Genomic DNA, 144,179 nt, shown 5'->3' on the forward strand with positions numbered 1-144,179 from the left:
GACACTTAGTATAGAAACAACTACAACTACTCCACCACTACATGGTAATTTGAACCAAAATCTCTCAAATGAGGTACTTGCCCCTTTAATGCTTCTTTCTATTTATAGTTAAATTTTAGTAGGATATGGATGCATATGTGATCATGTAAGATTGGAAAGATATGCTTTACTAAAGCAATCAGTAAAATTTCCTTAAACTAAAGTTGGTCGATGAAAATCTTATAAGATTGGGTGTTATTAACTCTCTTTAGCTTAACTTTGGGATAAAAATACTAAAGAATAGTTTTGATTTACTTGAAGCATAATTAAATACAATAAATAGTAAATACAAAGAATAAGAAATTTTCACATGTGAGCTATATGTATCATTGATGCTTCTTATGCTTGAGAATATGGTTATATCTCAGTTATTCTCTTTAGGCTCTCTTTATTCTTCAACTAGTCCTATCTCTTATGGACATGATGAGCTCAAACCCTTTTGGGAGACCATTTAAATGTGCATAAGAATGAGATATTAGATCCTAAACATGGTACATACACAATAGTAAAACTTCTTATGATTTAGAGAAAGTGATCTCTTTCACTTCTATTGATCTTCAATTGCTCATATTCAAATGTCATCATAACTGAATAGAATATATGCATATGCAAGTAATATCAAGAAACCAACCATTGCTTAGATGACAATGATCTAACATACATTTTTGAAATTTTACAAGGAAGTTGTAGGACAACTGGATACTAAATGAACCAAAGAGAAGACTTGGACCAAACTAGAAGACACCTATGGGCATACACCAATTATTAAAACTACCAAAAAATGGTTTGTTTTCTAATATTTACTTCTTGTGCATCTATTTTTTTCATTTTCATGTTGTCATTTGGATAGGAAATGATAGCTACTCTCATGGCCTTGAGTGAGAGAAGATAGTTAGATTCAATTATTACATTTCTTTGAATTTTTCATGTTCATTTTGCAAAGAAAATGTATATGAAGTCTTGTTTATAATTTACGAATAAGTAGAACAAAAATATTACTCTTGTGCTTTCCTTGTAATCATTCAAAACTAATCATAACTAAAAATAAGAGAAAAATGTACCTTAACTCTAATAACCACAATATTTCAACTAAATGAAATGCAAGTTTAGAAATTTAGTAATAATTTCTTTGACTAGTGAGCTCTAGGTAGCAATATTTATTGCAAATGCATTCACATTGTACCTTTAACATGATTTAAGTAGGAGTACATTATCTAGTTGGTTTGATCCTCACCATGGTTTTTTTTTAATATAGTGTTCACAAAAACAATCTGGTACTAAGTGTTACAATATTGTTACTTTATATGCCTTAAGATTTATCTAAGTTTTTATGATGTTGAATGGCTTAGTCAATTGAGTTTTACTGCACAACTTATTTAACCTTCCCTCCCCCCCACCACCACAACCCACCCCCACCCCACACAAACACACATATTTGTGGATTATTCCAATCATCTCTATCCTTATGTGTTTTTGTTATTTATGTATTTGTAATTGATTATTAAAATATAGTTATATTAGATGATGTTGTACCCCTAATTTAGCTCCTCATGAACATATGCCATCTTTATAATATTGGTACAAAATAACTAATCTCTCTCTCTCTCTCTCTCTCTCTCTCTATATATATATATATATATATATATATATAAATGGATACCCACATGCTTGTGTGTGTATGAGCTTTTTGTTTAGAGAGAGATAATTGTATTCAATCATTTTGCACTATTAAAAATAAAGGCACATGTTCATGGAAGTTATGTTTGGGATATAACACCATTTCTCTAGGGGTCTGATCTTTCACCTTAAGGGGTCTAAATTAACAACTTACATATAAAATGTAGCTGCCTAATATATATTTACAATTAACCTCATTTGTTGGTCAGATTTATATTAAAATAATAAACTCAACATATTTAATCTTATTGAAAATTTTGTTACCCATGAAAACTCAACTATGTATTCTTATTAAAATAACCATTACATACCAAAATATAATTAGAAATTTATTTATTTATTTAAAAACTTTTAATTTGAATGTCCAAATTACAAAACCAAATACCTATGTATATTGATTAGATAACAAGTAGTACTAATTAGTAAGGCCTACTCACTATAACGAATAACTAAATTATCATATATTACTCAAACAAACTATTTTTCCACCCCATTGATTACAAGACCATACAACATTATATAAACTCAAAAGCACTAAAGTGCATACAAGAATTGGTACCAAAACTTCAAAAAGATCAGTAAACTTGATGAGTTAGCTATATATATATCAATTAGTAAAAACTAAGCCATATAATCAATGACTAAATTCTTCAATACCTCTCATCTAAAGTTCAATTATAATATTTGGAGGTACATTTGAACCACGTTCGACCTCTAAATAAAACCCCACTTGCTTAGTTAAAGGACACTTCTGATCTAAACATATGCTTACTCAAATCACTATACTTAATTATAAAAAGACAATGATATCATTCATACTAATTTGATATTATAATAACAAAATTACAAATAATAATGTAGCAAGCAGACTAGTCGAAGACTGTGTCATAGTTGTTCATTCTCTCATGGAATTCAAACTCCTTCTCTCCAACTCCTATACAAATTTCCCACTCCCTATCAATGCATTTACATGGAAGAACTGAGAAATGTTTAGTTAACGGGCATTAAAATTGTAAAGGGCATAAAAGAACCCGGGGATTATAATAAGTCAGACATGTTTATGTGGAATAAGCAGCCCACAGAAAGAACCTAACAAAAACACATGGATTGTTTAACAAGAAAATTGATGCAGCAGGTCGGTTATTTGCAAGTAATGTGCAGATGGGTTCTTGGAGTTGAGAAGGCTGAGTAGATATTGAAACATCGTAATGCTACATGCTACTCTGAGGCCACCGTTGTGAGAATATCCCAACTCTTCGGCAGACAACTCTAAAAGCTCTTCAAACAAAGGGTGGCTCAAAAAATTCACGTCCACAATAAATCGGTGGCCTTCTTTGCCAACATAAACAGGCAAGAATCCTGGTGGAACGCTACAAGACCTCATAGAATTGCTTCTATGAGTTCTCTTGGCTAATCTCTGCAATTTCTTTGCAAGACTATTCATCTTGAGAATAGTGGCCAACTTGCCAATAGATTCTTCTCCTAAGAATAGATATCTCAGTGCAACTTGTCGTGAAATAACCTAAAAGTACGAGAGCGTTATATAGACGATATGGGCCATAGAAAGAAGAGTAGGAATAAAAGGGAAAATGGCTGTCATGAATGTCCATGCACATCCGCATGTGGTTTGCGGTCAGAGAATATTTTCTTTTCTCTCTATCATGAGGGCCCGCCTTTCAGGAATCTGCCAAGAAAGAAAGGCTACATGAAATGATACTACTTTTGTGGCTTACAATTCAGTTATGTATCATTCCAGTTGAGACATGGATTTTTTTTGGTCTAAAGCTGCTTTGGATAAGAGGAGAACATGATGATTAGATAGCTATGCACAGAATGGCTTTATATAACTTTTGATCTGTTATACTCATATGAACTGCACGCTTATTCCCTTCACCGAAATTGGAGTTCATCTGCTACCAAATTCCAAGAGTAGACCTCATTTTTTAAGGAAGTACCTTTTTGGGCCCTCACAGTCGGTTGATTTAATTATTTTGATGCGAATATTAAGATAAAGGTAGTCTCTTTTGTATTGTGATTGGTAGCATCTGCAAAACACTCAACCAGTTTAACACTTTGTTTTTGTTGTAGAAAACAAAGGTGCACGCCACAGTTTGTTTATGTCTCTTAGGAAGTCTTTAACTACTGATTTCAAATTTTGTTTTCAAGCATGTAGCTAAAGAAGTTAAGTGGGGTAATTGACATTTAAAAAGAATGATTGATACTTATATTGTTAATGTTTTGCAATCTTTCATAAAATATTATTTTTAAAGTATTGAGTTTTTATTAAAAAATTTAATATTTATATAATAAGTCTTATTCTATCTTTTCGTACATATATTTTCTTACATTCGATATTAGTTAGCTAGTGCTTTATGTGGGTATCAAAGGTCTAATTCTATATAAGATAGATTTGTAACATAAGAATATAATATCTAAATTACTTACTCTAATTTTTCATATTATGTTCTTAATCAAATCATAATTGGTTCTATGAAGTGATTAGACAATTATGGGATAAGAGTGCACAAGTGAGACCTACATTTGGACCAAAATTGAAAACATATTCAAAATAACTCATGAAAATGGTCGAAGCTCCATAAGGTGATATTTCATTTTAATTAATCAATCGTGGTCCTATATTTTGCATAATGTTAGGATGTATTTTGATCAAACTACATTTGGTCAAAGATTCTTTGATTAAACCACCTTCAATCAAGTCCCTATCAAGTGCCTACAAACAAAATGAATCACCCATTAACAAGACATTTCAATGCATTAACTTAATAATAAAATTGATTTTACCTAAATATTTGTTGATTAAGGGTTTTATTTACACTTCTTTAATCTAGGTCAGTTGAAATGCAATGCCATGTATTCTAAACATGTTTACTTTTCTTAGATTTTTAAATAAATTAGTGAAAGATATATTTAAGCCATATTATTCTTAATATATTTATGAGAGAATGTCTTTCATACAAAGTGGTAATAACTTAAATTCAATATTTATAATATGAAATATTCTACATATCTTATGTACAGTTTACTTTCCACTTGTTAGCCTAGACTGAAGGTAAAACACCCTGAATCATCAAGAATTTGGTTGAATGTCTATTCTTATTAGTGAAATTTGAAGAATTCAATTGATAGATTTATAGTAATATATAGTGGCTAGTATGTATTTCATAATTGAATTTTTGAAAAATTACATGTGAAGATGTTGATTTGATCCTTCATCTTTCATTAAGTAAAATACGTGTTGCATGTATTCCTTTTGTCTAGGGAATCTTGTAGAAATTAAACTTTGAGTAAACTATTTCTATTTGATATCCTTTTATGGGTAATCTAGTAACATTAATTTATATATGTAAAAAAAAATAAAAAATTGATGAGATAAAGATAATTTTGTTTTAAATAAATAACTTGGAGAGATTTATTTAGTGATTTAGTGGACTATGAATCCTCGATCACTGATAAGAGCTCTAAATATTTATAAACAAGAGAGTGAGAATTACATTTTTTTTGTTTATTATGATTAGACAAATGTAACATTAAAGTTATTATAATAGATATATGCAAGAAGGATATTGTTTAAGATAAATAATGAATTTACATGTGAGAATGTTAAACTTTTTGAACTACTCAATCCATTCAAACACTTTGAAAAGCATAAAACCTTGTTTGGGATGACTAAAATGTTGGAAATCTGATTGAAAAGATCATTGTTGAAGAATGAAGAAGATTGGTTGCAAAGAGGGAGATAGTTGTTAAAGAATGTTTTCAATCATTGTTTTGTCACTGATGTCAAACCTGTTATTTGCTAGAATGACAATTTCTTATAAGATCCAAGTACTATCACTTAGTTGATTGATGAAGATGATTTAATCAACAAGATGTAACAAAAGAACCTAAAGGAAAGGTTGAGTTATGGTTTTGTAATGAAGTGCAAGGATTAGTTAAGACAATGGTAAAATGATGTATTGATAAGATACTTGAAGATACAGAGGTTGGCCACACTTAGAAACTTTAGAAGTATAAGTTGTAACAAGGTTGTTTGCAAAGCTTAACTAAGTTTATTAGTGAGTATCGAGCAAGCTAGTTCAAGCTGAGTAGATTTTTAGTTAGTGTTGAGTGATACAGAATGAGCCAAGCGTGTTTAAGCACCGAGCAATGTAATAGGTGCCGAGCATCAAAAAAAATTAGTGGATGCTAAGTGAATCCATAGTTGGTGCCAAGTAAAATAGTATCTATTGAGCAGCAAAATTTCAATAGTGCCAAGCTATTGCATTATGTGAAAAGTCAAATATTAACCAGATCTAAGACAACAAGTTTGTTACCTTGAATTTTGTGAAACATATGGAGGATAACGATGATGAGTTGGCGGCACAAAATTTTATGTAAATCATTTTTAGGTGAATTCAAGAGGATTCTTCATGATGTTTCTAGAAGGAACAAGATGTGGGTTAGATTCATTGAATCCTACCTAATCCATTCGAACTAAAATTAAAGGAGGGAAGAATCGAGTGAGAAAAAGCAATTCCAAACTTCTATTTAATAAGTCATAGGTTAAGAAGTTAGAGTTGTTGGGGTGCCATAATGCAAAGTTGTTGAAGGATGTTAAGGAGAAGGTGAAGGAAGAACAGAGCATAGAGACTCTACTTCAATAAGTGGTTATATAGGAGATTGCACTAGTATATCAAGCATGAAGACTCAAGGAGAAAAATCTTGAAAGGAGGACAAGTTGTCAGAGCTATAGAGACTGCAAGCCAAGCAATGCTATGAGCTGAACTGTGACCTAAAATCTGCAAGTTAAGTTGTGAGTTGTATCAAGTCAAAAGCCCTTGTTGTTACTCTCTAACAATTATGTTAGCTAGGGTAAAATCTTATGGACTTGGTTGGTTTAACAACCATTGGTAAATGATTTAATAGGGTGACATTCCAAGTGAATGTTCTACAATCCTCTAACTAGAACCGCTTCTAATAGGATGGTTAAATCCTTTAACTAGGTCACATTTAATAGTGTGTTGTAGTCTTTAACATGGCATCACTATAGAAGAGTGAGAATTGAGTAGCATGTTACTGGTGGTTTTTTCCAAATTGGTTTTCCATGTAAATCACTGTGTTCTGTGTTGATCTTTTATGTGTTATGCTTGCATGTTGATTTATAGTAACTTGCTAAGTTAGAAAAGTTTAAGCTTGGATGAATGAATAGTTTAATAGGCTCACTTTACTTGATGAAAAAGTTTAATTGGACATTTGGACCAATTGGTATCAGAGCCATTTGCTGATTTAGTTTAAAGGTACTAGAAGTAGGAAGATCAAGATGCCCAAAAGAGAAGTTCCCAACATCAACAGAGACAACTTCACTACATGGCAAAGGTTGATGAAGCTGCATCTTGGATCAATAAGTGATCATGCACAAACCTCAATTAAAGTAGAACATGTTGATCCAGTTGTACCTACTACTGAAGATCTACTACTGAAGATATGAAGAAAAAAAAGGAGTGCAATCTGGAAATGTTGGAGATTGTCTCTACCCTCAACTATGCTGAATTTGATGACATCAAGGGATGTGACTCTGCATTCAAGATGTGGAAATCCTTGACTTATATCTATGGAGGAGATCAGAATGTTCAAAGAGAAAAAAGAGAAAGCCTTAGAGGAAGGTGAGAATGTTGCTCAATATGCCTCTAGAATGAAAGCACTGGTAAGTGCAATAGGAAGTTTGGGTGGTGATTTGGGGGTAAAAGCATAGATCTGTGTCACCGTTTGTGATACAAAAACTTGTTTTGGTCAAATCTCATTTCTCTATCAAAACTCAATTTAAAAAAAAAAACTAAAAATACCCTTTTCTAGATTTCAGATTCAATATCATCATTATATAAATTTTTGAGTGTTTTGATTAGTTATAATATGTTATAATCTAAAAATATTATAAGTCGATATTTCAACATTTTAGAAGATGCTCTCTCAAAAAATGAAATAAAATAGTAAATCATACCAAAAAAATAAAAAAAATATATTTATCACTAGAGGAGAGAATCCTCTTCATGAATATGTAATTTTTTTTCAAGAAGGTATAGATTTGATAGGGAAGTTTTGACGGGAGGAAAAAATTGTTGGATTCTGACAAGGTCGAACTTGAGTACTTATAACAAAGAAAATATACATCAAAAATAATTATTTCTTTTTTTGTGCACTAGCTATACATGTCATCTATAAAATATTTTCAAATCATAACAAAAAAAGATGATTTGCACATACTTGTTTGACAGGAACTACATCCTATACTTTTTACAGTTAAAAAAGGGACTTCAAAATAAAATAAAATGAATAAATTCTTAGTCAAAAAAATAATAAAAATTATAGGCATAAAATTCATACAATTCTACACATTTCATCAGTTTACATCATCTTCATATTTTAAATGCAAATACCATTTTTTTTGTCATTAATGTTGAACTATCACATTCTGATATCACTTTTCTTTATAAAAGGTGACACAGGTTTGTGCTTTTACCCTTGGAAGATGATACTATTAACATAAAATACCTAAGAACCTTGCTCCCCATTTATGCTATTAGATTTTCAGCCATCCAAGAGCTAAGGTGTGTCCCAAGAAATCAATTAACTTTTGAAGGAATAGTGGGAGACTCACTGCATTTGAGTTGTCCAACTTTGATAACTACAGACCTGAGAACCTTGAATTTGCTTTCAAGGCCAAGCTTCCTATCATTTGTTTTAATTGCAATGAAGCAGGACATATGCTGCAAGATGCACATAGAAGAAGAACTATAGAGAAGGCAATAAGAACAAGAATAGAAGAGAACATGATGGCAAAGATTACAAAGATAAAGGAAAAAAGTGCTATATTGTTGAAGAAGAGGACTTTGATGAAAATGATGATGAGTTAGTCTATGTAGCCATTTAGGATGAATCAGATGAAGATGAAGCAATAACAATAGTAACTTGTGTAAACAAAAATGAATAGTAGATCATAGACAATGGATGTTCACATCACATGATAGGAGACAAAAGTAAGTTCATTACCTTTACTCAATATGATGGAAATAGTGTTAGATTTGGAAATGATGCTCCATGCCAAATTAAAAGAAAATGTTCTATTAAACTTACAGAGAAAATCTCATGTGACAATGTATACTATGTTGAAGGACTGAAATACAATTTGTTGAGTGTATCACAGTTAGGCAATGTAGGTTGAAAAGAAGAAAGTTAGAGGTTTTCCTAAGCTAGAGAAGCCTAAAAATACAATGTGCAAACAATGTCAGCTAGGAAAGATGACATAGTTAAGTTTCAAAAAAAAAGTCTACACTTCCAAAGAAGTACTAGAGTTGGTGCATACTGACTTATGTGGCCCAATAGAAGTGCAAAGCAACCAAGGAGACATATACATAATGTTTTTTGTGGATGAATACTCTAGGATGATGACCGCCACATTCTTAAAGAAAAAATTTGATGCATTTCAAATGTTGAAGTGGTATTTGGCCAGTGTTGAGAAGGAAATAGGAAAGAGTTTGAAGTGCCTAAGATCAGACAGAGAAGAGTTTACATCAAAAGAATTTGAGATATTTTGCAATGACAAAGGAATCAAGAGAAAAACATTAGCACCAAGAACTCCACCTCAGAATGACATTACAGAAAGAAGGAATAGATCAGTGATAGACTATGCTAGAACATTAATGATGGAGAAAAATGTTTCTTTGAAGTACTAGAGAGAAGCTTTAAGTACTACTTTATATACCCTAAATTGAGTACAAGTCAAGAAAGGCACAAATGCAACACCATTTGAACTATGGTATGGTCATTCACCCAATGTAAAATATTTCAAAATATTTAGTTATAAATTCTATATTCTTAAAGATTCTAGAAATGGAAAGTTTGATGCAAAGAGTGATGAAGGCATATTCCTTGGATACTCCACTAGAAGCAAAGCATATAAGTGTTTGAATACTAACACTAACAAGATTGTAGAAAGTGCAAATGTAAATTTTGATAAGCATGCAAAAGTCCAAGTTGATGAATCCAAGAAACTACAAGATTATAGATCTTTTGTATACTTCTATGAAGGAATGTTTACTAAAGATGATGCCACCAATCAAGTCAAGGGTTAGCAAAAAGTCTTAGTATCAGCTAAGTCATAGACAATGAATGTCAAGCTGCATTTAGAAGCTAAGTTGCAGAATGAAGAAAATAAATATTTTGATTCTGAAATTAGTACACATGGAAGAGATAATGAAATACTAGAGAGTGATGTGCAAATTGACTCTGAAGCTGAAGGACCAAACATGGAAAGAAGGGCAAAACCAAGACTATCCAAGTATGTGAGAAAACATCACCCTGTAGAGAAAATCATTGGTGATAAGGAAGTTAGACCAATGACAATGAATAGACTAAGAAACGAATCATGTCCGTTGAGAAAGATTGAGCCCAAAATAGTGAAAGATGATGGTAATTGGCATAAAGCTATGGAAGTAGAGATAGACCAAATTGAGAAGAACAAAACCTATACTCTAGTTTCTAGACCAACTGACAAGAATCTAATTGGTACCAAATGGGTCTTTAGAAACAAGCTTGATGAGAATGGTGAGATAACAAGAAACAAAGCCAAACTAGTATACAAAGGCTATGGATAAGAAGAAGGTCTAGACTATGGGGAAAAATTTGCCCTTGTTGCAAGAATGGAAGGAGTGAGAACACTACTTGCATATACTACTTATAAAGCTTTTAAATTCTACCAAATGGATGTAAAGTATGCTTTTCTAGATGGTATACTGGAAGAGGAAGTCCTCATCGAACAACCAAAGGGATTTGTTGATGACAACAACAAGGATATGGTTTGCAAACTGCATAAACCACTCCATGGTTTGAAGCAAGCACCTAGAGCATAGTATGAGAGACTAAAAAAATATCTTGTGAAGATAGAATTTAAGAGAATAGATGACAACAACAACCTATATATCAAGGTAGAAAAAGGTAAAGACATTTTGGTATCTAAAATCTATGTTGATGATATAATATTTGGAGGAAAAGATGCCCTATGCAAAGATTTTTCTGGTCAAATGAAACATGAGTTTGAGATGTCAATGTTTGGAGAAATCGAATTCTTTGTTGGATTGCAAGTACATCAACTAAAGCATGGAATATTTGTGACCCAATAAAAATATATCAAGGAGATACTCAAGACATTTGGATTCTAGAAGACTCAAAACTAGTCAGTACACCAATGGTAATAGGACATAAGTTATCCAAGAATGATGAGTCAACTGAAGTAAATCAGACAATGTATAGATCAGCGATTGGAAAGTTGTAGTATGTTGTACACAATAGACTAAATATTGCATTAACTATTGGAATAGTGGAAAGATTTTCTACTAATCCAAGAGAAAATGATCTGATGGTACTAAAAAGAATATTGAGGTACCTAAAAGGAACTGATGACTTTGTCTTATACTACAAGAGAAGTGAAAAGTTTTTGTTGAAAGCTTACATTGATGTAGATTGGGGAGATAATATTGATGACAGAAAGAGCACCAGTGGAGGAGCACTTTTCTTAGGAAAAGGATTAGTCACTTGGACCAGCAAAAAGCAAGTTACACCTCACAGTCCACAACAGAAGCTAAATATGTTGCTGCTGCTATCAACTACACCAACATTGTATGGATCAAACATCTATTGCAAGGTATGAAGGAAGAGGTAACTAAACCTATGATACTCTATTGTGATAAAACAAGTTTCATCAACATATCAAAGAATCCTATGATTCATGCCTAAAAAAAGTATATTGCAATTAAGTATCACTATGTAAGAGAATTGGTGGAAGATAAATAATTAAGGATGGAATATGTTAGCTCAAATGAACAAATTGTTGACATCTTCATAAAAACACTACTTAAAGATGCATTTGAGTATCTTAGAGGTAAACTAGGGGTGATACCCCTATCCAAGGCCATTTGAGCAAAAAGCAAGATTGCCCTACATCAAATGAGTTAATTATTGAAATATTACAAATTGATGCAAAGGATATTTACTTTAGGATCATGCTTGAAGTAATCAAAGTACTGAAATTTCAAACAAGTCACAAGCAAGGTGATAGAGGAAGAAATTGGAGTACCTACAAATGCTATATTTGCATGAGTAGATGCTAAGATAATGTATCTTTGGCATTGTTGTCAAAGAGAGAGAAATAGCAAAAACTGATTAAATATACAAGATCTAATGTAAGAGGGAGTCAAGAGCAACACCAGAACAACATACTTAATAATAAAATTGATTTTACCTAAATATTTTTTGATTAACGATTTTATCTAGGCTTGGTTAATCTAGGCTAGTAGAAATGCAATGTCATGTATTCTAAACATGTTCCTCTTCCTTAGAATTTTTTTATAAATTATTGAAAGATATATTTAAGCCATATTATTCTTAATATATTTATGAGAGAATGTCTTCCATTAGAAGTGACAATAACTTAAAATAAATATTTATAATAAGAAATATTTTATATATTTTATGTACACTTTACTTTCCACTCGTTAGCCTAGATTGAAGGTAAAACACCCAAAATCATCAAGCATTTTGTTGGATGTCTATTGTTATCAGTAAAATCTAAAGAATTCAAGTGATAGATTTATAGTAATATATAGTAGCTAGTATATATATGATGATTGAGTTTTTCAAAAGTTATATGTGAAGTTGTTAATTTGATCCTATATCTTTCATTAAATAAAACACATGTTGCTTGTGTTCCTTTGGTCTAGGGCAATTAGTAGAAATTAAAGGTTGAGTAAACTATTGCTATTTGATACCCTTTTATGAGTAATCTAATAACATTAATCTATATAAGTAAAAAATTTATTTGATCAGATAAAGGTAATTATATCATAAAGGAATAACTTGAAAAGATTTATCTAGTGATTTAATGGACTATGAATCCTCAATCATTGATAAAAACTCAAATATTTAAAAACAAGAGAGTGAGAAATAATTCCTTGTTGTTTATTATGATTAGATAAATATAATGTTAAAGTTTTTATAATAAATATATGCAAGAAGAATATTGTTTAAGATAATGAACTTGTATGCAAGCATGATGAACTTTTTGAACTAATCAATCCATTCAAACACTTTGTAAAGCATAATGCCTTCTTTAGGATGACCGAAATAGGGAAATCTGTGGACCTAATAGAGTAGTGACTAAAGATCTCATTTGAAAATCATACAAATATCTTTATTCTAGAAAAAGATTTTATATTTATTGACTATAAATATTTTCATCTTAGAGATAAAAATTTTAATGGCAAACCTAAGCTCTTTAAAGGATGTCACCTTAAATTTTGGGAAATAGGGAGGGACATAGATTCAATAACAACATGTGGAATAAACTTAACTTAAACCATTCAACACTCCTCACTCAGAGATGTGCACTAAATCTATACATGAATCAATGAAATCATAGAGAACACAAGGCTGGAGGCAACATATTTGTAGGTGTGATTACTTCACTTCACATATAAAGAAACCACAACATGCCTAGTTGTGAGGCCTTTTAGGTCACAACTTTATACAAAATATGAAATCTTAGAGCCTCATCTCACATCCTATATCTTATATCTTCCATCATCATCCTAAATTGTTGAGGCATCCTATCATCATTATTTCCTACATCATAGAGAACAGAAGGCTAGAGGCAACATATTTGTAGGTGTAATTATTTCACTTCACATATAAAGAAACCACAACATGCCTAGTTGTGAGGCCTTTTAGATAACAACTTTATACAAAATATGAAATCGTAGAGCCTCATCTCACATCCTATATCTTATATCTTCCATCATCATCCTAAATTGTTGAGGCATTCTATCATCATTATTTCCTACATCTAAGAAAGCTTCTTTTATAGCTAGCTAAACCACAAGTCATCTAGTCAAGCATTAATTACAATATAGGTCCATACTATAAGGAGTAACTAAAATCCATAAAAAGGACAATTTAAAATCATGCATAGTTAAAGGTATGTTTACACGTGTAGTAGGAGTAATCTCCTAATTATCCAAGATGCCATGTAATCAAGGGAAACTTCCCCAATTGGCTCAACAAGATTTTTTGGATGAAAATAGTAGGAACGCATGGACCACAAATAATGGTAGTCAACTCAAAGAAGATGAAACATAATAACTTTCACACTTAGGAAAAAATCTAGAATAGGTACTTGACATGATGAAAATTACACACAACATGAAAACAAAAACAACTACTTTTTGAACAACAAACTAATACAAAAAATTAAAAATGATTATGGTTGATGTCATTAGAATATTAAGAATAACTGAGAGGGGGTGGGGGTGAATTAGTTATCCAAGATCTAAATGTACCAATTGAATAAACAAACAATAAAACAACTTCTAACCTTATCATTACATTGCTTGGTCTCTATTATAAACTATTAGCAACATCTATTGGAAATATAAGAGGAGTAACTAAGAGGGGAGGCATGAATCAGTTACCACAAAAATAAATCCTAGATCCCTTAGATGTCAATACAAATCAAAACTCTATGTACACTATACTCTACTATAGTTATTAGGAATGATAGTCCAACAAGATAACTCGAGGGGGGCGGGGGGGGGGGGGGGGGGGGGGGGTAGGTAGTGAATCAGTTATCCAACAATTAAAACATTTATATTTTTTTAAACAAACTTAACCATTCAAACAAAGTAAACAACAGCCATACAAAGATGCACATAGACAATTACATCAAATATGTTGACTAGGGAAACCCTTGATTAGAGGGAAAACCTCAGTGGGAATGATGCCCACAAGATGATGTACTACTATAAATATTCCTTGTTATAGGATGGACCCTATTAAGAGATTCCAACCTTGTTAGGAGTTGTCGTATAATGTATGCAAGAAGAGGCCACTACCCAAACATGAAATTTTAACTACAAGAAGAGATCACTACTTAAATGAGTAATTTACTATTATCTTCTTCTTTCCTCTATCCTTTCCTCTATCCTATCAACTAGACTAATCACTGTCAAACCTTGTAGACTAGGTGACAAACCTCATATCCAAATACCAAACCTTGGATCACTCAACAAAACCTTAGCAATGAAGTTTCTTTCACTTCCACACCGCTCTTCTCAACTTCGCATTCCACACTCTCTACTCCTTATCATCAATTTAGATTACATTCATTTGATGCCATGATAAAGGAAAATGTCCTTCCTTTATATCGAGTCCATAAAATAATTTATTGATTCGATTGGTAGTCCTTCTCAATTAATTATTATAGGACCCATTATTGAATAACTTTCCATACATACAATATCATTATGAGTGAGATTAGCCACATCATCCTCAACATGTCTTCTTCATGTCCTCAAACTTGATCCTCAAGATATCAAATTTGCTAAGAGATTCAACAAGTTTACCAAAACATGCCTCTGTAAGGTCTATCTTAGAATAGAAATCACCAAAACTTACATAACTTTTTCTAGACTTATCCTTTCTACTTCTGATGTTAACTCCATATACAAGACACTTAGAAGTATCTCCTATAACCTTGGGTGGTTATCATGGTCAACTAGTTTTCTATACCAACTTGATCTTTCCATTGTTCTTCTATCATATACCATAGAAAAAATCAAATGTGCTATATTGACATCAATGACAAACTCACTCATGAATGTAACATATCATCAACATTCATGCTTCTAACCAATCTTCCAACATTCTCTCTAGTCTTCCAATAATCTCTCCCTTTGGCATTGATGGCAACATAGATGAAAGACATCTAGTTCCAAGAATACCATCAAAAGGTTGTCAGTCTTCAAATTCTCTTCATCAATAATACTCCCCCATTGATAAACCTCAATATTCTTTGTACCAAACTATTATTCTGCATACTGTGCTTATGCCGAACATGTTTCTTAGCATATTTCCAAACTTCTCTCTTAGTATAATATTTTTCATGCAATACTTCTCCCCCATTGACATCAATGTCAAAGGTTTCTGCAACCAACATCTTTGCATCAAACTCTGCAACAACTGATACTTACTCAGCTCCAATGTTAAAAGGCACTATTCAATACAACATTAACAAGAGTCCTAGATGACTCTATCCATCATAGATACTCCCCCATATAGGAAGCATCAGCATCCAGTCCAGACAAACAATGGTGCTCTATTACCTTATATTGATGCACTCTTGCATCTTCTACTTTGATATCGAAAGGGGCATAATCCCAAGAATAGCTAGAAAATACTCAAAGGTCTCTTTGGGAAGAGGCTTAGTGAATATATCTACAATCTTCTCTTTAGTGCTCACATACTCTAATCTAATTTCCTTTTCTACAACTTTTTCTCTCAACATATGATACTTGATAGAAATATGCTTAGTCGTCAAATGCAATACTAGATTCTTAGACATATTTACCATGCTTGTGTTGTTGTAATGTATAACAACAGGTTCACTAATTTCTATCCTTACATTCTTCAACATCTACTTCATCCAAATGACTTGATTACAATTATTTGTTGTTGTAACATACTCTGCTTCTATGGTACTTTGAGATGTACAATCCTACTTCTTACTTAACCAAAAAACTAGTCTTCCTCCAAGAAATAAAGATCCTCCACTAGTGGTATTTTTATCATCCATACTACCTACCCAATCTACATTAGTATAAGAAATTAGAGTAAAATCATTAGACCTATCATACCATTATCCAAACTTAGATGTTTTCATCAAATATCTAAATAAACTTTTCGTTGCTTCATAATATGCTTCTTTAAGATTAGCTTGGAATCTTGCAACAATTCCAACTACATTAGCTATATCTAGCTTTGTGTGAGTTAGATATTGCAATCCTTTAATCATAGATATGTACTTCTTCTGCTCAATAGTAGGTGTCTCATTCTTTGTAAATAACTTGTGTCTAGTTACGATAGATGTTCCAAAGGGTTAGCATGTTTCCATACCAAACCTTTTCAGTAAATCCTTCAAGTACTTAGTCTGAGAAATAAAGATTCCTTCTTTACTCTGTACTATCTACAATCCTAGAAAATATTTCATCTCCCCTATCATACTTATTTCAAATCCTTTCTCCATTTCTTTTGTAAACATCTCTCTTTCTTCATCATTTCCTCCTAATATAATGTCATCAAAAAATATTACCAAAGTCATCATACCATTATCAGTTTCTTTCTAATACAAATTAGTATTTTCCATACGTTTGCTATGTCTAAGCTTTGTTAAATGCTTGTCTAACCTCACATACTAAGTTATGGGTGCTTGCTTCAATCCATATAAAGCTTTCCTCAATTTGCATACCATGTCCTTGTCACCTATCAAAGGACATCCTTCAGATTTCTCAATGTATACCTCTTCTTCAAGTTCTCCATTTAGAAATGTTGACTTGACATCCATCTGATATACTTCAAATTTCTTATTTGATGTATAGGCTAAGAATAATCTTACTACTTCTATTCTAGGCATAGGAGCATAAGTCTCCTCATATTCTATTCCTTCTTGCTATCAGTTACCTTTACATACCAATCTTTCTTTGTTTCTTACAACTTCTCCTTGCTCATTCATCTTGTTCCTAAATACCCATTTACTTCCTATCAGATTCTTGTTTGCTAGTCCGAGAACTAATTCCCATGTCTCACTATTTTTTATATGATCGAATTCCTTTTTCATATCTTTTTTCCAATAGTCATTCTTGCATGCTTCATCTGCATTCTTAGGCTCAACTTGAGATACCAAACATAGTTCTTCATTTACTTTTCTTCTTGTCATCACACATTTGTCTTTGCTTCCAATGATATGTTTGGATGGGTGCTTCTTTATCATTTTCCTTTCTAAATTAGGAGTTTCTATCTCAACTCTTATCTCTACTAAAGTTTTTGAGCTTTGTTCCTACCTTGGCTCTCCTTTATTTTGTAAATCATTATTAGTCTCAAGAAATACCTCATCATTCCTTGGCTTAGTAACAACATCATCATTTGAATTCTAATCAACTATTCTCTCTTGTATTCTAAATTTGTAATCAATTCTCACATTTGCACTTTCCATAATAGTCTTAGTTCTCTAATTATTAACATTGATAAGCCTTGCTTTTCAATGATTGACCAAGAAACATACCTTCATCACTTCTAGCATCAAACTTTCCAATTTCATCATCTCTCTTTATGTAACACTTACTTCCAAATATTCTAAAATACTTAACTATAGATGAGTGACCAAACCACACTTCATAAGATGTCTTGTTTATTTCCTTCCTGACTTGTACTCTATTCATCTTGTAGACTATTTTATTCACAACTTCTTTCCAAAATGTCTTGGATACGTCATTCTCTCCTAACATAGATCTTGTAGCTTCTGTAACAAATTTATTCCTTCTCTCTACAACACCATTTTGTTTTGAGGATCACAAAGCTGATAGTTGTCTTTTAATTCTATTTTCTTCACAAAACATGTTAAACTCATCTGAAGTAAATTCTCCTTCTCTATTGGATCTTAAACATATAATCTTTATACTAAATTCATTATGAACTCTATTATTGAATATCATGAACTTGTCAAATGGCTTAGGTCTCTCCTTAAGAAATGCAACCCACATCATTCTAGAAAAATCATCAACTGAAATCATAAAATACCTTTCACCATAGAATGCTTTAGTCTTTGTAGGACCACTGAGATTTTTGTGTAAAATCTCCAACTTTTTTGTAGTGGTAAACTTCTTGCTGGGAAAAGAAGTTCTATTATGCTTTTCCAAAACACACTCCTTGCAACTTGTGTTAGTAGGCTTTACAATCTTTGGAAAATCTCTAACAAAAAACACTCTACTAGTCCTCACAATACTATCAAAGTTTATATGAAAGAATCTCTTATGCCATAACCAACTATCATCTACCTTTGCAACCAAACATGTTATTTCAATGGGATTCAAATGAAATACATTACCTCTAGATCTAGTTCTTATTCCAATTACCTCTCCATCTTTATCTTTGATCATACATGTCTTTTCTATGAACTACAATAGATAACCTTTGTCTACTAGTTTTCCAACACTCAAAAGATTGTAATTTAAACCATCAAAAAAGTATACATCCTCAATATTAGTTTTACCATTAAGAGTTATAGATCCAATACCTTTAACTTGGCGTGTTGTAATTTTTTCCAACTTTGACAATTCCTCCATCTTGACTTTTGAAGTCCAATTTTTTTTTCATATCACCAGTCACATGATGTGAACAACCACTTTCAATTGTCCAATTAGATTTCTTCTCAACCTATGATACCAAAGCTACCTTCTCTGGAATTTCTTCTTTAATAGCTACAAATCCATTTTAATCATCACTAGCACTTAATTCTTGTTCATTATAATCATTATCTTAATATTTATACAAACAATCTCTATCTTTTCTAGACTTATGATTTCACTTATACTTTTTTTCCATTTTAGGAAATTTGGATGCATAATGACCATATTCATCACAAGTCCAACACTTAAAGATTTTCTTACCTCCTTTCTCTTTTCTTACCAAAAGGGATACTGCTTCATTAATCTTTCTATCCTCCTTTGATCTTTTGTTGCTAGCAAAATCTCCTCTAGCACTTGTGCTCCTTGATAGGTTAGGCCAAATATTGAAGGCACTAAAATATGTCTCTATTCTAGTGAATTCTTCGAACTATCTTAGCTTATTCTCAACTACTTTAAGTCTTCCAAGCAATGCCTCCTTTGTGAAATCTTTGGTACATGATATTAGCAACTGTATGATTTGAATTGCTGAATTAAATGGTGATTTTAGAGTCTTCAATCTCTTCCATATAACATTATCATCTTCTTTAGTTCCTCCTTGAGCTTTAATACCTATGGTAATTTTTGATATCCTACCTATATATGTTATTATAGATTCATATTCCATCATTTTAGCATCTTGAAATGCACAAATCCAACTTTGTATCCTTAACTTCTTAGAATGTTCATCACCTTCAAAACTATTCTCTGAAGATTTCCAAATCAAATGTGAAGTATCAAGTGATTTTACCTAATCGTACTCAATTTTAGGAAGTGCAATTAATAGTGCTTCTTTACATCTCATGTAACACATGAAAAGATCTCTTTTTAATTCATTGAAAATTTCTAGATTCTTTTCTTCAATGATTGTCTTCATTAATTTTGTCAAAATCCAATATCTCAGACCCATACATAACAAGTGTGTCTTCATCTTTTCTTTCCAACTTTCATAATTCATTCCATCAAACTTTAGACTATCTTTCCTAAATATGTTTTCTATGGATCTTCCAAAGGACTTGATGCTTTGATACCAATTGTTAAAAAGAATAGTCCACAAAGATAACTGGGTGGGAGGGCCGGGGGGGGGCATGTGGAATTAGTTATCCAACAATTAAAAATTTTATTTTCTTTAAAAACACTTAACCATTCAACCACAGTAAAAAACAACCATACAAAGATGCACATAGATAATTACACCAGATATGTTGACTAGGGAAATCCTTAATTAGAGGGAAACCCCAACAAGAATGATGTCCACAAGATGATGTACTAATATAAATATTCCTTGTTATAGGATGGACCCTATTAGAATTCCATTACAAAATTTAGTACAATGAGTCCTTGTTATGAGACTCTGAATCCCTATTAGCATATTTCAACCCTATTAGGAGTTGTGGTATAATGTATGCAACAAGAGTCCACTGCCCAAACATGCAATTTGAACTACAAGAATAGCTCACTACTCAAACCAGTAATTTACTATTATCTTCTTCTTTCCTCTATCCTTTCCTCCATCCTATCAATTGGGCCAATCACTTTCAATCCTTGTAGACTAGGTCACAAACCTTGGATCCAAATACCAAACCTCAGATCACTCAGCCAAACCTCGGCAATGAATTTTCCTTCACTTCCAAACTACTCTGCTCAACTTTGCATTTTGCACTCACTATTTCTTTTCATCAATTCACATTGCATTCATTTGATACCATGATAAAGGAAAATATCCTTCCTTTATACTAAGTCCATAAAAAAATTCTCTGAGTCATTTATTAGTCCTTCTTAATTAATTATTATAGGACCACATTAAGAACACCTTACACTTAGCAATAACCTTAATCTTCTACCTTGCAACTTGAATAACTTTTCGTACACACAATATTATAACAAGAAAGCTTAGCCGTATCATCCTCAACATTTATTCTTCATCTTCTAAACCTCAATCCTCAAGATATCAACTATTCTAAGATATATAACAAGTTTACTAGAACATGCCTCTATAAAGTCTATCTTAGAATAGACATCACCAAAACTTACATAGCTTCTTCTAGATTTATCCTTTCTAGTTTCAATGTTAACTACATATACTAGATACTCATAAGTATCACCCATAACCTTGAGTGGTTATCATGCTCAACTAGCCATCCATACCAACTTGATCTTTCCATAGTTCTTTTGTTAGATACCATAGAAAACATCAAACATGCTATGTTGACATCAATGAAAAACTCATTCATGAATGTAACATATCGTCAGCATTCATGCTTTCAACCAATCTTCCAACAATAACTTGGAAAACACATAGGCACTCAGTTAACACTAAAATAAATCGTAAAATGCTTATCATGAAAATCTTAAGCTATCATTTGTGATTAATCTTACTTTAACTTAGGTGCATAAAAAAAAAAAAATAGCATGGATACAATTGACACCAAGATTTAACGTGGAAACCCAATTTGGGAAGAACCACCAATTGCAACTGGTTACTAATTTTTACTCTTTTGAAGTGAGCCCTATTAGGAAACAACCCTATTAAAGATTATAAAACACATTGTTAGGTGTGACCCTATTAGAGGATTTAATCACCCTATTAGGAGTGGCCTTGTCAGAGGTCTTTAGACACTTCAATAGAAATGTCACCTTGTTAGAGGATTTACAAATAATTGTTAAGCCAACTCTGTTAAGAGATTTAGATCACTGCTACAATGGTTAGAAGGTAATAATGAGATGCCTTGATTTCTAACATAATTGAATTGCTGATTACAAATCTCAATACTCACTTGTATACTTGATGCTTCCTAATCAAATGTATCTTTGCATCTCAACAAGGATATTCAATGTATCCTTCTAATTCACTTCTTCTAAGCATCATCAAGTCTTCAATTATGTTTCACACACTCAATCCTCAACATGACCTTATATTTATATCTTTCACATTGTCAAGTCAACTTGAATACAACTTAGAATAATTAATATTAATCTCCTCAATCATCTAGAACCAACAAACAATTCAATTAAACTCAATGTGCCAAAACAAGAAAATCCTTTTGTTAGCCAACCCTACTTAGTAGATACTAACTCATAATGATTTTCCTATGTTAACGAAGTGAACTCAGTTAATATTGCATATTCACATAGTTCCTTTGGTAACTGAGTGAGCTCGGTTAACACTGGTTCCATCCAAAATTTCCTTCATTAATCGAGTGAGCTTGGTTAACACTCAACTTCTACAAACTTTCCTTTATCGACTGAGTGAACTTGGTAGACATTGTCTTCTAAACTAGGTAAACTCTAGAATGCTTGGTAGACATAGGAAATTGTCTTCAATGCTTAAGTGAGCTTGGCATACATTGACTAGAAATGATATTACATTTTGTGTAACATCAAAGATAATACACAATTAATCAATTATTTCCAACAATATCAACTAGATTTCCATTGTTCTAAAATAATAGACCTGCAAAATGTAAACATAATTAGTAAAACACCATAATAGTATCTATGCACAAGTTTCACACTAGAAGTTAACATGTAAACCCAATTTGGGAAAAAAACCAACATGTTACTAATTTTCACTCTACTAAGGTTAGCTTTGTTAGTAGACAACCCCATTAAAGATTACAAAACACCCTATTAAATGTGACCTTGTAAAAGGATTTAATCGCCCTATCAAAAGTGGTCTTGTTAGACCACTTGAGAACACTCCATTAGAATACATCACTTTATTAAAGGTTTTATATAGGACTGTTAGGTCACTATGACTATTTGGTCAATATTGATTAAAGGATTTCAAATGTAATTTACAATGGTTTAGAGAGTAACAACAAGTTTTGATCTGTTAAGTACAACTCACTCTCCATGTACATGTCTAGCTCTCATGTACTAATTCACTACTAACCACCATTTTTATCTCAATTATGATTTCCTTAGCAACCCTTCAACCAATCAATCTTCTCTTCTTCTCAACTTATTTCAACCTTCTACTTAGATTTTCTTGTCAATTACATTAGTATCAAGCCCAACTCTCTGGAACATCTTCACACATGTATATCCTCTTTGCCTATACATAAAGTTCTTCCTTGTACCTCCTAAAAGAAGTATTTTTGATATTTTATTGCTTAAACATAATCGTAGATCTTAGGGTTTATTATTAGATCCATCAAATACAATGTATCTAATTATCATTTAGTTATTCCTTTCCTTTCTAGAAAATTCTCTTAGAATCCAATCCTTGATTTATTTACCTAATCCTCTCATAATATTAAATGATCAAACTCATTGATCCTTTTCTTCAAAATTCTTTCCATAGTCCAAGAAATCAATTTAGTCAGCTATAAATTAAAATTCCTCACAAATAATTAAAATTTTGTTCCTCGGCCAACAGTGTGTTCTGGCATTCACTCATCACTGGGTTACTTGGTCACTATTAAACTTCTTTCTTGTCACATACACTATCACTCAAGTGATACAAATACTCAGTCAACACTAAGTTTTCTCAACACTTAAAGTGGCTCGATTGACACTAGCATCACTTGAAATCTACTTCAAAATTATTTATTCTTCTTCTCATTTTCTTGGTCAATCCTATGCATTTGATTTGTCTTTTCTCATACATTCAAGACTTGAACATTACTCTCTTCTCCTCTTGTAACATGATTTAAACAATCAATTTATCTTGTCAAATTCCAACTAATCAAATGTTTATTTGCAGTTTCTTCTTCATAACTCAACCTTTCATCTAGGTTCTTTTATTATGAGCATCTTCTCAAATCCTCTTCATCAAAAAAATAGATATGATACTTAGATTAAATAGAAAAATGTCTCACCAATAGGTTTGACATCAATAAAAACATAAAAACAATTTAAATTGTAGTCTCCAACAATCTCCTTCTTTGGTATTGATGGAAACACCTCTAAAATTTCTCAAAATAATTTTGGTTTCCACACACTCCAAAACATTTACTAACACAATAAACACCACAATGTTTCAGATCTTCTTTCAATATCCCTAGTTCCATTATATGATTCATATCTCTAGCAACACCTCAAGTAAATCTTATGAGCTCCCTCTAAGTTATCACTTCATCTTGCTTAGGTATCTCTTACAATCTTTTATTATCTCCCTATTTCATTGTGATCTTGTCTAAATAATCATTTTGATAATCTCCCCTTCGTGATTTTTCCTTCTTTATGGTAACTTAGAAAATCTCTCCCTCTTTGACAACAATGCCAAAGACACCTTTAAGAAAATATTATCCTTTAACTCTTGCATCTTGATCATGTGTAGAAATTTTTATGTTGGTTCTTCATCTATCATCTTGCATGACTGATCCATCATTCTTGTTGTCTTTCTCATTACTACCCTACGAAACTCCTAAAGTAGAACTATCTACATCAGTTTGTAGGGTAGTTTAATTAGTACATTTGATGCAATGCTTCACTATAGCATAAGTAGCTTTATCTAGGGAATCACCCCCAGTTTACCTCTAAGATATTCATGAGCATCTTTAGGTAAAACTTTAGTGAATATGCCAACAATTTTCTCTTTTGTGTTCACATACTCCAATTTCACTTATTTGTCTTGAACTAGCTCTCTCAATTAATGATACTTGATAGCAATGCACTTTGTCTTTGTTTGCATGACAAGATTCTTTGATATGTTAGTAGCACTTGTGTTATCACAATAGATAACCACTGGATCAGTAATTTATTCCTTAATACTTTTCAATAATTGCTTGATCCTTATGATATTTGAAAAATTCACTGTTGGTGCCACATACTTAGCTTTAACTATTGATTCAAAATTGTAGTTCTTGTTCTTGCATTTCCATGAAATTAGTTTCTTTCCTAGAAAGAATGTACCACCACTTGTGCTTTTCCTATCATCATATTTCCTTCCCAATCAGAGTCAGTGAATACCTTTAGTTCAAACATATCATTCTTTTGTAATACAATCCATAATCTTATGTTCCTTTTAGATACCTTAGTATCATTTTCAGTACCATCATGTGGTTTTCCTTAGGAATCACTAAAAATCTTGCAACTATCCCAACTGCTAATGCAATATTAGGTCTTTTATGAACAACATATTGTAGTTTTCCAATCATTGATCTATATTGTGTTTGGTTCACATCAGCAAAACCATCATTCTTAGATAATTTATGTCTAGTAGACATAGGTGTACTCACTAGTTTCAAATCTTTTACCCCCCAAAAAAAAATAGTATCTCCTTGATATATTTGGACTATGTAATGAAGATACCTTGCTTCATTTTTATACATATAAACCAACAAAGAATTTTAACTCACAAAATATTAACATATCAAATTCCTTCTTCATTTCATTGGAAAAATATTTTCATAATGCTTCCTTGCCTCCAAATATGATATTATCAACAAATTTTTTAACAACAATACATCATTATTCTTGGCAGTCTTCATGTAGATATTTTTGTTATCATTTGTTCTTACAAAACCAATATTCACCAAATAATTATGTAGTCTTTCATACCATGCTCTAGGGACTTGTTTAAATGCATATAAAGCTTTGTGACACACCATATTTTTCTTATTGGGATCCAAAAATCCTTTAGCGTATTCTATTTATACTTGTTCAAGTATCCCATTCAAAAATGTAGATTTGACATCCATTTGATATACCCTGAATCATCTATAAGTAGAATATGGAAGTAGTATTTTAATTCCTTTGAGTCTTTCTATAGGGGAAAATGTTCCCCCATAGTCAACAACTTCACCTTTTGTATATCCTTTTCATACTAGTCTTCCCTTGTTCCTTATGACTTGATCTTTTTCATTTAGCTTATTCTTAAAACCCCATTTTTCTCTAATAATATTTTTATCTTTAGATCTGGGTATTGGGGTCCATGTTTTATTCTTCTCTATAATCTACTCAATTTCTTCATTCATTGCTTGTATCCAATGTTTAGTCTCCAAAGCATCTTTCATAGATTTTGCCTCCAACTCACAAACTAAGCATGTATTAGTTCTGAGTCTTTTTCTTGTCATAATTCCTGACTCTTTATCTCCAATGAGTTATTTAGGTGCATGATGTCTTCTTACATAATTTTTTAATACTGGTTCTTTTCTTTTTTTATTCTTCAATAGGTTCATCTTGGAAAATGATTTCAATCTCATTATCTCTCTCTTGTTTAGATTTTGGTTCATGTTCTACATGCTTAACATTGTCTTCCTAATGTTTGGCTTCCTTTGTCTATGACTAGGCATCATTTTCCTATTTCTTGGCACTCACAGTCTTCTACTCGACAATTGGTTGTTGCAACTTGACATTCCCAATCTATTGAAGATTTGTAGGTTCATTTTCTTGTTTAGGTAGAGTGCTTGGAGCACTATAATTCACATATATTCACATGTATGAATCAATAATAGTCTTCAAGTTTTATCTTAAATTAAACTTCATTCATCTTTGTATATTCATTAAATTTCACATTTGCACTTTCTCGAACTTTATTAATATTAGAATTCAAACAATTATAAGTTTGTCTCTTAGTGGAATATCCTTGGAATATACCTTCATCACTTTTAGCATCAAGTCTTCCACTTCTATTATCTTTAAATATGTAACACTTTCTTGCAAAAACTTTGAAATAATTCACATTAGGTGCATATCCATACCATAATTCAAATTGTGTAGTACTTGTACCTTTCCTAATTCTTATTATGTTCAGAGTATAAATAGTTGTACTTATAGCTTCTCTCTAGTATTTTTGTGACACATTTTTCTCCATCATTAAGTTTGAGCACAATCCATGATTGATCTATTTCTTCTTTTAGGTATTGCATTCTGAGGAGGGGTCGTAGGTGTAGACATCTATCTTTTGATTCCTTTGTCATTGCAGAATATGTTGAACTTATTGGAAATGAATTTAACACCTCTGTCAGATCTCAAACACTTTGGGATCTTCCCTATCTCTTTTTGACTTTGACCAAATACCACTTAAATAACTGAAAAGCATCAAAAAAAATCTTTACAAGATATCATAGTCATCATTCTAGAATAATCATCAACAAATAGAATGAAATCTTTGTCTCCACAATAGCTTTTAACACCAATAGGTCCACATAAGTCAATATAAACCAATTCTAATATATCATTTGATAACCATATTTTCCTCTTAAAATTAGTCTTTGTCATTTTTCCCAATTGACATTGTTTACACATAGCATTGTCAATTTTCTTCAATTTTGGAAAACCTCTTACCCTTTTCATTTTACTAAAGATAATCATATTGTTAAAATTTACATGACATAACCTTTGATGCCATAACCAAATATGTTCATGTTGTGCAAACATACTGTAGACACCTAAAAACCTTTAGAAAATAAAGTATTTTTATTTTCTGAAAAAGTCCTGATGACATCATCATTTATTAATTAATTAATTAATTAATTAATTAATTAATTTTTATGCCATTAAATCCCTTTATCTTAATTAAAAATATTTAATTAAGGAATCCCTCCCAAAAATGTTTAAATCTTATTTAAACATTATTTCCTTATTTATTAATTATTTAATTAATAAATTGACCAAAAATCCTAAAATAAATAAAAAATTTATTTTTTTTCCCAAAACTTGACCAATTTCCTTATGACCAATAACCTCTTCCAAAATCTTCTAATCCTTCTTTAATTTCGATTAAAGGCTAATCCCATCATTTCCTACCCCTAACCCCAACTCAAAATATTTAATTAAGATTAAATATTAATCCTTATGTTTATTAAAAAAGTTTTAATAAATATCTCCTCAACCCAAACCCTTGAAATAAATAAAACTTTATTTATTTCTTAAAAATCTAATTTATCCTCATCCTAGAAAATTCTAGACTATTCTAGAAAGTCTTTATCCTCATCCAAAATCCAGACTCTTCTAGAAGATGTCTTTAAACCTAATCCTAATCCCCTCCTAACCTTGTCACATTCCCTAAACATGGGTTAAAACTTACTAACCCAAGCCAAAGTTAACAAATATCTCTTCCTTCACCCACCCTCATTAAATGCCATCCACTTGCCTATCCCTAAGCTAATCCTAAACCATCCTAATCCATCCTCTAATCATTTGCACAAGCCTAAGCAAGCTTAGAACCTTCCTAATCAAGTCCAAGTCGAATTTTCTCTCATCACCCTCAAAATATCTCAACCATAAAACTTTATGAAGTCCACTAGGTCATAAATGACTCTTACAAGCCCTTTTATTGCTCTTACAAGTCATTATGAGGGTCTTTATGAAGATTTTATCTCTTGAGCCTCCTTTGTTGACTCATCCTTGCCCTTTCCTCCATCCTCTCACCATGTGACATGTGTCACTCCTTGATTGGCTATAAGGAAGCACAATCCATGTGCTCTCCTCTCATGCAATCTGAGCCTTCCATAAGCTTTTTCCCATCCTTGCATCTTAGCCCTCAATCCCTCAAGCCTCTTGCCTATTTAAGGAATCCTCTCCCAAGCCATTTTAACACAATCCATGAAGTAAAGTTATAATGCTATTTTGAGAGCCAAATCCATACTAAAGCCATCTATCCACACCAAAAATCCACAATCATCCATTGAAGCCCTTTTTGAAGCATAAAGCTTGAGCATACATCCTATCTATTTAGACAAAGCTACTCAACAAGAGAGCTTCTTATTGAGAGATCCCATTAATGGCTCATATTCTCAATTAAGAGCTCATCTTAGTCTATCTTGAAGTTTATGAATTTTGTTTAGTTTGTAGAAGCTTTATTTAAATTTGGTTTCTATTAGCATACTAACATTTTCTCATATACACATACATGTCTCATTAGATAAATCTACATAGAACAACTTACCTTTTGTTTGATTGTCACTTCTAATTAGTCTACCATCAACATCAAATATTGTGGCCTTTTTGTAATGGAATATAACTTTGTACCCTAATTTCTTTAATTATAAAACACTCAACAAATTATAGTTAAGATCTTCAACCCAATAAATATGATCACATTTTATCTTATCAATCAATTCAATTGATTCTTTACCCTTCACAAGACATGGAACATCATTTTAAAATTTAACATAGCTACCATTAAATATAGTCCTATGTCCTCAAATTTATTTCTATCACCCATCATATGACTTGAACAACCACTATAATTTATCCATATATCAATTTTGTTAACATAAGAGATTAATGTAGTTTTCTCATCTTCATTAGAATATTCATTTATAGCAACATAGACAATTTTTTCATCATTACTCTCAGATTCAGTATTAGTTTCTTCTTTAAAAATATAACAACATTTATGTTCGTTTAGTCTTTATTCTTCTTGAAGTCTCGATCATTTTTTCTTCCTTTATACTTTTCTTCCTTCCTTTCATCCTTGTCTTCTCGCTCAAGACAGCTTACAGCAATATGACCAACTTTTTTGCATGAAAAATAGGTAATAAAAAGTTTATCTTTGTATTTTCCTTTGTCTATTCCCAATCTCCTAACAGTCAATGCTTCAAGTTCATCCAATTCATCATCAAAAGTTTCACTATCACTTTTCACATATTTTCCTTTTCCTTTCTAGCTAAGAACCAGTTGTGACTTAATAGAAGATTCAATAGTAGTAGGATTGCAATTATAAAAATTAGACATGTCAAAAGAAGTAAGACTACCAATTACACCTTATAGAGTTAGGTCATTACTAGGTGTACATCTCAATTCTTGTATTGTGGAAACCCTAATAGCATATATAAGAAGTAGAGTTATCAATACTTTTCTTATTACTATCTCATCTTTAGTCTTTCCTTTCACACCTCAAATAGTATTGACAACCTCTTTAATTCTTGTACAGTACTGAACTATGCTCTTACCTTCTATAATTCTCATTTCATTAATTTTCCATCTCAAACTTTATGATTTGGCTCTTAAGACATTACCATATCCTCCATATATGGTCTTCAATTTATCACACATTTCTTTTGAATTATTACACTCTTTTATGTCATCAAATTCAACATATCTTAGGGTTGAAGCAATCTCCAACATTGACTAATTATGTTCTTGCTTTTCTTTTACTTATCGAGAAGTCTGAGGGACTATTTTTATGTTCACATATGCGTTGTCTATAAACTCCAATGCAAAATCATCAATACTAGCTATATGTAGCCTCATTAACAATTTCCAGGTAGGAAAATTTTCCTTGTTAAACTATGGTACCTCCATTTTGTACATCACGATCTGTAGCTTTGAGTACTTTCAAACTTCTCTCTATAAGAACCAATTCTTTGATAGTTAAAATGTTGTTTCTTAGCCAAAATTGTGTTGTAACACTCATTCATAACTGGATTACTTGTTTGCTATTAAATTTCATTCTTAGTACATATACTATCACTTGGTTGAGACTGGTGCTCTGTCAGCACTAACTTTGATAGGCACTTATTGTTGCTCAATTAACACTAGCATCACTCAGCATGTACTTCAAAATTCTTTAGCCTTCTCTTTTTCTCGATCAAGCCTATGCACTTGATTTATCTTGGCTCATACTTTCAAGACTTAAACACTAATTTCTACTCCTCTTGTAACATGATTTAAACAATCAATTTATCTTGTCAATGTCCAACTAATAAAATTCCCATTTGTAGTATCTTGTGCATAACTCAAACTTTCTTCTAGGTTCTTTTGTTATATGCATCTTCTCAAATCCTCTTCATCATTCATATAGATGTGAAACTTAGATCAGATAACCAACTATGTCACCAATAGATTTGAAATCAAATGGAAATATAACAATTGTTTCAATTGTAGTTTTCAATAGATGCAAGATTTCTCAAAGACCTAAGATGCTCATGCATTAGACAGTTAAGGTAATAAAGAACTACTGTCCACATCAATAATTACTATTATTCTAACCTAAATCATAAATATCTTACTCAACTTGTGTAATAAATGAACAATCTTCAACTAGTTTGTCTTTTATCTGAATTAGGTCTTCCATGTAGTCTTTTCCTCTTGTGCTTTTAGTTATTCAATTATTTGAGATATTCTCAATACTATCCTTTTTCTTCTCAGAATAATCCAAGTTGTTCTTCAACTCATCATATGATTCAAAATACTTGAAGATATCTATAATGTTGAATATAGGTTAAATATCCATGTCTTCCACTAATTCAACTTCAAAAGCATTTCCACCATCAAATTTTCGTACAATCTTATAAGTACCAAAATTTTTCATTTTCAGTTTACTATAGGTACCAATAGGAAACAAAATTTTCTTCAAATGAATCATAACCTTATCACCAACTTCAAAATATTTGTGTCTCCTCTTTTTATTATCTCTCTAGTTGTATTCTAGATTATTTTCTTCTAAGTGCATTTTAACTTCCTCATGTAGTACCTTTATGAAATCAACAAATTCTTTGACTTCAACAGTTCTCTTTGTCTCAAGGTTTAGATCTCTCAATTCAATAATTCCTTTACAATTCATTCTAGTAACAATTTGAAAACGTGTCTTTCTAATGATTCTATTCAAATATTTATTGTATGCTAACTCTTCTTTACCAAAATCAAATCCCAATTAGTAGGATTATCTCCGACCAAACATATCAACAAGTTACCCAAGCTTCTATTTATAACTTTAGTTTTTTCCATGTATTTTTAGATGCAATATAGAGCTAAAATTCAATCCTATATTTACCTTCTTTCAAAGTGTCCCCCAAAAATAACTAGTAAATTTTATATATCTATCTAAAACAATAGTTTTAGGAAAATTATGCAATCTTACTACTTCCTCAAAGAATAATTCAGCCACGTGTACAACATCATATGTCTTCTTACAAGGTATGAAATGTGACATCTTTGAAAATATATCCACTACTACCAAAATAGAATCATTACCTCTCTAAGTTCTAGGAATACCAAGAACAAAATCCATATAGATATCTTCCCAAGGCTTATCAAGTATAGACAATGGTGAATACAATCCCAAATTCTTACAAGTTCCTCTTTTTGTTTGATAAATTTTGCAACTTCTCATCATCTTCTACACATCCTTAAAAATATGTGGCCAAAATTACCTTTCTAAAATTAACTTTACTATCTAATGAATCCCAAAATATCAAACAAGTCCACCACTATGCTTCTCCTTCATAATGTTCTCTCTCATAGATCCTCTAGGTATACAAAACTGAGTTCCCTTAAAAATATATCTTCCTCAATGAAATAATAAGTCCAAATATCGCTCACCATCTATTCTTTACAAGATTTCCAAGTTTAAAACAAAATAGGATCAATTTTATAAACTTACCACAACTCTCATTTCTATTAGCAAATTCCTTCTTTTGCCAAAACCATCACCAACCTTATTTGACTATCTACTCCTATGTTTCAATGAAAAGGAAAAGTTTTGCATAAACTCAACCTAGTTCATAGGTCTTTGATCCAACATATTCTTACTTTCCAAATATTGCAATGCTTTATGGTCAGTACACAAAAAAAAATCTTTAGGCATAAAAAAATGTCTTCATTTTTTAAAATTTTGAAAAATAGCATAGAATTATTAGTCATACAATCAAAATTTTCTCTTAGAATCATTCAATTTACCACTAAAGAAAGATGTAGATCTTCCTCCTTGAGTCAGAACAACTCTAATAACACTTCCACTAGCATGAAATTCAACTTGAAAAACTATATTAAAATTAGGTAAAGTGAGTCTAGGAAATTTTGTAATCTTTTCTTTCAATGTTTCATAACTCTTTTGTGCTCCATGTGTCCACTTGAAATTATTTTTATCTCCTATCATAGTCCCAGTTATAGCACTACAAATAGAACTAAAATTAATGATGAACTTCCTATAAAAACTTACCAAGTCATGAAATGATCTTACCTCTCCAACATTTTTAGGTGTAGGTCAATCAAGAATAGCTTTCACCTTCTCAAGATCAAACTTGAAACCATCACCTAAAATGAAAAAACCAAGATACACAAATTATTCCTTCATAAATGAACACTCTTTAGGTTAATCAACAATTTTCCCTCCTCCAATCATTGCAATACTTATTTGACATGATCAAGATTTTCTTCTTTAGTATTACTAAATATCAAAATTTCATCCAAATACACAATCAATAATTTACCCAAAAATATCTTGAAAGCCTCATTCATCAACCTCATAAAAGTATTAGGTGCATTAGTTAGACCAAAAGGAATAACTAACCACTCACAAACCATTATTAGTATTAAAAAATAAAATCATTCATCTCGTTCTCTAATTATGATCAAATGATAGCCACTTTTCAATTCAATCTTGGTAAAATACTTTTCTCTATTCAAACTTCCCATTATGTCATCCATCATAGAAAAAGGAAATCTATTCTTCAGTATTATCTTATTTATAGCTCTTGAACTAGTGAACATTCTCCAAACTCCATTATTTTTAGGTGCTATCATAGAATGTACTACACAAGGACTCAAAATTTCCCTAATTAGACCCTTCTCAATCAATTATTTCACGTGTCTATCTAATTCAGCCCTTCCATCATGTGTCAATCTATGTGGCACTTTATTAGGAAAACTAGCTCCAGGTATCAAATCTATACAATGACTTAAATGCTTCTCATAGGTGGTAAACCATTAGGTACATTATCATAAATAATCCATTAAAAATTTTCTAACAAGGATTAAATCTTAGGTGCATGTTCTAACTCATCTTGTTTCTCAATCTTTTTAAGAATCAAAGATTTTTTTTTTTTGTTTGTGTTATTTCATATCTCTAGCAAATTGATTACCTTTAACCTTGCATATACTCTTATTGTGGTACAATGATTTTCCTTGTTTTTTTCTACCAAACGTCACAATATTTGTTTATTCCCATCTACTCGAATAGTATACTAATTCAATCTACCATATTGCAAAGCTTGTCTATCATACTGCCAAGGTCAACCTAAAAGAATATAACAATAATCCATAGGCATAATATCATACATGAATTCATCGTGGTAATTCCAAATTGTGAATTTAATGAGGCATTTTTAACTTACAAGAAATTTATGCTCCTTCTAGATCCAAGCAACATAATAAGGGTTAGAATCTCACAATCTCCACAACTACAATTTGTTAACTAGATCCTTAGATTCAAAATTATCAGAACATCCACTATCAATGATTACCTTACAATGTTTTCTATCTATCCAAAATCTAGTTTTGAATAAAATTCTTCTCAAAATAGATTCTCCATCAACTTTATCATTCCACAAGATCCTTCTCAACATCAGGGTCTCACTATTTTTAGGTTCATTAGGTGTTTCAAAAAATTCCTCACAATTCAAAGTGGTTATGTTATTACCTCCAATGTTCTTTCTAGAGTTCATAAATTCAAAAGATCTATGTCCTTCTTCACCACATTTATAGCAAGTAACCTTAAACCAAGATCTTTCTTCTCTTTTTCCACCACTATTATTCCTTGTGTAACTAGTAGATCTACCTCTAGTATAGCTTCCTTATTTACCAAAAGGTTCTTCCTTCCATTCTAATTTTCTTGTGACTTGTATTGTGTTATCATATCTTCTACTTTCTCCATAATTCTTGTCTCCACTTCTCTAAAATTTTCCACCTCTTCCTCTCTATCTCTAATCATGTCTCTTTTTTAATCTTTCTTTAGCCTTCAAAGCATAGTGATATGCTTCTTCTACATGGTCCTTCTTAAGATAGCTTATTTCATCTTGAATTGATATACTCAATTGCATATCTACTTTATATTTAATATAATTTTTTGTTTCTTCCATATGGTATTGGTTTCCATGTGTAACTCTATTAGGGTGGGTTGTGGATGCTCTCTTGGAGTCATTATACCCTTCCTACCTTATGCCACATGGTATTAGAGTGAATCTTTCCTTTCTTGTGGAGCAATATGAAGAAAGACTCTTGAGAGCTTTATCCAAAGAAAAATCAATACCTTCTTACAAACTTTCAAGTTACCATGGAAATATTTATATAGATTCTTTGTTAGATTGGATCTATTAGATAGAAAATTACTTTAACCATGAAAGCACCCTTAAGGATAAGAACATGAGGATAGTAACTACTAAATTCATAGGACAAGCTTCTATTTAGTGGAAACACTTGCAAACTAATAGGAAAAGGAGAGGGAAATAAAAGATCATGTCTTGGGTGAAAATTTGGTAAGTTGAAAAATAAATTCCTTCCTACTGATTATCAAGTTAATTTGTAGATAGGAATGCAAAATTAAAGGCACAAATACATGACTATCAAAGAATAGACTTGGGATATTGATGATGAGGTTAAAATGTTTGCTAGGTACTTGAATAGTGCAAGAACTTAAATTAAAGATGGAATCATTTTTTCTAAAGATGAAACTATAGAACAAGATTCTTTGTATGCCTTAAGAAAAGAAAAAATATTAGAAAAGAAAGAAGAACATAAACAAACAAAAATAGGATGAAGATTTCAAAAAAGTAGGGTTAATTTTATGGGAAAAGTAGTAGATATGATAACATGTCTCTTCATAAGGGAAAATTATAATGGAAAGAAGATAATGATTGAAGAGGAAGAGGTAATTGTGCTAGAGGTAATTCTCCCACTTAACCTAGGAATAAAAATAATGGTAAAAGAGAGGATAGATCTTGGTCTAAGTGCTTCACCTCTGTGAGCATCACCTAGATCCAATGAGTGTTAAGTGTTCCATTTATTCTTATGAGAGATGGATTCATGTGTGAATCACTATATATGGGTCAATGAGTTTGACTCAAAAACTACAGAGTTATATCCTAATAGAAATATAACAATTTGACTTGCTATGAAAAGTATCTCCTAATTATCAAGAAAATATGAGTTAGTAGAAAAACTTCCTTAAATTGAGAAGAAGATATTGATCTAGATAATGAAAATGAAACTAGAGAGAACTTGATGGTCATAAGTACATTGTAGAATGAAAAAAATAATGAGGAACTTATTTTGAGGAAAATTATTTTCAAGACTAGATGTAAGATTGAAGAAAGATCTTGCAAAATGACCATTGTGTTGGATTCAGATTGGTTTTGACAATTGAGTGGCAACACAGTTAAGATATTTACTAAGTTCATGTTGAGCTAGTAACACATGTTGAGTATAATATGTATAGATTTCAATTTACAATGAGTGTTGAGTCACTCATGTGCGAAGTGAATAGTTGATGTCAAGCAAGTTCAAGTGCCAAGAAAGACAGAATTATAGTAAGTCTCAAGTAATATAGAATGGACCTAGTTGTTTGTGATGGCACAAATAATTATGTAAACTATTTTTATGCCAACTTATGGATGGATCTCAAAGCTTTGAAGGTAAGATTGAATCTATTTGATTTTCCTATGTAATCAACATGCAACCAATCTGAAAATTGGAAAGGATTAAGTGGGAAAGTGAATGAATCTCAGCCATAGATTCTTACCTAACCCTAAGCCACCAAAGTTTTTTTAAGGAAGATGAAACCCCATAATTTAGTATGAATGAGGAAGTGATGCAAGAAAAGAATTAAAGGAAGGAAAGGGGTGAATTGATCAAAAATGATTCAAGGTGACTTAGAACTGTAAAAGAATTACATAATTAGTTAGAAGAGAAGATATACAACATTGTTATAGTAGATCAAGAGGATCAAGATGGATAAAACTTTGATCTAGAATCAGCAAGGCAAAGTTGTAAGTTATTAGATCAAACATTCTACTATTACCTTCTAACAACTATATTAGCCGGGTGAAATTCTTTGGAATATGGTTGATTTAATAGTCATTATAAAATCCTTTAATAGGGTGACATTCCAATTGACTGTTTTAAAGTCCTTTAACTAGGCACACTTCTAATAGGGTGTTTCAAAATATTTTAACAGTGTAGGATCTACCAATCCTCTGTATGTCTTTAATAGGGTAGCCCTTACATAGGGCACATCAATAAAATGTTCAAACTCTGTAACCTTAATAGGTGACACTTTATTGTTGCAATAGTGAAGATTGTAGGTGTCATCCCCACCCTAGTTTTACCTTCTCATTGGAGAGTTTCTAGATAATCATATATGGTGTCAAGTGTTTATGTGGATGCATTTACTTTACATGTTATTTCAATATGTTAATGCACACATTTTAAAAAATTTTATTGCTTAGAGATTAGTACTTCTTATTATACCCACCCCCTTAGAAGTATATATTTCCCATTTGTATTTCAAACAATTGGTATCAAAGATGAGTTCTCATAAGGAGAAGCCTTATAGCTTGGAGAAAAGATTTTAAATGGAAGTTTACAAGTTGGGAAAGACCATTGAAAACTAGGAGATTGAGATACATCTCATACTGCAAAAACTAAATGAAGCCAAAGATGCTTTAAGAAGTTTGCTGAAGAGAAGGAAAGAGATTTATATGGTAGACAATGACGCACAATACAAAGAGATTGACACCACAAAGTTATTTGCAAATGGTAACTCTAGTGAATTCGATGCAGCAATTGTAGATCTCATGGAAAAGAATATAGCAAAAGTTGAAGAAATTAGAAATCTCAAGTTGGAACAAGAAACACAAGCTATACTACTATGTCAAGTGACTGAACAAAAGAAGAAAGATATAGAAGACAAGGCCATGATTGAAGAAGACAAAAGAGTTTTGGCAAAGGTAGATTGGAGGAAAAGTGATGCAGAAGCATCTTGGGTTGCCTTTTTATCATACTCATCTTTGTTCATTCTACAAGTTGGTACTTAGAAAATCCTTCATGTGCCTACCAATCCTTCATGTGTCTAGTAGTTTCTTCATCTGCCTCACAGTCCTTCATGTGCCTAGTAGTCCTTCATGTGCTGAGTTATTGTAGCAATTCCTTCATGTGTCAAGTTACCTAGTGTATGTTGAGTGACTCTTCATGTGCTGAGTTACCTAGTGTATGTTGAGTTTTTCTTCATGTGCTGAGTTACCTAGTGTATGCTGAGTGTTAGCATTTGGATGTGATTTCTGTGAGTTGAGTTGCGAGATTTTTTTTTTATTGCAAAATTTATGTTAAGATGTTTTCTTGGGATGTGTCCATACTATTGTTGGGTCAGCCCTCCTCTTATGTTATGTTCTAGAATAATCTATAAGCCATTTTGGAAAGTATATATAGAGTGTTTAGGCTTAGAGTTAGGCAAGTTTTGGGGGCATATATTGTAAAGTAGAACTAAAAGTGTGAATTTGCGGTTGGATCATTGAATGTGAATGTATTTGTAATTGGTTGTAACCCAAAAGGCCTTACAGTTGGGCATATATGAAGATGTTTTGATGTATCAATAAAACTATTTCTCTTCGTCCTCCTTTGGTTGTTGTTCCTTGTGTTTGCTTCCATTATGTTAACTCTTGTAGGGTGGTTTTGGATAGCTGGGTGAGCCTTTGGCTCTAGTTATTCATCTATTTCTTGTGTTAGTTGGTATCAGAGCTTAAGATTCATCCTTGTGAAGATTGGATCATGTACAACCCTAATTTGGATTTTGTTGTAGGGTGGTAGATCTACATATTTAACCTATAACTTGTAGAGAGTTATGATCTTGCAGGAACCTAATTTGTAAAGATGGTTCCTAGTAGAAGAAATGTTGGTGCTACTATATTGGATCAATTGAGAGAAATTGAAGGTAGATTAGATGTTGTGGAGACAACCCAAAGGAGAGGAGCACATCTTGATGATGTAAGTGATGATGAAGCAGAACCACCAAACCATAATCTAGAACCTGAAGAATATCAAGATGAGGAAAGATTGTTGAGTGTTGTATATGGAAAATTCAAGGCCTTCTATAGAAGTTGTTCCTTATGATGGAAAATTGGACACCAACATTGTGTTGGATTGGATCTCTAATATGGAGAAGTTCTTTGAGTATGAAAGCACTCCTAATGATAGAAAGGTGAAGATTGCAGTGACTAGGTTGAAAGGTCATGCATCACTATGGTGGGAGCACTTGCAAACTAATAGACAAAGGAGAGGAAAGAAGAAGATCAGAACTTGGCCAAAGATGGTGAACAAGGTAAAGAAAAATTCCTCCCTGCTAACTACCAAGTAAGCTTGTTGAGAAAGATGCAAAATTTAAAACAAAAGGACATGACTATGAAAGAATATACTGAGAAATTCTATAGATTGGACATTAGATCTAGACATGTGGATGATGATGTTGAGAAAATTGCTAGGTACATAAATGGATTGAGATCTAAAATTCAAGATGAAATAATTTTTGTGAAGTTGGAAAGTGTAGAAGAAGCATTTTAATCTGCCTTGAAAGCTAAGGAGATCTTAACAAAGAAGCATGAACAAAGATAAAGAGGTAGAGGTGGTAGATCTAAAATTTTTGTGTAGGATAAAGGTAAATCTAAATGGAAGAATGATGAAAAAGGAAAGACCAAATGGAAAAGTGCTAATTCTTACCAAGGAACTACTAATTCTTAGTGAGGAAGAGGTAATTATTATTCTAGAGGTGGATTTCATGGTAACTATTTCATATGTGGTAAAGAGGGACATATATCTTTTAAATTTAGATCCTCTAAAAGTGGACAAGGTAATAGAAATGTTGTGATTCAAGGAGATGATGATGGTTCACCAAGTGGACCTGAGGTTGGAGAAAATTTGATGGTGAGAAGAACCTTATGTAATAAGAGAAGTGATGAGGAACCTATTTTAAGGAGAAGTCTTTTCAAGACAAGATGTAAGATGGCTGGAAAATGCTATAAAGTGATCATTGACAATGGAAGTTCTACAAATTTGGCATCGAAAGAGCTGGCTACCAAGTTGCAGTTGCAGAGGCTGAAACATCCCAAACCCTATCATGTTTCATGAATCAAATATGAGCAAAAGATATTGGTAAGTGAACAATGCCTTGTGAAGTTCAAAATTGGACATTACTTTGATGAAGTTTTGTCTGATATTATGCCCATGGATTGTTGTCATATTTTGTTGAGTAGACCTTGGCAATATGATAGATATGTTGTACATGATGGAAGATTGAATCAATATACTCTTTGGGTAAATGGGAAGAAATAAAAATTGTTGCCTTTGATTGAAAGTCTAGATGAGGTTAATTGTACTACTATAAAAATTTGCATGGTTACTGGGAAATAATTTGAAACTAGAAAATGAAAAAGAATCAAGTATGTTTTTCCATAGTTCCTAGAGGACCGAGTGTTGGTATTAATGGCTAGGTAGTAGAAGCTAGTAATGATCGAGTGATAGTGGATAGTGATATTCGAGTACTAGTAGAAATTACAAAATTGTGGAATGAGTATAAAGACATTATTGCTAATGATATTCCTGATGGTTGACCTCTAGTAAGAAGTATAAGTCATTGTATGGATCTAATTCCTAGAGCCGGATTGCCAAGAAAAGCACCATATAGATTGACACTTATAGAGAATGAAGAACTTAATAGACAAGTGCATGAGTTTTTGTAGAAAGGTTTGATTAGAGAAAGCTTGAGTCCATGTGTTGTACCTATGGTATTAGTACCTAAAAAGAATGGAGAGTGGAGAATGTGTATTGATTCTAGAGCCATTAACAAGATAATAGTGAAATATAGGTTTCTTATGTTGAGGATGGATGACATAATGGATTGTTTGAGTGGAGCAAAGTATTTTACCAAGATTGATTTGAAGAGTGGCTATCATTAGATCAAAATTAGAGAAGGTGATGAATGGAAGAATGCTTTCAAGACAAAAGATGGTTTGTATGAATGGTTGGTTCTGCCTTTTGGTTTGACTAATACACCTAGTACTTTCATGAGGTTGATGAATGAAGTTCTGAAATGATTTTTGGTTGATGAATTGAAGATGGATCTTGAGAAGGTTAATGCAATTTTGGAATGGACTACACCTAAGAATGTGGGTGAGGTAAGATCATTTCATGGTTTGGATAGTTTTTACTAAAAATTTATAAAAAACTGTAGTGTTGTTTGTAATGCTATGATTGAGACAATGAGCGAAGATAAAAAGGAATTCAAGTGGACACATGGAGCTGATAAGAGTTTTGAGAATTTGAAACAAAAGGTTGATGAATTACCTGTATTGGCTTTACCTAATTTCAAAAAAGTATTTCAAGTTGAATGTGATGCAAGTGGTAATGCAATATGAGTTGTATTAAGTCAAGAAGGTAAACCCATTACTTTCTTTAGTGAAAAGTTGAATAATGCTAAAAGGAAATGTTTTGTGTATGATCAAGAATTTTATGCTATTGTCCAAACATTGAAGAAGTGGATACATTATTTGATTCCTAAAGAGTTTTTACCATATACTGATCATAAAGCTTTACAATGCTTGGGAAGTCAACATAAATTAAATTAGAGACATATGAAGTGGGTTGAGTACTTGTAGAGTTTCACATTTGTTATTAAGCACAAGAGTGGAGTTACTAATAGAGTTGTTGATGCATTGAGTAGAAGAGGTTCTTTGTTGACTAAAATGAAGGTTGAAGTTCTTGGTTTTGATGAAATGAAAGAGTTGTATGATGCTAATCTTGACTTTTCTAAGGCGTGGAGAGAGTACAAAGCACCAAATCTAACAGATCACATAAGTAAGTATGATGAGTACTTCATTCAAGAAGATATGTTGTTCAAAGGTATTCGATTGTGTATTCCTAGAAGTTCTACGAGGTTGAATCTGATTAAGGGAAAACATAGTGGTGGATTGGTTGGACATTTTGGAATTGATAAGACATGCAGTTTGCTAAAAGAGAAGTATTATTGGCCACAAATGTATAAGGATATTTAGAAATTTTTAAAGAGTTATGGAGTTTGTCAAGTTGAAAAAGGGAAAAGTCAAAATATTGGTTTGTATATACCTATTACTATTCATAAGAAACCTTGGAGTGACATTAGTATGGAATTTTTTCTTGGATTACCTAAGATAGTGAAGGGGTATGATTCCATATTTGTTGTAGTAGATAGATTTTCTAAGATGGCTCATTTTATATCATGTATGAAGACATTAGATGATGAGCATGTTGCTAAACTTTTCTTTAAAGAGATTGTGGGATTGCATGGATTATCAAGAAGTATTATTTCCAATAAAGATATTTTCTTGGTTATTTTTGAAAGACTTTGTGAAAGAAGATGGGTACTGCGATGAATTTTAGTTCTACATTCCATCCATAGATAGATGGATAGAAGCTTTTGTAATTTTTTGTGATGTTTAGTTGGGATTAAGCCAAGTAATTGAGAGATTGTATTGGCACAAGCTGAATTTGCATATGAAAATTCTATGAATAGGAGTATAGGGAAGACACCTTTTGGTATTGTTACTGGAATGCATCTTAGAGGCATATTAGATTTGTGAGATGTTACTGGTGAAGTAAAGAAAAGTGTTGCAGGAGAAAAATTTGTTGATTTAATGGAGTCTTTGCATAAGGAATTGAAGTTGAGGTTGAAAAAATTTAATTAAAAGTATAAGGAGAATGTTGATCAGTCTAGAAGACACCATAGTTTTCAAGTTGGTGATGAGGTGATGGTTCATCTGAAGAGAGGAAGATTCCTATTTGGAACATATAGTAAGCTAAAGATGAAGAAATTCAAACCTTGTAAGATCTTGAAGAAGTTTGATAGTGGTAATGCTTATGAAGTTGAGTTACCTAATGACATGGATATATCTCCTATATTCAATATTGCTGATTTGTATAAATATCATGAGTCAGAGGATGAAGTTGTTGTATCAGATGATTATCCTAAGAACCAGATTGAAGAAGTTGAATAGATATTGGATCAAAGAGTTAGTGGGAGCACAAGAGGAAAAGATTACTATGAAGATTTGGTGAAGTGGAAGAATAGATCTATTGAAGATGCTTCAAGGATTTCTCAATTTGAGTTGGATTCAACTCATGTTGTGACATCTCAATGATTTAGAAGAATCATTTCTTTCAACCTTGGTTATCTGATGTAGGAACATCCTAGGTTGCCTTGCTATCTTGCTCATCTTTGTTATTTTACAAGTTGGTGCCTAGCAAATCCTTGATGTTCCTAGTAGTCCTTCATGTGCCTAGTAGTCCTTCATGTGCCTAGAAATTCCTTCATGTGCCTAGCAATCCTTCATGTTCCTAGCAGTCCTTCATGTGTTGAGTTACTATAGCAATTCTTTCATGTGCCAAGTTAACCAGTGTATGCTAAGTGACTCTTCATGTGCCAAGTTACCTAGTGCATGTCAATTGTTTCTTCATGTGCCAAGTTACCTAGTGTATGTTGAATGTTAGCATTTGGACATTATTTCTATGAGCTAACTTGCAAGATTTATTTTTTATCATGACATTTATGTTAAGATCTTTTCTTGGGATGTGTCTAGACCATTGTTGGATCGGTCCTCCTCTTATGTAATGTTTTAGAATAATCTATAAGCCATTTTGGAAAGTATATATAGAGTGTTTAAGCTTAGAGTTAGCCAATTTTTGGGGGCACAAATTGTAGAGTAGAACTAAAAGTGCAATTTTGCAGTTGGATCATTGAATGTGAATGTATTTTTAACTAGCCATAACCTAGAAGGCCTTATAGTTGGGCATGTATGAAGATGTTTTGATGAATCGATAAAACTATTTCGCTTCTTCCTCCTTTGGTTGTTATTTCTTGTGTTAACTCTTGCAGGGTGGTTTTGGATAGCTGGGTGAGCCTTTGCTCCTAGTTATTCATCCATTTCCTGCATCAAAAAGTCAAAAAAGCTATCTAGGATCTTAAACATGCAACTAAAAACCCTAAGCGAAATGATGAATGCTCATCATGAGTTGAATGTCAAGGACATTGAAATAACTACATTGAATTTACATAATGAACAGTTGCAGAATGACCTAAAAAGAGAAAATGAATTTGCTAAAAGATTCAACAAGACAAATGAAACCATCAAGTACATTGAACAACTACTAAAGTCCCCAAGATCTAGTAAAGATACATTAGGTTTGGACTACATAAGCACTGAAGAAAGAGAATCATCCAAAGCTACTGAGGAAAGAAATAATAAAGGTAGGAACTCTAAACTTACTTTTCATCACTGTGGTAAGAAAGGACATACAACCAATGTTTGTAGGAGTAAGAATACTAGTTAGAATGTTAAGCCTAAGAACATGACTCATTGTCACAAGTTCAATAAACAAGGTCATTAAGCACATGAATGCTGAACTAGAACCATGCATGCACCAAAATTTGAAGAAAATTGCTACAATTGTCAGAATTTTTTGACATAGAGCCTTTGAATGCAGATCCAAGTCCACATAATCAAGGAAGCCAAATAAGATAGGAAGCTATGAAAACCCTATAATTGGGATTACAATACAAGACATAGCTATCATTATTGTCAAGAGTATGGACACATCCCTAATAATTGCATAAGAACACACTTTAGTGGTAACTACAAGAGATGGTTGAATCATACTACATGCTTTAGTTGTTTAAAGATTGGTCATATCAGCAAGCATTGCCCAAGAAGGAAAAAGGCACCCAATTTAGAGTTCAACAAAGGAAAAGGTAAGGTATATGTTGAACAAACTAGAGGAGAGATGAGAAAAACATGGAAGAAGAAAGATGCATGCAACACATCAAATGAAGGGATCACTTCACCTGATAGGTCAAGTGGTCACATCTCATAAAATTAAGAAAAAGGAGGTATGTGAGACTGATATTTAAAATATTTTATCATTCATCAGTTCCAAAAGAGGTTACTACTAAAAAGGATATATTAGCATGAAGAAAGATGCAAGATAATAAGGATAATCCAAGGCCAAATTTTTAAGTTTTCACATTACTGCCAAGTGTGAAAAGTTCTCTTTAGTTGCCAAGTAAAATACTAGTACATGTCAAGCTATTAGCAAAAGTCAGTTGAAGCCAAGTTAGTAGTAGCTACCGACTGAGAGAAATTTCTATAGGTTTCGATTAAAGGTAATTCTAATAGCTGTCAAGTGATGGTAAAATAAATGGATGCTGATAAAATAGAAATCATATTGAAGTCGAGTTTATAGTTATGCATGCAGCATGCAATAAATGCTATATTTTGAAAAGGTATCAGGGTGGATTTCACATGTTTTTGTGTATTATGAATATAGAGAAAGAGTGAGCAGAGAGAAGAAGTAATTCACAAGTGAGATCAAAGCATTTACATGAATCATAGTGAAGATTAAGCGTTAGTTCATCGATTTCAAAGGTATTCTTCATTTGTCGAGCTACGTAGTTTTGTTCTTCTTAAAACCTAGCTTGCATAATCGCCTCAAGATTGAAGAATGTAAAGGAGAAAGAAATGTTTGACATTCAATTAGTCAGCAACAAGGTCAAACAACTAGATTTCAAGGCTATACCAAAAGTTGCTTATAAAAATGACCCAACAGGTGCGTTATCTATCATTTTGCTTCAGGTTGCAATGGTCCAAGATATGAGGAAGTGGTATAATTGCAAGATAGGAGGCATTGGACATATGGAAATAAGAAAAGCATATGACAAGTTATTTGAAAATGGGGTGTTGAAGGAGGAATTTAATATTGTAGAGAGGAAGGGTTTAACCCGTGCCCTAAATTTCCCAATAGTTTTCAAAACTGAGTGGATCAAAATTTCTCTAAGTAGAATACATGATGGATGTCTATGGCTAGAAGGAGGACCTATCAAAATATAAAAGATAATCATACATAGGGTTACTGGATACCCAACCCTAGATCGACCCAATACATTGAGAAGCAATTCTAAAGAGGTAATTAAGAGAAACACACGTACTAAGTGGAACAAGCATGGAATGACTATTGACACTATCATTGATCCACTTTTTGACTTTTTCATTAGAGTTGTATCACATAAATTCTATTATTCAAGCAAACTAAATAGTGTTCCCTATATAGCAGTTGATGTAGGCTTTAAGATTGTCAAAAAGATCATACCTATGATCTTGTAGAACTCTAGTTGTAGCTAATGGAAACTCTAGGAGCAATAAGGAAGTCAAAGAGTGCTCAATGCAAATTTGGTTCAATACTGGTATGTATATATTTTTATGTGCAAAATGAGTTTTCATCTTTTGGCAAGATAGGATGGAAGACCAATAGGTTAGTAGCTGTACAAATCAATGAGTATATTGAACAAATGGGAGAAAATTTTGAATCCATAATGAAAATTTATTTTGAAGACTTCAAGAAGTCCATGAAATAGATGTTGACAATTCCTATTTCTCTAGTGGGGCAACATTACAATGATATTTTTTTTCCTTGTAGACATTGACTACACCTTCATCTAGGCTATTGTACCTAGAGTTAGATGGTTAAGGCATCTAGGATATGAAATTAATATTGATGAAGCCTCAACTACTATCACTACACTACTTGCTAAAGAAGTTGATAAGGTAGCCAAATTTTTTGGTAATTATGATGTTGTAAAGTCAAAGGTTGAGATAGAATTGAAGATAGCCTCAACTTTGAAAAAGAAAGATAAAATGGTGAGAAAGCTAAAAGCTAAGTTTAGGGAAGGTGTAGGAGATAATGATGAAGAAGATAATGAAGAATATGAAGAGGAAGAAGAGGTACAAGGTCAAGAACCTCTTGCTTTGACCAAAGGCATGGGTGAAGATCAAGAAGAAGAAGGCACCAAGGGAGAAGAAGCTAAGGAAGCACTAGAAAAGCCACAACCAAAGAAAAGAAAAGCCAAGACACAACCTGTTGCAAACCCAAAGGCAAATAAAATTACAAAACCAAGTGCAACAAACTCTATAGCTCCAACAAAAAGAGCCACTACAAGGGAAACTATTTAAAAATCCAAGGAGCAAGAAAAGGAGAAAAATAAAGCTACTAAGTAGATTGGTCCTATGCAAAAGAAACCAAGAAGAAAATATGTAGCACAACTAGAGACAGATGATGAGAAGATAGAGTTTGAGGGCATAAGTTAGTGTAGAATGGTAAGTCATACTCCCAAATCTAATCTTGAAAGTATTTGTGATAATTCAGAATATTTGATAGATTTGCTAAACTTGGTAGAGAAGATCAAAACATGATAGAAGAGTTAGTATATGGTCTGATGGAAAAATTCAAAAACACTCCTCTTGAATTTGATAATACAATGCCAAAGGAATTGTACACCATTATTGAGAATAAGTGGCATTACTGCCTAAACATGGAGAAAGAAATAAGAGAATCAACATTAGCACAAGTGATGCTAGAGTTTTCAAAGGGAAAAATAACTAAGGCCAATAAGAGATATGGTAGTAGATTTGCACCAAAGTATAGGGCATTCAATATTTTACATAAGAGAATTGAGGATGTTGTGAAGAAATCCACACAAATGTGGAAATTGATATATGGCCTAACCATAATCAAAGTAGGAGAAATAGATCCCTTTGAGGGAAGAAATAATGAGGAAGAAGTTGAGGAAAAGAAAGAAGAAATAGAAAAAGAAAAAGGAGACACAACTATGGAGGAGACACAAAAGAAGAAAGATGAGATGGCAACAATTGATGAGCAGTAAATAGCATAGAGTGTAGAAGACTCACAATTGCTAGCCATGAGCCCTCCACATGAAAAACACACCTACAAAGACCATAACAGTGAAAGATGTTGCTGGTAACTCACCTTAGAACATTAATCCATTAACTACAAAGGATCTTAAAAAGATACCTGACCAATCCACATTACAAGCAAGATTATGCAAAATTTCTGTATTGGGCAGTGTGGATAAACTTGAAATAGTAGCAGCTGAAATAACAAGGGAAAAGGTGAACACACAAGAACCACCTTATACCATCCCTATAGCTACCAGTGCTCAACCAATAATACAACTGGAGGATAAATCTACAAAGGTTGACACTACTACAAAAGTTGATACAACTCAGACTGCAAAAGTAAAGGAGCCTACAACAGAACAAGTATGATAGCCAAATGTTTCTATTCCTAATACACAAACATAAGGTACAACGCAATTAATTGTAATTGATCAAGGTAGATTTGAAGAAGAAAAGGACACACCTAAGGAGGAGGAAGAATCCATATAGACATTGGTAAACTTACCAACATTTGGCACTCCTACCAAAGTCCTTTAGAGGCTGAGAACTGATGCAATACCATTGTAGATTTTAGCACCAAGCTCTAGCTCAACAAAGTTTGCTAAGGTATTTCACTATGGTGATGCACTTTAAGATGAAGAAATAGTGATACCTAAATATGATTATGCAACCATGACATTAGAATAGATCAATATAATGCAACAAGTATTAGAGAGAAAGAAGAATCAAGAAATACTTAGAAAAGAGTACAAACAGAGGCAAGCACTTCAAGAGATCAAAGACATATTTTTAGATGCTTTTATCTTGTAAACACCTAATGAATCTAAACCTATATTAAAACAACTATAAGAAATTATTGAACAAGTGACTGATGAAGACCAGGATTCTAATGTTAAACTTATGGAATGGTCTGAAAAGAAATTTCAAGGGAAAGTCAATGAGAAAATATTTGGTGAAATAGTGCAATCACAAGTTGAATTAGATAATAAAATTGAGAAAGCAAAACAATTACTTAAGAATATATTATCATTGTGCATAAAATTGTGTGATCCTACACTCTTCACACAAGAAACAAGTCATAGAATTTTGAACCTAGAAAGAAACTTGAAGATCTCAAGTATGCAACTGCCCCAAAATCTAGCTCAAAGTGAAAAGCATTTTAATTCAGTGTTTCATACACAAAATTAATTAGCTTTGTTAATAATAGAAGAGGCTAACATAATATCCAAGTTGATTAATATACAATCCTCCCTTACCCCTCATATGGAAATACTCCAAAATGAATTAGCATATGTAGAAATAGTATTAAAGAAAGATCTCAATTTTTCAACATTGGATGGATTGGTTCATCTTGCAATAGAGATAGCCATCCAGATAAAGTCTTTAGATGTTGCATTAGAAAACTGGGATGTTGCTTTAAAGATTATAATAGAAGTCTACAAGAACTTTTTGGACAAATACACAATCAATGTATAGACCCTTTGACATCAGTGTCAAAAAAGAGGGAGATAACCCAAAAAAGGGAGAGAGAAAAAAAAGGGGAGCAAAACATCAAATAATAAAAATAGAGTGTCAGTACTTTTGAAGACAACGAGTATCAACATGAAGCAAATATAATCAGAGAAGAGAAGAAATTTTGGACACAGAATGGCCACATAAACTCAGGGGGAGTTACACAATTTTGAGGTATATGAGTCTATTACAAAAGTTTTGAAAATTTTAAAGTCTTGTATAATATGCCGAACTATGTATATATTATACTTGAGAAAATTAGATTTTTTATTTACAGTTAAGTTTTTTTGACACTCATGTCAAAGTGGGAGATTATTAATCTCAAATTGGTTTTGACAATTGAGTGTCAACACACTTTAGATATTTATTTTAAGTTCATGTTGAGCTAGTGACAGATGTCAAGAATAATATGTATAGATGTGGAGTTGCAATGAGTGCCAAGTCACTCATGTGCCGAGTGAATAGTTGATGCTGAGAAAGTTCAAGTGTTGAGCAAGAAAAAATTAAAGTAAGTGTTGAGCATTAGTATTATCAAGTGCTGACTAATATAGAATGGACCTAGTTATTTATGATGGCACAAGAAACTATGTAAACCATTTTTATGCTGACTTATTGATGGATCTCAAAGCTTTAAAGTTAAGATTGAATCTATTTGATTTTCCTATGCAATCAACATGCAACCAATCAAAAAATTGGAAAGGATTAAGTGAGAAAGTGAATGAATCTCATTGATAGATTCATATCTAACCCTAAGCCACCAAAGTCTTTTTAAGGAAGATGAAACCCCATAATTTAGTATGAATGAGGAAGTGATGTGAGTAAAGAATCGAAGGAAGGAAAGGGATGAATTACTCAGACAGAATTCAAGGTGACTTAGAATTGTGAAAGAATTGCATAATTAGTTTGAAGAATAGAAAAGAAAATATATAGCATTGTTATAACAGATCAATAGGATCAAGATGGATGGAACTATGATCTGAAATCAACAAGGCAAAGTTGTAAATTATTAGATTAAACATTCTACAATTACTTTCTAACAACTATATCAGTAAGGTGAAATCCTTTGGACTAAGGTTGATTTAATAGTCATTGTAAAATCCTTTAATAGGGTGACATTCCAAGTGAATTCTTTAAAGTCCTTTAACGAGGCACACATCTAATAGGGTGTTTCAAAATCCTTTAATAGGGGAGGATCTAACTATATATGAGAAATGTTAGTATGCTAATAGAAACCAAATTTAAATAAAACTTCTACAAACTAAACAAAAATTATAAACTTCAAGATAGATTAAGATGAGCTCTCAATTGAGAATATGAGCCATTAATGGGCTCTCTCAATGAGAAGCTCTCTTGTTGAGTGGCTTTGTCTAAATAGATAGGATGTATGCTCAAGCTTATGCTTCAAAAAGGGCTTCAAATGGAGTTGGAATTTGGGTGTGAGTGTATGATTTTTATGTAAAATGGCTTCTTAAAATGGCATTATGACTTTACTTCATGGGTTGTGTTGTTTTGCAAAGCGGAAGGATCCAATTTATAGGCAAGAGGCTTGAGGGATTGAGGGCTAAGATGCAAGGATGGGGAAAAGCTCATGGATGGCTTAGATTGCATGAGAGGAGAGCACATGGATTGTGCTTCCTTACAGCCAATCAAGGAGTGACATGTGTCACAGGGTGAGAGGATGGAGGAAAGGGGAAGAATGAGTCAACAAAGGAAGCTCAAGGGATAAAATCTTCATAAAGACCCTCATAATGGCTTGTAAGAGAAATGAAAGGGCTTGGAAGAGTCATTTATGGCCTAGTGGGCTTCATAAAGTTTTATGGTTGGGATATTTTGAGGGAGATGAGAGGAATTTTGAATTGGGCTTGATTAGGAAGGTTTTAAGCTTGCTTAGGATTGTGCAAATGATTAGAGGATGGATTAGGATGGTTTAGGATTAGCTTAGGGATAGGCAAGTGGATGGCATTTAATGAGGGTGGGTGAAGGAGGAGATATTTGTTAACTTTGGCTTGGGTTAGTAAGTCTTAACCCATGTTTAGGGAATGTAAAAAGGTTAGGAGGGGATTAGGATTAGGTTTAAAGACATCTTATAGAAGAGTCTAGACTTTGGATGAGGATAAAGACTTTCTAGAATAGTCTAGAACTTCCTAGGATGAGGATGAAGACTTTCTAAAAGAGTCTAGAACTTCTTAAGATGAGGATAAATTAGTTTTTTAGGAAATAAATAAAGTTTTATTTATTTCAAGGGTTTGGGTTGAGGAGATATTTATTAAAACTTTTTTAATAAACATGAGGATTAATATTTAATCTTAATTAAATATTTTGAGTTGGGATTAGGGGTAGGAAATGATGGGATTAGCCTTTAATCAAAATTAAAGAAGGATTAGAAGATTTTGGAAGAGGTTAGTGGTCTTAAGAAAATTGGCAAAGTTTTGGGCAAAAAATAATTTATTTATTTATTTTGGTTATTTTGGTCAATTTATTAATTGAATAATTAATAAATAAGAAAATAATGTTTAAATAAGATTTAAACATTTTTCAGAGGGATTCCTTAATTAAATATTTTTAATTAAGATAAAGGGAATTTAATGGCATAAAATAAATAAATTAATTAAATAATTAAATAATTATTAAATGATGATGTCATTAAGAATTTTTTCAGAAAATAAAAATACTTTATTTTCTAAAAGATTTAGGTGTCTGCATTTTGCCCCTCTTTGATGTGATGCCGCAAGTGGCATGGCATCAAAGATAAGAAAATAAGATGCCCAAGGCTAGAGTAGAAGAGGAGAGAATGGACTGTGAGATGCCCCCTCAAGAAGGTGGCGGGGAGAGAAAGCGAGGTTCGATGGCTTCTTGAAAAGTACAAGAATCCAAGATGAGCAAGGAGACTCAGATTGGTTTAAGAGAAGAGGTTTAGTTAGCTCAAACTGTCACTATAGGAGAATGATAAAGGGAGAATCAGAGGCACAAGAGGAAGCAAGTTTAAGATCTTAGGGATTGCAGAGGATAAAGGAGCAGAGCATGATAAAAAAGAATCCAAGATAGGGAGATAGATGATGGTATGATAAAGCTGATGCAATAGGATTTCAAAGAGTCAGATTGGCGGAAGATGGGTTTTGGAGATCCCTAGCACTAGGATTGTGGAGCTCGAAAGATGAGGTTTGGTGGATTGATTGGATTGGTGGATCCCTAAGACTAGGATTGTGGATCCCTAAAGCTAAAAGTGCATATTAATTCAAAGAGATACTGATGCATAAGCTAAGGTAGGAGAGACAGATGTTGGATATGGATTGGGGATAATGGAGATGAAGGGAAACCATTGAAGCTTTTTGAGTAGGGAGATACTTCAAAGAGAAGTACCACCATGTAGTTGAGCATTAGATTTTCTATAGGACTATTGGTTAATTGCCAAGGTTACCAAGAACATCAAGGCCATGTCACCAACTGTCCAGAGGATGGACAAACTGACTTGAAACAAACACACAAGGATTGCCCCAACATCACACATGAAATCCGAAGGAAACAACGTGGAACTGACACTAGGTAACCCACAAGCAAAAAAGAAACAAATGAAAGACTTGATCAAAACCGTACGCTCAAAGTGCCTCATTCGTAGCATACCATGATATGGAAGATCATGGCAACCATGAGGAGGGAACAAAAAGATTGCTTGGAAAAGATACTTCAAGACCCAAAAGGGAAGATTCCAAATCAAAAGAAAGTGAAAATCCAAAAGAGAACTATTTTCCAATGAGATGGGTAGGACGAGGTACTAACGGACCAAGATCGGACATGAGTAAAGCTATATCCTGCAAGGATCTATCGGAGAGCACCTAAGCTAGTGGATTTGGATGAGTGATGCATCTGGCAAGCTGAACTAAGAAGGATAAGACTTTGGTGACATGAGATCTAGCTAAAGGATGCATTTGGAATAGCTAACCAATGGTTGTGCAATGTGTGCAAGATGTTGATCAAGGATGAACTGACACGAAAGCTAGATAGATACAATGGTACTAAGCTAAAGAGGATGTACAAGCTGATAGACCAATATATGTTAAAAATGTACAAGGTTGTTCATGTTTTGTTTTTGTGAGATGGAAATGTTTATGAAGGGTGGGATGCTTGTAATAGTTGATAGGTGGATAGGTAGATGGTTTGCGAAAAGCTTAAGTGAAAATGGGGTTCTTTGTGTGCATGTGATAGGATACAAACTAGGGTACAAGCTTTGGTATATAATACAAGCTGGAATATGGTACAAGCTTTGGACAAGATTTGAATATACAAGCTATGATATAAGGGATGATACAAGATTTACAAGCGGGGGTACAAGATTTACAAGCTGAGGTACAAGATTTACAAGCTGTACAGGAGGTATTTACAAGCTTCATTAGATTTTGGATATTTGGTCGAAACACCAAGGGAACAAGTAGGTGTTTTATTGGATTGTGAATGGATGGATGAGGGATAAGATAGTGATAGATAATGGATTAGTCTTAGTACACAAGGAAACTGAATTACTAGGTTTTCACCAAGGTATCTATCCAAGGTGCTTGAATTGCAAAGTTTTCACCATTGGACGCTTATTTCTCTTTACTATTTTTTTGTATTTTTCAAAAGATGGGTATACCAAGGATCTTCAAGCATAGAACTTCTTGAGACAAATGATGTTAGTAGGATCATTCAAGAGTTCTCCTTCTAGTGTAGATAGCTGATAGGCTCTAGAGCCAAAGGAGGCATTGACAACATAAGGACCAAGCTAGGTAGGTTCAAATTTTCCTTTCTTTTCTCAATTAGCTTGGACTTTCATATTTTCTTTGAGGACAATGTCACCTGGCTGAAAGTGTCATGGAAGCACCTTCTTGTTGAAATTCCTTTTGAGATGAGTTTGATAGACTGTGAGATGATCATAGGCTTGTTGTCACTTCTCGTCTAAGAGATCTAGCTGGGTGAGCTGAGCTACTTTGTATTCTTCATCTAATATTTTCCCTTGCAAAGATATGCACAAGGAGAGAAGTTCAACCTCTGGGTAGTACTACTTCGACACCATAGACTAAGGAGTATGCAGTTGTACCTATGGATGTATGAAAGGAAGTTTGATAGGCCCATAGGGCTGGATTTATTTGTAGGTGCCAATCACAGCCGAAATCATTGACAACTTTCTTTAAGATTTTGAGTAGGGTTTTGTTAGTTTCCTATGCCTAGCCGTTACATTGTGGAAAATATGGGCTAGAAAAGTGGAGATGGATGCGAAGGGAAGTGCATAATTCTTCCATATTGAGATTTTCAAAGTTAGCTCCGTGGTCGGTGAAGATGGTGGATGGGATGCCGAAGCGGAAAACAATGTGGTACAAGATGAACTTGGAGACCTGAACTCCTATAGCTGAGACTAGGGGGACTACTTCCACCCACTTAGTGAAATAGTCTGTAATTGTTATTATCCATTTATGTCCATCAGATGAGAGAGGTGTGATAATTCCAACTAGATTAAGGCCTCAACAAGTGAAAGGCCAAGGTAGTGCAATAGGCTATAAATCCTGTGCTGGAGTGTGCACAAGATTTGTGTGCTGCTGACATGAGAGACACTTTTCTAACAAAGTCACAAGAGTTTTCTTCGATGGTAGGCCAATAGTAGCTTACTCTAAGGATTTTTCATGCTAAGATAATACCACTCGTGTGGGCACCGCAAAGTTCAAACTATACTTCTTTTAATGTCATCGCGGCCTCATTTTCATCTAAACATTGAGAGAGAGTATCATGATAACCCCGACGATATAGGGTATTGGCTATGATAACATAGTGGGATGATTTTTGGATGAGGTTTTGGCATTGGGTACGTGTGAGGTGAGGGGAGATGATACCATCTTTAACTTTAGCATGAATCTCATGGTACCAAAGGGATTGGGAATCAACCAAGATACAAACATAGTTTGAGTAATCATTCGCATAGGCAGGTGTGAGGAGCTGCTCGACTAAAAACTCATACTATGTAACCGCTTGGGGAATTTCCAAGACTGAGCTGATAGTAGCCATAACGTCTGCTACTTTGTTTTGTATTTGAGGCACTTGCATAAACTGAAGCTCTGTAAAATGTTGGGTTAACTTGTCATCTAGCTCTTTGTAGGGTAATAGCTTTCATCTTTGGTTTGATATTCATTTAGGGTTTGCTTGATGATGAGCTGAGAATTGCCAAAGATTTGTAACTCAGTGATGTTCCATTCTGTAGCTATCTTTAATCCTGCTACGAGAGCCACATATTCAGCTATATTGTTGGTGCTAGGGAATTGTAGCTTGAAGGCTTTTGGAATGTAATCTCCTTGAGGTGTGACAAAAAATATTCCTACCCTTGATCCATGAGATATATATGAGCCATCAAAATAAATTTTCCATGGGGGTTGTTCTTCAATTAGACAAATATGCTCATCTGGAAATTTTGTGATCAAAGGATATGTATCTACTAGAGGCACATTAGCTAGGTGATCTGCTATAGCTTGCCCTTTGATTGACTTTCTATCCACATACTGGATGTCAAATTCACTAAGGATCATAACCCATTTGGCCAAATAGCCTGTAAGTGCTGTTCTAGAGAGCATATACTTGAGAGGGTCGATCTTGGAGACTAGTTGGATAGTATGACTTAGCATGTAGTGGCAAAGCTTTTGATTTGAGAAAACAACTGCTAAACAAGCTTTTTCCATAGGAGTATAATTGAGTTCATAACCAACTAGGGTTCTACTAATGTAGTAGATGGCTCTTTCTCTGTCGTAGTCATCGAGCTGTGCTGGAAGTGCCCCTAGAGCAGTAGGCATTTTCGATATGTACAAGATCAAGGGACGACTAGGAACTGGTGGAACCAAGATAGGGGGATTGATGAGATACTACTTGAGATAATCAAAGTTGCATTGACATAAAGAATCCCACTTGAAGTTTTCATCCTTCTTCAGTAAGTGTACAAATGGCGTACACTTATCTGCAAGCTGGGAGATGAAGCACCGAACGGATTGAAGTTTTCCCTGAAGAGTGTGAAGCTATCGTAGTGTCTTGGGAGGAGGCATGTCTAAGATATCTTTGACCTTCTTGGGGTCAATCTCTATACCTAATTTAGAAACTATAAAGCCTAGAAGCTTGCCAGATGTGACCCCAAAGACACATTTCTTGGGATTCAACATGAGATAATATTTGGCGAACCTATCAAAGAATTTCTTCGAGTCAGCAAGATGATCCATGAAGGTATGAGATTTGACCAAGATATCATCCACATTATCCTCCAAAATTCTATGGATAAGATCATGGAAAATGGCTATCATAGCTCTTTGATAGGTCGCCCCAGCATTCTTTAGGCCAAAAGGCATCATGTTGTAGCAAAAGGTTCCCCAAGGGGTAGTGAATGGTGTCTTATGCTGATCCTCTTCTGCAATCTTGATTTGATTATATCCAAAAAATCCATCCATGAGGGACAAAATTTCATGTCCAACTGTAAGGTCTACAATCATATCTATGTTGGGTAAGGAAAAATCTATCTATGTTGGGTAAGGGAAAATCATCTTTTGGACAAGCTTTGTTAAGATCTCTGAAATCAGTGCAGATTCTGATATCACTGGAAGGCTTAGTGACGGGGACCATGTTGGAGATCCACTCTAAGTAGTCGATAGGTTGGATAACCTTAGCAACTAACATTCTTTCTAATTCAACTTTGACCAGTAATGCCACCTTGGGGTGCATTTTTCTAAGCTTTTGTCTGATGGGCTTGATCTTTGGATTGACTGCAAGATGATGAACTACAAGCTTTGGATCCATTCTTGGCATGTCTTGATATGACCATGCAAATCGGCCAATTTTCTCTCTTAAGACCTCAAAGAGTAGGTCAGCTTGATCTTGTGATAGGGATGCAACAATGTGAACAAGTCTGGGGATCTCTGAAGAACTGATGTTGACTTCTCTAGTATCCTCAATTAGAATAGAAGACACCTCTGGTCGATTATCTTGAGGAGGTAATGCTAAATCCTAATGTTCTGCTTGTGACTTTGGATTTTCTTGCTAAGGGGCCCTCTTCACTACTTTAGCTAGTCCCAAATTCACCTGTGTTCCAGTTTTGGGTGTATCGGAACTAGGTTGGGGATTTTCTCCAAAATACCCCTTGGGATCTAGCTTATAGATATAGGAAAAATCTAGCTTTGTTTGCTTGTGAGGAGTTTCAGCTCTCATGAATCTCAGAAGCGCTTCCACTGATGTGAACTCATCAATGTGTATGACGCTTGGTTGGTCCCAATCTATGAGTTGTGGATGGGCGAGTGGTAGGTCAATGAAATGGATGGATAGTTCTTGGAGAATAGAGTCTCCGAGGAAGATTTGGTCTGGGATATCGTTGTAGGCTCTCTTTTCAACTTCCTTAGGAATTTCTTCAATTTTGACAAGGTTGCGGTGAATGTTTGAAAAAGCATGACCGTTCTCATTTGTGGGTATGCCAAAGCCAAGACCTAACTTTGATTCCCACTTGTGTGTGTCAATGGGGCACTGCATGCCTCTTTCTTCTAGTCCTAGACAACCACCTTGATAGTTCCATTTGTCAATGATGAGCTTATGTTCTTGGGGATACTTCTGGCTGAAGTGATCAAGGCGTGCTTGATTTCTTGGAGGTGCATCCTTATGTAACCAATTGTTGATATCTGGAGTGAGCTCCTCATGAAGAGGGATTTTTGCGAATACAAAGGTTGTTGGGCCAATTTGTTTGTATCGAGGAGGTGGAATCTCCTTAGCTTTGTGATATGTTGGTCATCTAGGGTGTGTGGATCAAGTTGGGAGTGCCCCGATAGCAAATGCATCTGACAGACTATACTCTCCACAACCTTTGTTATTGATGTTCACGGTAGATAGGGTGGAGGCGAGGATGGTTTCTAGGTGATTACAAGTGTGGGATGAGCTAGCGATGGTTGTGCCAATATCAATTCCAGGGAAATGGTTTGCATATGAAGCTTCAACTGCATTACAGTAAGCAAAGAGTTCTAGATCGACATGGATGGTTACCTCAGTGCCCTAATGCAAAAATTTGATGCACTAATGGTAAGTGGATGGAATAGATTTCATGGCATGAATCCATGGGTGACTGAGGAGGATGTTAAATGGTAGGTTTAGATCAATAACATGGCAAAGTGTTTCTTGGATGACTAGCCCAACCTTGATTGGCAGCAAAATAGTTCCTTCTATGGTTCTTTCCAAGTTGTCACTGTATGTGAGAAAATGTTAGTATGCTAATAGAAACCAAATTTAAATAAAGCTTCTACAAACTAAAAAAAATTCATAAACTTCAAGATAGACTAAGATGAGCTCTTAATTGAGAATATGAGCCCTTAATGGGCTCTCTCAATAAGAAGCTCTCTTGTTGAGTAGCTTTGTCTAAATAGATAAGATGTATGCTCAAGCTTTATGCTTCAAAAAGGGGCTTCAATGGATGATTGTGGATTTTTGGTGTGGATAGATGGCTTTAGTATGGATTTGGCTGTCAAAATAGCATTATAACTTTACTTCATGGATTGTGTTATTTTGCAAAGGGGAAGGATCCAATTTATAGGCAAGAGGCTTGAGGGATTGAGGGCTAAGATGCAAGGATGGAAAAAAGCTTATGAAAGGCTCAGATTGCATGAGAGGAGAGCACATGGATTGTGCTTCCTTATAGTCAATCAAGGAGTGACACATGTCACATGGTGAGAGGATGGAGGAAAGGGCAAGGATGAGTCAACAAAGGAGGCTCAAGAGATAAAATCTTCATAAAGACCCTCATAATGACTTGTAAGAGCAATAAAAGGGCTTGTAAGAGTCATTTATGACCTAGTGGACTTCATAAAGTTTTATGGTTGAGATATTTTGAGGGTGATGAGAGCAAATTCGACTTGGACTTGATTAGGAAGGTTTTAAGCTTGCTTAGGCTTGTGCAAATGATTAGAGGATGGATTAGGATGGTTTAGGATTAGCTTAGGGATAGGCAAGTGGATGGCATTTAATGAGGGTGGGTGAAGGAGGAGATATTTGTTAACTTTGGCTTGGGTTAGTAAGTCTTGACCCATGTTTAGGGAATGTGACAAGGTTAGGAGGGGATTAGGATTAGGTTTAAAGACATCTTCTAGAAGAGTCTAGATTTTGGAGGAGGATAAAGACTTTCTAGAATAGTCTAGAATTTCCTAGGATGAGGATGAAGACTTTCTAGAAGAGTCTAGAACTTCTTAGGATGAGGATAAATTAGATTTTTAGGAAATAAATAAAGTTTTATTTATTTCAAGGGTTTGGGTTGAGGAGATATTTATTAAAACTTTTTTAATAAACATGAGGATTAATATTTAATTTTAATTAAATATTTTGAGTTGGGATTAGGGGTAGGAAATGATGGGATTAGCCTTTAATCAAAATTAAAGAAGGATTAGAAGATTTTGGAAGAGGTTATTGGTCATAAGGAAATTTGCCAACTTTTGGGTAAAAAATAAATTTTTTATTTATTTTAGGATTTTTGGTCAATTTATTAATTAAATAATTAATAAATAAGGAAATAATGTTTAAATAAGATTTAAAGATTTTTGGGAGGGATTCCTTAATTAAATATTTTTAATTAAGATAAAGGGATTTAATGGCATAAAAATTAATTAATTAATTAATTAATTAATTAATAAATGATGATGTCATCGAGAATTTTTCAGAAAATAAAAATACTTTATTTTCTAAAGGATTTTTAGGTGTCTACATTTTGCCCCTCTTTGATGTGATGCCGCAAGTGGCATGACATCAAAGATAAGAAAATAAGATGCCCAAGGCTAGAGCAGAAGAGGAGAGAATGGACTATGAGATGCCCCCTCAAGAAGGCAGCGGGGAGAGAAAGCGAGGCTTGGTGGCTTCTTGAAAAATACAAGAATCTGGGATGAGCAAGGAGACTCAAATTGGATTAAGAGAAGAGGTTTAGTTAGCTCAAACTCTTACTATGAGAGAATGATAAAGGGAGAATCAGAGGCACAAGAGGAAGCAAGCTTAAGATCTTAGGGATTGTAGAGGATGAAGGAGCGGAGCGCTATAAAAAAGAATCCAGGATAGGGAGATGGATGAGGGGATTATAAAGCTGATGCAACAGGATTTCAAAGAGTTAGATTGGTGGAAGATGAGTTTCGGAGATCCCTAGGACTAGGATTGTGGATCTCGAAAGATGAGGCTTGGTGGGTTGATTTGGATTGGTGGATCCCTAAGACTAGGATTGTGGATCAATAAAGCTAAGAGTGATGAGTGATTCAAAGAGATACTGATGCATCAGCTGGGGTAGGAGAGACGGATGCTGGATATGGATGGGGGATAATGGAGATGAAGGAAAACCATTGAAGCTTTTTGAGCGGGGGGATACTTCAAAGAGAAGTACCACCATGTAGTTGAGCACTAGATTTGCTATAGGACTATTGGTTAATTGCCAAGGTTACCAAGAACATCAAGGCCTTTTCACCAACCGTCCAAAGGACTGACAAACTAACTCAAAACAAACACACAAGGATTGCCCCAGCATCACACATGAATCCTAGAGGAAGCAGCGTGGAAACGACACTGGAGAACCCACAAGCAGAAAAGAAAAACAAACGAAAGACCTGATCAAGACCTTACGCTCTAATTACCCCATTCGTAGCATACCATGATATGGAAGATCATGGCAACCTTGAGGAGGGAACAAGGAGATTGCTTGGAAAAGATACTTCAAGACCCAAAAGGGAAGATCCCAAATCAAAAGAAAGTGAAAATCCAAAAGAGAGCCGTTTGCCAACGAGATGGGTAGGACAAGGCACTAACAGACCAAGATCAGACATGAGGAAAGCTATATCCTGCAAGGACCTATTGGAGAGCACCGAAGCTGGTGGATTTGGATGAGTGATGCATCTGGCAAGCTGAACTAAGAAAGATAACACTTTGGTGACAGGAAATCTAGCTAAAGGATGCGTTGGAATAGCTAACCAAGATGTGTGATGGGTGCAAGATGCTGATCAAGGATGAACTGACACGAACGCTGGATAGATACAATGGTACTAAGCTAAAGAGGATGTACAAGCTGATGGACCAAGATATGTTACAAATATACAAGTTTTTTCATGTTTTGGTTTTTGTGAGATGGAAATGTTTGTGAAGGATGGGATGTCTATAATAGGTGATAGGTGGATAGGTAGATGGTTTGCGAAAAGATTAAGTGAAAATGGGGTTTTTTGTGTGCACATGATAGTATACAAGCTAGGATACAAGATTATTTATAGGCTGGAATATGGTACAAACCTTGGACAAGATTCGGATAGACAAAGTATGGTACAAGATTTACAAGGTATAATACAAGCTTTGGTACAAGATTTACAAGCTGTACAAGAGGTATTTACAAGCTTCATCAGATTTTGGATATTTGGTTGGAACACCAAGGGAACAAGCAAGTGTGTCTTATGGGATGGTGGGTAAATGGATGAGGGATAGGATAGTGATAGATAATGGATTAGTCTTTAGTACACAAGGTGCCTGAATTACCAGGTTTTCACCAAGGTACCTATCCAAGGTGCTTGAATTGCCAAGTTTTCACCATTGGACGCTTATTTCTCTTTACTATTTTTTTCTTTTGTATTTTTCAAAAGCCTGGTATACCAAGGATCTTCAAGCATAGAACTTCTTGAGATGAATGATGTTAGTAGGATCATTCAAGAGTTCTCCTTCTGGTGTAGATAGCTGATAAGCTCCAGAGCCAAAGGAAGCAGTGACAACATAAGGACCAAGCCATGTAGGTTCAAACTTGCCTTTCTTTTCTCAATCTGCTTGGACTTTCATGTTTTCTTTAAGGACCATGTCACCTGGCTGAAAGTTTCGTGGAAGCACCTTCTTGTTGAAATTCATTTTGAGATGAGTTTGATAGACTGTGAGATGATCATAGGCTTGTTGTCGCTTCTCGTCTAAGAGATCTAGCTGGGTGAGCCGAGCTACTCTATATTCTTCATCTGATATTTGCCCTTACAAAGATATGCGCAAGGAGGGAAGTTCAACCTCTATAGGTAGTACTGCTTTGGCACCATAGACTAGGGAGTATGGAGTTGTGCCTGTGGATGTACGGAAGGAAGTTCGATAGGCCCATAGGGCTGGATTTATTTGTAGGTGCCAATCACGGCCGGAATCATTGACAACTTTCTTTAGAATTTTGAGGAGGGTTTTGTTAGTTGCCTCTGCCTGGCCATTACCTTGTGGGAAATATGGGCTAGAAAAGCGGTGATGGATGTGGAGGGAAGTGCATAATTCTTCCATGTTGAGATTTTCAAAGTTACCTCCGTGGTCAGTGAAGATGGTGGATGGGATGCCGAAGCGGCAAACAATGTGGTACAAGATGAACTTGGAGACCTGAACTCCTGTAGCTGAGACTAGGGGGACTGCTTCCACCCATTTAGTGAAATAGTCTATAGCTGTTATTATCCATTTATGTCCATCAAATGAGATGGGTGTGATAGTTCCAACTAGATCAAGGCCCCAACAAGCGAAAGGCCAAGCTGGTGCAATAGGTTGTAGATCCTGTGCTGGAGCGTGCACAAGATTTGCATGTTGCTGACATGGGAGACACTTTCTGACAAAGTCACAGGAGTCTTCTTCAATGGTAGGCCAATAGTAGCCTACTCTAAGGATTTGTCGCGCTAGGACAATACCACTCGTGTGGGCACCGCAAAGTCCAGAGTGTACTTCCTTTAACACCATCACGGCCTCATTTTGGTCTAAACATCGAGAGAGAGTATCGTGATAACCCCGACGATATAGGGTATTGGCTATGATAACATAGCGGGATGATTTTCTGATGAGGTTCTGGCGTTGGGTACGTGTGAGGTGAGGGGATATGATACCATCGTTAAGGTAAGCATGAATCTCATGGTACCAAGGGGATTGCGAACCAACCAAGATACAAACACGGTTTGAATCCTCATTCGCATAGGTGGGTGTGAGGAGCTGCTCCACTAAAAACTCATACTGTGTAGCTGCTTGGGGAATTTCCAAGAGCGAGCCTATAGTAGCCATAGCATCTGCTGCTTTGTTCTATATTCGAGGCACTTGTGTAAACTGAAGCTTTGTAAAATGTTGGGTTAGCTGATCAACTAGCTCTTTGTAGGGTAATAGCTTTTCATCTTTGGTTTGATATTCATTTAGGGCTTGCTTGATGATGAGCTGAGAATCGCCAAATATTTGTAGCTCAACAATGTTCCATTCTACAACTATCTTTAATCCTGCTATGAGGGCCTCATATTCAGCTATATTGTTGGTGCTAGGGAATTGTAGCTTGAAGGCTTTTGGAATGTAATCTCCTTGAGGTGTGACCAACAATATTCCTGCCCCTGATCCATGAGATGTGTATGAGCCATCAAAATAAAGTTTCCATGGGGGTTGTTCTTCAATTAGACAGATATGCTCATCTGGAAATTCTGTGATCAACGGATAAGCATCTATTAGAGGTGCATCAGCTAGGTGATCTGCTATAGCTTGCCCTTTGATTGCCTTTCTATCCACATACTGAATGTCAAATTCACTAAAGAGCATAACCCATTTGGCCAAACGGCCTGTAAGTGCTGTTCTAGAGAGCATATACTTGAGAGGGTCAATCTTGGAGACTAGTTGGATGGTATGACTTAGCATGTAATGGCGAAGCTTTTGAGTTGAGAAGACAACTGCCAAACAAGCTTTTTCCATAGGAGTGTAATTGAGTTCATAACCAACTAGGGTTCTACTAATGTAGTAGATGGCTCTTTCTCTTTTGTAGTCATCAAGCTGTGCTAGAAGTGCCCCTAGAGCAGTAGGTGTTGCTGATATGTACAAAATTAGGGGACGACCAGGAATTGGTGGAACCAAGATAGGGGGATTGATGAGATACTGCTTGAGATGGTCGAAGCTGCGCTGACATAAAGGATCCCACTTGAAGTTCTCATCCTTCTTTAGTAAATGTGAAAATGGTGTACACTTATCTGCAAGTTGGGAGATGAAGCGCCGAACAGATTGGAGCTTTCCTTGAAGAGAGCGAAGTTGTCGTAGTGTCTGGGGAGGAGGCATGTCTAAGATAGCCTTGACCTTCTTGGGGTCGATCTCTATACCTCGTTTAGAAACTATGAAGCCTAGAAGCTTGCCAGATGTGACCCCAAAGACACATTTCTTGGGATTCAGCATGAGATGATATTTGGCTAACCTATCAAAGACTTTCTCCAAGTCAGCAAGATGATCCATGAAGGTATGAGACTTGACCAAGATATTATCCACATAATCCTCCAAAATGCTATGGATGAGATCATGAAAAATGGCTGTCATAGCTCTTTGATAGGTAGCCCCAGCATTCTTTAGGCCAAAAGGCATCGTGTTGTAGCAAAAGGTTCCCCAAGGGGTAGTGAATGCTGTCTTATGCTGATCCTCTTCTGCAATCTTGATTTGATTATACCCAAAAAATCCATCCATGAGGGACAAAATTTCATGTTTAGCTGTAAGATCTACAATCATATCTATGTTGGGCAAGGGAAAATCATCTTTTGGACAAGCTTTGTTAAGATCTCTAAAATCAGTGCAGATTCTGATATCACCGGAAGGTTTAGTGACAGGGACCATGTTGGAGATCCACTCTGAGTAGTCGATAGGTCAGATAACCTTAGCAGCTAACATTCTTTCTAATTCAGCTTTGACCAATAATGCCACCATGGGGTGCATTTTTCTATTTTGTCTGACGGGCTTGATCTTTGGATCAACTGCAAGATGATGAACTACAAGCTTTGGATCAAGTCCTAGCATGTCCTGATATGACCATGCAAATCGGCCAATATTCTCTCTTAAGACCTCAAAGAGGAGGTCAGCTTGGTCTTGTGATAGGGATGCAGAAATGTTAACAAGTCTGGGGATCTCTGAAGAACCAATGTTGACTTCTCGAGTATCCTCAATTAGAATAGAAGACACCTCTGGTCGATTATCTTGAGGAGGCAATGCTAAATCCTCATGTTCTTCTTGTGGCTCTGGATTTTCTTGCTGAGGGGTTCTCTTTGTTGCCTTAGCTAGTCTCAGATTCACCTTAGTTCCAGTTTTGGGTGTATCGGAACTAGGTTGGGGATTTTCTCCAAAATACCCCTTGGGATCTAGCTTGTAGATATAGGCAGAATCTGGCTTTGTTTTCTTGTAAGGAGTTTCAACTCCCATGAATCTTAGAAGTGCCTCCTCTGATGTGAACTCATCGATGTGTATGACACTTGGTTGGTCCCAATCTATGAGTTGTGGATGGGCGAGTGGTAGGTCAATGAGGTGGATGGATAGTTCTTGGAGAATAGAGTCTCCGAGGGAGATTTGGTCTAGGATATCGTCGTAGGCTCTCTTTTCAACTTCCTCAGGAATGTCTTCAATTTCAACAAGGTCACGGTGAATGTTTGAAAAAGCGTGACCATTCTCATTGGTGCCCCCAGTTGTGGGTATGCCAAAGCCAAGACCTGACTTCGATTCCCACTTGTGTGCATCGATGGGGCACTGCATGCCTCTTTCTTCTAGTCCTAGACCACCACCTTGATAGTTCCATTTGTCAGTGATGAGCTTATGTTCTTGGGGATACTTTTGGCTGAAGTGATCAAGGCGTGCTTGATTTCTTTGAGGTGCATCCTTATGTAACCATTTGTTGATATCTGGAGTGAGCTCCTCATGAAGAGAGATTTTTGAGGATACAAAGGTTGTTGGGCCAAACTGTTTGTATCGAGGAGGTGGAATTTCCTTAGCTTTGTGATATGTCGATCGTCCATGGGCATGTGGATCAAGTGGGAGTGCCCCGACAGCAAATGCATCTGACAGACTATACTCTCCACAACCTTTGTTATTGATCTTCACGGTAGACAGGGTAGAGGCAAGGATGGTTTCTAGGTCATTATAAGTGTGGGATGAGCTGGCGATGGATGTGCCGATATCAATTCCAGGGCAATGGTTTGTATATGAAGCTTCAACCACATTGCAGTAAGCAAAGGGTTCTGGATCGGCATGGATGGTTACCTCAGTGCCTTGATGCGGAAATTTGATGCACTGATGGTAAGTGGATGGAACGGCTTTCATGGCATGAATCCATGGGCGACCGAGGAGGATGTTAAATGGTAGGTTTAGATCAATAACATGGCAGAGTGTCTCTTGGATGACTGGCCCAACCTTGATTGGCAGCAAAATAGTTCCTTCTGTGGTTCTTTCCAAGTTGTCATAAGCTTTGATGGTGATAACCTCACTGATGATATCTGCCTCAGTATACCCAGCTTGTTTTATGAATTTTAGGGTGCAAATATTCAAGGCTGATCCATTATCTATCATTACTCTTTTTACAACAAAGTTGGATACCATGATGGCTATGCGAAGCGGAAGGGTGTGATCTGGGTCGACCACAGGTATGTCGGTGGATTTGAACGATAGGGCACATGAGGATGAGAGGTGTCCAACAAGATTACGAAGATCAGTAGCATTGATATCAAAAGGGACATGAGATTCTATGAGAGCACTGTCAAGGATGTTCTTGTACACAGGACTAGTGCGAAGAAGGTCTAAAATGGAGATTTGGGCTGGCATGTTCCCAAGGTGTTCCAAGATATTGTACTGGCTTTTTGATGGAGCTGATGGTGTTGGTGTAACAGGTGGGCCTGCGATGTTAAATCGCGCTCTTCGAGTGGTGACTGCACACTCATTATTTGGTCCTTGGATATTGATAACATTGACGGAAGGCTCTTTCTCGGATATACAACCTATAAGGCTACCATAGTCTATATAGGATTAAGTGTGGTCATTTTTCTTCCCATGTTGTTGGTTTGGCTGACGGTTGTTGGTGTTGTTGTTGTTGGTTTGGATAGGTGCTTTTCCAGGATTTTGGTTGTGGTGTGGAGGAAAAGTATTTTGATAGATCTGTAAGCCTGCATTGGGAGAGGTTTGGGCACCAACAGTGATTTCCTTCCGATCAATGAGGTCTTGCACATAGTCTTTCAGTTTCATACATCTGAGGGTAGTGTGACCTTTTACCCTATGAAATTTGCAGTACTCATTATCTTTGTACCATGCAGCTTTGGATTGGCTTGGGTCAATTTGCTGGGTAGGAGGAAATTTGATGAGGTTTTCTTTGACTAATTTCTCAAAAATGACATCCAATGGCTCACCAAGGAGTGTATAGTTTCTAGGTGTAGGTTGGAATCTAGGCTTTTGTCCTGCAGCTACATTGATGGCATTAGCTTGATTGCTAGACCCTTGAAAGTTGGGTCTTGGAGTGTGGTTTTGATAGCTTTGGTTATTCTGTTGTTGGTAGTTGATAGCTTGTTGATTTTTTGGTTGATATGGTGGTTTGGACTGGTTGTGAGAAGGACCAACAATATTCACATGTCTGGTGTCAGTGACGCCATCTGTTGCAACGTGCTTGTTTTTGTTCCAATACCTAGACTTGTCATTGGAATGTGATTGATTTTGGTTGGCTTCCTTGTAAAGCTTGACCACACCATCTTTAATGAGTCCTTTCTCAAGGATCATTCCTTTCTCTTTGATATCTTTGTAGGTTTGCAAACAGTTCATGGTCATGTGGTGAGCCAAGCTAGGATGGGCATTATCAATAAACATTTTCACAACATGGCATTCTGGCAAGGTGCAGGATATGCGGGTGGTAAGGGTTTGCCATCTTTGCAGGTATTCGGCAAGGCTTTCTCCACCTTTTTTCTTGGTGTGGACAAGATCAACTATTGATAGCTCTGTTTCAACAAGATGGGCATATTGGGCTACAAATGCCTCAGATAATTCAGCAAAGTTTTTAATTGTACCATAGGGGATTCTATAAAACCATTCAAGAGCTGGTCCAGCTAAGCTTTTGGGAAAAAGGCGCAAGAGGAAGACATCATTGTATGCTACATCCTGGCAGTGCATGTAAAATTCTTTGATATGTGTGATAGGGTCTCCTTTTCCTCTGAATTTGTCAAATTTGGGTACCTCAAAGTGTTTGGGAAATGGTGTCATGGTAATGGCTCTGTCAAATGGGTAAGGACACACATTCTCAAACCTGAATGTCTTCGGATCATTCCCTTCTTGGATGGCTTTCAGAGCTATCTTCATTTGCTCCCATTCTGAATTGATAGGTGATGGCTGGGGTGCCCCCAATGTAGGAGTGCCTTGAGGTAGGTATGTACTGGATGGGGCCACTGAATATGGATGGCTATGAGGGATTTGCTGATAGGGATTGTACATTGTTTGGGCAGCTGCATGGTGGATGACAAGTTGCTGAGGGGGAGGTGGCGCATATTGTTGCATGTGCTGCGAGGCTTGCTGTTGATATGGGATTTGAGGTTGGGATTGAGGAACATAAGCTGGCTGTGGGATAAACGGATTGCTTTGTGGAGGTAAGGTATAAGATGGTTGAGAGGCTTGGGGAAAGGATCGGGGGGCTTGTGGGGTTTGACCAATATATGTGGGTTGTGCCCCCATTTGGGATGGTATCTGCAAATAATTGGTGGTTGGCTGGGGTGGTGGATTACCTCCTAGAAGTGGCATTGAAAAGTAGTTGGTAATTGGAGGTAATGGATTAGTTGGTGGTGGAGGTGGTGGGAGTTGAAAGCTTGGGAATGGAACTGATGGGGTTTGATAGCTTTGTGGTTGGATTTGGAAGCTTGGTAGAGTGGTGGTAGGGGCTGGGGTCACTTGGGAGCTTGGTAGAAAATTGGTAGTATCTTGTGGGATTTGATAGCTTTGTGGAGTGAGGGTAGTAGCTTGTAGATTTGTGGCTAATGGTATTGAGCTCCCAAGACCTAATGGAAATGATGGGATTGTGTGTTGGGCTGCAATGAACAAGCTGGGGGTGATGAAAGGTTGATTACTTGGCCCCATGGGTGGCATCCCTGTTGTATATTGCTGAGGTTGGCCAAAGATACTAGCACTGATTTGGGAGATGGGTGGATTTGGAAGGCTGGATTGGGGAGCAGTAGCAGCAATAGTGAAGGGGGTGAACGGTGAGCTGTTTTGGGTAAAGGGGGTTTGGAGCAGAGAGGTATGAACCAAGGATGGAGTGGTGGTGGCTGGGTTGGCTTGCGGCATGGAGATTTCAACTTGGGTGGATGATGGTATGTTTGGGTCTGTTGGATCATATGGATTGGCTGGAGGCTCTTCTTTTGGCATATATTGAGGATAATTTGGATCATAAGAGCCTATGGGTGGTGGTAGCTGCCCAAACAATGGGTGAGATGGATCTGATAATGGAGGGGGTCTTCCAAAGTCAAAGGTTCCTACATTTTCCCTTCGAAAATTAGCCATGATTGTCTCTTTGTTCTTGTCTATAATGGCATTTACCAATACTGCATTTCCTAGTTGGTTCATGAAAGCTTCAATGTCAGTACGTGATGGCATAGCTTTCTCTGCGCTAAAGGATGGCTGAGTGCTCAAGGGGGGTGAGGCTGTTCGATCCAAATGATAGGGCTCCATTGTTTCTTTCTTCTTGGCTAAGCGAGTGACGGGTGGCATGAAAAATGCTCTTAGGGATGAGATGCAATAATGCTGATGGATGCAAAAGGGGGAAGGCTTCTCTATGCAAATGATTTCCTAGGTTAAGGCAAAGCTATATGACAAAACCTAAGGAGGATTGGGTTGGAGATTCTAACTTCAAAGATATGTTGCCAAAGCACGAAAGGTCTGCTTTCCTATGTGTAAGCTTGGTGGTGATTGTGTCAACTTAAGGATAGACTGATGATCCTTTAGGAAAAACACGAGATTGACCACTTGTGGATCCCAACCTTTAGCTCAAGGTGATGAGGGATAAAAAGTGACAAAGCTGGATCACCCTAGACAAAGCTCTGTCAAAGGGATAACCTTGGTGAAATTGATGGATTTGGAAGATTTTAGGAGTGGCAAACTTTTGGCAAAAGTGACAACAATTGTGAAGGCTTGGATGTGAGGTTTTGGTTGCTGGCTAGATGGTTTGATTCTAAATGAGATGGATGAGCTAATAATGCTTAAGGGGATAACCTAAGATGGCTGGCTTTTCTACAAAAATGACTCTAAAGTGAAGCTTATCCAAGAAGATGTGGAGAAACAAGGGTGTCTAATCATAGAAATCATGCCTAATTGGTAAGGCATAAGCAGGATTAACTCCTGGATGTTGGCTAAATTTGATGGTGCGCTCTAACCAGGCCTCTTGAAGTGCTTCGTCGGTAGCTTTTGCCTCTACTTTGTGGAGTTTGGAAATTCGTGGGCTTGGTGTTATTTCTTTTCTCTTGGCTGAAAGTTCTTGGTATGCTAGAGATGGTTTGAGTTTAACTTTGTGGAACTTCTGTTTGGGTTTGGGTTGCTCTGACATCAATTTCTGAATTTTCTTGGCTTTGAGAGATCTTGGTTGTTTTTCTTCAACTCATTCAACTTCTAGAATAGGCAGTGACTACACTAAGTATGCCCTAAGCTAGGATTGACCAAGTTTGGCAAACATTCATTCAACAAATAAAAGATCAAGCAATAGATAGAAACAACCAGATAGAAGTTTTTGATTCTCAGAAAGTGATACTTGCGCCAAGGAGTGTGTATGTTCTACAAATGTTTTGATCAGTCACCTCAAACACATTAACATCCTAGATGGTTGTCTACAAGGCTGACAGTTGGTTTAGCTAAGGAGTCCTCGATATACCCAAGGTACGTGAGGCCCAAATCAGTAGATGAGACCAAAAAGATGTCACACAGCCGAGAGGAGCGGTAACCCACTTCTCCTCTTTCACTTCTCAAGGGTATAAAGTTCCTTGAGGCTTAGCCTGAGTGACAAAATCTTGATCCCAAGAGAGGTGTCTTTCGATTCACCTTCCGATTCTTATACTCCGCTAGAACGCTGGAGTTGAGGTCGTCCAAGGGGTGATGAAATCTCCAAGCAGGCCTCCTAAAAAGAAACAAGGTTTTGGATCCTAATCTTATGCACCCAAGATGGCCTCGAAAGATGACAAGGGGAGAGAAGACTTGGATGACCTTGGGCTAAAAAACACACTTGTTCTTTTACCAACTGATGCTTAAGTTTTCTGATCTAGACTTTGCAAGCACTCATGTTTAAGATATAATGTTTATTCCAACTTGAAGCACCAACAAAAGTAAATCGATCAAAGAATGCAAACAATAAGAAGAGTTAGGGTCAACAAAAGCAAACTCGCGCGCCCAGAGGCCCTTCACGTCAAGTATCGATTAATTTTCTTTAAGGCATTCAAGATTGAGTGTGAGTTTGTTTTAAGCCTAAAACAAAAGTGTGTGAGATTCGATTTCAAGCGCGCGCCCGGAGGCTCTCCACGTCAGTTGTTGTTCAATTTTAGTGCCCAAACTTGAAGTGTGATCGATTTAATCTAGAGTTTTGATCATTTAAGAATTTTGATAAAGTTAAAGCAAAAATTCAAAGACCAAGTGAGTGAGTTAGATTGTGGAACATTTAACACCTTTTTCAAGTAGACCCATCCCCATAAATGGCGCTGAGATTGCAACCAATGGTTAATATTTGATGGGTGATTAGAAAAGAGGTGAGTCCAAGGAACTACTCAAATTGATTTTTGCAAATTTGTATTTTAACTTAACAAGGTTTCTTAAATGTCCAAAAATCAAACTTTACCTAGATTGCATGTGGAAAAGAGATTTGTTTTGTTCAATTTTTAGAAGCTCCAAATGAAGTGTTTGATATTGCAATAGTTAATTGATCCTTAGAATTCAAGATTGGATTTGTTGTTTTAACCATGCATTCAAGGAAAATTTGATTTTAATCCATGGCATTCAAGAGTGATTTTAGCAACATGCATTCAAAGAAAAGTGGTTAAACATTCAAGTGTTTTCTTTTGAGCATTCAAGATTGAGATTTTGTGTGTTGTTTTAAGAACTTTGAAGTGCTTTGTTTTAACCTTAGATCATTCAAGATTGTTTTGGACTCAAAAGTGAAAATGACTCTTTGGACTTTGGTTTTCATTCAAGATTTTGTGTTCTAGTTTGCATATTTTAAGCCCAAAAATGATATTCCTAGATTGTTTTGATGCATGAAAATCCTAAGAAACATTCAAGATTTTGCAATAAGACATTTGTTTGAAAAAAATAACAAAGATTTTAGGACAATTTTTGGCAACCATTTAGGACTCTTAGTTTTTATGAGATTTTTTTTTAAAAGAACTTTAGTGTGCACTTAGTGTTGATTTTGAACTTTTTGAAATGGAAACTTGAAGTTCTTTTTAAATTCCCAAAAATGAAGTGTTCCTAATTTTGCATGAATGTATCTAAAACCTTGATGTTACAAGGATGCAAATGATTAGATTGGTTTAGTTTCACTTGTTAAAAGATTTTTTCTTTTTTGCAAATTTTTAATTTTTCAATGGATTTAAGTATGATTTGGGGGTTCATTTTAAGCACTAAAAAGAAGTGTATATGATTTTGCTTTCTTAAAAAAAAAATGGCCAAGATCTCCCACAAGAAGAAGAAGAAGAAGTAGATGGAATAAGAAGAATATAGACAAGAAGAAGAAGAAGAATTTCAAGTTCTTTGTCCACCTATAAGCTTGAAAAATCTGCAAACACTATGAGATAGATTATGAGTTCCTTTGTCTTCTTCATGCTCATGTGGACCTACAAAACCAATTTATACAATCCTACCAATCACAAAAACAAGAAAAATTAGCCAAAATCAGCAAATGACATACAAAACTTGACTAAAAAAGCTAATGAAGATGACCCATGCGGGGTCCCACCGGGCGTGCCAAAATGTATATGAGAAAATGTTAGTATGCTAATAGAAACCAAATTTAAATAAAGCTTCTACAAACTAAACAAAATTCATAAACTTCAAGATAGACTAAGATGAGCTCTTAATTGAGAATATGAGCCATTAATGGGCTCTCTCAATAAGAAGCTCTCTTGTTAAGTAGCTTTGTCTAAATAGATAGGATGTATGCTCAAGCTTTATGCTTCAAAAAGGGGCTTCAATGGATGATTGTGGATTTTTGGTGTGGATAGATGGCTTTAGTATGGATTTGGCTCTCAAAATAGCATTATAACTTTACTTCATGGATTGTGTTATTTTGCAAAGGGGAAGGATCCAATTTATAGGCAAGAGGCTTGAGGGATTGAGGGCTAAGATGCAAGGATGGAAAAAAGCTTATGGAAGGCTCAGATTGCATGAGAGGAGAGCACATGGATTGTGCTTCCTTATAGCCAATCAAGGAGTGACACATTTCACATGGTGAGAGGATGGAGGAAAGGGCAAGGATGAGTCAACAAAGGAGGCTCAAGAGATAAAATCTTCATAGACCCTCATAATGACTTGTAAGAGCAATAAAAGGGCTTGTAAGAGTCATTTATGACCTAGTGGACTTCATAAAGTTTTATGGTTGAGATATTTTGAGGGTGATGAGAGCAAATTCGACTTGGACTTGATTATGAAGGTTTTAAGCTTGCTTAGGCTTGTGCAAATGATTAGAGGATGGATTAGGATGGTTTAGGATTAGCTTAGGGATAGGCAAGTGGATGGCATTTAATGAGGGTGGGTGAAGGAGGAGATATTTTTTAACTTTGGCTTGGGTTAGTAAGTCTTAACCCATGTTTAGGGAATGTGACAAGGTTAGGAGGGGATTAGGATTAGGTTTAAAGACATCTTCTAGAAGAGTCTAGATTTTGGAGGAGGATAAAGACTTTCTAGAATAGTCTAGAATTTCCTAGGATGAGGATGAAGACTTTCTAGAAGAGTCTAGAACTTCTTAGGATGAGGATAAATTAGATTTTTAGGAAATAAATAAAGTTTTATTTATTTCAAGGGTTTGGGTTGAGGAGATATTTATTAAAACTTTTTTAATAAACATGAGAATTAATATTTAATTTTAATTAAATATTTTGAGTTGGGATTAGGGGTAGGAAATGATGGGATTAGCCTTTAATCAAAATTAAAGAAGGATTAGAAGATTTTGGAAGAGGTTATTGGTCATAAGGAAATTGGCCAACTTTTGGGTAAAAAATAAATTTTTTATTTATTTTAGGATTTTTGGTCAATTTATTAATTAAATAATTAATAAATAAGGAAATAATGTTTAAATAAGATTTAAACATTTTTGGGAGGGATTCCTTAATTAAATATTTTTAATTAAGATAAAGGGATTTAATGGCATAAAAATTAATTAATTAATTAATTAATAAATGATGATGTCATCGAGAATTTTTCAGAAAATAAAAATACTTTTTTTTCTAAAGGATTTTTAGGTGTCTACAGTCACAAGCTTTGATGGTGATAACCTCACTGATGATATCTGCCTCAATATACCCAACTTGTTTTATGAATTTTAGGGTGAAAATATTCAAGGCTGATCCATTATCTATCATTACTCTTTTTATGGAAAAATTGGATACCATAATGGCTATGCAGAGTGAAAGGGTGTGATCTAGCTGGACCACAGGTATGTCGATGGGTTTGAATGATAGGGAACATGAGGAGGATAGGTGTCCAATGAGATTACAAAAATTAGTAGCATTGATATCTGAAGGGACATGGGATTCCATGAGAGCACTATCAAGGATGTTTTTGTACACAAGACTAGTGCGAAGAAGGTCTAAAATGGAGATTTTGGGCTGGCATGTTCCCAAGGTGTTCCAAGATATTGTATTGGCTTTTTGATGGAGTTGATGGTGCTGGTGAAACTGGTGGGCCTGCGATGTTAAATTGCGCTCTTCGAGTGGTGACTACACACTCATTGTTTGGTCCTTGGATATTGATAACATTGATAGAAGGCTGTTTCTCGAATATAGAACCTATGAGGCTACCATAATCTATATAGGATGAAGTGTGGTCATTGTTCTTCCCATGTTGTGTGTTTGGTTGGCAGTTGTTGTTGTTGGTTTGGATAGGTGCTTTTCCAAGATTTTGGTTGTTGTGAGGGGGAAAAGCATTTTGATAGATCTGTAAGCCTGCATTGGGAGAGGTTTGGGCACCAACAATGAGTTCTTTCCGATCAATGAGGTCCTACACATAATCTTTCTATTTCATGCATCTGAGGGTGGTGTGACCTTTTACCCTATGAAATTTGCAATACTCATTGTCTTTGTACCATGCAACTTTGGATTGGCCTGGGTCAATTTGATGGGTAGGAGGAAATTTGATGAGGTTTTCCTTAGTCAATTTCTCAAAAATGACATCCAATGGCTCACTAAGGGGTGTATAATTTCTAGGTGCAAATTGGAACTTGGGCTTTGGTCCTACAACTACATTGATGGCATTAGCTTGATTGCTAGACCCTTGAAAGTTGGGTCTTGGATTGTGGACTTGATAGCTTTGGTGATTCTTGTGTTGGTAGTTGATAGTTTGTTGATTTTTTGGTTGATAAGGTGGGTTGGACTGATTTTGGGAAGAACCAACAATTTTCACATGTCTAGCGTCAGTGACGCCGTCTGTTGCAATGTGCTTATTTTTGTTTCACTACCTAGACTTGTCATTGGAATGGGATTGATTTTGGTTGGCTTCCTTGTAAATCTTGACCACACCATCTTTAATGAGTCCTTGCTCAAGGATCATTCATTTTTCTTTGATATCTTTGTAGGTCTGCAAATAGTTCATGGTCATGTGGTGAGCTGAGCTGGGATGGGCATTATCAATAAAAAATTTCACCAAATGGCATTCTAGCAAGGTGCAAGATATGCGAGTGGTAAGGGTTTGCCATCTTTGCAGATATTTGGGAAGGCTTTCTCCACCTTTTTGCTTAGTGTGGACAAGATCAACAACTGAGAGCTCTATTTCAACAAGATGGACATATTGGGCTACAAATACCTCAAACGATTCAGCAAAGTTTTTAATTTTACCATATGGGATTCTATAAAACCATTCAAAACCTGGTCCGACCAAGCTTTTGGGAAAGAGATGCAAGAGGAAGACATCACCGTATGCCACTTCTTGGCAGTGCATGTAAAATTCTTTGATATGTGTGACAGGGTCTCCTTTTCTTCTGAATTTGTCAAACTTGGGTATCTCAAAATGTTTGGGAAATGGTGTCATGGTAATGGCTCTATCAAATGGGTAAGGACACACATTTTCAAACTTGAAGGTTTTTGGATCATTTCCCTCCTAGATGTTCTTCAAAGCTATCTTCATGGCTTCCCATTCTAAATTAATGGGTGATGGCTGGGGTGCACCCAATGTAAGAGTGCCCTACGGTAGGTATGTGCTAGATGGGGAAATGGAACATGGATGGCTTTGATGTATGGGCTAGTAGGGATTGTACATGGCTTGGGCAACTGAATGGTGAATGATGGGTTGTTGAGGTGGAGGAGGCAAATATTGTTGCATGTGTTGCGAGGCTTGCTGCTAATATGGGATTTGGGATAGGGATTGAGGAACATAAGTTGGATGTGGGATAAATGGATTACTTTGTGGAGGTAAGGTATAAGATGGTTGTGAAGCTTGGGGAAAGGATCGGGGAGCTTGTGGAACTTGACTTTGGATTTGAGGAGTTTGACCAATAGATGTGGGTTGTGCCCCCATTTGGGAAGGTATCTGCATGGAAAAAGAGGCCAAGTAATTGGTGGTTGGTGGTGGTGGATTTCCTCCTAGAAGTGGCATAGAAAAATAGTTAGTAATAGGAGGTAATGGATTAGTTGGTGGTGGAGGTGGTGGAAATTGAAAGCTTGCAAATGGAACTGATGGGGTGTGATAGCTTGGTGGCTGGATTTGAAAGCTTGGTAGAGTGGTGGTATGAGCTTGGGTCACTTGAGAGCTTGGCAGAACATTGGTAGTAGCTTGTTGGGTTTGATAGCTTTGTGGAGTGAGGGAAGTAGCTTTTGTATTTGTGGCTGATGGCACTGAGCTCTAAGGACCTAGTGGAAATGATGGAATTGTGCTCTGAGCTGAGGTAAGAAAGCTGGGGGTGATGAAAGGTTGTTTACTTGGCCCCATGGGTGGCATCCTGGTTGTGTATTGTTGAGGTTGGCCAAAGATGCTAGCACTGATTTGGGAGATGGGTGGATTTGGAAGGCTAGGTTGGAGAGTAGCAATAAAAATAGTGAAGGGAGTGAATGATGAGGTGTTTTGGGCAAAGGGGTTTTGGAATGGACTGGTATGAACCAATAGTGGAGTGGTGGTGGCTGGATTGTCTTGCAGAAGGGAGATTTCAGCTTGAGTGGAGGCTGGTATGTTTGGGTCTATTGGATCATAAGGATTGGCTTGAGGCTCTTCTTTTGGCGCATATTGAGGATAATTTGAATCATAAGAGCCTATTGGGAGTGGTATTTGTCCAAACAATGGGTGAGATGGATCTGATAAGGGAGGAGGTCTTCCAAAGTCGAAGGCTCCTATATTGTCCCTTCAAAATTTAGCCATGATTGTTTCTTTTTTCTTGTCTATAATGGCGTTCACCAATACTGCATTTCCTAGTTGGTTCATGAAAGCTTCAATGTGAGTAGGTGATGGTATAGTGTTCTCTAGGCTGAAGGATGGTTGAGTGCTCAAGGGGAGTGATGTTGTTTGATCCAAATGATAGGGTTCCATTGTTTCTTTCTTCTTCTTGGCTAAGCAAGTGATAGGTGGCATGAAAATGTTCCTAGGAATGAGATGCAACAATGCTAATGGATGCAAAGGGGGAAGGCTTTTCTATGCAAATGATTTCCTAGGTTGAGGAAAAGCTATATGAAAAACCTAAGTAGGATTGGGTTGGAGATTCTAACTTCAAAGATATGTTGCCAAAGCATGAAAGGTATGCTTTCCTATGTGCAAGCTTGGTGGTGATTGTGTCAACTTAAGAATAGAGTGATGATCCTTTAGGAAAAATAGAAGATTGACCACTTGTGGATCCCAACCTTTAGCTCAAAGTGATGACGGATAACAAGTGACAAAGCTAGATTACTCTAGACAAAGCTCTGTCAAAGGGATAAACTTGGTGAGATTGGTGGATTTGGAAGATGTTAGGAATGACAAACTCTTGGCAAGGTGACAACAATTTTGAAGGCTTGGATGTGAGATTTAGACTTTTGGGATGCTATCTAGGTTTGAGGGGATTAGTTTGATTCTAATGCAAAGACCTAGATGAGATGGATGAGCTAAAATGATTTAAAGGGATAACCTAGAATGGTTGGCTTTCCTAAAAAGATGACTATAATGTGGAACTTATTCAAGAAGATGTGGAAAAACAAGGGGGCCTAATCATAGAAATCATGCCTAGTTGGTAAGACATAAGCATGGTTAACTCCTAGATGCTTGCTAAATCTAATAGTGCAATCTAACTAGGCATCCTGACAGGTTTCGTCGGCCGCTTTGTCTTCTGCTTTGTGGACTTTGGCAATTTGAGGGCTTGGTGTTACTTCCTTTCTCTTGGCTAAAATTTCTTGGTATGACTAAGAGGGCTTGAATTTTTCTTTGTGAAACTTCTATTTGGGTTTGGGTTGTTTTGACATAAATTCCTGAATCTATTTGGATTTGAGAGATCGTGGTTGTTTTGCTTCAACTTGTTCAACTTATGAAACAGGCAGTGACTATGCTAAGTATGCCCTAAGCTAGGATTGACCAAGTTTGGCAAACATTCATTCAACAAGTAAAAAACCAAGCAATAGATAGGAACAACCAGATAGAAGTTTTTGATTCTGAGAATGTGAGACTTGCACCAAGGAGTGTTTATGTTTTACAAATGTTTTGATTAGTCACTTCAAACACATTAACATCCTAGATGGTTGTCTACAAGGCTGAAAGTTGGTTTATCTGGGGAGTCCTCGATATACCCAAGGTACGTGAGGCCCAAATCCATAGATGAAACCAAAACAATGTCACGCGACTAAGAGGAGTGGTAACCCACTTCTCCTCTTTCACTTCTCAAGGGTATAAAGTTCCTTGAGGCTTAGCCCGAGTGACAAAATCTTGATCTCAAGAGAGGTGTCTTTGGATTCACCTCTTGATCTTTATACTCCACCAAAATGCTGGAGTTGAGGTCATCCCAAGGGGTGATGAAATCCCTAAGCAGGCCTCCTAAAATTTAAACAAGATTTTGGATCCTAATCTTATGCATCCAAGATGGCCTCGAAAGATGACAAGGGGAGAGAAGACTTGGATGATCTTGGGCTAAAATATAGAGTACTTTTCCAACTGACACTTTAAGTTTTCTGATCTAGACCTTTTGAAAACACACGTGATTTAAGATGCAAAGGTTCAATTCCAATTTGAAATGCACCAAAAAAAGAGAAGTGATCGAAGAATGAATACACCAAGAAGATTTAGGGTCAACAAAAAGTAAACTCGTGCGCCTGGAGGCCCTCGACGTCAAGTATCAATTGATTTTCTTTAAGGCATTCAAGATTGAGTGTGAGTTTGTTTTAAGCCCAAAACAAAGATGTGTGTAAAGCTCGATTTCAAGTGATCACCCAGAGGCCCTCCACGTTAAGATTTGTTCAATTTTTATTCCCAAATGAAGTGTTAGCAAGAGTAATGTGCATTCAAGAAATTTTCTATCTTAGAAAAACCAATAAAAACTCAAGTGAGTGGAATTTGATTTTTGTGGAGCACTTAACACCTTCTTAAGTAGACCCATCCCCATATATTGTGTTGATATTGCAACCAATGGTTAGAATGATGGGTGATTAAAGAGGGTGAGTCCAGTAACAAATTCACTCAAAGTGTTTTTATTTGTTTTTATAATTTAGAAAGTTTCTAAAATGTAGATTCTTTTTATGCCCCAAAAGATGAAGTGTGAGATATTGTAATGATTAATTGACCTTTTGCATTCAAGATTGGATTTGTTGTTTTAATCATGCATTCATAAAAAATAAAAAATAAAACTTGATTTTAATCCATGGCACTCAAGAGTGATTTTAGCAACATGCATTCAAAGACAAGTGATTAAACATTCAAGTTTTTTCCTTTGAGCATTCAAGATTGAGATTTTGCATGTTGTTTTAAGAACTTTGAAGTGCTTTGTTTTAACCTTAGATCATTCAAAATTTTTTTGGACTCAAAAGTGAAAATGACTCTTTGGATTTTGGTTTTCATTCAAGATTTTGTGTTCTAGTTTGCATGTTTTAAGCCCAAAAATGATATTCCTAGATTGTTTTGATGCATGAAAAACTTAAGAAACATTCAAGATTTTGCAACAAGACATTTGTTTGGAACAAATAACAAAGCCTTTAGGACAATTTTGGCAAACATTTAGGACTCTTAGTTTTCATAAGATTTTTAAAAGAACTTTAAAATATTTTCAAATGAGGTTCATTTTATCCTTGATTGATGCTTTGAGTTTGATTTAGATTTTAGTGTGCACTTAGTGTTGATTTTGAACCTTTTGAAATGGAAACTTGAAGTTCTTTTTAAATTCCCAAAAATGAAGTGTTCCTAACTTTGCATAATGCATCTAAAACCTTGATGTTGCAAGGATGCAAATGATTGGATTGGTTTAGTTTCACTTGTTAAAAGATTTATTTATTTTTTTGCAAATTTTTAATTTTTAATGGATTTAAGTATGATTTGGGGGTTCATTTTAAGTACTAAAAAGAAGTGTGTATGATTTTGCTTCCTTAAAAATAAAATGGCCGAGATCTCCCACAAGAAGAAGAAGAAGAAGTAGAGTGAATATGAAGAATATAGACAAGAAGAGGAAGAAGAATTTCAAGTGCTTTGTCCACCTATAAGCTTGAAAAATCTGCAAACACTATGAGATAGACTATGAGTTCCTTTGTCTTCTTCATGCTCATGTGGACCTACAAAACCAATTTATACAATCCTACCAATCACAAAAATAAGAAAAATTAGCCAAAATTAGCAAATGACATACAAAACTTGATTAAAAAAGATAATGAAGATGACCCACGCGGGGTCCCACCGGGCGTGCCAAAGTGTATATGAGCAATGTTAGTATGCTAATAGAAACCAAATTTAAATAAAGCTTCTACAAACTAAACAAAATTCATAAAGTTCAAGATAGACTAAGATGAACTCTCAATTGAGAATATGAGCCATTAATGGGCTCTCTTAATGAGAAGCTCTCTTGTTGAGTGGCTTTGTCTAAATAGATAAGATGTATGCTCAAGCTTATGCTTCAAAAAGGGCTTCAAATGGAGTTGGAATTTGGGTGTGAGTGTATGGTTTTGATGTAAAATGGCTTCTTAAAATGGCATTATGACTTTACTTCATGGATTGTGTTGTTTTACAAAGGGGAGGGATCCAATTTATAGGCAAGAGGCTTGAGGGATTGAGGGCTAAGATGCAAGGATGGGAAAAAGCTCATGGAGGGCTCAGATTGCATGAGAGGAGAGCACATGGATTGTGCTTCTTTACAACCAATCAGGGAGTGAGACATGTCACAGGGTGAGAGGATGGAGGAAAGAGGAAGGATGAGTCAAAAAAGGAGGGTCAAAGGGATAAAATCTTCATAAAGACCCTCATAATGGCTTGTAAGAGCAATGAAAGGGCTTGGAAGAGTCATTTATGGTCTAGTGGACTTCATAAAGTTTTATGGTTGGGATATTTTGAGGGAGATGAGAGGAATTTTGACTTGGGCCTGATTAGGAAGGTTTTAAGCTTGCTTAGGATTGTGAAAATGATTAGAGGATGGATTAGGATGGAGGAAAGAGGAAGGATGAGTCAAAAAATGAGGGTCAAAGGGATAAAATCTTCATAAAGACCCTCATAATGGCTTGTAAGAGCAATGAAAGGGCTTGGAAGAGTCATTTATGGTCTAGTGGATTTCATAAAGTTTTATGGTTGGGATATTTTGAGGGAGATGAGAGGAATTTTGACTTGGGCCTGATTAGGAAGGTTTTAAGCTTGCTTAGGATTGTGCAAATGATTAGAGGATGGATTAGGATGGTTTAGGAATAGCTTAGGGATAGGCAAGTGGATGGCATTTAATGAGGGTGGGTGAAGGAGGAGATATTTTTTAACTTTGGCTTGGGTTAGTAAGTCTTAACCCATGTTTAGGGAACATGACAAGGTTAGGAGGGGATTAGGATTAGGTTTAAAGACATCTTCTAGAAGAGTCTAGACTTTGGATGAGGATAAAGACTTTCTAGAATAGTCTAGAACTTCCTAGGATGAGGATGAAGACTTTCTAGAAGAGTCTAGAACTTCTTAGGATGAGGATAAATTAGATTTTTAGGAAATAAATAAAGTTTTATATATTTCAAGGGTTTGGGTTGAGGAGATATTTATTAAAACTTTTTTAATAAACATTAGGATTAATATTTAATCTTAATTAAATATTTTGAGTTGGGATTAGGGGTAGGAAATGATGGGATTAGCCTTTAATCAAAATTAAAGAAGGATTAGAAGATTTTGGAAGAGGTTAGTGGTCTTAAGGAAATTGGCCAAGTTTTGGGCAAAAAATAATTTTTGATTTATTTTGGTTTTTTTGGTCAATTTATTAATTAAATAATTAATAAATAAGGAAATAATGTTTAAATAAGATTTAAACATTTTTGGGAGGGGTTCCTTAATTAAATATTTTTAATTAAGATAAAGGGATTTACTGGCATAAAAATAAATAAATAAATTAAATAATTAATTAATTAATAAGTGATGATGTCATCAGAAATTTTTTTAGAAAATAAAAATACTTTATTTTCTAAAGGATTTAGGTGTCTACACTAACAATCCTTTGTAAGTTTTTAACATGGCAGGCCTTTCACTGGGTAGATCATTAAAACAATCAAACTATGTAACCTTAATAGGTGGCACTTTATTGCTATAGTAGTGAAGAATTTTTGGTGTCATCCCCACCCTAGTTTTACTTTCTCATTTGAGGGTTTTTGGGTGATCATATCTAGTGTCAAGTGTTTATGTGGATGCATTTATTTTACATGTTATTTAAATATGTTAATGCATGCATTTTTTAAAGTTTTCTTGGTTAGAGATTGGTACTTTTGATTCACCCACACCCCCCCCAACCACTCTCAGAAGTATATATTTTTTATTTGTATTTCCAACACATTGATAGTGGTAGTTTGGATAATTTTTCATCAAAGAAGCTTTCTAATTTTTACTTGAAGAGGTTGAAACACTATAAACCTTATCACATTGTTTAGATAAAGGATGGAAACATGTTACTAGTAATTGAACAAAACCTTGTGAAATTCAAGACTAGGAATTACTATGATGAAGTCTTGTGTGATGTGAGTAAAATGGATTATTGTCATATTCTTTTGGGAAGACCTTGGTAGTATGCTAAACAAGATTTGTATAATGCTAGATTGAATCAATATACTATCTTGGCTAATGGAAAGAAGAAAGTATTGCTACCTTTGATATAAAAAATTGAAGATAATCATTGTACCACAATTAAAGTCTATTTGGTTGAAGAAAATATATCTTTTAAGGATATCAAGAAGCAAAATGTTTTTTTTATCCTTAAGAAGAGAAAGAAATAAGATTATCTTGACAATGCACATGAAGTTAGATCTTTATTGATGATATTTCAATATATCATTTCATATAATGTACCTTATGGTTTACCTAATGTGACAAGTATTAGTCACTATATAGATTTAACACCTAGAGCTAGTTTTCCTAGTAAAGAATGACATACATTAACACCTACAAAGAAAGAAGAATTCAACAGACAAGTGCAAGAATTTATTGAGAAGGGTTTGATCAAACCTTATGGTTTACCTAATGTGAGAAGTATTAGTCACTATATAGATTTAACACCTAGAGCTAGTTTTCCTAGTAAAGAATGACATACATTAACACCTACAAAAAAAGAAGAATTCAACAAAAAAGTGCAAGAATTTATTGAGAAGGGTTTGATCAAAGAAATATTTAGTCCTTGTGTGCTACCTATTGTAATGGTACTTCATAACAATGGAGAATAGATAATATGCATTGATTTCAGAACCATAAATAGAATAAGAGCTAAGTATAGGTTTCTATTTGCTAGAATGAATGACATTATTTATCATTTGAGTGGAGAAAATTATTATACTAAAACTAATTTGAAGAGTGGATATCATCATATTATAATAAGAGAAGGGGACAAATTGAAGACTTCTTTTAAGATTAATGAGGGATTGTATAAGTGGTTGGTTATGCCTTTTGGTTTAACTAATGAACCTAGTACTTTCATGAGATTGATGAATGAGGTTTTGAATAAATTCATGGGATAATGTTTTATTGTATATCTTGACAAAGTAATAATTTATAGTAAGACTAAGAGAAATTTGTAATGTATATTACACATGTGTTATAGAGGATGAAAGAGGAAAAGTTGTTCATAAACCTAGAAAGATATATTATTTTATAAAGAAAGTGATCATGTACCTTGGTTTTGCGATCTCTAATTATGGACTTAAGATGGATCTTCAAAAATTAAAAGCTATACTTGAGTGGCCTACACATGAGAATATTAGGTAAGTTAGATCATTTCATGGATTGACAAGTTTCTATAAGAAGTTTATCATAAATTTAAGTTCAATATGTAATGTCATGATAGAGACAATGAGGGGCGATAAAAAAGATTTAGATGGATGGATGGAGAAAGTAAATTTTTTGAAACATTGGAAAAAAAGGTAGCAAAATCACCTATGGTTTCTTTTCTCAAATTTTCTAAATGTTTTCCAGTGGATTGTAATGTTAGTATTAATGCAATTAGAGTTATTTTGAGTCAATATGGTAAGCCAAGTAGATAGATTCATATAGTGAGATGTTGAATGACTCTAAGAGAAATATTTAGTCTATGATGAAGAATATTATGCAATTGTCAATCTTTGAAGACAAGGAAACATTACTTGATGCCTAAGGAATTCATATTGTACACTAGTCATAAAGCTTTATAGTACTTGGGAGATTAGAACAAATGGAATCATAGACACATGAAGTTGGTTGAATATATGCCACATTGTTCTTTGGTATTGAATTATATAAGTGGACAATCAAACAAAGTAGTAGATTCTTCCAATAGAGGAAGTTTGTTGACAAAGGTAAAGGTTTAAGTACTTGGGTTTGATTATCTCATCATGTATTTTTATGAATCTTTTCTCTAAATCCATAATCTCCACATTAGGATTCTTCAACTCATTTTCAAGAGGCTTTAACTCTTCTAGTCTAACACTATGTTCATTTGATATATTTTTGATAAATGTGTGCGATAGAGAAAATTTACCATATTCTTCCTTTCCTTCTCCTAGACATCTTCTTAATTCCTTGATCTTTTCATCAAGACCTTATAAATCTCCTCTAATATTTTTGCTTACTTTTTTTAACCTTTCAGCATCATGTAGAGTTTGTTCCTTCATAGTGGTTGCCCCTGATAGGTGAGTAAAACTTTTGTTAACATTTTTAATCAAAAAAATTGCTCTATCCTTAGGTTTTGATTCTGTCACATTTTATGAAATAACTCTTTGTAGCTTCTCTTTCACTTCCATCAATGAACTTTGAAGATGTTTCACCCTTTTATTTCTCTCAATAATCTTAGTAAGTGATGATATCAGCTCAATTTGATCATCATCTTCTAATTTATCCCTTGACAAAGATCTCAATGTAAGTTCAAGTGGTGACCTAGAAGGGCTTGGTTCACTATCCTTTGATTTCTTTCTAGATTTTATTTCTTCCTCCTTCACTTTTTCCTTCTTTTCTTCTCTTCTTCCTCTTCCTTCTTCCTTCTTTCTTCCTCCTTTTCTTCTTCAATCTTCTTTTGTTCTTCTATTTTCTTGTTCTTCTCTTGTTTTTCTTTCTTCTTTCTCTCCTCCTCTTCTTTCTTCTTTCTATCTTGTTCTTCCTTATTTATCTTTTTTTCTTTATTTTTCTTTCTCTCCACTTCTTCCTTCTTTTTCTCCACTTCCTCAGGTTTTTCTTTTTCTCTTCTTCTATTTTCTTTATTTCTTTTATCCTCTTTTTCTTCTCTTCTTATTTCTTTTCCTCTTCTTATTTCGTCATCTTTTCTTCTTCTTCTTCTTTTGAACTAGTGTACTCGACCAAATTATCAACAAATATCTAGTTCAAAATCCTTAAAAGTATTCTCTATAGTTCCAAACTAATTCTTGTACTATCTATTTGCATAGTGTTAGTACTAGTTGTTATCAAAAGCATTTTGTTGATTAAACTGCCTCTTTCATTTATGTATCATTTGTGGTTTCTACTTTTGTTGTAGGTGTAGGAAATGTATAGATTGCTCCCCCTAGCTCCTTGCTACCTTTTTCTTTCTTGGCTTCTATAGAATTCATAGCTTTTACAACTTCTTTAGTTTCCTTATTGACTTCTTCACAGTTTCCTCCCATTATCATTAACACTTACTTCTTATTCCTCATCAAGGGCTCAATGCTTTTCATGATTCTTGCAAGATCCTCATCATCTTCAACTTTGTACAACTTCTTCATCATGTTTTACCTTATCTTATTATCCTTTTCTATTACCCTTGTATTCTTTTTTATTAATGTCTCAAAGAGATCTTTTGGGATCTTACCTTGAATATCTTCAAATCTTTTATTAGAAAAAATTTTATGTTTAACAACTGCATTGTCCAACAAAATTTTATCAATACCTATGTACAAATGATAACATTTGTTCAACTAAAAAAAACTTCCATCATTGATGATTGCGCAATTTATTGTCTTCATCTTGGGCTTCCAAGGTCTCCTTCCAATAGGAGCTTTTGGCTCTACTTTTTCCACTATTTCCTTTTCTATCACCTAGACTTTTTCTTTTGATTCATTTGATTTTGATTCAATAATCTATCTTCCTCCTCTGAGTGCCTTTGCAAATAAGAAGTATCTTTATCTTTTGTCTAGGTTTTGTAGCCATCTGCTTGACTCTTTTTCTTAAGAGGTTCTATTTTCTCATGTTTTACTTATGTTAACCTCATAGACCTTCTAGTTCTAGGAGTATAGTTGTTTGGACCTTACCAATACTAACTTGTTCCACTTACACCTTCTAAACTAGTCAAACAGTCTAATGTTGAACCTATGATATAGTTGCCTATGGCATACTGGGTATTTGAACATATAAACCTACAATAACCATTCCTTGTGTTGCACTTTAAACTACTAAGGGTTTAGCAAGTAGTATATCTAGTTCTCCACTTTCCTTCATTTATTTTTTTACTCCCATAGCATCTTTAATTACTCTTTCCTCATTCTAGACTCCTTCATAATAGAGACTATTTTCTTATTAACTATTTTCTTTATTTCCTCACCACAGAGCTAAGTATCCACCTCTCTGACATTTTCTTTATATATCCCCCTTCTAGGAAACTCCTTATCTATTTTTTATTCAAGAATTATCTTTTTATACAATTCTACTACTTATTTAATCATATTATATCCCATAGGTTCAATGATCTTAACCCTTTGTTCAACTACTTCCATAAAGGTTACATCAATTTCAACCATGAAACCAATGTCATCATTGTACTTCTCTATCAGGAGTGGTGGGATTTTGTATCTTTGTTTCATTTTAGTATGGAAACTCGTCGTCATCTTGGTTAAATCCTATTTTATCCTATCCTATAAATTCTTTCTATGATAATTTGTAATCAGATTCATCATGCATCTATTAGTATTCCACTCACAATTTGGCATACTAAGGAATCTCCTTAATTACTTGGAACAATTAGTCAATGATAAATGACTCAGATCTAAATACTGCATTCTTGGTGTTTTTAATTCTATTTATATTGTCTTCTAACTGAAGTCTCAAGGTTTCACACATGTTGACCTTTTCCTTCTTGACTGTCATAAGGTAAGCTACATGGATAAATCCAAGAGGTACTAATTTCAATGTTGAACTATAGTTCATCGTATACCCAATAATCTTTCTTATCAATCTAACATCAGTTTAATTTATCATATCCAATATCATATTTCTTCTATTAGACTTTTTTTTCATATTAGTTTCTACTAAATTCTTAACATTATTTTCATTTACATGGTTGCTACCTTCATTGCTTAGTCTAGTAATCCTTTGAATCATATCATTGTCTATCATAATTGTTATGTCTCCAACCTAGAACATATCCTCATGAATTCAGCTTGGGAAGATTCTTCTCCACTCATGGTTGTAAAACTCCATGTAGAACATATGCCTAATGATGTTCAATTCATTTTGGTGCTTGACCCATTTCTTCAGTGATAGGTCATTGTTATAGACTAAATCTAGGTGATTGTGACTATCCTTATCACCTATACTTATAAATTTTTACTGAATATATACCCTAACATCCTCTATGTGTAAAACATTGTTGGAAACTTGTGAGAATGTTCCTAGTGGATCGTCTTCCATAGGGGTGCCTCTTGAATTTATACCTAGGTCACTCACTAACATCACATACTATTGGGGTCATCATTCTTACAAATTAACACCTCCAAATTATGACTATGCAAGGGATAAATGTCATAATTCCATGAAACTAGGGCTTTTTGAGTTTACTTCTTAAATCACTTTAATTTCACCTTTACATTTTCTCCAAATCTCTCCTTTAACTCTTGCATGATCAAATGGTACTAACAACTTGATTTCAAGTTGTTAATTGTGCAAGTATAAAATCAACAAAATGGTTTTTCTACCAGTGAAATTTTTCTTCTTCGCACACTCATATATGAACTCTAAATCTTATGCATACTTAACCATAACTTCTTCTCATCACACTTTACCTCATAGAAACTACACAAGTTTCAATTCTTCTCCTAAAGTTTCTAAGTTTTAGATCCTAAATTCCTAATTTTTTCTTATAGACTAAGTTTCTCAATCAAATAATGATTGGTTATCAACTATCATTGATTTCAATATATTTTTAGGTGGTTCACTTGATTAACCTTCCAACACAAAATATGGACTCAATGGTTCCTTAGCTTTAACAAATAATTCATCAAGGCTACCTACAAGATTTTAACATTTTCCCTTTGACTATTATTGTTATTCGCATTTCTTCTATTTTTGTGCATATTCCTTCTAGGGTTAGGGTTTATCATGTTTTTTAAAATGTTCATCCTACAAAATCTTGCTATGTGTCTCATGTTATTACAAATATGATAGACTATAATGTTATTTCCATGTCTAGGTCCTGATGGACCAATATGTGCTCTGAAATCTTTAGTAATATGTCCACATTTGTTGTACTTATAATACATAATGTCATTCCTTATAACATTGGTTCCTTTGACAGGTTTATTTTTTATAGGTTTAGTACCTCTAAACATTCTACTATTGATTTTTCTATCATCAAATTTAGGCTTTCTACAATTTACTACTCTATGGCCAAAACCATGAGAATTATAACAATAACCAGAGATAGGTTTAAATGACTTACCTATATAGTCCCTTTTCATAGGACCAAATTCATTGCATGTATAATATCTACTTTTGAATGTATTCCTTACTTCTTTAGGTGATTCAACTTGCTTAGATTGGCTGATTTTCTCAATTTTCTTAGGTATTTCTTCATATTGGATTGACACAATCTTGTTCTAATTATCTTCCTTGTGCTCAGGCTAATGGATCAAAAGATATAGTTATTTTCTAGCTTCATACTTCTTACTTAAGTTTTCTTGAAGGCATTCAAGACTTGTCTTATCATAAGAGTGTTTCCATATAATGATCTTCTCAGTAAGATTTTCTTTCATAGAGTATAGTTTCTCAAGATGTTTCTTAGAATGAGTTAACTCTCCTTTCACAATAGTATTGTACTTCTAAATTTCTACATCAATTTTTTAGACTTAATATCATATGTTACTTTAGTAGGGTTGGATCTCTGATCTACATTTTTATCTTTCAAATTTGACGCATCTTTACTTTTATCACCATTCAAGCTCATCTTTAGATTATTAATATTCATTTCATATTTTAGGATCTCATTTTCTTTTTTAGTCTTGAGACTTCATCACTTTCCTTGATATTATCTTTAGGATCTTTCTTGGACTTAAGATAATATTCTATCTTATCTTTCTTCTTTCCAATATAGTCTTTAGCATCTTCATACCATTCTTTTAAAGTATCTTTTCTTCAATAAGAATATCAATCTTCTCAAGACCTTCTTACTTTAAATGTTAGGCATTCTCTAAGTAATTTTTCCCTAATACCATTTTTTTTTAAATAGGAAATATTTAGAGTGAGGGGTGAATCAGTATTTCACAAACTTTTTCCCAAAACTAGATATATCTTTAATAACTTTATAACTTGCATAGGAAAGTAAACTAACTATGTTGAACAGTAACCACAATCATAAAATAAACTAACTCATAACACCATGTTTTGATAACTAGGTAAACTTTGGCCAAGGGAAAACCATAGTGGAGATGATACCCACAAAATGCTCCACTAATCAAAAGTTTCTAGTTAAAGATATTGACTCTGTTAAGAGTCTATTACATCTGTATAGTATCTCAGTCCTTGTTAGATGACTGAGGCCTTATTAGAAGCCTCAACACTATTAGGAGTTGTTATGAAATTTTTCAAATGTATGTAAGATGACCCCACTGCCCAAACATGTAATAATGAATATTCAGTACAAAAACCTCTATTGATATCTTCAATATATGTTATTTTCGTTTTCTTCTCTTTACAAAATGTTATCTTTGCATGGCTAGAATCTTCAATCAGATTTTGCATCACATAACATATATAATCATATCATAAAAGGAACACACTAAACTTTGTATTCATAACTTTCCTTTATACCTTGTTTATTTAGCTATCGGCCTTCATCTCTTCATAGCTTGGCAAATTTAAATAATTAAATCTTACTAAATTAGGGATGACACCTATGATGCAGTTCCTAATTAGGTACGTAATTATTTTGGTAAAAAATAATTCCTTAACCAAAAATTCTAAACTCTTTATCTTTACCTATTTTGTCTACTCAACATTGTTAATGTAAAAATAAATTATCTTAGTTTGTAATGTCCATACTATTTTGCACACTTGCATACATCATCATTATAGTCTTTGGTAGCTATACCTAACTGTGCATGTGTCAATGTTTCTTCTATGAACCATGCTAACCAAAAAAGGTTCATGTGCTAACATGTATATTTTATGACACTTAAACAATTTTCTAAGTGTACATTCCAAAACATTATCTCCAAGATCTACTAACTTGATCTAATCCATATGTTTTCATTAATGACAACATCATATCCTACTAACCTAGCAAACTCGCCAATAGATTCAACATCATGACATGAAGAAAGAGGACATGGTGAGCATGGCTATGGTATTAGAATTCTTACAAAATGAGAGAAAGAAGAAATGAAAAAATAGTTGAACCTAGACCTATCATAGATTGGATAGGCTACCAGTATAGACCCTTTGACATAGCTATCATGGGTTGTTTGCAAAACACTTAGGAGCACATCTCAAATTTTGAATTCACTAGTTTGAGTAGGATATGTATCTAAGGTTTTGACTTTTATAAACATAAGGTTATGCATATTTAAAAAGTGTGAGTGTGTGGATGTAGGCAAGTGGTGTAAGTGAACCCATCAAACAAGATTGAAAGAACAGAAGAGCAAGAGAAAGAAGAATTTTTTTTTTTGAGCAAATTAGATAAATAGAAGGTGATATTAACCAAAAGCATCTTTGTGCACTATAGATAAGTGAAAGAAAAAAGTGAAAAAGAGTAGTGGTACAAAAGCTACCATGGAAATCATCTAAATACAAAGAGATGATCAAGTTAGGTTCTAGGAATACACTAGAGATCTAATAGTCAAGGTGTGCCATATAGTAGAGATCAAATTTGATTTATTTCTTGCTATTGTAATAAGTTTATAAGCTCTTAAATGAGAATTATTTAGTAGAAAGCATATGATAAATCCTCTAACAATGTGCCTCTTAGAAAAATTCTAACATATTGTAATAGGTAGCCTTAATAAGTTGATGTAATCCTATCAGGTTGTAGAAATTCTTAACTAGATGTGTTCCCAGAAGGAAAAAGTTGTAGCTCATAACCAAAAAACCTTTCATCTACAGTAAAATGCTAGTGGGTACAATATCTCCACCATGGTTTTTATCCTCTCATAGAGGTTTTCCAAGTATAAATTTTTTTTTGCCACTGATGAGTAATTTTGCATACTTCTACTTAACAATATTTATATTCTTATTGTTGTTTCAGTGGTTGTTGTTCAGTATATTTGAAATAGTTAAGAGAATAACGAGTTTTGGAGTCAGTAGTGATTCACTCTCCCACACCTCTTGAGTATTGGTTGGGACCAACATAGTTTTGCTTAGAACTGGTTGAGATTCCTATTGGGAAATCAACCTACTTCTTGGGACTTGGTTTTGGCACAAATAGAGTTTTCGTATCACAATTCTATAAAAAAAAAGTGCTAAGAAAACACCTTTTGATATAGTGAATGGTATGCATCCTATGGGGACTACAAAATTGTAGAATTTGGATAGTGTAGTAAATAGCGACTAGAAGCAGAGGAATTTGTGATCATTATGAAGAATTTTTATGGGTACATAAAGATTAATATGAATAATAGTAATCAAGGATATAAGGAGAGAGCGAAAAAGAAGAGAAGGCATACAAATATTGAGGTTGAAGATGAAGTAATGGTACATTTGAAGTTAAATAGATTTCCAATTGGGACATATAGTAATTTGAAAATGGGAAAATTTGGTCTTTGTTAGATCTTGAGAAAGTGTTATAATGGAGATGCATCTAAAGTTGAATTACCTAAAGACATGGATATTTCACCTATTCTCAACATTTTTGACATCTATGAGTATTTCAAATCTAATGAAGAGACAACTAATAATCTTGTTTATCTTAAGAAGAAGGAAAAATAAATTAACATAATCATGGACACTAGAGTGAGTAAAAGCACTAGAGGGAAAGCTTCCAAGGAATATCTGGTTCAATGGTAGAATAAACCAGTTGAAGATGGTTCTTGGATATCTCAAGTTGAGTTGGATTTTCACAATTCTTCTCAGAGAATGAGAACTTCCTGATGTCAATATTATTTCCTATTTATCCTAGGTGTTTGATGTTGTAGAATCTTGGGTTCCTTGGAAATCTTGTATCAACTAAAAATATTTCCAATATATTATTTTAGTCTACTATTCATGGTGCATCCCTTGTTGAGATAATGGGTGTTGCATACATTGCATAATATTGTTATTTTATTATTTTATTTTTTATTATGTAATGTTGTACCTAGATGGACGTGCAACATGTAAAGATTCCCATGGAATATTCTTGATGAGTTGTATTGTAACATTGTGAAAATATTTCATGTAATTATTTAATATTGGGAAAAGAATTAAATGCCCAATATTAAATGTGGGGTCAGTGGGTTAGGTAGCACATGGTTTATGTAATACCACTTAGTGGTTTTGTAGGACTTGCTACTATATAAGCAGCCACAAGGGTAGTTGTTGTAGACAAGAGAGAGAGAGTGACAAGGAGAAGACAAAAGGCAAGAGTCGAGCGGGACAAGGCTTGACAGGTTAGCCAAGGGAGCATTTGTGAAGGTTGAAAGCATGGCATGGGATGTGTGGATTCATGCTTGTTCACATAGTTTGCTCGGTTGTGGCTATGGCCATGAAGGCTTCCATGGTTGTATGACAATGGTATTTTTGCTGAATAATACATGGTGATGGATGCTTTTGGAGGCTGGGTTTTTCCCTCAATAAGGGTTTCCTAGGGTATATCTTGTGTCACAATTTTGTGGGTATGTTGTCTATTCTCTTGCATGTGGATTTTAATTCTGTCTTTATTTTAGATCTATTATGGGTTATGTGGAAATAGTTATATTCTTTATTGCTAAGTTTCCTTACAAGTGGTATCAGAGCTATGGTTTTATTATTATAACCCTAGATTGAATCCATGGGAATGCATGAGGATAAAAGAAAGGGCAAGATATATGAATGATTTATTGTAGATCTGAGGACTTTGGATTTGCAGTTATGATGGAATGTTAAAAGATTTGGGCATGTGAAATTGTTGGAAAAAAGAGTTTTTCGGATGTTTTATTTAAATGAGGGTTTTGGGGGGTACCTTGCAAAAATGACCTCCTGGGTAAAAACAGATCTCACCATTGGATCCGGGTCGACATTTCCATAAATTTTGATATATAATATGCCCTAGTTTGGCCATGTTCAGAGGAAATGAAAGAGTTTTTGGTTTCAGCCCATGATGGCCGTCAAATTTAATCCCGTCAGAATTTTCGTCACAGAAAAAAAAAAAAATCGTACAGAAACTGGTAAAAAGACTGTCTTAGTGAAACAGCCATAACTTTCTCTTAGAATATCGGATTTTAGAGTTCTTATAGGCATTGGAAAGCTCATTCAGAGCACTACAAGATGGTGTAGGTTTGGTTCTATTATTTTGAGATTTTGTCAGGTTTTAAGAGTCCTAAATTCAAATGTTCTTTATTTTGAGCACGAATTGGGGCATAACTTGGGCATACGGAGTCGAATTTTGGACTTTGAGTAGTCAAAGGAAAGCTCTTGGAGAGCTCTACACATTGGTTCAAATTTGGTATAGGTTTGGTATGATTTATTTGCTGATATATTTATCTGAACAATTTATAGGTATATTTTGACTATGGTAACATTGTGAGTTTATGGCATTGGAGATTTAAGATTTGATGTCATTATATACTCAGTTCATATTTCAGTTTGGTCTCATGATGATATGGTTATCAATGTTTGGATTTGGATATGCATGATGACTTGTTGGGTCTACAAGTTGTGCAGTGTTGTAAGCGGTCTATACTTATAGGTTGCATTTATGGCTTGATTATGGGTTGTCTTTGCCCATTGATCTTTTATTATTGATGCATATTCATATTGGTGGCTTGGATTTGGGTTGTCTATGTCCTAAGTCACATGATTTACTATTTTCTTCATGTAGAAGGGATGAGATGTTGTTACTAGGTACAATCATGGTGGAGGATTGTGATTGACTATGCTGACAAGTTGGACACTTTGAGAGCCAGATGCTCGATTCATGGATGTGATCATGGTGCCATGGATTTTGGCATGAAATGATTGGTTATACAGGTACATCCTTGATGTTCATTAGCTTGGATTTTCTGATTTGGTTATGGTGGTATATCTTCTTGGTTGAGGATCATGGTTATTTGGTTTCTTTTAAGGAGCTCATGATGTGCACTTTGAGTTCTTTGATGGTTTGATGCCTTGGTTGATTCTCATGGTTAGAGGATGGTTATTTTTCATCATGATGTCATGGATAGATTGGATACACAGTTTAGTGGGAGCTTGTGACAGTGATGGAGTGATAGTGCAAGATTAGTTCCTGGTTTGGTTTATATCTTCTTGGTTTGGAGAGGATGGATTTTATGATGCCATAGGTGACCTGGTACCATAGTTGAGTGGGAGTTGTTGGCATTGATATATTTATTAAGTGTTTGCAGATGTTGGAGGTTTGTCTTAGATCCTGTTGCTGCAAAAGCATCTTTGACATTTGCATAGTGCACTTGTTATCTTCATGGTGTTTGAAGATGGTTAGATCTTGAGGACTCATGGAGTTCTTGGTTATCTTCATGGTATGTGGAGATGGTTCTTCCTAGTATGTGGAGATGGTTTTCTTCATGGTGTGTGGAGATGGTTGCATCTTGAGGACTCATAGGGTTCTTGGCAAAGGTGTGGTTTATGCTTTTATTTGGCATGTTATCTTTGGTATGAGGATGGTTTCATTATTATGTCATGGTATGCTCTTCATATGCGTTTAGAGTTGTGACATGTTATGGTATGTTCATATGAAGCATATTATCTTTTTTAGTTGAGATGGTAAGATCATGTTGTCATGTTTATGTTCCTGAGGCCATGGTTGGAACTTTGACATTGATCTTGGTTTAGTTTCTTGGTATTGAGTACACTGATCATAAGCTAGATACTTCATGATATTGCTATGTTGCATTTGGATTTGGCATGGATTGATTGGTTACAGGTGCTCATGGATACTTAGAGACGGTGGTGATGCTGATTTCTCTTTGATTAGAGAAGTATTTGTTGGGATGGTTGATGGTTTTAGTAGGAAGTCCGAGGGGCAGTCACCTGATATAGACTTGAGAGAAGATTGTTCTTAGATGAGTCTTGGTTGGAGACTTGGGTATCTTGATGAGCATTCTCATTCTCCACTCTTGGTCTACTCGGCAGTTTGCTATTTGAGAGGTATAGCCCATTGTTTCTATCAGTTGCATTATATTTATGCTTGTCTTTCATGGATATGGATCTTGAGCTATGGTACATGAGTTAGTTCTGGAGGGTTCATTTGAGAGATGGTTTAGCATTGGTTATCTCCATGTGCATATGTTGTTATGCTGGTTGAGTTTGGGAGATGGTTTTATATTGGGCATTTTCCTTGGATTAGGAATGGTTATTCCTTGGTTTAGGAATGGTTTTATTGAGTTTGATCTTCTTGTGAGAGGCTTACATCCATGATTAGCTATATGGTATGGTTTAGGTGTTGTTGAGGCTTCTTGTTGGGGTTTTATGGAGGAGATCATACTTGCATAGTTTACATCTAGAGGTGTGTGTAGAAGGAAATGATACAGGTTATGATTTGCATGGTTTCTCTGGTCTCGGTTATCTTCCTGGATGTTTAGTTTTTCCTACATTGGATTTGAGATTGGTTGGAGATTGTGATCACTGGTTTGTGCTCATGTATGTCATGTGAGAGATGACATGGTTATTTCTTTCTCTTTCCTCTGTTGGTTGTGGAGAATTTGGGAGACTATTGGAGACTTGTTGTGAGAGTTATTCTTGTAGGATATTGGATTATGTATTGTGGATATCCTTGATACTACATGGATTCACTTCTTTGAGATGTGTTGAGTGGATTGGTTATAGATTTGACATTATCTTTTGCAGTGGGAGCTTCTTGGTACATATGTGGCAGGTATTTCTCTTCAGGCTTGTGATTGCAGGTTATAGATTAGATATGTCGGTGATATGAGATTCACTTGTTATACCTTTGAGGTATGGATAGTTGGATGGGTTTGGCACTTTGCTATGGGTGCTATTTCAGCTATGGATATTTTGACAACTACGGATACATGTGATTACCTTTGGATCAGGTTTTTGTTCTTGGAATTTCAGTTGGTACAGGATTTTATGATCTTCAAATGCGACAGGTTGGGTGGCTTTCTCTTTGGATGGCTTCTATGTATGTCCAGTGGGAGTGGCATAATAGGAGGTGAGATCATTCATGTTTGAGATGCTAGATACTTTGATTTTGTTGCAGGTACTAGGATGGAGCACTTGGTTTATTTTGATCCATGATGGTGGATGTGCTAGGAGGGATTGTTCCCTTGTTCATTTTATGTGGCTACAGATTGACCCTATGCAATGTATACAACAAGTGGGAGATTGTTGAGATAATGGGTGTTGCACACATTGCATAATATTGTTATTTTATTATTTTATTTTTTATTATGTAATGTTGTACCTAGATGGATGTGCAACATGTAAAGATTCCCATAGAATATTCTTGATGAGTTGTATTGTAACATTGTGAAAATATTTCATGTAATTATTTAATATTGGGAAAAGAATTAAATGCCCAATATTAAATGTGGGGTCAGTGGGTTAGGTAGCACATGGTTTTAGCACATGGTTTATGTAATACCCCTTAGTGGTTTTGTGGGACTTGCTACTATATTAGCAGCCACAAGGGTAGTTGTTGTAGACAAGAGAGAGAGAGTGACAAGGAGAAGACAAAAGGCAAGAGTCGAGTGGGACAAGGCTTGACAGGTTAGCCAAGGGAGCATTTGTGAAGGTTGAAAGCATGGCATGGGATGTGTGGATTCATGCTTGTTCACATAGTTTTCTCGATTGTGGCTATGGCCATGAAGGCTTCCATGGTTGTATGGCAATGGTATTTTTGTTGAATAATACATGGTGATGGATGCTTTTGGAGGCTAGGTTTTTCCCTCAATGAAGGTTTCCTAGGGTATATCTTGTGTCACAATTTTGTGGGTATGTTGTCTATTCTCTTGCATGTGGATTTTAATTCCGTGTTTATTTTAGATCTATTATGGGTTATGTGGAAACGGTTATATTCTTTATTGCCAAGTTTCCTTACATCCCTCATTGTCTATGCTATTTCTTTCAGCATAGTTGGTTATTTGATGTGGACCTATCATGGATCATTCTCCTATGTTTGTGGAACTTAATTTAATCTCTCTAAAGAGTTATCTTGTCTTTTTCTTGAGACATGTTCATTTCCTAGCATATTGAATAACATTTAGTTATTTTCTTCTACAAGGTTTTTGTGATATTTTGACTTTTTGTGGCCTTGGAAGTAGCTTCCTAGATCATGTGTGGACCTATATTTGTTCTTGTAGATGTTAGTTTACATAATTAAGTGGTTGCTAATTTTCCTTTGGGGTAGAGTTTATATTTTATACTAATTGCATCTATCAAGCTGACTTGTGGTCTTGATAGCTATATATTTGAAATCTAGAATTAGAGTAAGTGGTGATCAAGTAAGTAGAAGAAATATTATATACTTTTGGCTCTGCAAGCCATAGCTTCTAAGATCACTAATTGTCATTCAATTATGTATGGATGGAACTAGGTAGGCCTTATGCCTAACACATTGTAAGAATATTTTCTTAGCATATCTGCATTAGATTAAATATAATCTTTTTTCCTTCCATATTGGTGTTGGCTTTTGTGCATAACTCTAGCACAATGGTTGATGTATACTCTCTTCGAGTCATTCTACACTTCTATTGTGCCATTACTCTTTTCTTCGTAAGTATGATACTATAAGTAAGCCTAATGGCTAATATAACAAGTGTACCTTTTTTTGATGACTATCATTAATGAGGTAGGATAGTTATACATTTGGTTAGTGTTGGATACAATTGTCGAATTGTGTGTTTTCTTTGATGTTACACAAATGTCATATCAGTTGTCAGTCAATGCTTATCAAACTCACTTGGTTAGCAAGATAGTTTTCCTTGTCTACCAAGCATTCTTGAAGATTACTCTACGAAGACAATGGCTACCAAGCTCACTCAAGCATCAAAGGAATTTAGGCAAGAAATAGTGTTAACTGAGTTCACATGGCTAGCAAAGGAAAGTTGGACAAAGTCAATGTTCACCAAGTTCACTTGGTTACCACAACATTTTTGCAAGCTCGTAGTGTTAACCAAGCTTTTGTTGGTTAACATAGGAAATCGTCTCAGAACCAGTGTCATGGTTGACCAATGAAGGATTTTGTTGTTTTGGCATAAGAAGCCTAATTATTTTAAGTATTGTTTCTATCCAACTATGGTGATGATTATTGGTTATTATAATTTGAATTTGAACCGACTTGACAATTTGGATGGTATAAATGAAGGTTAAGTTGAGATTTCTAGTGTGTGTACAAGTGTGTGTTGATTGAATTGAGAAGAAAAGAGTGAGAATGAACTTGAAGGATAAGCAGGTATCCTTGTGGAGAATAAAAGTGTTATTCGATCAAGAAGGATCAAGTATGAAGTATAATAGAGATCTATAATCAATAATTCAGTTGCTTCACAATCAAGTCATTTCAATGTTACTCTCTAACCAATGTTGCAGTGATCTAAAATCTCTTAACCGAGTTGGTTTAACAGCCAGTTGTAAATTCTCTAACAAGGTGATAGTTCCATTGAATTGTTTTAAGACCTCTTGCAAGGCCACTCCTACTAAGGTGATTGAATCCTCTAACAAGGTCACACCTAACAGTGTGTTTTTTAACCTTTAACTGAGTTGGCTCGTAGGTATATTCAACGAGTTGTGGTGACAAAAAGTTGACAACTCTTTTTTTTCCTATTTTGAATAGCACGTACGCATTTTTAAAAAAGTGGATTTTTATAGATGGGTTGCATACTCACAACCCATCATTTTCATCTCATTTTTTTCACATTCCTACACTAGTAGCGCATACGCAGGTTGAAGAAACAAAGGTTTTCACCATCTCTCTTGCCAATATGCCTCCTTGCTAGCAAAATCTAAGATCACAAGCACACCCACACCCATGTCGTATGTGATCTAAACTTCATTTTTCATTGTTTGATATGTTTTTCATATTGTTTTGTAGGTTTTTTATACTGTTTTGTAGGGTTCTTACAATTTTTATTTAGATTTGTTTATTTATTTGGATTTCAATTGATTTTTTATTAGGAAATGTCCATAATCAACTAGAAAATTCACAAGAACCTCAAAACCCTCAAGAACTTCAAAACCAAAACCCTTCCCAAGAAGAACAATAAATTCCACAACCTGAACCAATTGCAACACCTCTACCAGGCACATAAAAATATATAATAAATGAAATAGAGAGAGGCAAAATTGAATTAGAAGTACTCATTACTTGGTTGAAAGAATCTAGACAAACCAATCTAATGAGGGCTCAATTGGCATCATCCCTCGAATCCATTAAGACCCAAATAGCCTTAGTTAGTGGTCACTTAAATATTTTTTGGGTTAAGAGGGATGAACGAAAAACATTTTATGCAAATAAATTGTCATATGAAGATGTTAAAAAAAAAGAAATACCAAAAGGTAGAATATGTGCATTATTTAGAAAACCTAGTGAGTAAAATACTGTTAGAGAGGGTACTAAATGGTTCCCCATCCATTGGTGCATACACGAAGGTATTAGAAATATTTTTTGGGATAGATGGTGGATGGTTTTTGATGCCCCTCCTTGCAAGAATCACGAGGTCCCCATGTATTTTTTGAAGAAATTATATTGTGAGTTTCTCCTTGGGGAGATCCCCAATTATTTTGATATATTAGACTCCCAGGGTAGAGGTGGGGGATCATCATTTGAGAGGCTAGGAGAATGGCATGACCCTAATGTAGTTAGGGCACCTATGGTCAAGCCACAGTGCAAGCATGTGACTATTCCTTCAGTTGTGAAGGAACATGTAGAAGCCAGTGCTCTAGGGACCATTAATTCTTTGACACAGAACCTCATCCATTCCATGAGCCCATTAGTTGAGGGGGAGCCTTCTGTGTGTCATGGTCACATGTGTACTTCATGCAGATCCCTATGCACATTTGGCACTCATGCTAGAGATGGTGCCGATGATGGGCTCATTATTGATCAGTTCCTAAATGAAACATTTGGTATTGACACATAGGTAAATTAAAATTACAATTTACTAATTTTATCACATTTCATATGTATAGTGAATGATTAATTAATTAGCATTTATTAACATTGTTCAAAATTTAGGGTCAGAGTGTTGTCGAGCCTAGCAGCGATCCTCCAGCCACATTTTTTGTCCCCTCCACAAGTCAAGAGGTATGTATCAATTTAATAATTTAACTTAATACATATATTTATTAAGTAATCATATTAAGGATTGACAAAAAAAATTATACATGTGCTTCATTTCTCTACTAGACTGTCAACCTTTACTACGGACTTGGAGCATAGACATCATATGAGCTATGTACAAGTACATTTGTTTTTTGTTAATTTAATTCATTTGATTATATTTGTTTCATGTTTCATGTCACATGTAATGTTTATTGTATGACATGTAGCTCATGATGTCAAACACTCTTGCTAATCTCTGACAATCTGTCGATCGTAGAGTGGTTGCAGCTATGACTAGCTCACAACCATTGACTGAGATATGAAAGAATTTTCTTGGTTTTAGTTGTTGTTTATAATAGTTAGTATGAAAATTTCTAATGTTATTTATAAGTTATTATATTTATTGAATTATTGTAGGGTCTCATCACACCTAATCGTCCACGAGCCTTCAAGGTGGACTTATAAAGTGACTATCTGATGGCGGTAAGAAAATAATTAATTTTGTGTGTACATATATTTGATTTCAATGTATAATAAATATTTATTCATATCTACTTTTTTTGTATTAGCTCGAGTTAGAGAAGAGCCTCAACAAGAGGATGAGCAAGCATGTCAAGAGGTCCCCATCATCTCCACCATCTCCCTCCACATGACGAAAAAAGATGTCAAGAAATTTGTTTCCTTCCATTCGTGGGAAGGAAAAGATATAGTTGATCTAGACATGTATATATATAGGCATCAGTGGACATATTCAATACACATTTGATGTATGACATTATTTGACTTATGACATTATTGGTTAATATATGATATGTTTATTCATATATGACATTATTGGTTATCATAATATATTATGTGTTTGTTAATGTACATGACATTATTGGCTATCATTTTATATTATATGTTTGTTCATGCATGACATTAAATTAGATATGCTCATGTATGAGATTAAATTAGATATGTACATGTATGACATTAAATTAGATATGTTTATGTATGACATTAAATTCAATACCTAATTTGTTCGAAAGTTTGATAGAATATTGATTAACAATAAAATTTATCACTATTTAAGCCTAAGTTAATCATTTTCAATATGTCATTGTCATATGATTTATGATCTTGTTCATGTTTAAAGTTTTCCTTCTCTATCGTTTGTTTATCAAGTTCAATTCAATACCTAATTAGTTTGAATTTTTGATACAATATTGATTGGCAATAAAATTTATTAGTCAAGATCGATTAGGACCTCCTAGCAATAAACTTTATCAGGCAATATTCATCGACCTCCTAGAAATTGGTCACCTAAATGAGAACCTTGAGATTTATTAGGAACTCCATGAAAGAAATCAGTAGCTTGAGAAGCTCTCCATTTGTTAACTGAATTAAAACCCTAGATTTTAGACAGCTAGCCTTCATTGTACAGACCAATTTTATAGATATATAATCAAATAAATAGTGTATTCATCTGAGCATAGAAATATTGTTACATAAGAAGAAGATCAAGTTTTACAATTGCTAATAATCACTAATGTATGCACATACACTTAAACCTAAAAAGGATGACCTAAAGAAGACAAATTAAGTATGAAGTTGATACAAAATCAATAAGAGAGTTCTATCATGATATCTTCAGTATTTTTTAAATTAGAGAAAACTAACTATTAATATGATGATCTCTATGAATCTATATCACCATCTAGATGTCTCTTTGCGTCTCCCTAACTCTCTATTTAATCTCACATTCATCCTCTTCTTATATCTCTATTCATTTATCACTATGTTTTTATTTCATTTAATCTTCATCTATACCTACACCTTCTTTTGTTTCCCTCTATCTCTATGCATCTTCTCCATGTTCAACAAACATTGGAGTTATAGGGATAGTGTTAAGAAACATGCTTATGTTGCAAAGAGAGGTGAGAAGGTCAAAATAAGGATGTACTATAAGTTGGAAGCTGAAGATGATTTAATAGTTGATAAGTGGGCATTTTATTATGATGATCCTAATGATCAAAAAATTTGCATGGAGGTTGTCCAAGGTAGAGCTCATTGCAATCTTATGCTATATGACAATCCACATGCAGATGTTATTTTGAATAAGTTTTTTTTTGTCTTTTGATTCCAATCTTGGCTCCATGATGTTTTGATTTGGGATGTGGTTGGATGGAACTATGAATATCTTTAAGTAATAAATTGTATTGATTTTGATTTAATTTATTATTAAAGATTTTAATGGATACAACTTTGCTCTAAATATTTCTTCATTATAGGTTCAGTTATACCATTTTTACAATATGAATCTTCATGGTCACTTGTGGCTCTTCTCTAGTTCTTATTTTTATAATCGTTATAAATAATAAATAATTTAGTTATAACAAAGTTTTAGTCTTTTATGAAAATAATTTTTTGATGGAAGATTTTTCATTTAAAATTTTGTCTTACATTCAGTAAAATTGATATTTGCTAGATGCTTAAAGAGATTTCAACTTCATCAATAGACCAATGGCCTATTGACAACTATCTTTTTTTGAAATTACTTGTTTTCACTTAGGTTTGCACCCTTGTCCAAGGCCTATGCGCGAGGACAACCTAGTAAAACATGGAAACAACCTCCAAGCTATGGGACTTGAACTGCGAGGTTGAGTCTTCGAAGAAGGCCGGCTTCCTCTTACTATCAGGGTGCACCTAACTACTCTTGGAGAGGAAAAGGGAGAAGGAGAGCATGAAAGAAAATCTACTTAGTTCTAATATAAGGAGGTGATGCACGAAAATAGAGTGTTCGGACCAATCTGTGCCCATACATGCGCTATTGAACTAGAATGAAACTAAGGATATACACATCCAAACTTGCTTTAATCAAATAACCACATACAGATCAGAAAAACCAAGATGAATGGCACAAGGAAGAAGTTCACTTATATATCATTCACAAGACAGCAAAGATACAGTCATGCAGATTATAGATTTCCACAAAACAACAGCACAGGCAAAGAATTCATGCACTTTAATACCAATGGCTGAAGGAGATAAGTGGAGAATCAGACAGTTTAGAGGCACATGGGAATTTACACTAGAATTGCAGAGCAATAGTGGAAGAAAATTAGAGAGAAGGTCCCCCTTTTTCAAAATTTACAAAATTTGCCTTTATAGTTAGAGTATAACTGAGATCTTTTCCTGCTGAAGTGACTTCGCAAGTACCTGCCATTAAGACCTGCAAAGAACAATCATGGGGATCTGAATAAAATCTAATCTTCTTTGCAAAAGGTGTTCTAAGAGAATAGAAAATGGTGCCATCAATGCTCTGACCAGGTAGATGGATCAACTAAGATAGTGGAGTGTTCCTCTTCATTCCACATTCATTTTGGGTAGGTCAGGATCGATCATGAAGATCAGATCACACAACAAAATAGATCACCTTCATTTTTTGGTTCATGAATCAGTAGGGTTAGTGAGTCAACCTAGGCTCACAAGCCAACTGGGCCATGCGGGCCAATCGCTTCTTTTCATTTTGCCACTTGGGAAGTCTTCTACGGTTGACCTCCTTTTATTAAACTAACCGTGCCACCCTTCAAACTATTATCATTAACTGTAACGATCACACTAATTGCCAGCCGTTAACTATCAACCTTGGCTGAGCCAGCAAGACACGTGTCAGCAAGGTGTTATGTTGCCATGGTATCCATCGTGTAGCTTCTGATGGCGAGATAGCACCAACCGTTGATCTACCTAAAATTGGACAATCATGAAGACTCGTCGTACTGCTATGCTATTCTTCCCTTGGGCCCATCATACCTAGTGCCACCTCAGTAACTGTGCCACACTCAAATGACACCTGGCAATACTAGACAGATGTACCTTGGTGAGACCTTGCCTTGCTGATCCACATGGTGAAAGCGCACTATGTCACTATGGTAAAGATCGCACAACTTCACCATAGTGACATGGCACCTTCTGTCGATCTAACTTAATCTGATGATCATGAAGACTCGTCGTACTTTGCACTTTGATTCTCTGCTTCTGGGCCCACAAAATTCTATCAGCACACCTAGCATCACCCCTAAGGTTTATGAGATAACACGGCCCCACTGACACATGTCACTAAGGTGCTATGTCTCTATGGTAAAGATTGCACAATTTCACCATAGCAAGATAACACCTGTCATTGATCTGAACCAATCTGACTACGAGCAAGATGGACCTTACCCCTCAGGGTATCAATCAATGGGAACTGGCCACATGCCAACTGTCTGACAGGTCCTCGCTGACATTTGACAGGGCACACCTGGCATTCATTGGACACGCGCCAGAAGGGCGCTATGTTGCTATCATAAAGATCGTGTAACTTCACCATAGCGAGATGGCACCTTCCATCGATCTGCCCTGATCCTATATCCATGAAAGACCTACCCTGATTCTACTAATTACATTGGAAACCTTGGCCCCATAACACACGTGGCAACCCCACACTGGTCTGCGTAGCATCATCATAGCGAAATGTACTGCCTTGACCCATTGAGCAGCTCCTCCTTGTAGATGTGGCATATTTTGATTTGTTAGTGTGGATTGAGGACCCCTCCAACTAGGAAAAGGAAGTACGAAATGGGACCCAACTCGCTTGCCTGAAGTTCTTTTCTACGGCAACTTTTTGTCAGGTGTTATGTCTCTATTGGAAAACTTGTGAGTTTTCTGATGGCGACATGGTGCCCCACCAGCATTTCTCATCTTCGGCCCATGAAACTAACCACCCACCGTGAAACTTTTTTGAACCACCAAAGAACCTTGGATGACCTGCAAACTAGACCTATCGGACACACGTTGATAGGGCACTATGTCGCTATGCTATCCACCGTGCAACTTCTGATGGTGAGATAGCGCCAACCATCGATCTCCTCAGATCTGATGATTGAGAACTTGTGGGCCACAAAAACTTGTTATAAGGTTTGATCGCTTAAATTTTTTTGATGTCTCTCAAGCACTAAAATAATATTAACTCTGGGAATTAGCCGTTGGCCGGGCTGGATGTTTGAAATTTGAATCTTGGCAGGGCAAAAAAATGATAACATTTCTGGTGACTCATAGGGGACAAAAGCTTGCTATATGTATGACCAGTGGCCTCATGTATCCATTGGGCTATGGAGTCAAAAAATGGGTCTGTGCATACTGTGAAACCTTAACCCTACCTGTGAGAGATTAAAACATGAACACCCTAAAACTCTGCAACTATAACTGGAACCGAAACAAAGCTTCCTCTGCAAACTGAAACACCTCAAAATATGCTACCTCACAGGAAGACGGCTGTGCCTGCACACTTCTTGAAAAGTAGGAAACAACAGAAAGAAACTAAACTACCTATATATAGGAACTCGACCCTCATCAGAAGCAAGCTTTGAGATAAATCACATTTACTGGAATGGGAAAAACTTCACCATTGGGCCTGCTCAGCTAAAATGCATTAGCCTATTTGCAACTAGCAATCAAATAGGGGTCGCTTCATAATGCATCAAATTTGGAATGTCTTCTTGGTTTTGCTCTATCCGAATCCCACTTTACAACTAAATCTCCTTCTCTAAAGGTTCTGACCCTAGCCTTCTTGTCAAAATTCCTCTTCATCTGCTGCTGATGTATCTCTAGAGTTTGTATAGCTTTATTTCTCTTCTCTTCTAGTTCAATTAGCTCTGCCATTCTTATTGACATGGCACTATCTTCAATCAATTCGAGTTGATGGGCCAACTCCAAGGATGGGAATTCCAATGAAATTGGGAGTCTGGCCTCCCTACCATATACCAACACAAAAGGTTAATTCCCAACAGATCTTTTGGGTGTTATCCTATCAGCCCACAAATAAGTTCTTAATTTCTTATGCAAGGCCCTTTGATTGTCCTCTTCATGATTCTAATCAAATTCTTGTTGGAAGACATATCCAAACCATTACCCTGGGGATAGTAATTTGATGATGTGCTCAAGTAGATATTGTGGTTCATTTCCCATGCACAAATCTGGGCCCCAAAAAAAGACTTAGCATTTTCTGAGATGATAGTAGAAGCAGCACCAAACCTAGATACAATCCCATCAAGGAACTCAACAACTGATGGTTCTGTGGCATCCTTCAAGGCAACTGCCTCTGTCCACATAGTGAAATAATCAGTAGTAGCCAAAATCCATTTATGACCTGCACTAGATGGAGGATTAATGGGGCCTATAAAATTCAACCCCCACTGAGTAAAGGGCTGATCCACCTGAATAGGATGAAGGGGGAGAGCTGCAAGCCTCTGTTTGCCTTAGAAGAAAGCACACTTCTCACACTTTCTGATATATCTATAACAATCGTGAAACAAGGATGGCCAGTAATAACTAGCCCTCATGATCTTCATGGTAGTTGTTCTTGCAGAGAAATGACCACCATTAGGGCCATCATGAAGTTCCTTAATCATCCTCTCAGCTTGATCCTCTTCAATGCATCTCAACAGGGTCCCATTAAAATCCCTCCTAAATAGGATACCATCAATTACAACATAGGGAATGGACTGCAGTCTATATTATCTTCTTTTAGCTCTGTCCAATCCCTGAGGGTATCCATTCCCTGATAAGAAGCTCTTCATATCATTTATCTAGCTCCTTGGACCATTAACATTTCCTTCCTCCTACTGCTCTGTTAATACCATAGCAGCCTCTTCATCAGAATCCTAACTTGATAACATTTCTTTGCATAACCCTTTCCCTCTTACCAGCTTGGTAATCTGAATATCAACATCATACTCCATTACCTTAGTGATCCATCCAGCTCTCTTTTCACTAATATCTTTGCTTAATAGGAAGTCTTTTACACTGGTGTGGGGCACCAACAAATGGATCCTATTGTGGGATAAGAGGTGCTTGAATTTCTTCAAGGCTCTAATGACCACAAGGGCCTACTTCTCAACAAAGCTGTAATTATTTTCATATTCCTTAAGCCCTTCACTAAAGAAAGCTATGGGCTGCTCCGCATCCTTGTCATTTGTTTGAGTCAAGAAAGAAAAGATACTTGACTCACCACCTAAAGTGTGGAGGATGAAATTTTTCTCAAAATTTGGGTTCATGAGAGTAGGGGCTGAGGCTATGCCTACCTTGGTCTCTCCAAAACTCTCCTTCCCTTCCTTGGTCCATGAGAAGACCATACCTTTCTTAAGCATATATGTAAGAGGTTTCACCATGGTAGCAAGATTAGGAATAAACCTTCTTACAAAATGTATCCTACCAAGGAAACTTTGCAACCCCTTCTTATGTTTAGGAATAGGAAGGGTAAGTATTGCCTTTGTTCTTTTTGGATCAATGGTTAGCCCATCCTTAGATACAATGTGTCCTAATAATTTTCCTTGGCTTGTAGCAAAGACACACTTGGCTGGGTTAAGAGAGACCCCAAACTCTCTACATCTTAGAAATACCTGTCTTAGATGATCAAAATGATCTTCTACATTTTTTGAATATACAATTATATCATCAAGGTATACTGAGACAAACTTGTCAATTAATTTTTTAAAGGCCATCTCCATTGCCTTTTGAAATGTGGCACCTGCATTTGTTAGCCCAAATGGCATCTTGCAATAAGAATAGGTGCCCCATTTAGTAGTAAATGTTGTCTTATGTCTATCAGATTCTTTAACCAGCACTTCATTATAACCAGAGAATCCATCAAGAAAAGAGAATCTCCTTGAACCACTAACCTTGGATAGAATCTACTCCATGGAAGGGAGAGGATGGTGATCTTTAAGGGAAGCTTGATTAAGATCCCTAAAGTCCACACAAAGTCTAATTTCTCCATTCTCCTTCCTAACAGGGACTAGGTTGGCTACCCATTATGAGTGCTTGATGGGAAAAATTATATTAGCCTCAATCAACTTAGATAGCTCCTTTCTCATTAAATCTATGGTATGCTAAAACCAACTAGGGTCAAACCCTTTTAAGTCTTCATATTTCCAAGAAAATACATCATTAAATTCTTGACATAGATGAATGAAGTTTTCTTGCTTAGTTTCAGAACATACCTTCCCCATATTCAGAGATTTTCCATCAGCAATTGTAACTGGGGCATGATCATCCTTTTCTGCAGCTAGATTCATTCCTTTGCCTCTTGTTTGATCATCAGGATTAAAGACACTCTCCAAGGTAATGAGACGCTTGGGAAACTTGTTAGAACTGAGATGAATGATCTAATCACCATATTGATCTTGCAGTCTTGACTGGTTTCTATCTGAGAATTCTACCTCATTCTGCAAGAAACTCACAATTTGCTGATCAGAATCAAACATCTGCCAATGAGTGTTGTTGTCAGGGATGGCAGGCCTCACTACCACCTTTATTTGTTGCTTCTTCTTCTCCTCAAGATTCCTTGGTACATCATAAGATGCACCTATTTCTGCAAGTCTATCAGCATGTTTATTTTCTTTCCTAGGAATGCTCTGAATATTAAATGCGTTTTAGCCCTCAAGCAAATCCCAGACTCTATGTTTGTAAGACTTGAGTAGGCCATTTTTGGTGATGTTCTGGTTTCTCACCTGATTGAAAAACAACTCACTATCTCCATATACTTTCAAGGCTTGAATTCCTCTCTTTTGGACAAGTAGGAGGCCTTGAATCAAGGATTCATACTCGGCCACATTATTGGTGCAACTAAATTGGAGCCTAAAGGAGAAGTAGTATCTTATTTGTGTAGGAGAGATCAACATAATACCAGCCCTTGATCCATTTCTATTCCTTGAGCCATCAAAGTACATACTCCATGTTCCATTTATATCATCATTAGTCCCAACAAGATCAGGAACTTGGGCATCTTTCTCTATTATGCAATATGTACTAAGGCCTGTCTCAAGAGTCTCTAACATAGGCTCAAACTGATATGCATTTTCCCACTCATCCAAGAAGAAATCAGGAATCTCTGCTATGGAAGTGGCAGGCTCATTTACTGTGTCATTTTCGTTCATTTCTAAAATGGAACAATTCATATTGATGAAGTTGTGGGTGTAGGATTCAGTGTGATGAAGGGCTTGAGGTTCTGCTCTGATTGAAGCATTGGCTCCATATCTGGTCTTAAAAGACATATATGACCAATCAATGGATATGAATCCACCAATTCGAGTAGTGAAGTCTCTTGAAAGATAGATAGCAAAGTGGGGCTTAACTTCAACAACAGATATGTCTTGAATCACAGTGCAACCAGGGCATGCATGTAGGGCCATCTCCACATTCCTAAGGATACGTACAGTTTTGACAGTACTACCATCCAACTGTAACACATCCCTAACAATAGGCTCATACTTCATTCCTAAAGTATCAGCAACACACCTAGGCATCACTGAGCTACTAGCCCCTGAATCTATCATGCAATTGTGGACTAATTTGCCCCCTATAATCAGAGAAACATAGAATGGAGGAGGTCTAACCATTTTATTTGTCTCCACATCTCTTGCTAGTTGTACTAGACTTGTGGCACTCTCCATGGTAGATGGCTGATCCTTGGGTTCAATCTTCTCCAATTCTTGCTGCAACATCCTCTTCTGCATTGGTATGGTAGCAATAACATCCCACATAGAAATGTTCACATTTGTCTTCTTCATTTTCTCTACCACACTAAATGGTGCATTAGGAACTTTGGTAGAAACTTTGGAAGCCGCACTTATAAGGGGTTGAGATGGAGCAACATAAGGATCACTTGCATCTTTCCTTCTAGAATCTTTCCTTTGCTGCTGCGAAGTACTTGTTTGTTCATTTGCTGCTTCCTCATGAGATGCTACATTTGAAGTTGAGGCCTAATTAGAAGGAGGAGGGAAATTATCTTCCATAGCTCTTTTTTTTCTTCTAGTGTTACGAGTGATGGAATCTTGGTTTACATTACAATGCTCCCCAATCTGATGATTCATGAGAGAGAAATCATCATGCCTTTGAATATATGAGGCCTCCTTGGGATGATCCTCCTTGTATGATTTCTTTGTTGCAAGTTCTTGGACAGTTAGGGCCAAATAAGATTCTACCTTCTAGCACATGCAATAGGCATAAGAATAGTTGCAGGAAGGACATAAATCTTGATCTTGGGCCAAGTTATTTTGAGGGACTATAGCTCTGTTATGATTTGAGCTTGAAACAGAAGCATGACTATTTTGTCTACCCTGATCAAAAGAGCTATTCCACTGATTAGGAGGCCTACCACCATTTGGAGCTTGATATTGCAATTGGGGAGGCTTGCCACCTTGACCTTGGTGCCTCTCTAAGGCCACCACCTTGTTACTCATTTTTTGTATCATAGAAAAACTATCCTCTAATCTCTTTCATTGGTCTTTCAACTCCCTCCCCTGCTCTTCCAATTTTTTATCTAGGGTCTTCTCTCTCTTATCTGTATTTAGCACTAGACCTTGGAGCATCTCTTTGAGTTCATCTATACCATTTGAGGATGTGGAAGCTTGAGGGACTCGAGGAAGGGCTTGTGATGTAGAAGTTTTAGGAAGAGGGGTCATTTCTGGTTGGTGGTAGGGAACATCAGGAAAGAAAGGCATAGGGGGCCTTGGAGCCAACTTTCCTCCTTGTATTAGGATGTTCTCAGCTTTTATGGCTATCTCATAGGTATTAGGCAAGGTATCTCCTCCCATAGTTTGGATTGTAGTGGCAATATCATTGTTAAAAGCTCTAAGGCAATGCAAGAAGGCATTACCAGGGGTAGGTTTCATTGTAGTAGGTATTCTATCCCATGTCTTTTGAAATCTATAGTTAAAATTAGTCATACACTCATGGGGGGCTCTTTTAATAGTAGTCAAATGCTCTAAAAGTGACAGATAGTCACTTCTATCCTCAAAATGTTTGCATAATCTTGCTCCTAGTCCATCCCAATTAGATATAGAACCATGAGCTAAGCCTCTATACCACTGTAATGCTTTTCCTTTTAAAGATGAGGCTAGAAGTCTGACAACAACATCATCCTCTGTAATACCATGAATATTACAGACATTTGCTACTTCTTGGATATGCTCTAAAGGGGAGATGGAAGTTTCACCAGTGAAATCAGGTATACTTTTGAGTGTAGATACTGGTATATCATGTCTTTGGGCTAACAATAGAGAACTTCCACCATTAAAGGTGGCAAAAGCATGAACTCTTGGTTATGCCATGTAAACAAGTGTTTTATTGATGAGTGTTGATGGCAATCTAGGCTGAGTTCAAACAACAGGAGGAGTAGAGACAGATCTTACAGGTATATCGACTGTTATTACACCCCTAACTAGTGATAATGAAATTCTAGTCCTCCTAGGATTTGAAAGAGAAAGCTCTTGATATTGAAATTTACCTCTAGAAGATGCCCTTGTTTTAGCTCTGGGCATGAATTTTTGCAACTTTGGCTTGGAACCACATTTGTTGAAGCTTAGAGTCACCAAGTACTTTGAAGAATCAGCCTCTTCAAGGCTTAAAAACTGAAGCCAGTACTATCTTTTTAGCATTAATCTTGAAACTCTTTCTTCTTTGACACTAGTAGACTTTAAATCTTTAATAGGTGAGTCCCACCAGGCGTGCCAAAAAGTGTTGTCACTTAGGTTTGCACCCTTGTCCAAGGCCTATGCACGAGGACAACCTAGTGAAACATGGAAACAACCTCCAAGCTATGGGACTTGAACTGTGAGGTTGAGTCTCTAGAGAAGGCCGACTTCCTCTTACTATCAGGGTGCACCTAACTACTCTTGGAGAGGAAAAGGGAGAAGGAGAGCACAAAAGAAAATCTACCTAGTTCTAATCTAAGGAGGTGATGCACCAAAATAGAAGGTTCGGACCAATCTCTGCCCATACATGCGCTACTAAACCAGAATGAAACTAAGGATATACACATCCAGACTTTCTTTAATCAAACAACCACATACAGATCAGAAAAACCAAGATGAATGACACAAGGAAGAAGTTCACTTATATATCATTCACAGGCCAGCAAAGATACAGTCATGTAGATTACAGATTTCCACAAAACAAAGGCACAGGCAAAGAATTCTTGCACTTTAATACCAATGGTTTAAGGCGATAAGTAGAGAATTAGACAGCTCAGAGGCATAGGAGAATTTACACTAGAATTGCAGAGCAATAGCAGAGGAAAATTAGAGAGAAGGTCCCCCTTTTTCAAAATTTACAAAATCTTCCTTTATAGTTTAGGCATAACTGAGATATTTTCCTGCTGAAGTGATTTCGCAACTACCTGCCATTAAGACCTGTGGAGAAAAATCATGGGGATTTGAAGAAAATTTGATCTTCTTTGCAAAAGGTGTTTTGAGAGGATAGAAAATGGTGCCATCGATGCTTTGACTAGGTACATGGATCGACTGAGACAATGGAGTGTTCCTCTTCATTTCGCATTCATTTCAGGTAGGTCAGGATCGATCATGAAGATCAGATCACACAACAAAATAGATCACCTTCATTTTTTGGTTCATGAATCAGCAGGGTTAGTGAGTCAACCCAGGCTCACAAGCCAACTGGGCCATGCAGGGCAATCGCTTCTTTTCATTCTGCCACCTAGGAAGTCTTCTATGGTTGACCTCCTTTTATTAAACTAACTACGCCACTCTTCAAATTGTTATCATTAACTGTAACGATGACACTAACTGCCAGTCATTAACCATCAACCTTGGCCGAGCTAGCAAGACACGTGTCAGCAAGGTGCTCTGTCACCATGGTATCCACTGTGTACCTTTCGATGGCGAGATAGTGCCAACCGTTGATCTGCCTAAAATGGGACGATCATGAAGACTCATCGTACTGCTATGCTATTCTTCCTCCAGCCCATCATACTTGGTGCCACCTTAGCAACCATGCCACACTCAAATGACACCTGACAATACCTGACAGATGTACCTTGGTGAGACCTCGCCCCGCTGATCCACGTAGTGAAAGGGCACTATGTCGCTATGGTAAAGATCGTGCAACTTCACTAGAGCGACATGCCACCTTTCGTCGATCTGATTTAATCTGATGATCGTGAAGACTCATCATACTTCACACTTTTCTTCTCTGCTTTTGGGCCCATGAAGTGCTATCGGCACACCTGGCATCACCCCTGAGGTTTACGAGATACAATGGCCCCACCTGACACGTGTCACTAAGGCGCTATGTCGCTATGGTAAAGATTGCGCAATTTCACCATAGTGAGATAGTGCCCATCGTTGATCTAAACTAATCTGACCATGAGGAAGATGGACCTTACCCCTCAGGGTATTAATCAATGGGAACTGGCCACGTGCCAATTGTCTAACGAGTCCTCGCTGACATCTTACGTGGCACACCTAGCATTCACTAGATACACGGTAGAAGGGCACTATGTCACTATCATAAAGATCGTGTAACTTCACCATAACGAGATGGCACCTTTCGTTGACCTGCCCTAATCGTACGGCCACAAAAGACTTGCCTTGATTCTAGTGATCACATTAGAAACCTTGGCCCCATAACACACGTGGTGACCCCACACTAGTCTGCGTAGCATCATCCTAGCGAAATGTACTGCCTTGACCCATTGAGCAGCTCCTCCTCGTAGATGTGGCATATTTTGATTTGTTAGCATGGATTGAGGACCCCTCCAACTGGGTAAAGGAAGTATGAAATGGGACCCAACTCGCTTGCCTGAAGTTCTTTTCTGTGGCAACTTTTTGCCAGGCGCTATGTCACTATTGAAAAACTAGTGAGTTTTTCGATGGCGACATGGCGCCCCACTGGCATTTCTCATCTCTGGCCAATGAAACTGACCACCCACCATGAAACTTTTTCGACTGCCAAATAACCTTGGATGACCTGCAAACTGGACCCATCAAACATGCGTCGACAGGGCGCTATGTCGCTATGCTATCCACCGTGCAACTTTTGATGGCGAGATAGCGCAAGCGTCGATCTCCTTAGATCTGACGATTGAGAACTTGCGCGCCGCAGAAACACGTTATAAGGTTTGATCGCTTAAATTTTTTTGATTTCTCTCAAGCATTAAAATAATATTAACTCTGGGAATTAGCTGTTGGACGGGCTGGACATTTGAAATTTGAATCTTGGCGGGGCAAAAAAATGATAACATTACTCTATCCAAAAAAATTAGATCAAAAGTTCTCTAAACATTTATGTTAAAAATAAGATAAAAATTTGATCACAAGTGGTCACAAAGTTTGTGTAGAAGAAAAAAATATTGTTACAAAAAGAATATAGACAAGAAGAAAAAACACAATTAGCTTGTTGAGCTTCAATACATAACCACCATTCTTTATCATCAATTAAAAAATGTTAGAGATAGTAGAGAAAAGATGGATTATTCGCAAAAAAAGTCATTTTAAAAATCATAAATGTAACATAATCACTAATAGTTTTATGTGCTTTCATACATTAATGATTGTAACATTATCACCAATTGATTGGAATGTGTTGTTATTATTCTATAGTATCTAGATTAAGGTAAAAATAAAAGTTTAATAAATAGTTGTGATGTATAGGAAAGAGAGATATCTCACATGAGAGGGGGATGAATCTAAGATGACACATAAGATACTTGTAAGAGGGAGCTATACTTGTTAACGAATTTACAATGCATTTTATGGAAAATCATAGAACATATTTAAAAGGAAATAAAAGAGTATGACAAGTGGAAGGAAAATGTTGTTTTGTAGACTTGTATTCAAATTTAGGTGTCAATTTTTGTATGAAGGATTCAAGCACTGCAATTTGGTAGTTTTGGCTCATGTTATCCTTGTATTTCACTCTATCCTTGCATCTTACTCTCTCTTATTCCCCTCCTCTTTATATTTCTATTTTTTCCATATCTATTTTTTTCCATATCTATGTAGCCATCTATCCTCTTTATCTCCCCCTCACTAATGCATAGATGTTGAGCAAGAAGTGAGGTTTAAGCACTTTCTTCTTCCTAATCTACCAAACTAAACTTGTGGCCTTCCTAATATCTTACTCCTTTAGGATATCATTTTTGTGGCCTATCCGAAGTGATAGGGTCATTTATGAACTCCTCCAAGGTGAGTACTTCTCCAATCAGGATCTTGCATCTTTTTCTTTTAGGGACACTAGCCCTATTCCAAGCCAATAACTGTAACTCTTCACCAATGGCTTCACCAACCCCAGGTTTCTATTTGGGTACCTTCCTTATGTTGAACTGGTTGACAATCAACTCTTAGTTTAACCCTCCAATTGTCATATAGTACTAAATGTTGATTATCATAGAATTCCTTGTAGGTCTCCTACTCTGATTTTCTAAACTTAAATTCGTCTTAGTTTATTGTAGGCCTCTACAACATGGTCCTGTAGGAACTAGAATCACATCCATACCTCACACGAGCTCCGAGATATGCCCCATCAAAGATCTCAACCCTATGCCATTTAGTGACCCTTAGGGACATTCCAGTTCGGCATGCCCGAGAATGTTCGAATGTTGAAGGGGACATGACAAGGTTGGGAATAGGTTTTACCCAACCACCTAGAGCTAATGGAGTAGATAGTTTGATCCCATGAAAAAAGGTGAGAGAGATTTGGCAGTTGGCAACTTTGTACTAGCCAACACTACAAGTTTTAGCATCACGCGAGATGGCATCATAAAATGAAAAAGGACTATGATGTCCAAAAAGTGAGAGAGGTTATTATAGGTCTCCACAACATGGTCCTATAGGAACTATAATTGTATCCATACCTCACATGAGCTATGAGATATGCCCCGTCAAAGATTGCAACACTATGGCATTTAGTGACCCTCAGGAACATTCTAGTTCGACGTGCTCAAGAATGTTTGACCATTGAAGGGTATAGGATGAAGTTGGGAATAGGGTTTACCCAGCCACCTGAAGCTAACAAAGTATATAGTTTGATCCCACAATGAAAGGTGAGAGAGATTTGGCAGTTGGCAACTTTGTAGTAGCCAACACTGCAAGTTTCAACATCACCCGAATGGCATCATAAAATGAAAATAGAGTGTGATCTCCAAAAATTGAGAGAGGTTATTATAGGCCTATGAAACACGGTCTTTTAAGAACTAGAATTGCATCCATACCTCACACGAGCTCCAAGATATGCCCTGTCAAAGATTGCAGCCCTATGGCATTTAGTAACCCTTGGGGACTTTTCGGTTCAGCATGACTGAGAATGTTCAAGCATTGAAGGGGACAGTACAAGGTTGGCGATAGGGTTTATCCAGCCACCTAGAGCTAATGGAGTAGACAGTTCAATCCCATGAGGAAAGGTGAGAGAGATTTGGCAGTTGGCAACTTTGTACTGGCCAACACTGCAAGTTTCAGAATCACCCGAGATGGCATCGTAAAATGAAAGTGGAGTGTGATCTCCAAAAAGAGAGAGAGTTTATTGTAGACCTCTACAACATGGTCTTTTAAGAACTAGAATCACATCCGCACCTCACACAAGCTCCAAGATATGCCTCGTCAAAGATTGCAGCCTTATGACATTTAGTAACCCTTGGGGACATTTCGGTTCAGCGTGACCAAGAATGTTCGAGCACTAAAGGGGACAAGGTGAGGTTGGGGATAGGGTTTACCTAACCACTCAGAGCTAATAGAGTAGATACTTTGATCCCACGATGAAAGGTGAGAGAGATTTAGCAATTGGCAACTTTGTACTAGCCAACACTACAAGTTTTAGCATCACCCAAGATGGCATCATAAAATCAAATCGGAGTGTGATCTCCAAAAAGAGAGAGAGTTTATTGTAGACCTCTACAACATGGTCCTATAGGAACTAGAATCACATCCATACCTCACACAAGCTCTGAGATATACCATGTCAAAGATCACAACCCTATGGCATTTAGTGACCCTTAGGGATGTTGTAGTTTAGCATGCCCGAGAATGTTTGAGCACTGAAGGGGATAGGAAGAGGTTGGGGATAGGGTTTACCTAGCCACTCGGAGCTAATAGAGCAGACAATTTGATCCCACAATGAAAGGTGAGAGAGATTTGGTAGTTGGCAACTTTGTACTGGCCAACACTGCAAGTTTTAGCATCACCCGAGATGGCATCGTAAAATGAAAAGGGAGTGTGATCTCCAAAAGGTGAGAGTGGTTATTGTAGGTCTCCACAACATGGTCTTGTAGGAACTAGAATCACATCCATAGCTCACATGACCTCTGAGATATGCCCCGTCAAAGATCATAGCCCTATGGCATTTAGTGACCCTTAGGGATGTTTAGGTTCGGTGTGCCCAAGAATGTTTGAGCATTGAAGGAGATAGGATGAGGTTGGGGATAAGGTTTATTCAGCCACCCAAAGCTAATAGAGTAGACTATTTGATCTCATGATGAAAGGTGAGAGAGATTTGGCAGTTGGCAACTTTGTACTAGCCAATACTACAAGTTTCAGCATCACCCAAGATGGCATCATAAAATGAAAACAGAATCTGATCTCCAAAAAGAGAGAGAGAGGTTATTGTAGGTCTCTGTAACATGGTCCTATAAGAACTAGAATTGCATCCATACCTCACACGAGCTCCAAGATATGCCCTATCAAAGATCGTAGCTCTATGGCATTTAGTGACCCTTAGGAACATTCCAATTCGGTGTGCCCGAGAATGTTCAAGCGCTGAAGGGGACAGGATGAGGTTTGGATACACATGTACTAAGTAAGATCTGACTATAGCTATGGGGTACTTTTTTTGGTATAGTAAAACCTCAAATGAATATAGGAATTTTCTTCCAAACACTAGAAGAGTTATACTCAAATGTGATGTTAAGCTCATGGAGGAAAAGGCATTTAGAAGGTATAAACATTTTCTACTAGATGATCAAAGTGAGTAGCTGATAAAAGCTACAAGGATAGATCCATCAAGTCAAAGGCATCAAATCTTAAGTATGGTTACTAGTACAAAGTATGATCATGTGGTGAGGATTCACAAAATATGGAAAAGTCGATGCAACATGAAATGCATCAAGAGGATATAGAGGTTGATATTCCATCCTCTATCACACTCTCTTCTCTCATACTGTCACACTCTCTCCCTTTTACAGACACACACACACACACACACACTCCCATCCCCCTCTCTCTATCTCCCTCTCCCTACTCTCTCTAACACTCTCTCTCATCCCCTACTCTCTCTCACAAACTCTCCTATCCTTTACTCTCACTCTCTCCATCTCTAACCACCTACTATCTATCCTCCATCCCCTACTCTCTCTGTCCCCTCTCCCATCCCCTACTCTCTCTCTTTCATAGACACACACACTCTTATCCCCTCACTATCTTCTCTCCCATCCCCTATTCTCTAGATCTGTCACACACACTCCCATCCCCCCATATCTCTCTCCCTCTCCCTCTCCCACTCCCTCTCCTACTTCCTCTCTCTCTCTCTCTCTCATTCTCTCTCTCTCCCTCTCTACTCTTTCTCTCTCTCTCCCATCCCTTACTCTCACTCACTCTCTCTCTCTCTCTCCCATCCCCTTCTCTCTCTCACACTCTCCCATCCCCTAATCTCTCTCTCTCTCTCTCTCTCTCTCTCTCTCTCTATCTATCTCTCTCTCCCATCTTGTACGAGCTCTCTCTGCCACCACATACTCTCTCTCACACTCTCACACTCTCTCCCATCCCCTACTCTGTCTCTCTTACAGACATTCCCATTCCCCCCCCTCTCTCTCTCCCACTCCCTCTCCCACCACCTACTCTCTCTCCCTTGTCCCCTACTCGCTCTCTCCCCTCTCACATCCCCTACTCTCTCTCTTTCATAGACAAACACACTCCCATCCCCCTCTCTCTCTCTCCTCTCCCATCCCCTACTCTCTAGATTTTTCATACACACTCCCATCCCCCCTCTCTCTCCCTCTCCCACTCCCTCTTGCACCGCCTACTATATCTCTCTCAAGTACTCTCTCTCCCTCTCTTCTTTCTCTCTCCCATCCCCTACTCTCTGTCACACTCTCTCCCATCCCCTTCTCTCTCTCTCTCTCTCTGTATGAGCTCTCTCTAACACCCCGTACTCTATCTCAAACTTTCACACTATCTCCCATCCCCTACTCTATCTCTCTTATACACATTCTTGACATCCCCACCCTCTGTCTCACACACTCCCTCTCCCATTGCCTACTCTCTCCCATCCCCTACTCTATTTCTCTCTTACACACTTCCATTCCCCCTCTCTCTCCCTCCCACTCCCTCTCCCACTACTCTCTCTCTCTCTCTCTCTCTCTCTCTCTCTCTCTCTCTCTCTCTCTCTCTCTCTCTCTCTCCCATCCCCTACTCTCACTCTCTCTGCCACCCCTACTCTCTCTCACACTCTCACACTCTCTCCCATCCCCTACTTTCTCTCTTACACACACTCCCATCCCCCCTCTCTCTCCCTCTACCACTCCCTCTGCTATTGCCTACTCTCTTTCTCTCCCATCCCGTACTCTCTATCTCTCTCTCCCCTTTCTCATTCCCTACTCTCTCTCTTTCACACACACACCCATCCCCCCTCTCTCTTCTCCCATCCCCTACTTTGTCTCTCACTCTCTCTCCCTCTTCCGCTACCTACTCTCTCTCTCTCTCTCTCTCTCTCTCTCTCTCTCTCTCTCTCTCTCTCTCTCTCTCTCACTCACTCTCTCTCACTGTCACTGTCACTCTCACACTCTCTCTCACTCTCACTACCCCTAACTCTCTCTCACATTTTCACATTCTCTCCTATCCCCTACTCTCTCTCTCTCTTTCTCTCTTACACACATTTCCATCCCCCCTCTCTCTCCCTCTCCCACTCCCTCTCCCATCACCTACTCTCTCTTCCATCCCCTACTCTCTCTTGAGCTACTCTTTCTTCCCTCTCTCCCATTCCCTACTCTCTAGGTGAAAGCACAAACTTGTGTCACCATTTGTGATATTTGGAGGGGTTACGACCGAAATAGTTTTAGCCATAATGGTTACGGCCGAACAAGTTTTGACCGTATATACGTGGCAAGTTTCTCTGTCGATGTAGCATGCAAGGTTACGGCTGAAACACTTCTGATCGAAACGATTCTGGCCATAACCCCCCTATTTCAAATGACTCAAAATGTCATAAAAATAGCCAAAAAGTGATCGATGATAATTTTATAAGCTAGGGGGTTTCAATCGAAAGGGTTTCGGTCGAAACTGTTACGACTGAAATTATTTCGATCGGAACTACCTATGTGGCATCCTAGGTGGCAGCCACACAAGCAAAAATAAGAACTTCTACATACTTCTCACTTTAAAGGTGAATTTGACTTACTAAATTGAAATTTTTTTTAAAACTAAAAATATAGTTTTGTAGGTCTCGGAGTCAAGATTATGATTATATAATTTTTTTAAAATTTTGATTATGGATAATATGTTATAATTTGAAAATAGTACAAGTAGGTATTTTAAGATTTAGGAAGATGTCTATTCAAAAATAAGAAAAAAATAGTAAATCATGTTTTAAAATTATTATTTTTTAATGTTGCACTAGAGGAGAGAGTCTTCTTCAAGAATATGTAATTTTTAAAAAAAAATGTAGATTCGATGGAAAAAGTTTGACAGGAGAAAAAAATAGTCAATTTCTGTTTACTTTGACTTTGACCAGTTATAACTTGAAAAATATTAGCCGAATTTCAATTTTTCTTTTTTGGTGCACTAGGTGTACATGTTGACTCTAACATATTCCAAAATCAGACCAAAATATGAAAATTTTCATATTTTTTTTGATGGGAAAAAGCCTCTATATTTTCAGCATTTTAAAAAAATTAAAAATAGACTTTAAAAATTAAAAAATAGATAAAATTTTCACTCAATTTTTTTCAAAAAAATTACATTAATAAACTTCATCTAATTTTACACATTTCATTAGTTTACATCATCTTCAAATTCTAAGCACAAATGCCACTTTGATGTCATTAAAGTTGAAGACTTTAAATTCTGATATCACTTCTCCTTTATAAAAGGTGACACATGTTTGTGCTTTTACCCCTCTCTCTTTCACACACATGCACTCCCATCCTCCTCTCTCTTGCTCTTCCTCTCCCACTCTGTCTCCCACCACCCACTCTCTCTCCCCCCCATCCCCTACTCTCAATCTCTCTCTCCCAACCTATACTCTCTCACACACTTCCTCTCTCTCCCATCCCCTACTTTCAATCTCTCTCCCCCATCCTGTACTCTCTCTTTGCCACCCCTATTCTCTCTCACACTTCCTCTCTCTTGCATCTTGTACTCTCTCTGCCACCCCTACTCTTTCTCACTTCCTCTCTCCCATCCCCTACTCTCTCTCTCTCTCTCTCTCTCTCTCTCTCTCTCACACACACACACACACACACACACACACACACACACACAGCCATCCCCCCCCCCCCCCCCAACCCCCCCAGCTCTCTCTTGCACTTGATTTGCAATTTAGGTCTCAATAGTATGTGCGCACTATAGTGCGCATGTGCTATTGAGAATTTAAATGCTTGTAATAGCATGTGCATGCTATAGGGCACACACGCTATTGAAAGCTTTGTACTAAAACCAAGCCTAAGGCTTGGTTTTTCCTTGGAGATCCAACCCAAAGGCTTGAAGTTTATAACCAAGTTTGAGACGTGTTTTCTAGCAAACAAACCAAAAATGATTGATTTTTCTTGTGTGCTCCCCTTCAAGATTCCTCGTGGTTGGGTATCGATAAGATCAAGTTATATAGCATTATAGGTCTTAGTGTTAACTATCTAACCTATAATTTATTTTTAATTTGAACTATTTCAAGCCTTTCATCTATAATTTTTTTTGAATGTATGTTCATTTTTTTTCAAAAACCACCATGTACTAATTTGGCTATAGATTTTAGCTTGTTCATCAAATTTTGCAACAACTTAATTTTTTAGAAACTAGACTCCATTCTATACACTTTGAAAAAAAAATTTTTTGATTTTAGATTTGTTTTCAATTATTTCTAAGGGGAGCACACAAATATTTCACATTTTTGGGATGTGTCTAGTTAAAAAATTCATTAAAAAAAATACACATTATATAATTACCCAAAAAATCTGGGATAAACTACATAGTGTTAAGTAACTTTTGACTAGAGCGATTAAAGAATTTCAAAAAAATTGTTAAAATTTTTGGGGGGGCACACTTTGTACTGTGTTATGTTTTTTTGGAATAAATAGTACCACTTTTTGTGGCCCCCTTTTTTGAGGACCTAAAACTAAACCATTTTGGAAAAAAATTGGTAGTGTAGAAACTAGATTCAGAGGACTACAACTTTTGTTTTCGTCATATCTTATAATTTTGAGGGTAACTATCTTCAAACTCTTGTTGATGTTCAAAAATTGAAAATTTTAGGAAAAAGGTGTCCACTAATACCCCCCTTTTGGCACCACAACTTGGTGCACTTACCCTCCGAACAAGGCTCACTTTAGAAGAGTGAAAAATATTAACTAGTTACATTGGTGATTTTTTCCATATTGGGTTTCCATGTTAAATCCTGGTGTCTCATGTGTTCATGTTATTTCTCTTGTGCTTGCAAATTAATCACTATTAATGTTTTAAGATAAGCTAAAAGTAAATCACACTCTGCATTTATCGAGTTACAATATTTTCTATATGTTTATGGAATAAAAGAAACAATCAATTTTTTGAGTCTAAATTTTATTGATGACATCTAAAATTTAAAATCTTATTGATGAAATTTTTTAAGTCTATTTTTAGTAGTGATCTAAAATCTCTTAATAGGGTTGGTTTAACAACCAGTTGTAAATCTTCTAACAAGGTGATAGATTGATTGAATTGTTTTAAGACCTCTTGCAAGGCCACTCCTAACAGGGTGATTAAATTCTCTAACAAGGTCACACCTAACAATGTGTTTTGTAACCTTTAACTGGGTTGGCTCCTAACAGGGCTCACTTCAAAAGAGTGAAAAACAATAACTAGTTACGTTGGTGGTTTTTCCCATATTGGGTTTCCACATTAAATCTTGGTGTCTCATGTGTTTATGTTATTTCTCTTGTGCTTGCAAATTAATCACTGTTAATGATTTAAGATAAGCTAAAAGTAAATCACACTCTGCATTTATCAAGTTAAAACATTTTCTATATGTTTACCAAATAACAACAGTAATCAATTTTCTGAGTCTAAATTTTATTGATGACATCTAAGGGATCTGGGATTTATTTTAGTAGTAACTGATTCATCCCTCCTCTCCCTCTCAATTACCCCTTCTATATTTCAAATAGGTTAGATCTATTTTTATTATTTCTTTTTATTTTTTGCAGCCTATGTCCATGTTATAACTCTTCTCATACATATTTTTCCCCTCAACCATTTCAAACTTTAATGCATTTATGATTAATCTTTTCTTTTAACTCCCCATGTATGAAATGATGGCTTTCCATCTGGCCTTCATGGCTCGATCTCCTTATAATTTGTTGATTCTATTATTTTTGCACTAGGAAGTAGTAACATGCTGACCTAATTGCTTGTTGTATCTTGTATGAAGGACATTAGTTTTTTCTTTAATGTATGGGATGTATGAAATAATGTGTGAATATAGATATCAATCTTCATGTGGATATTAGAGTAAAGATGGACATTGTCTAGATGCTTTGATAGAGCTATGTGTGGAATCTATAATTATTCCTTATGTACTTCAATGGATTTGTAAAGACAATTGAGTTCTAATGACTTAGTTCATTTTTGAAGGTGGATTTAATCTTCTCCTCTCAGATAATAAGCCTTTGGAGGCGACTTTAACCTTCAATTCGAGTAGGTAAGCATTTTGTTCTCAACAACTCCTAACAAAGTTGAAGTATCTTTTAATAGGGATTATATCCTTTAATAGAGACGTGTCTTACGGTCAAGTCTCCTAAGAGGGATATTATTATACTAGTGCATGATCTTGTGAGTATCATCTCACTGAGGTTTTTCCCTTAACATGGTTTTCCTCAACAAAATAAATATTATGTCTTATGTTGTTGATTTATATCTTGTTCTTCTTGTTTCACACTTCTATATCTTTGATTAGTGATTTGGTTGAAAAGTATAATGTCTAAAATATAACACACAACTGATTTATCACTGCTCCCCATCTTCTCCCAACCCTTCCAGAGAGTGCTATTCCTAACAAACAATTCAATAATAATTTGATGTAGGTTAAATTTATTATATGTAGGTAATTCATAATATCTAGGCATTTTGAATAGAGCTATGTGTGGAATCTATGATTATTCCTTATGTACTTCAATGGATCTATAAAGGCAATTGAGTTCTCACCACTTAGTTCATTTTTGAAGGTGGATTTAATCTTCTCCTTTCAGAAAATGACTCTTTGGAGGTGACTTTAACCTTCGAGAAGATGTGCATTTTGTTCTCAGCAACTCCTAACAAAGTTGAAGTATCTTTAAATAGGGATTATATCCTTTAATAGAGATGTATCTTACGGTCTGATCTCCTAAGAGGGATATTATTACACTAATGCATGATCTTGTGAGTATCATCTCACCAAGGTTTTTCCCTTAACATGGTTTTCCTCGAAAAAATACATCTTACATCTTATGGTGCTGTTTTATATCTTTGTGGTGCTGTTTTATATCTTTGTTCTTCTTGTTTCACACTTCTATATCTATGATTGGCGATTTGATTGAAAAGTATAATGTCTAAAATATGACACACAACTGATTCATCACCGCTCCAGAGTGCTATTCCTAACAAATAATTCAATAATAATTTGATGTAGGTTAAATTTATTATTTGTAAGAAGACTGACGAGTCTTCTACATCTGGAAATTTGCAAATTAGTTTCGTAAATAATAATAATAAGTGGATCATAGATGTTTATTTCCTATTATCTTCTCTGGTTAAAAGTGGACCTTCCTATTCTACATGATATACAAAAGAAATGCTTAAAAACTCCACAGACTTTCTCGGAGTTTTTGGTTTTCTAATTGTTCTTCATTTTCAATCAATAGAAAATGTGATTGTCATAAAAGGCAAAGTAACGACAAGATCTATAGAAGGAAAAGAAGGAAAAAACAAGAATCAATGTCAATAGCAAATGGTACGCTCTATATAGAATTAAAAGAAGGAATAATAAGAATCTACTTAAATAGCTCTGTCCCGGTTCTTAAAATGGGCATAAGCTGTAACTGACCTGCGCCTGCAATTGGTGGACGTCAGAAAAATATAGCTACGGCAGACTTTAATGGCCATGTGGAGGCCACAGAGAAATAAAATGGCTAAGGTACGGCAGAGGAATGGCTTAAAGTACATATAACAGTATTCGTACATAGCTGGCGTAGTAGTTGTACCGTGGAGAACATGGAGAGTCGGGCTCTTAAACATATAAAAAGGCCGCAAGTTGTAGGTAATTCATAATACCAATCATTAGAAGGTGAGACGGCTTCGAGTCTCTGTAATCTAGATTTCATTCTCCTATCAACTTGAGCACAAAACCGTAAATCTAGTTGCCAACTGGAGTTATTCGAAAGCCGAGATAAAGTATGTGCGCGGATCCATGGTCTGAGTTGCCAACTTGTTTCGACACTATTCAAAGCTCTGCTTTCTATTAATATATCAAAATTTCAACCGTTTGTTCCAGATGTATTCTTTCATGTGATAGTTTCTATTCCAAATCTTTGTATAATGCGAAACTATTATTAGTGATGAAATCACAAGGAATGTATACTTGTGATTAGAATGGGATTTCTGGTGATGATGAACTTATATAAGTTTTATCTGTATTTAAATAGTGAAGCATACAAGTAAGATTATTAAAAGGATTGTAATTCATTAGAAAAGATTATTTTATAGTTTCTACTGTATTTGTACATGGAAATGAAAATTTCAACAATTCTTAAAACAAAATATCTTCAATAAAAAGAATGGATAGATAAAGTATTTTAGGCCATGGCCCTCTTATTCATCCTACAAGTCTAGACCATATGATATCATAAAACAAAATGTTAAATTGAAGGCTTCATTCATAAAATTATTAATCAATCAACTATTTATTTTCTATAATTTTATTCAAGTTTCCCATGCCAAAAAAATGGAATTAATATATAGTCAATGGGTAATCATAAATGGACACGAAAATAGAATATATGCACATGCAACATTGTAAACACAAGCAATCGTGTGCGTGTATGAGAGAGAGAAAGGGGGAGGGCAGGTGGGGGAGTGGGGAGAGAGGCTTAACATAATAGACTAAATTAACATGCATAAATAAGGATACAAAAATTGAAAAAACATAAATAAGTAGAGAGAGAGAGAGAGAGAGAGAGAGAGAGAGAGAGAGAGAGAGATGCTCTAGTTCTATGATACTATGTCAATGCCTTGTCAAAAAAAGATTGTTCCCTTTTAGGTGACATATTTCATTTACATTTCTCTGTCCTTGTCTTCTTATTCATTCTCTTCATTTTATTTTTTTAAAAGAACCCTTTAAAATATAAAACAACATAAAATATTTCTTGTATAGAAAAATATGAATTAGTTTTTTAATTTTTTTTGAATAAATAAATGTTATTGTGCCCACCAACACACACACACACACACACACACATTGGATGACCAAGTTTGACTGAAGATGGGTAGTATATAAAACTTTTTTTCAATGAATAATTTATTTTTTGTACTATATCTTCAATCAAACAGAGGTTCAATCGAAGGCATGAGTGTTCAGTCAAAGATTCTTTGAGAGAAAATATGTTTGATTGAAGGGTCATGTTATGGGCTTATTCACCAAATTCTCTTATTAAAAAACCCTATCTCTAAGCCATTTTAACAAGGTTTATATTGGCTACAAAAATAGAGTTATAATATATGGTTCAATGGAAAAATAACTCTTGATGCCTTCTCACACTAATAAAGGTCACTTTTTCCTTCATAGGTTGTTGCTCTTAGATAGTCACAATGGCTATCTATCCCTGAACTTGTGTTAAGGGTACTATCCCAAGCCCTCAATAGAAAAAGAAGGAGGAATCTATATCGATGAAAGTGCATTTATAAGAAAGTTTTGAGTCTTGTTAGGATAATATAAAAATAGAATTGTGCTGCTCAAAATGTGATTTTCAACTATTATGATTTTAATATATATCAATTTTATTTCAACTTTGTATTTTATATCAACTTCTATGTTCAATGCTTATGAAAAAATAATAAACAAGTCAAAAAATGAAACATATCTAGGCATTTTGAATATAAAAAAAGAAAGTTATAAATTGATAGCTAAGTCAATGACAAAATTATAGTAAATGTCACTTTAAAATTTAATAAAATACAAAATCTTAAACATAATGAGATGACACGAATTGAAATCATTAGATATTTTATGTTATAAAATTGAATTTGAAAGATCAATTAAATCTTTTTTTGGTATAAATATTATGTACTAGTAAAAAGAAAAAATGCAAAAATATTATCTTATGTAGATCTACAGATAACATAATCAATAGGGCAAGGGTCTAATTATTTTCACCCTCAAACCTATTTGACTTCTCAAAATGGAATCACCTCTCCTTCCAATCAATGGGATAAAAGGGATGTTTTTGATAAGAAAAATAGGTTTTGAAGCGAGTCTTAAACCCTTTACATATCAAAAAAATTTCAAAAAAAGCCCAAACTAAACAATAGTCCAATGGTAATACAGGTCACCCAACAAGAAACAGTGACTAGGGTGGCATCATAGATAACATAGTACTCATCAACCACACAAACAAGTTTTGAACAAGCACATGAAACCCCTGGTAGGTTTTGAAGGGTGCTTGAAACCCTATATGAAGAAACAACTCAAGGTAAAACATGTCACCAAACAAAAGGTGACCAAGGTGGCAACACATAATAAAACATAACACTATAGCCACAAAAATAGGTTTTGACCAAGCTCCTACAACCCCATGGTGAGACACACTACAAAGAACTATAGGCCAAAAGAGCCAAGGGACAGTATAGAGAACAAGAGGCCAAAATCTAGGAGTGCCAAAAAAAGGATAGCCACATCAGACTTTCCCTTTCGAATCCTTCTTTTTAGACTGTAATGCCATATCAACAGAGGGAATCGATGGCTTGACATTTTTTCCTTTTAATATGGTCCATCCATCCTCCACTAAACCAACAACCTTTTGCCACTTAAAATTAGCATCATCATAGCCAGTACCTGAAACCCCTAAAGCTAGGGAGAAAGCCATAGAAGAGGATGTGACTATAGAAGCCTGAGAAAAAATAGCAACACCCTAAAAAGGAACCATAATAGGAATCGCCTTGGAAACACTAGAAAATGGGACAAAATATTCTAGAGATGGACTAGCTACCACCATAGAAGGAGCCAACAATGAATCCACCATCAAAATGCTAGGAGTGGATAGACAAACAGAGATAGAAAAAAAGTGCATACCACAAATTGGGACAGCAAAATCCAGTGACAAACCAGCTTCCACCACAGAAGGAGCTAGAAGAGGGGACGAACAAATAGAAATTGCAGTAGAATCCACACCAAAACCCAGGATATCAAAATCCAAACACAAACTAGCTGCCACCATAGAAGGAGCCATGGGAGGATCCTTCTTCAAGATGCCTGGAGAAGACGGTCTATCAGAGATAGTAGTAGAATCCACCACCAAAGTATCTTATGAAGAATCACCATTCCCCACATAAGGGACCTTCTAACCATCCTCCATAGAGGGGACCTTGTAGACCATGTATTGGTCTTTCAAGACCCCCTTCCACCAAGAAGGTGGCATTTTCAGTCTAGATTTACTAGAAATGCAACATGTAGCTAGGTGGCCAGTCATATTAGCATTTCCTAAAGCAGAAGGGGATACCCCCATAGTCAAGAAAAAGATTCCAAGATCCAAGAGGAGATTTGAAAGAAATCATTTCTGGGAGTCGCTTAGAAATGTCAGTCTCTTCCAAAATGTGAGCATACATCATTTGAAACACATTGTATGAATCGTTATCAACCATGAGAAAGTCTCTAAGGGCATTCCCCACCTCCTCTAGGACAGGATCTACCAAAAGGTGAAGGGGGAGATTCAACAACCTAACCCATAGAGGGAACTTATTAAAAGATTCTGTTAATGGGTTGAAATCTTTATGCCAAGGCTTAGCCATCAAGGGAAACTTCTCTCCCCAAGAGAAACCTTGGCAAAGGATGGTATTTCTATCTTTAACAGATAAAAATTTCACAATAAAAGACCCCTAGCCATAGGATAAATATTGGCAGTCTTCGAAATGATGGGCTCCCAAACACAGGAAATCCATGCATGCAGATCTAACAAAGAAGGCCAGAAACCCTTAAAATGAAAGATAGTAGCTTTAGCTAAGAAATTAGTTGTATAGCTGGAGATCACATCAACATTAGTAGGTTTAAAATCAAATTTTTCTAGATTACATACCATAATTGGTGCCCCCAAATGCACAGTATCACATAACCCCATAAGTATAGACTGACAACCAATACAAGCCTCATAGGTAGCCACATCAACATAGGAAATGGTTGAACCAACCACAACAATATTTCCACTAAGAACAAGAGAAGTCCTGGCCTGAAAAGTAGAAGCTGAAGTGATTACCATAAAGCTGGACATAGGAACATAAACTAGAAGTAGAAGATAAACACCAAATCCAAACCCAGATGCATGAGTCAGGAGTTAAATTTGAAGCCAGGCGCATGAGCCAAAGGAAAAGCCAAGCATAGGAGCTAAAGTTGAAGCTGAAGTAGCACACAAAAGTTGGACATAGAGGCAAGATGCAGGAGCTAGATGCTGAAGCCAAAGCCAGACGTTGAAGCTGGATGTAAGAAACCCTAAATCACAACCACCATAAAGTCAAATGTGGGAGCCAAAGTTAGATGCTGAAGCTAGACACAGGAGCTAGATGTAGCAGCTAAAGCCGAAGCTAGACATAGAAGCCAGATGTAGAAGTAGGATACAAGAGCTAGACATAGGAGCCAAGGGATGTTGATAGGACTTTCGGTGGCCATAAATTTTCATCCCCTTCTTTGAGATTGACCCATTTTATGTTAACAAGTGGTTTTAGGGTTGGGACCTCAGCTATGTCTAAGAAAAAGCATTTCAATTATAGGATCAAAGTCTAGTTAAATTCAGATGGATTGGAAATAACCCTTTCCCCAACAATCCTACCATGGAATAAAATTAAAGTCTATCAAGGAATGGGAAACTATGGGTGATTCCCACCTATATTTTGTTGGTCACTACAAGGGCCAACTCGATCCCTTTGGGGTTTGGATCTGATAACAACAATTTGTCATCCCACCAATCAAAGGGAAGAGCAAAAAACCCCAAGGGTGATTGCAAGAAAATCATTCACAAGGTTGCTAGCCAAAAACCTCCTCTAGATGATTATCAGGAGAAGTTTCTTAGCATCACCATTAGCAACCTGCACTTTGGTGAATTGTTGGAAACTTGTAATTCATCAGGTATCTCTATGAAATGGAGTGACTCTACCCCCACCCTAACTTGTTTCTTTGTTAGAATTGTCTCAATCTTTGAGAACTAAGCATTCCTAACCTTGTTAATAATATATTGTTCCTGGATTGCAAGTTGTTAGAATTAAGAGATAAAATACTATATGGAAGCCCTTTTTTCCTTCATGGAAATTTGTAAAATTCTTGAATTGGAACCCTAATTTGAACCCAAAAAACTATTAATAATCAAACTATAGCTAAATGGGTCTCTTTTTAAAAAATTCCTATGGAACTCCTCAATGAGGAAATGCTTAAAAAATAAGAGAATCTCTTGGTGGATTATGGGGCTTGTTGAATGATTTTGTCTCCTCTTTAGACAAAAAAGTCTTAATTGATGATAAGATAGGTGAATCGACAATGAGACATGTTTGAATTATTACTAATCAATCCATATTTTACCTTGACCTAATAATTTTCCATGGTTCGGTGAATGGAGTTTTCTCTAGTCCCCTTCAGTGGAAACCCCTATCTTAGAAGTAGTTTAAAAATTAATCTAAGCAATGATGGAAGAATGCTACGCCCTTGATATTGGTGTGTATATGGTTATGAATAGTCAACTTGTGGCTATCTTAATCCTTAATTAATCAATGTTATCATTATTATATTATTATTTAGGTAGCTAGGTCAGCCTAGATGTTATGTAGGGTTGTGTTTGTTCATCCTAAGCATAATTAGATATATATAGGAGGTTGTGAGTTATATTTGAACATCATATTGTGAAATGTGTTCTCGTTGGAGATATTTGGAGATTTCCTCCTCGAAGTGGCCTATTACTCTTAGTTATTATCAAGTATTTATATAATATTTTAGATTATTTCTTATATTGTGGAAGTTAATTCATTACAAGTTGTATTAGAGCATGATCTTGGCACCATAGAGGCAAGTTTTTTTTTTCAACATTGGGGCAATTTTGGAAAGAGCATAACTTTAAAATTCTAGTGAATTTTTCAAATATTTTAAAGTATTTTTTAAGACTATATTAGAGAACCTATAGTCCAAAATTTAGAAGAATTGGAACAAATTTGAGAAAATTATTACAAAATTACTATTTCTACACAATTAGTTGAGATCTACATAGCTCTCACATCCTACCAAATTGGAGATGATTTGTATTGGGTTTTTGAATACATAGTAGAGGAGCCTAAGTTTTAATGCTTGGAGAAATTGAAGAAAAAATAAGAAAGTTATTGCAAAATTAGGAAAATTAGCTCTCAAGGTACCAAATTTGCCAATTTTTTCAATTTTTTCTAATTAAGAGTATCTTAGCCCTAGTAGGTTATAGTAAAAAAAAAATCATAGAATTTAGATCTCATTTGTGTGATTTACTTGAAAAATATTGGTTTCCATCATGAGGGGCCCTACAACAAGAGGCATGCTACCACACCAGGGAAACCCTCTGATTAGAATTGGGAAACAACAGAGGATAGTAATCTCAATGAGGAAATAAATAAGTACAAGGAAGATATTTAGAGGGATATGTGTGACCTGCAAGGAGATATATAAGATATATGAAGCATGTTAAGTACCTATATGAATGAAACGAGCAAGAAGCTCTCAAGCAATGAAGGTGAAACCTTCAAGTTGACTAATAATGACACAAATTTTAATGCTACTATGACATCTAGAAATTTTTTTTGAAAGATGAATATGAGAAAATTTGATGGCAAGGAACCTCTAACATGGATAAATCAAATGGAATTTTTTTTTGAAGTACACCAAACCCCATATAGACAAAAGTTCATGATGGTTTCCTTATATCTAAATGAGATCAATTCATTTGGTATCTTTGGATTTGTACCCATAGGAGGAAAAAGGGTCTCACTATATCATGGTCAACATTTTACAGAAGAAATCCAAGTACAATATAGCAATAATGTGATAGAAAACTTCTTTAGCCAACTTGCTAAGCTTCAACAAACAAGATCAATTAAGGACTATATATTCAAAAATTTCAAAATCTATCCTTTAGAGTGGATATAATTATAAAGGAGAATTTGAATAATTTACTTATAATTTCATCAACAAAAAGTTGGCAACTCTTCTAAATTGTTTTATATATCTAGTGTTGGAAATACAATAGGAAAGACAAACTTTTTAAACTTGAACCCATAAAACTTTCACCACACATCCATTTCATACATTCAATGAATAAAATGAAATAGCATGCAAAGTGTATACATCTAAATCATGTAAACATGTAAGCATGAAACCCTCCAAGTGAGAAGGTAAAACTGGGGTGGGGATGACACCCAAAAATCTTCACCACTATAGTAATAAAGTGTATCCAATGAAGGTTGCAATGATTTGATTATGAGTCATGATCTACCTTGTTAAAGGCTTACACAGACTATTAGGTCTCACCTTTTTAAAGGATTTCAACAACTTGTTAGAAGTGTGTCTTATTAAAAGACTTTAACTTACAACTAAGTAAGCACCCTATTAACGGATTTCATATAGCCTGATAGGACTACTCTATTAAGAGATTTTGACTGAAATCACCTGTTAGAATGTCTCATCCTTGATCCTGTAGTTAGCACTTGCTTGCTTGATAGCAGATCACCTCATAACACTTGTCTTTTTTATCATTCTTGATCAGATGTCTCTAAGTTGTATACTCTTATCTATCCTCTATTTTTCTCTAACTAATTTTGCAATGTAATCTCACTTCATAACTTCTAAGCCACCATGAATACTCTATTTGCACATGTAAGCTTTTCTCTTTGCTCCTTCAATTCCTTACACACCCATAGTGAGTTTAGGGTTTTTATTTCTTTAAGAAGACTTAGTGACTTAGGGTTAGGTATGAATCTACGATTGAGATTCATCTATTTTACCACTTAATCCTTCCCATTTTCTAATTGGTTACATGTAATTGCATAAGGAATCCAACTAGAGATTCATCCTTATCTCCAAAATATCAAAATTCAATCTTAAGTCAGCTCAAAAATGGTTTAGTTGTTTGTGCCATTACAAATATGTCAAAATTGTGTCACTTGGCATCTGAAGTCTCTGATGCTCGGCATGCACTAATCTTTCTACTATGAATCAACACTTGCATTACTCAACATCCACTGTTTACTTAGGTCCTGTTTCACTTGGCATATATTTTTTGCTCAAAACTTGAGTGACTCACCACATGAGTGGTTCTACACTCACTATGACTCGGCATAGTCTATGGTTTTCTCAGCATATGTTACTTTTTCATCGCAAACTAAGTAAATAACTTAAGTGTATTGACACTCATTAAAACTAAACTAAGATAAAAAATCTCCTCCTTTGACATGAGTGTCAAGAAAACTTGAGTATACATTATCATCCTCAATCTTACAAGCATAACATATCTCAATTCAGCTTATATACAAAACTTCAAAATTCAAAAATTTTGCAATAGTTTAGATACCTTAAAATTTAATAACTCCCACTGAGATATGTTTGCTCTATATCCCAAATTGGGTACTCTTGTTGAGTAAATTTTCTCTACTAATATACTTTGACTTCATGCCGATACTCATTCATTTGATACTTCTTGTATTTTGATGCTTGCTATCCCTTAGCTAATTCTAGCATGTCTATGCTCCTCTTATGTTATTTCCATTCTTAATAATATGTCCACCCCTTTATCTTATTCTCCCCCTTTTTATTTCTCTATCCAAAAAATATATATCTCCCCCTTTTTGACACTTATGCCAATGGGCTATACATTGATTGAGTGTTTGTCTAGAAAAGATTTATGGACATCTAATATCATCTTAAGAGCTGCATCCCAATTCTCACATGCTACATCCAATGACTTGATTTGGATTGCGAGCTTAGTAGCAAGGTGAACTAGACCATCTAAAGTAGAAATATTGGGGTCTTTCTTCATTATGGTTTCAACATATCCTAGCTCCTTGTGCAATATTTCCATATGGGGGGTGAGGGTTGCTTGGATGCTAATTAGTTTGGCCCTTATTTTGGCCTCATATGTTGTTAATACAACTAACTAACTCTGTGTTTGAAGAAATGTCCTAAAATGCTTCACACTATGAGCTAGATTTATTGTTATTCTTGCACCTAATGCAAAAATTTGGCTCTCTAGATTCAGAATGTGACATTCTAGTCTCTTGGGTGAAGAGTGTTGGATTGCATAATTTTGTGTACAATGAGAATATGTTCTCAAGTACCTTCTTCACATCCTCCACCTTAGTTGCCAATGCAACTTGTGTTAGTCCTATATGGCCAAATATTTTTTCATTCACTTTTTTTTAGAACTTCTTTTCCAACCTGTCAAGTAATTTGGCATTTGTATCTAGGCCTTCATTACTGACCTTCTCCACTATGTCTATCAATTGGTCCATTAGTGTCTTGGTCTCATCTGAAGTTGGCAGACTAAATGCATCTAAAAAGATGTCTTTGATGTCTTGAACTGTCTACTTCTACTTGTGCTCCCTTCTAAGAATTTCTTGATGCTTTGTTAGGGCCTACTGTAATATGCCCATTTGTTCTATTGTATCAAAATCAAAATTTTGTAAAATTATCTCTTCATCAAGGCTCACATCTCTATGTTGAATTAATTCTTCATCCCTTGATGAACTCAGGCTTGGCACTAAGATCTGTAATGGAGTAGCATTTGTGTTTGGCATCTGAAGAGGATGACTTGATGGAGTGCTAGGTACTAGTAAGGTTACTACGGCTTGGATGGTAGTTTGCTCCTTTAGTTGTGGTGTCATCTCACTCTCTTTAGGCTTTTTCTATTCTACCATAATGATCTAACTTGCACCTTGTTCTTGTGTAGTAGGTGCAAATAAGTCTATCTAACCTATTTATATTGTAGCAACTTGTGCTTCTACTTTGCTCTTCTCTATAATATCAATATTGGCAATTATATCAACCTTATTTGATATGGCTTCTAGTATCTTTATCAAAGGTTGTACATGAGTGATTGTGGGGATGATAGAAGATGGTTCTTGTGGATTCACCTTTTCCCCTATAACATCAGTTACTAACTTTTTTCACTCATCCACACTAACCAAAATAGGATTGTCACAAAGTTTGGCTTGTAGTGTAGACTGTTCTAAAATCTTCTTCAAATCATCTTCAATAAGTGGATTATTGTTATCAGTCGATAGATTAGAAACATCCTTGATAGTTATTGTCTTAGTAGTCTCACTTGTGACATGTGGAGGAATGACACTCAATAATTGTGTGTCTTGCACACTCTATTCTTTTGGCTTCTCAGGCTCAGCTGTTGCCCTGTTATCTTCTTGAATTTTTGTTCCTCCTCCAACTATGTCACTTTTATCATCATCTTCTTCTTCGTCCTTTACCTCAATGGGTTCTTCATCTCCTTCTTTTACTATTATCAACCCATAACTAAGTTTCCAGATCTAAGTGTTCTTCTTGAAAATGTCATCAATCTTGTTTTGAAAAATGTTGAAGGCTTTTTATTTAGCTACAAACCAAACTACATACTTCTTCACAGCCTTACCAATTTGTGCCTTTGCTAATTCTAGCATCACTTGGGCTAGAGATGTTTCTCTTTTTTGTTTCTCCAAGTTTAGACAAAAGTGCCATTTTTGCTCAACTCTGTCATATAGACTCTTAGGCATTGAGTTGGCAATCTCTAGTGGAGTTGTCTTGAATTTTTCCATCATGGCATATATGGCCTCCTCTACTTAATTTTTCTCTACTTTACCCAATTTATCAAAACCAACTTGACCAAATCTTGATAGGTCTACACTATTTTTAACATTTTCACATAAATTATCAAAGATCTAAAAAAGGATTATGACTCACCAACTTAAATAGGTTGTTGTCATCTGATTCTATTTTCTCTTCATCAGACTCTTCTTTTGCCACATGCTATCTTGTCGGTCTCTTTTGCTCTTGACCTCCTTCTTTAGATTTTTTTGTCTTTTCATTTTCCTTTTGTGTAGTTTCACATGTTTTGGCTCTTGTAGTAGGTGCAGTGGGCTTATCTAGGCTTAGTTTTCAATTTTCTTAGCCCTTGCCACAGGTTGTACCTTGGCCTTCCTCTTCTTTGGCTCGGCAAGGATATGTGCTTCCTCGACTTCTTCTCCCTTGGCACCTTCAATCTCCTCCTCTTCTTGATCTTCTCCCATTCCTTGTGTCAAAGCTAGAGGTGCTTGTGCTTGGGTTTCTTCTTCCTTTTCATCCTCTTCTTCTTCTTCTTCCTCCTTGGCACCCTCTCCAAACTTAGCATTCAACTTCTTTACTATCTTCTCCTTTTTATTCAAAGCTGAAGCAGTCTTGAACTCCATGGTAATTTTGGACTTTACCATCTCATAGTTTCCAAATACCTTTTCACTCTCATCTACCTCCTTTGATGGCTGCAGAGGCCTCATCCACATTTATTTCATAACTAAGTGCTCTCAACAATCTTACTCATAGTGTAGTAGCTTGCACAAATGTATAGTTAGCATCCACAAGAAAACATACATCATTATAGTGTTTCTCAACTAAGGATACTAGTATTCTTAATCTTTCCTTCTGTAATGACCCGTACTAATAAGCCACTAAATAAAACCCTAAATTTAATACATTGCTAAAATATATTCTTGAAATAAAAGAAATAATAGTGCCAATGTATTCATTCAATGAAAACCAATTTTTTTTACAAATGATATGGCAAATTTCAGCACCAAAACATTATGACATAGCACATTAGAGAGAAACCCTAATTGGTTGTATACAATTGAGAACTTGTTGCAACTACAGATTGAAATGAAGAACTTGGATTGATCAAATGGTGGAGACTAAATGCTAAAGATGATATGGTGAAAGTGAAACTCCAACTAAAACTCCAAACCAGCAATTAAGCACAAGTGAAAGGACTGGAATATCCTTCCCACGGATGCAATAATTTAGGTGATCTTTCACACCCTCAAAATCGTGTACCAATTGAGAGTTTTTGTTATCAATGGCCAATTGTGACTACTTGCAGAAACCCTAGGCTCCACAATGCACATCAGCAAAAATAAATAATAAATCTCGATGATAGGCCCTCAATGTCTATTTATTCTTTTTTCCTTGATAGGCCAGCCTTCCTTTTTAATTTTTCTCCACTTCTTCTAGCAACCTCTAGAAGATTTTTTTTATTTAATTTATAAAGTTACCTTGTAATATATATTTTTTAATTGATAACTTTATAATTAATTCCTCCAAAAAAATGGGACATTACAGGTCCACTCCTTCTAAAATTGCTTGGCCTCAAGCAATCTTAATGTTGGATGCTACAAAATCACTTCTCCCTCCCAAGTAGCATCTTCAATAGGTAAATCTTTCCACTTAACTAGATACTCTCTGATTACTCTCCTGCGAAGCTGCTTCTCTCTACTATCCAGAATGGATTCTGGCACTAAGATCAATTTCCCCTCATCATCCAAGGGAGGTAATATTGCAGAAGGCATCACATTCTGACCCAACACTTTTTTGAGGCGTGATACATGAAACACATTGTGCACTCTACTATCTGTGGGAAGCTCCAACTCATAAGCCACCTCACCAACTCATTTAATGATCTTGAATGGTCCATAATAGTGTGGCTTGAATTTCTCTATACCACTCTTCTTGAGAGTGGACTACTTATATGGCTACAACATGAGGTAAACCATATCATTTACCTCAAAACTATGCTTAGTCCTCTTCTTGTCTGCATACTATTTTTTCTCGTTCTGAGCTCTAGCAATGTTGTCTCTGAGAGTAGCAACTATATCCTTACTTTCCTATAATAGTTCACCTGCATGGGGTACTCGACTATCTCCCAAAAAAAAATCTAAGAAACTAGGTGCCTCATAGCCATAAAGTGCCATGAAGGGTGTCAATTGTATAGTCATATGATATGTAGTATTGTAACAATACTCATAGAGATATATCCATCTGACCCAAGCTCCCTATTGATCTGCCACATAATTCCTCAAATACCCTTCCACCCATTTGTTTACAATCTTTGTTTGACCATTATTCTATGGGTGATAACTGGTACTAGGTGTAAGCTCAGTGCCACACAACTGAAATATCTCCTGCCAAAAGTGACTCATGAAGCGGCTATCCCTGTCACTCACAATGCTCTGAGGCAAATCGTGTAATCTAAAAATCTCCCTGAAGAAGACCTCTGCCACCTAAGTTTCTGAGTATGTAGTATTGATAGGGAAGAAGTGAGCATATTTTGTCAAACTATCCACCACCACATAGATACAATTGTGCCCCTGAGCCTTGGGCAAGCGCATAATAAAATCCATAGAGATTCACTCCTACTTCCTTTGAGGAATAGGAAGTGGTTGTAGGAGCCCTACTGGATAAATGTTCTCTTGCTTTTTCTACTGGCAAACATGAAAGTCATGCACATACTACAAAACATCAGCCTTAAGTCCCTTCCAAGTGAATCGTTCCCGTACTAACCTGTAAGTCTTGAAATACCTAGGATGGCTTGCTGTAGGTGAATTATGGAATTCTCTCAAAGTCAACTACTTCACTTTTGATCTCGGGACTAAGTAAATTATGTTCTTGTAAATGATCAAATCATCTATGAGAGTGTATCTGGTGTCGATTGTCGTCCCCTCCACTATAGCAGAGGCCAACGTGTCTTTGGCATATTCTGCTAGAATCAAGTGTCACCAATCCTCTGATATTTGAATCATAGAAGTGAGGTGTGGCCTATGAGATAAAGCATCTGCAAAAATATTCTATGTCCCCTTAACATATGTGATATCAAAATCATATGCCTGTAACTTACTCACCCACTTCTGCTAACAATCATTCAAGTCACGTTGTCCCAAAAAGTGCTTCAAACTATTATGACTAGTTTTAATACAAAATTTTCTGCCCACAAGATACTGTCTGAATTTGACCAAGGCATGCATGATGGCCAACATCTCCTTATCATATATGTTGAATGATCTCTTAGCCCCTCTGAGTTTCCTACTCTCATAAGCTATAGGATGTTGTTCCTGCATGAGTACAATACCAACTCCCTCTCCAAAATCATCACATTGAATCTTAAATGGCTTTTTGAAATTAGGTAATGCTAATACTGGGCATGTAGTCATTATTTCCTTAAACCACATAAAACACTCATGTGCCTCTTGAGTCCACACAAATGCCTCTTTCTTCAACAAATCTATCATGGGCGCTGCATGTTGTGAGTAGCCACTAACAAACCTGCGATAGAATCCACATAGACTAAGGAACCCTCTTAACTGTGTAAGGTTCTCTAGTGGTGGCCAATCAACAATAGCATAGATCTTTTTAGGATCCATTTGAACTCCTTCTGCACTAATGATGTGTCCAAGATACAACAATTCTATCATCCCCAAATCACATTTGGACTCCTTGGCATACAAGGACTTGCTCTGTAAAATGCTTAATACTATCTCCAAGTGCTCTAAATGTTCTTGCCATGTCCTTCTATAGATCAAAATATCATCAAAGAACACTAGCACAAATTTCCTCAACTGATGGTGGAAGACCTTGTTCATAGTGGACTGAAAAGTGGCAGGTCCACTAGTCAAACCAAAAGGCATAACTACGAACTTAAAATGCTTGTAATGACATCTAAAAGCAATTTTTTCAATATCCTACTCTCGAACTCTAATCTGGTAATAGCCTGATCTCAAATCAATTTTTGTGAAATAACAAGCCCCATGCAATCCATCTATCAACTCATCGATGCATGGGATGGGATACTTGTTCTTTATAGTTCTCTTATTCAACACCCTATAATCAATACACTTCGTAGAGTACCATCCTTCTTTTTTACCAAAACAACAGAAGATGCAAAGGGTGACTTACTTGGTCTGATGTGTCCCAATTCTAGCAACTCATTGATGGTCCTCTCGATCTCATCTTTGAGTCATTTTGGGTGCTAGTATGGTGTGATCATGACAAGCTTAGCACCTTCCTCTAACTCGATAATGTGCTCAATACCTCTGTCTGGTGGCCTGCCTGGTGGAATCTCATTGAATAGCTTCCCATACTTGATTCTCAATTTCTAAATATCTTGATGATATTTAGTCTTATGTTGCCCCTCCTGGGTAGGCATCAAAGTGCATATTGTTGCCCACTCTATGTTATTATGTTTGGCTAATCTCTCCAACTACCTAAATGAGATAGTCCTGACATCACAATTATGGATAACCTTTAGCACATGAGTCCTGCCATCCACCACAAATCATATCTCCATATCCTTCAATCTTAGGGTAATCTCCTTTAAAGAATGTAGCCATTGCATCCCAAGTACTATATCCATGTAACCCATGTTGACCACATGATAGTCCACCTTAAACTCATAGTTGTTTAGGTGCAAAGGTAGATCTTGCACCATCCTATCACAACGAAGAGTATATCCATTAGCTACCTTATCTCTCAGTCCCTCAAACTCCTCAGAAATGAGTCCACGCCTCTCCACAAATTGTGCATCAATGAAATTATGCGTGGCACCTGTATCCAGTAAAGTAATAATTTTTTGTCCTGCCAAGACTCCTCGAAATTTGAAAGATCCCTCTCTTTGAATACTAGATAGACACGCCTCATGTAAATGTATCTTTGGAGCCTCTTTTTTCTTAGCACTATCTACCTCTTGTTCACCCTCTGCCTCATCAAGATTCTCATCATGGTGCTCTGAGATGTCTGAATCTGAACCTTTGTAATAAGTCCACATCACCCAGTTAGCCTTCACCTTAGCCTTCATAGGAAAATCATGACCAAACTCATAGGGACCTTTGCAAAAGAAGCATAGCTTCTTCCTACACAGGTCATTAAGTGTTTCATTATCCCAAGGTGTAGCTAGCTTGTCTTTTGAGTCACTAACCTTCACTTTACCCTTGTTGAATTCCCCTTTGTTATCTCTAAATGATGAAGAACTCTTTGAACTAAACCGATTTGCTGGAGCTACAAGTTCCATACTGCAGGCTTTCTTCATGACTTCCTATAATGTAGGAGGATCAAAGGCATTTAGCCACCCCTTGAGTGGTTTAGTTAATCCCTCTATGAATAAAATGACTAGCCTCCTTTCTGAAATGTCAGGCACCATCACTGCAAGCTTCTGGAAGTCATTGATAAGTTATTCAAAGCCTCCTGACTATCTCAACAAGGCTAACTCCCATAAATAAACTTTAGGATTTTTTTTATCAAACCTTTCTATCAATCTATCAACAAACTCCTAATAAGTGGTTACCTGATTGTGTTGGAATGTGATCATGCCATGTGTCCACCAATCATGTGTTGCCCCATCTAAGTGTAAAGTGGCATACTTGAGTGCTTCAAATTCTATCATCATCTTCAAAGATAGGAAAGTATCCACCTTATGAATCCAAGCATGAGCAGTCATTTTTCCACTGCCATCAAATGTGGGTAATACCAACTTGTTGGTGACCTATTGCAACTCACTATGTTTATCTACTTGCTTCTGCCTGACAACTCTATAGTTCAAGTACCTATCAAATGTCCATCCATCCTATACATTATCTAGTAATGAATCCCACTCATTCCTTGCTTGTTGAAGTTCATCTACAATATTTGTTACCATAGCATTAGGTCTACGTGTTGGAGTTTCTTCTCTGAATGTAGGACATGTGGGTCTATTAGCTATTCCAGACCATGTCCTATGTTGTGATCCTGCTATGCTCTTGTCATCCTAGTCATTGTTTTGATTATTCCTCCTATTTTCCCCAATCAAATGTTGCATCATAACCATCATTGCATGTGCCCTTGCCTCTATTGACTGTAGAAGCCTCTCTTGTTGCTATAAAGTCTCATCATCTTGCACACTTCTGGATGGGCTTTGAGAATGTCTCTTAGCCATATTCTCAGTTATGTTTATTCTTTTGTAAACTAAATTAAATGGTGACTGGGTAACCCTATCAGGCTAGCAGGAAACCACTTTGATACCACTGTAATGACCTGTACCAATAGGCCACTAAACAAAACCCTAAATTTAATACACTACTAAAATATATTCCTAAAATAAAAGAAATAATAGTGTCAATGTATTCATTCAATGAAAACCAAATTTTTTTACAAATGATATGGCAAATTTCAGCACCAAAACATTATGACATAGCACATTACAGAGAAACCCTAATTGGTTGTATACAATTGAGAACTTGTTGCAACTACAGATTGAAATGAAGAACCTGGATTGATCAAATGGTGGAGACTAAATGTTGAAGATGATATGGTGAAAGTGGAACTCCAACTGAAACTCCAAACCAGCAATTAAGCACAAGTGAAAGGACTGGAATATCCTTCCCACAGTTGCAATAATTTAGGTGATCTTTCACACCCTCAAAATTGCATACCAATTGAGAGTTTTCATTCTCAATGGCCAATTGTGACTACTTGCAAAAACCCTAGGCTCCACAATGCACATCAGCAAAAAGAAATAATAAATCTTGATGATAGGCAATGAGCCCTCAATGCCTATTTATTCTTTTTTCCTTGATAGGTCAGCCTCCCTTTTTAATTTTTCTCCACTTCTTCTAGTAACCTCTAGAAGATTCTTTTTATTTAATTTATAAAGTTACCTTGTAATATATATTTTTTAATTGATAACTTTATAATTAATTCCTCCAAAAAAATGGACATTACACCTTCATTGAATTTTTGAAGTCTTCAAAATAGCTTGTC

At 35.5% G+C, this 144,179-nt stretch overlaps 1 protein-coding gene across 1 annotated transcript; it reads right to left on the reverse strand.

Annotated features, from left to right (window-relative positions):
• Positions 1-2,827: 2,827 nt before the first annotated feature.
• Positions 2,828-3,160, reverse strand: LOC149544521 (auxin-induced protein 15A-like). Its single transcript, XM_089795979.1, has one exon. It carries the CDS (start codon positions 3,158-3,160, stop codon positions 2,828-2,830), a length of 333 nt encoding a protein of 110 aa, XP_089652105.1.
• Between the last annotated feature and the right edge of the window lie 141,019 nt (positions 3,161-144,179).

This window comes from Cupressus sempervirens, chromosome 8 (assembly GCF_028749045.1).
Source record: "Cupressus sempervirens isolate cs-2001-9-10 chromosome 8, ASM2874904v1, whole genome shotgun sequence".
Taxonomy (NCBI): domain Eukaryota; kingdom Viridiplantae; phylum Streptophyta; class Pinopsida; order Cupressales; family Cupressaceae; genus Cupressus; species Cupressus sempervirens.

Bases quoted from the DNA above. Each gene is read 5' to 3' on its own strand.
- LOC149544521 (XM_089795979.1), bottom strand. From the start codon at position 3,160: ATGAATAGTCTTGCAAAGAAATTGCAGAGATTAGCCAAGAGAACTCAT.